The 144,179-nt window shown below is 37.2% G+C and overlaps 2 protein-coding genes across 9 annotated transcripts in view; one reads left to right on the forward strand and one right to left on the reverse strand.

Annotated features, from left to right (window-relative positions):
- Nucleotides 1-1,361: 1,361 nt before the first annotated feature.
- AK5 (adenylate kinase 5) lies at nucleotides 1,362-99,205 on the forward strand. Its single transcript, XM_087730924.1, has 14 exons — nucleotides 1,362-1,863; nucleotides 3,721-3,907; nucleotides 4,893-5,060; nucleotides 11,185-11,354; nucleotides 11,475-11,588; nucleotides 24,091-24,282; nucleotides 49,919-50,009; nucleotides 56,619-56,695; nucleotides 71,633-71,675; nucleotides 72,799-72,843; nucleotides 82,230-82,393; nucleotides 83,426-83,542; nucleotides 87,524-87,712; nucleotides 97,770-99,205. Exons 1-14 carry the CDS (start codon nucleotides 1,804-1,806, stop codon nucleotides 97,878-97,880), a joined length of 1,728 nt encoding a protein of 575 aa, XP_087587050.1. The 5' UTR covers nucleotides 1,362-1,803; the 3' UTR covers nucleotides 97,881-99,205.
- A 1,925-nt stretch (nucleotides 99,206-101,130) lies between these two features.
- ZZZ3 (zinc finger ZZ-type containing 3) overlaps nucleotides 101,131-144,179 on the reverse strand; it is a 63,808-nt gene continuing 20,759 nt past the window's right edge. For 3 of the 8 annotated variants that reach the window (XM_087730917.1, XM_087730916.1, XM_087730920.1), the window contains exons 2-13: nucleotides 136,721-136,877; nucleotides 132,752-134,313; nucleotides 117,551-117,689; nucleotides 115,969-116,116; nucleotides 115,768-115,886; nucleotides 115,398-115,469; nucleotides 115,121-115,222; nucleotides 113,665-113,760; nucleotides 109,132-109,284; nucleotides 105,617-105,751; nucleotides 102,823-102,923; nucleotides 101,131-102,460 (exon numbers count right to left, since the gene is read on the reverse strand). In XM_087730917.1, the coding sequence (XP_087587043.1) occupies nucleotides 102,316-102,460; nucleotides 102,823-102,923; nucleotides 105,617-105,751; nucleotides 109,132-109,284; nucleotides 113,665-113,760; nucleotides 115,121-115,222; nucleotides 115,398-115,469; nucleotides 115,768-115,886; nucleotides 115,969-116,116; nucleotides 117,551-117,689; nucleotides 132,752-134,262 (2,721 nt within the window). In that variant the 5' untranslated portion in view covers nucleotides 134,263-134,313; nucleotides 136,721-136,877 and the 3' untranslated portion in view covers nucleotides 101,131-102,315. Of the gene's footprint in view, nucleotides 102,461-102,822; nucleotides 102,924-105,616; nucleotides 105,752-107,735; nucleotides 107,791-109,131; nucleotides 109,285-113,664; nucleotides 113,761-115,120; nucleotides 115,223-115,397; nucleotides 115,470-115,767; nucleotides 115,887-115,968; nucleotides 116,117-117,550; nucleotides 117,690-132,751; nucleotides 134,314-136,720; nucleotides 136,878-141,262; nucleotides 141,387-142,100; nucleotides 142,500-144,179 lie in introns of those variants that run through there. The other 5 variants (XM_087730919.1, XM_087730918.1, XM_087730921.1 and 2 more) reach the window with 5 other exon arrangements.

The raw sequence follows: 144,179 nt of genomic DNA on the forward strand, positions 1-144,179 counted from the left end.
CCACTGCATTAATAGAAAATGGAGCTGGAAAGGATCTTAAGCTGTCTAATCTAAACTTCTTTCCAGAGATACTTCAGCTGAAGTGGAGAGCAGGCCATCCATCAGTGGGCTGCTGCAAAGGGACGTTAGTGGCTGCCCTTCAAGTAGAAGCTGCTGGGAGTAACCGGATGACTTGGAAAACCTTCCAGGCCAGTTCGTCAGAAAAAGATTATGGGACTGCCCCTGGGGCAGCGTTTAGCAGTTTGGGGAATGAAGAAGGACTGGAAGCCTCTCCAGGAGAAAGGAAGGGGTCTACATAAAAAGCAGGAGGCAGGGCAGAGGAAAAAGAGGGCAGTTTAACTACAGAAGCAGCAAAACAAGGAACATGGCCGCAGCTGAGAAAGAGAAGCTTGTCAAACTGATATTGATCCGCAAATCACAGACAAGGGGGAGAAGCTTCTTAAAAGACTCCTGAGAAGACCTATCCTATGTCTGAAAAATACTGCGATACGGAAAGCAGTTGCTCACTTGTTCACAAGCTTGCACTTACGTAACCTACTTCTGTTAGGGCGTGCGTCAGTGCAACGACATGGATGTTGCATTAGAAAAGATAATCAACAAAATTAAAACCTAATTGGAACATCTGACTTGATATAGGACAATTAAGCAACTGGAATAATCTACTCCGACTTCCAGTATGCTGTGGAGTATCACAGAAGCTACCCCCTACTTAGCACTCCTCAGAGCACATCTAGAATAACGCATCCCGTTTGGGGCTCCCCAGTAAAAGAGAGATGTTGATAGACTGGAGTGAGTTGAGTGGACAGCCACAAAGATGGTCGGGGATGAGAGCACCTGCCCTTGAGGAGAGGTTGAGGGAACTGGGCTTGTTCAGCCTGTGGCAGGCTTAGAGGGGACATAATAGCAGCTCTCCAATGCTTTTGAGGAGGTTATCATGAAGATGGAGCCAGGGTCTTCACAAGGGCGCAATGGCAGGCAAGAGACAAATTGAGACAAGGGAGGTGCTAACCAAATAGAAGAAAACCCTTTTTCACCAGGAGGCCATCCAAGCACAGGTTGCCCTCTGAGGCTATGCAGTCTCCATCCCTGGAGGTTTTGCAAGATGAGACTAGAAAAAGCCCTGAGCAACCTGCTCTGACCTCAAGAGCTGCCCTTGCTCTGAGCAGGAGTTTGGACCAGAGATGTCTTCAGGTCTCTTCCTGTGACCCGACGATCAGAGATGCTCCCGAGTCATCATAGTTCCTAGCCCAAAGCGCATGAAATGCCTCGCTCTTCGAAACGCCAGAAGACGATGCCAAGGGCAGAGACGGCGGTACACCGGGAAGCCTCCCCCACCTCTGCGCTAACCCGCGCACAGCCCGCCCCGCACTCGCTGCCACAGCCCTCCCAGCGTGCGGGGCGCGCCTGAGGACGGCAAAGGCAGCCGGTGCCTCCCGGGCAGCCGGGGTCCCATCTCTCCCGGGGCCCCCTGCCCGCGGCTCACAGCCTGCCACAACCCCTCACCGCCTCCGCTCGGGTGCCTCTCCCCAGGCACCCCCGAAACTTTCTCCGGCAGCCTGCGCACGCTCTTCCTCCCCGCCGGGGGAAAAACGTGCTCCCGCTCGCTCCGTGCAGCGGGGACGGGGAGGCGGGCAGCCGGCAGCCTGCCGCCTGCCTCCTGCCTCCCGCCTCCCCCCCGCCCCGGCGCGCCCGCCCGCGGAAGCCTCGCCGAGGCTCCCGCATTGCACCGCCGCGCCGTGCCGTGTGCGGGGCTCGGCGCTGCCCACCCGCGCCCCGCCGGCGCCCCCGTCCCCGGCTGGCGGTATGAGCGCCGGCGAGGCCAAGGAGTATCTGGCCCGCAGGGAGATCCCGCAGCTTTTCGAGGTAGGCGAGCCGGGGGGCGGGGGGGGGGGGCGTTTTCCGCCCCGTCGGGGGGGTGCTCCGCGCTGGGACCCCGCGGCGGGCGGCGGGCCGAAGGTGGCTGGAAGGACGGAGGCTGGGAGGCGCGTACCTTGCGCGGGGAGCCGCGCCGCGGAGGGCCGGCCCCCGCCCCGGGCCGGGAGGCGCTGCCGGCCGAGCGGCGCCCCCGGGGCGGGAGGTGCCGGCCGCGGAGCCGGCGGGGGAGCGGCCGCCCCCGCTGCCCACCTGCCCTCAGCCTCCGCGGGCGCGCAGGCAGCCGGGCGGCCGCGCCCCGCCGCGGCGCTGCGCTGCGGGCGGCCGCGTCTGCCCTCCTGCAGCCGCCGGCGGAGGGAGCGAACTTGGGTGCCCGCAGGGCAGAGCAGCCCCGGGGCCGCTCTGCCGAGGAATTCAGGCGGGGGGGTCTTCCAGGTTTTCATCGGTCTGGGGGGAAGAAAAAACCCGCAACTGTTTAGTGAGGTTTTGTTTAGCTTCCTACAAGTTACCCGCTGCTAATGGTTGATAATTACTTCTCTGTGAAATGTGGTGGGTTTGTTTCTTTTTTCCCGAATCAGGCATCCTGCCATCTGTATAAAGCACACACACGCAGAGACACATATGTATTTTCCCTGGTCTGTTCTGAAGCTAGGCATTTTTCTAATGTATTTGAAAATTACAGGACATAGACCATGCTAAATGTTTTACTAACGCATTTATAATGTGAATGGTTTAACAAGAGATGCAAACAAAACTGTTTAGCTGTAGAGGCTCAAAGCTTGAGCTAGCAATTTTTAAAAAATGGTGCATATCTTCTGCAAAAATATATGGCTAGTTGCTGTGATCTGTTAAGTAGTATAAGAAGGACATAGATGCATATAAATTATAGCCTATTTTATAAATACAAATGTGTGTAAATAGCAATTATCATATAAACTGTAGATAACAAATAACTGAGCAAATCCTGAACTGGAGCTATTTATGTTTATTACTAATAACAACTGTGACCCTCAAGTTTGTTTGCACAAAAATTAGGAAAAGCACAAAGGACCAGAAATCAACCTGAGAGACATTTATTGTTAAGAGAAGGTTGGGTGCAGTTGTCTTGTGGAGAGGTGAGATGATGACTTATGTATCACTTTGTCAAGGAAAATCAATTACCATGCGTCAGAGGAGGGCCTGCCATTCCTTCTTCCACGCTCCCCATAATGCCCGTCGGTGCGATGGGTGCAGAATTAATGCTGCAGATAGGGGGTTTCTAATGGCTGGGAATTTCTGGGCAGTTACATCTGGAAGCACCTATGAACTTTGGGGTTGTTTTTTTTTTTTCCCCAATAGTGATCAAGATGATATTTGAGTATTTCTCGTGATTTTTAAAAATCTTTTTTTCATTATTTGTGTAAGCGTTGACTCAAGAATATGAATAAGATACTTGTGGGTGCACAGGTCTGTAAGGAAAAGATAGGTTTCAGTGATCTAATAGGCTACACAGAATATGTAACTTTGGGGGCTATCTAGGATGTGCGTTGCTCTGCGTATATTGGCCAGTGGTAGTTCTAAGAAAAATGTAGGGAACTTTTTGTACTATTTTCAGTTTTTATTACCGTGCAAGCAGACAAATATAAAGGCATAGCCACGAGCTTCGTGTTCTGAATCATTTTTGTGACACTGGCAAACCAAAATCATACAATTTTTGCAGGCCTCACTTTCATGCATTGGCTTGAAATGGAGAGTCTGAATATACAAGGAGTATGGGGTTTCTCTGTGTAAAGTAGAATTCAGAGTAAAAGTGCTTGGTTTTTCCTGGCATCTATCATTACGGTGTGTATTTCTGAACTTATGTTGCAGAGCCTGTTGAATGGATTAATGTGTTACAAACCTGATGACCCAATTGAATATTTGGAAAGCTGTTTGCAGAAAGTGAAAGAGCTTGGAGGGTCAGAAAAAGTGAAATGGGACACTTTTGTCAGCCCAGAAAAGAAGACCCTGCCTCCACTCAATGGAGGCCAATCCAGGAGGTCTTTTTTCAGGAATGGTAATGTATTAAGTATAAAAAGTATTGCATTTCTTGTGCTACGGGTGGTTTTACATCCACTACTGAATTATTTTATACTTACTTCTATAGCAGATCGTGCCTCATTCTGATTTTCCTTAGGCAAAGGACTCAAGGTTTGTTTCCTTGCGTTTTGGCATTTGTTTTTCTCCTCCCATAATGGATGCTATGCAGGAGAGGAAATTGTGATCATTTTGCAGCCTAATGACGAATGTTTGCTGTGTAAATGTTTAATACATTAGTGGAGAGATTTCTCGTATCCTACCTAAAACATTTGCAAAGATAGGGGCAAAGTTGTCTCAGTGCACTTGGTTTATATTTTTAGTTGGTCCTTATTGGTAACGTACATAATAACTTCAATGCAGTTACGCTAGGTTGTTTTTCTAGTTTATATTGGAGCTATATGCTAATTTACTAAATACAATGTAAATGATAAACACTTAGAAAAAGGTGCGTCTCATAAAATCTAAGCAAATATCATACCCATACCTGTAATTATTTTTTTTGTAATGTTAACAAAGAGTAATTAGCTCATCTTTCAGTTGCTATAGTTATTCTTCCTTGCCATCCAGCATTTCATTAAACTAATTAGCAAGAATACTATCTCTCCGTGTACAACAAACGTGTATCACCAAAAGAGTTCTGCTTAATAGTACAGGTTATCTGCACAATACAACGCTTTTCTTCTCGGAGGCCGCTGCTGAACTCTGGGTGCTATGGGCAGATTTTCACAGAAAAGCTGATGTGCTTGTAAAGAAACACCAAAGAAAACTCACTCCTAGTGGTTCCAATTTAATAAATCAGCTAAATAGAGGCAAGGAATATTTAATATAGTAACAGCAAGCACATTTTAAAATTAGGAGATATTTATACTTTATTTATTATACTTACTTAAATCTGTGTACTCAATAGATTCTGAGTTTTCTGTGCATTTCCACAATTCCCAGTTTATCTTACTATTTTACAGTGATGCCTGATAATTCTAACTTCCCATACCGACGGTATGACCGACTCCCTCCAATCCAACAGTTTTCGATAGAAAGTGACACCGACCTCTCTGAAACTGCCGAGCTAATTGAGGAGTATGATGTATTTGATCCTGCAAGACCTCGACCAAAAATTATCCTTGTCATAGGTATGAAGGCAGAGGCATTTTGACACGATTTTATCTTCGTTACTTTGCCTTTTTATTTTTACTGCAAAAGCACTGAATGCCTGTATGTGTTTAAATATGATTTTTCTATCTGCTGTAGCAAGTGGTGCAGCCCAATAAGAGCGGATCAGAAAGTGAAAATGTTAGTGCTGAGGATATAGCGACCCAACTGTAAGCATTTTAGGAGTTACAGTGAGCACCTGTGATCATGTTCTGTAGACTGGATGCCCATTAGCAGCTGGAGAGCTCATGGTTTGTTTATGGAGCACATCTGCCAGTTTGATTTCATCTAAAACGAACCCGACTCGTGCGTTTCAAAACTGCTTCACCATGTGAACCAAAGTGCTCTTCCAAAGCGTGCACTGGATCTGAAGTAAAACACTGTCATCGTAGATGTACTCAAAACTGCTCACAAAGAAGGATGTTTAAAAATATTGGATAAGCCAGCTTAAAAAGGTGATAGGGAACTGTTGTCCTCTGTATTTAGAACCTTGAAAACGGATCAGTATGCCCAGCTGGAGTGAACGTACACGGTCACTAGTCCATTGCATTGATAAATTAATCCCTAGATCTATTTGGTGAATGAACCTTGTGCCATCTTCAGGGAGAATGAGTGATCGGTTAGCATTAGTTAATTGTGCTCTCTCCCCAGGTTCTCTCTTGTGTGGTGTTCAGTGTCCTTTCTAAGCAACTTGTACTTTTCAGCCTCAGACAAGCATACTGTTTATTAAGAAACAGCTGCGATTTAAGTCTAAGTCAATGTTCTATTCTGTTTCTGAGTTCAAGTTCTTTGAATTAGTTTCCTTGCCATGTGGGATAGTTGTCTTTTGAAATTTTACCACCAAGCTTAATTCTCTGCTTCTCTGGACTGTTTAAATAGTTACAGCACAGGTGCCAGGTGATGGAGAATCACACTTTGAGTCTATAAAGCCTTATTCATACTAAAGAGAGATATTGCTTCCGTAACAGAGAATAGTATGTAGTACAGTGAAAGAGAATAGAAATGTCTTCTCTGTATTATAGAGTGGGATCTCTGAGAACAGCATGTCCTCTAGGCTCTGCATCCAGCAGGTCTCAGAAATGTGATACTGGAATATATTGAAAACAGAAAACCAGGCATTTTTCTAGATATTTGTGGTATGCCAAAAGAATTGCTTAGGCATTTGAATTTTCTTAATCTTTTGTTTCGGAATGACGAATCTCAAAATGCAAATCTCTCCATACACCGTTGAACTATAAAGCTTGCATTAGATATAGAGAAATAACACACACCTTCCTTTCACCTTAATTAATTAGCTAGCCTTCCTTTTCATAAAGGAGAAAAAACAGCTCCTTTTCAGTGACCACAGAAGGCTCTTAATGCATTGAAATCCATGTAGCTCTATTGCAGTAGAGTGATGAATGAAGGTTTGATCTAGGTGAAATAAAGAGAGACTGACTTTCACCTCTGGAACTGAGTGCAGGGGTATTTGAAGTGAAATCCTTGAACACCAGCATATAGTGAAGAGACCATGGATTTTACAGAGCTTTACTTTTCCCTAATTTGTATAGGGAACATTGTAAACATTCCACAGAGGCTATTTCAGGTTTATTTTCCAACTGAGTTCCTCTGAATCTGCCTATTATAGTGGGATCTGATAGAAACACAAGACTGTGTAGCTCGGCAGCTATTGTCTAATTTTGTACAGTATCAAGAAAATTTCTCACAAATTCAACTTTCTATTGAGAAAGCACGTAAAAACACACACTGGAAAGAATAAAGAATAGCTAATACACTGAATGAAAGAGAGAAAATGAAAAAAAAAAGTACTATTCATTTCAAGAGACAAATCTTGTACACAAAAAAATGTGTTGCTTATTTTTCAGTTTGCATAAAATGCGAAAGCTTCGGTTAAGCAAGCTGTTTATGGCTAACTAGTAGTAACTAACCATACTGCGTAGCTCAGATGGTACTGGTCCCATTCATTGTTGGGGACTGAAATGAACAGAAGTTAAAGACCTGTCTTCTGCTTCGCATATTAGGTGAACTTTTCTTTAATAATGCATTAGCCCAAGATCTTTTTAATGCTTCCATAAAGGTTTTTACAACTTCTTTGCTTTATGAAATCTATCATCCTCATAATGAACCAGGGAGCTCCAAGGCAAAAGAGAACTCGCTTATAAAGGTGGGAGTTTTGTTCTTTTTCTGTGTTTGCAGAAAAGTCTACCAGTGAAGTGTAAAGCTACAAAGCTGCAAAGTGAGGATGTGACTGGATTTTAGAAAAATCAGATGGAACCAGCCAGGATGGCACACATCTGAATCACTGGAAAATTAAGTTTCTAAGGCATTATAACACTAGGAAACTAGATTGTGTTTAAAAATGTGCTTCCTAACATATTTTGACAAACACATTTTTACTATTGATACAGCCTGAATGATCTTAAAAAATGAATTACCTGGTGTCATTAGCTCCATAGTTCAGTATGTTTTTAAACTGCACTTAATTAAAAATATTAGTTAATATTTAAAGAATACGTTTTCCTTTTATAATCAAAGTTTAAAGGATAGATCGAAGATAGTGCTGTCAGCAGTCAGCTGGCCCATTGATTTGTTAAATCCAGTCCACATCTAGATTTTAAAATCATAAGGCTTTTCAGAAATCTTATTATTACATGAATTCATTTTGAATTTACAACAATATAAGCAAAATTGAAATTTTGAACTTCCATTGAGAAAACTAGATTAAAACAACTGCTTTGGTAAAACTTTTTGGGCGTACAAATCTTCACTTGAAACCAGTTAGCAAACATAATTTTAGATGCAACAAATGTTCCCTAGTCTAGACATCTTCTAAGAAATATGTAAAATGATCACGCTTTTCTTGAATAATGTATAATCTCAGAATAAGTGAAAAGAATGAAAAACAAAAGTGATTTGATTTTCCTTTCTTGTGAACAGTTTGTCAGTATGATTTATCAGAGAGTCAGGAATGGATACATAGTTCAGTAAATTATAATGATTTTCTGCGGGAAGTAATTTTGTCCTATCACTTTTCTCTTATTTTATTACCTGAATGTTTCCCCTTAGATTGTAAATAGGTAATCCCAGTTTGCTATAAAGGGATATTTTTGGATTGAGAAAAACAAAATGTATGAGAAGTTTATCAACATTAAAGCAAGTACTGTATTAGGTTTTTTCTGCTTGCAAATCTAAATTGAAAGAAGAGCCAAACTACGCATTTTTTTCTGCTTCTCTTTAATGGCAAAGTAAAGCTCTCCCTAACAGGAGCGTAAAGTCTATCTACTTTGTTTCAGAAAGGTTTTTTCAGCTGTTTTATGGTTTTACAGACTGATGTGTTTTCAGGTAACAGTTCTGTTTTTCTGGCATCGTTTTTATCTTTGCTGGAATAGGGATACTGTTTTCCTTGTTGTCAAATTTTCTGTTTCTAATTTTCTACATGTTACCTATATATGTTTTGCATCTTTATTGTTTCTGGGGTGCAACATAGTCTGTTGCAAACTTGTCTCGAGTATCCAGGGAAATAAACTGAATTTCCTTTCTTGGAAGTTTTATATCTGCAGGAATTAAGCACAGCATTGGCTCCAGTATGTTTTATAAACCCTGTGCTCCGAAGCACAGTCACAACCTACTGCCCCTTTTTTCCAGTAGTTAGGATTATTGCCTGTAAATAAAGCCACATAAATTCATAGTAATAAATGTTACACATATATATAAACAGACACATAGGTAGGATACATTAGTTATATATTATGCTCATTAGATTGCAATATGTGGTTTTATATGGAAAGAGAGGGTTGCTTATGGAAGTCTTTACACAGAGTGAGTAGACATTCCAGTAACAAGTAATAATCCTATTCATTCACCTGGCAAAATCTGCTCCGTACAAACTGGCAGCAATCATCAGACAGTTAGCTGCACTTCTTTGTGCTGTTGTTTTCATCTATGTAAGAAAAAAGACACTGGGAATCAGTTACTCCAAACCTACTATAATTCCAGATTCCCAAGAGCCTGTAATAAACTGTAAACTACATGGAATGATCTTGTTTGAACATTTGTATCAGGTACGTTTTTCATACAGGAGTGAAACACAATATAAGGTTTGGTGACGTGCATTTGTCATGGGGAAGGCTGGGCGCGCCATCAAAGGGAGTGGGGAGAGCCGAAGCAGAATTGCTTTGTAGCCACTTTGGTGGAGGAGATGATTCCTAGTATATCAGATGCTTGCATATCTACAAAAGGGAAACATCCTTTATTCTAACGAAGAGGATAGCTAAACTGTCTATGAAAGAAGGAGTTCAAGCTGAAAAACCTTAAGCCCATCTAGATCACCTAGAAGAACTGAAACGGAAGAATAGCTGTAAAACCTAACATAATCTGCCGAAAGAAGAAAACGTGCCTTTTTAGGAGAGAAACAGCAAGTGAACTGAATGAGGGAAAAATATTTTTCAGTTGTAACCTTACTATACAGAGATAAGATATAGTTTTTCTTTCATTTCTTTGCTTGTGTGTTTTATGAACATCTGTAGCTGTATTGACTAGCTGGATATTACGGATAAATGCTTATATTTGGCTTGATTTAAGCATTATTTAAACTAATTGGATAATGGCAAAACCTTTTTTTTCCCAAGGGTATAACTCAACTGTGGGCAGGGTATGGGAACACCTTAACAATACGCACGTTTCCCTGTGCATTCTCTTCAAATGGGTCCCGATCTGAGTTGCAAAGGCCAGGTGGAGAGTTACCATCATAGCGTCATGGGTACAGAAGAGTTCCTAGTGACAACTGGTGACACTGAAAGCTGTAATATTGGGGCACAGGTTTGACCCTGGGTACACAGAGAGTGTCATAACCACGTATGAAGCAATATTGTAAAGCTTATCCTGCAGTCAAATCTGTATTAATTATATAAATGCCTAAAAGCTGTTTATGGGAATAACACAGATAATATAAGAAAGAGTTACATGATTGCTAATGAGAAGGTTATTGTATTCATATTTACTTTCATTGCATTGCTGTGTTTTTTAAAGTTCATAGAAAATGTATATTTTTAATAAATCTTAATTCTTTGCCTGTTGAAATAAAATTCAATGATGTTCTTACACACAATTCCCCAAAATATAGTTACTTAGTGTTGGTAATTAATATCAAAACATTTGTTTTGGTTTTGCTTTGTTATGCTATTCAGTAACATACACTTTTCTATATATAAACATTTATTTTTATCAAAACAATTCCCTGTTTTTACATATTGGATTCCAGTTTCTCTGTTCTTCACATCATAATGTGTCCTTTTAGTTCAGACATAGTCTGATTGTTTTTTTTACATGCATTCTTGCTTCTGCTGTCCAGCTGACCTTCATTTCAGCATTCCCTGCTATGTAATGCAGCTGTTTTCTGTGATTTTGACACCTGTTCTGCCTGTGCTATATTGAAGGGTCTGTTTATTCTTCAAGTTGTCCGGCAAGCTGAACCTAACAAATTACTTCTCTATCAGATGCTTCAAGCATCAATACCAGAAGTATGCGTGGTTCAATAAAAGTCCTTGTACCAAATCACTATGGAAACGTCTCAGCTGATTATTTAATATTTTTCTGTATTTTAAAATTAGAAAACCTTAGAAACTCATGCAAGCATATTTAGGAGCAGATTTTATTAGTTCCATTTCATGACTAGTCCATTGATTTCGCTGGCTTATTTAACCAAGTATGATTCTTTCTGACGTGAATACGCTTCAGACTATCTGGCTCTATCTTTGGATTCACAGAGTTCAAGAAAGTACCAGTTCATTTGTCTCTTCCTCTACTACAAATCAAGAAAAATTCCTGCCCAGGAACAGCTTTACAATGAGGTCAAGCCTAAAGGAACATGTTTATTTTTAATTCGCAAGTAGATTTGTATGCTTTTTTTTTTTACTTCATTTTACAAACTGTTACCTTTATGATCAGGTAGATGAGACGCATCTGAATGGCTGGTAACAAGTCATGCAACTGCAAGATTTGTTCTAATAATGGTTGGAAAATTGGTGCCGATAGCAAAGATTTCACATGGGATTGGGTACTTCAGATGAAAGGTTAATTTAATGTTTTGCTTATAATTACCAATAGGTGGCCCAGGAAGTGGTAAAGGAACACAGAGTTTGAAAATAGCAGAACGTTATGGATTTAACTACATATCAGTTGGTGAATTGTTAAGGAAGAAGATCCACAGTACAAGCAGCAATAGAAAATGGAGTCTAATTGCCAAAATAATTACTACTGGAGAACTGGCCCCTCAGGTACAGCGTATCCTGTGTTAATGTTTACTTTCAAAGGATTTGTGCATGCTGTATTAATGTGCACGATCAAGAAAACCTCCTTGACAATATTAAATAAATAACTTCTTTTCTCTGTGAAAGGAAACAACCATAACTGAGATAAAGCAGAGATTAATGCAGATCCCTGATGAAGAGGGCATAGTGATTGATGGATTTCCCAGAGATGTTGCCCAGGCAATCTCCTTTGAGGACCAAGTAAGAGATTGTTTTTATTCTTAAAATAACTTACATATCTCCACAATAGTTAAGCTTCTTGAAATCATCAGTAAGATTCCAAGAAAGATTAGATATTATTTCTAACTGAGCATTGCTCTTTAAATCTTTGCAAGTACATAATTACAGGTTGACAAAAGGTTATTCTTTTGGTTTACGTTACATTATGTTTTGTCTGAAGACAGAATATTTTGTAAAAAGACGATGTGATAATATAACCAATAATCCAAGCCTTTTGTCTCAGTAGTGAAAATCCTCTCAAGATGAAGAAGAAGAAGATAACCTCAAATGTAACAATTAATATTTTTCGTATCTTAGTGATCTGGAAAGGGGGAAGACGTTATATTTCCATATCTATTTGTTCAATTTGATCTACATTAAGAGAAACATACTTAAATCAATGCGTATCTTCGCAACGCTTTTAATCTCAAGTTTATTGCAGTGCATTGAAAAGACTGGAATAAAATAAGCATTAAAACTGCCCATGTTTTGCAAGTTTTTGTAAACCAGAAAGGATGCTCTTTTTTTTGAAATTTAGATCATTTTGGTTATTCTATAAACTACAATTCTACGGTTTAGTCAGCTAAAACTGTATTCCTGAGTTCTATTCATGTGTTGTTTTCGTATGTGTATTTTAAACTCATCTAAAAATACTTAAATTCAGTGGAAAAACAAACAGCTTATGTCATTTTCTGATCAAGCGCTGTTAACATAACAGTTATGGTCACAAGTAAAGGTTGCAGTTTCAGTGCTGAATTTTTAGAGCACCCTTCATGCAGAGTGTTTCAAAGTCCTTCACAATTGCTGGTGTACTACCATTTCAGTACTTTGAATTCTAAGTGGCATTGCCAAGACAGAAGTAACAAAAGAAAGCAGCTAATGAGGCATTTCATTAGTGTGCTTTTATAAGGTATTATTCTGGGCAAGATTTAGAAGACTGAATTGAGGAAATTAAAGGAAACAGACAAAATAGTTATTACAGAAAATAGCCAATGACTGCCAGCTATATCTCCTTATAATTAACAAAAGAGAAGATTAACTATTTTATAAATGAAACAGCAGAAATTTAGGCTTAACGGTCATTTCCTTGCCTCATTTTTTTGTCCAGTATATTGTGTGATAGTGTGACTGAAGTGCATTTCTTGGTGCCATAATTTTGTGCTGATGTTGTGTTTGATGAAAGAATGGGGGATGTGAAACTGGAAGAATTGAGAGGAGTTAAATTGAGAGCTTTGAGTTATTCTAGGGTCAGATTCTCCTACAAAGGAAAACCAGTTAAACAACACTTGAGCACCCATCATAGAGTCCGTCCAGGAGGTAATAGAAAAAGCTCAGGCAATACCGTGCTGTAGAAGGAGAGAAAGATGTTTCATGTATGTTTGAACCCTCCTTTGCACCATTCTAATATGCTTTTATAGTATTTCCTCATTTAACTTGAAATATTCCCCTCTGCCAGTCTGGTTAGCTCTTGTTGACTATAGAAAACTACATGTAAAAAGACTGACAGAATGACAGATGAGAGAAATCCTAACTTTGACTCCTTTTTAGTATGTGCTGTTGCTTCAAGGATGCTGTAGATTGGTCTCTCTCTCTCTTTTTTTTTTTTTTTTTGGAGAAAAGAGAGGATGGATTTAGGCATTTTAGACCTGACTATATTCTCAGAGAGTTCCTTCGTTTTCAGTCTAATGGGATTTGCTAAATCATACTCCTCAAGGCCTGATTCTGCCTGAAAGATAGATGATTATCTGAGTCTCTCAAAAAATCCTGGAGCACTTCGTATAGGGCCGCCTTTCAATCTTATCTGTTTGAAAATAAATATGGGAAAGGAAAGAAGGAATCATAGAGCTTTTATAGGAGCATAGGAAATAAAATTAGGTCTGTTTAGGCTCCTGTTTTTTCAGCTTTTTTTGCAGCTGACCTCTTATATGAGCATATCTAAGGCCATGGAAATACATGTACAAAGGATGTACGTATTTCAACATACAACATCTGTTAAATCTAGTGGGATATGTTCAGTGTTTTATATTGGCTTTATATTTTAAAGAAATAAAATATGCTTGTGGTTTCTTTAAAATTCTCTTTTTAGTAAGCCATAATGCTACACACATAAGTAGGAAGGTCTTGTGGTAAGGTAAGGGGGCTATCAGCAGACGTGGCACCCATCTTCCTTCACAGGATGAGGCTGACTGTAATCCATAGCATGTCAGGTTATTTACATTAAACATGCTAACAGAACAGAATTGTTCTCATGAGCCAAAAGTGACAAGATGAGAAATAATGAGTTGAAATTTCAGCGAAGAAAGTTCTGATTAAATAGTAAGACACTTTGTAATTAGAAGATCTATTAAGCAATGGAACATCCTGCTGAAGAAAATGGTGAAATCCCACAAAATGCAAATCCCACAAAAAAGTCAAATCACGTTATTCTGTATGCCTTATTCTTACAAAGACATCCCCTGTAGAACACTGAGATCCGTTGATGAAAAGTTCTGAATAAGAACTAATTCTTATTGTTATCATTAATTTTGTCATGGGTGAATACTTATTCTTACAGATGGTCCCTTTAAGACCATTACATGCTTATGTACCTGAGAACAGCAGCAAAGGTTGTATGACACAAGCCATTTAAAAGGTTGCATTTAGGGGAACTGCCAAAAGATGCATGAAGTAGGCGTTACTATTTATTTAACTGTTTTCCCTCATTCATGATCCCTTCACAGCTGTTAATTGTTTTGATTACAAGTGGTCTAAAAAGCAATTGTGTGCTTTCGAACAATGACTTTACATTATTATTTGTTCCATAAAGCAGCTAGAACGCTTTTGGGATTTATGATGTAAATTAAAATAATGATGGTGAGTTTGTATAAGGGTAAATAGAATATGCTGGCTTTCTCAGTTCTTTCAGCCATATAGGATATAGAGTAGATGCCAGTGGGAGGAATGAGCAGCAGGGACAAGGGTGACTGTTCATTTATCCTTCATCATTCGAGTGTGTTGGGATGGGTATTCATCTGTAACCCCATGGAAGCTTGCAATAAACAAAGCAGCATTCATTTTAAAAGTAGCATTTTCCACTGTATAGCCTTTCTCCTTTGCCCCTTGTTTACACAGACAGAAACAAACTCCAAGAATATATGTAATAATACCAAAAATAAATTGTGGGGGGAGAATGTGAAGGACAAGTTATTAAACTGAATGGTAATAGAGATGAGTAATACGAGATATTGAGCGAGTACAGGTAAGGCTGGAACAGAGACTGAACAAATGTGAGGGAAATAGGAGGTCTATAAACAAAACAAGCTACAAAAACCTAACGTCACTGTAGGTCAAGAAAGCATGTCTGGTCTTTATTAATCGTAAGAAGTCTGTATTGCTTTGTTACCCATATGTTGTTCCTCTTTGTGAGGCATGATACAGTGGGGTCAAGAAAGTATCTGGACCCAATGTCACATAAAGGACCAGGAAGTCAAAACTTGGACTAAATGTGAGCTGGCCACAGTGGTCAGTGAAAGGTGGACCAGGAGAGAGCCTGTATGGTTTTTAGTCTAAGCCACGTCATCTCCCCTTTCTCCACTAGTGCACGTTGTGGACAGTAGGTGACGAACAACTGAAAGGCAAGGCAGAAAAGGCATAAAATCTGTCTTGCTGCCAAACACTAACACTATAGTTCCCTGAACACTGTTTACTGAACCTTTTTGTATATATTATTATATGGCTTCCACCAGTAAGAACTGTGCTGAGTTATTGTGAAGATAAACTAATTTATATTGGAAATGGTTCACCATATTAGTAGAGGAAAAGGTCAGCTAAGGTGGCTGGTTTCTCTTGCAAGCACATGTAAAATCTGACACTGCTGTGTTTGCAGACGTCTTTAATGTAACAAATCATTTATGCTAAAATAATCTCTTAATTTTTATGGCTCACATAGCTGTTACTGAGACTTGACACTATTTGAGGTTTCATAATATCTTCACTTTGTGAAAAAAATCAAATGGATACGTATATGTCTGAACTCCAGTTACAATACCTGTCCTGCATAATGTTCTGGTATAGAAATACACAAGGATAATGAATTCTTGTTGAAATTTGCTTGTAATTGCTCTTGGTACTACCAGCACATTTTTATCCCTTTGACTAACCCAGAAGCTGAGCTTTTCTCTGGGAAAAAATGTTATTTTTAGTAAACGAGTCAAAGCAAACCAACTTATGCTAACATTCCCAAACATAGGTATAGCTAAAAGATGACGATTTCTTCCTTATTATGTTACCAGGCTCTTGTGTGGACAGTAAGTTCTCAACGTGTTGCTAGGCAGAATTGTATTAAAACACATTGCATCTCAATGACTAAACTGCCTAAGATAAAGCAATGTATCATTTGCAGCACTCACAGTATTTCTGGTCAGAGCTAGAAACCAGAAGTAACAAACACTGCTTCCAAGCAATAATGTCAATCTGGAATAAGTGGATTAAAAACCACTTTATGCATCTGAGGAATCTTACATTTGAATTAAAGCTTTTTCCCCCTCTCTTTTATTGAGTTTTGTTAATATCACTGTTCTATCACCCATATATTTTGAGCAGTAAAGAAGTCTTTAAGATGTCATCAGTGATGTTTTCAGATTTTCAGCAGTGCTTGCCAACCAGCAGCAACTCTGCCATTCTGGTCACTTACTTAGACCAGCTTCATTTCTTAATGGTCAGCTGCTCATTGCAGCCTCATTGCAGCCTGTAAGAACTCCCAGCCATGAGCACTGCACTTTGCTCTGAACTTCTTATCTAAGTTGAAATAAGGCCTGTATTTTTCTCTTTGAAGACTGAATACATGACATATAACATGTCTCACTGGAAGTCTTGGATTGTTGCCAAATCCTGACTCTCCTGTTTCTTAATTCCAGAAAGCAGAGTCAATACTGCCAACGCTTTTGACAGGGGTACTTTTAATAAAGCCCTGAAGTCATGCGACTATGACGATCTCAGCTCTCACTTTAAAACAAAGTTTCAGGCAGTCTTGGTTGTGGAGAAAAAATGAAAACACAGATTTTAATGCCTTAAAAGCAAACAGAACTTCCAGTTTATATATTTGGTTTAAATATATGATAATTTCAGGATTATGATCATTTTGAAATCCTTCTGCTTAGCAGCGCATATTTAATACTGATTTGTTTAGCCTTTCAGTTTGAGCCTAGGCATAAAGCTATCCTAAACCACAGATTTCTAAGGTATCCATGATCTCTGCTGAGTGCAAATAGTAGAAGGATGTTTAGATTCCAAGCACACATTTGAAAATGCCAAGGAGAAAATGGTTTATTTACCATTAACCTGTCAGCTTGAAATTCAGCAAGTCACCTACAGTACCAGCATGCTCAAGCATGCTAAATATCTTCCTCTCCAGCAACACTGTAATGAAATGCCTCTGACTGGTGTATTGAACTCAAATGACTTGTGAAGAAGAAACTGCAGTTTGACTTTCTGTGTAATCTCTCCCATGGCAATAAGTTTTTACCCTTCCCAGGAGAAACAATTTCTCACTTCAGTATTTTCCAGTTAATTTCAATTACTGCTTTGGTTTGTTGGGGTTTTTTTCCCACTTTCAGTCATTCATGCATAACTTTCCTTCTGATTTCAGAAATTCCTTCACCAACATTAACCCTGTTAATTTCAATAAAAATAATAGATGAAGTTTGCTTAAAATATATTGTAAGTTTTGTTAATAGTGAAATGAAATGTGGAACAGATATTAGAATTAATAAATATTTATTAGTGAATACAATTTAATTCCTTGACAAAAGAGAAAGGCTGTTTTTGTAGAAATTATCTTAAAAATATTTTTGTGTTATATGGCCTAGGTGACAAAACTATACTTCAAGAAGTAAAATCTTAATTTAAACAATAAACAGAGGCAGTAAATTTTATCTGATTCTTTGTTTAAAATGTCCTTAGGAATATTCATAAATGCACTACACCTACAAAAAATAACTAGTTCATCTTGTCTGTGATTCGAGTTAACTTTTTAGCTCCCAAATATATTCCTTATGAAAATTATTATGAGAATGAATTGTGCTAAAGTAGAACAAACTATGTAGATGGCACAATACAGGATACTGGAAAAACTGATTTGTCCTCTCACAGCCTCACAGGCTAAGGACAGCAGTCCTGTTCCTCCAAGTTCAATACTTAAACCTCCAAGCAGAAATGGTGCCTGCAGTCCCCTCAAAGTTTGACATAGGTGTTTGCGGCCAGCTGACCTATGGTGGTCCGACCGCCAAGCTCACACTCTGCAAAGAGCTTCTCATAGAAAACCTGCTCTGTTACTGGCCAACAGTGTGGGCTCCAGAACAACTAGTAAAATGAATGCAACCTTTCTGTGAATCTTCTTAAGGGGAAAGGCTCTGTTCTTTGCAATAGGTTTTTGTTCTGGTAAAGGTATTTTTTCTGCATCATGGTTTATGTGTCTTCTTCATTTCATTGCCTCCTTAACTTCTATCTTCCTTCTCCCAAATCTCCACTTCATTATTCCAGGCTGATAAGCCTCAGGTACAGTCCCCTACTGGCTATATGTATGTACCCAGTCATGTGTTTGAGGAGTGGGAGGGCTAGCACATCAGCAGTCTACGTTACTGTGATTCCTCTCATTCCTGCCTGAGCAGGAAGCCTGTGGAATCATAGAATCGTTTAGGTTGGAAAAGACCGTTAAGATCATCAAGTCCGACAGTTAACCTGGCAATGCCAAGTCTACCACTAAACCATGTCCTTAAGCACTACATCTACTGGGCTTTTAAATACCTCCAGGGATGGGGACTCAACCACTTCCCTGGGCATCCTGTTCTAGTGCCTGACTAACCTTTTGGTGAAGAAGTTTTTCCTAATATCCAAACTAAAACCTCCCCTGGAGCAGCTTGAGGCCATTTCCTCTAGGCCTAATGGTCTTATCATTGTCTGTCTTCTTCCCTGGAAGCCAGAGCACTCTCCTTGGAAAGGCAAACAGTGGTTCAATTTTCTGCTGGGTAAGAGACCCTAGACCTCAGGTTTTCTGTTTTTCTGGGCAAGGGCTCTTCTCTGCTAGCCAGACTAGCCAAAGGAGAGCTCATCCATTGCTGGTCCTTAACCCTCAGGAGAGGACGTGATGTTCTGAACTCAGAGTGGATGGAGGTGCCTGCTGAGCAGTTCTGAACCAGAGGTCTGCTTAGACCTTTCTTCGTAGCTAGGGATTCCTATCAACTAGCTGTCCTACACAGGTGAAAATCTGAATCAGTTCTCCCTAAAGACACCTGCCTCTCTCAATCAATTATTAGGGGGCCTAATTCTGTAGTCTGGGCAAGTTACTGGAAGCTTATTTCTTGGGCAGTGTGAATATGGTTCAAAAGCAGTTCCCAGAAAAAATTCTGCCAGCGGGATTCATTCTTTGACAACATGATTCATGATTTTGCTTTTTTAAAACAAGAAAAAACTATGCAAACAGTCTAGTAACCCAGCAGAGCTGAAACTGTAAAAGGCAAATCAGGAAGTACAAGCGAGAGCACCCATACAAGGGACATAAACTAGCTTGTTAATAACCTTTACCAGTTAGAATAAAATGCACTGTTAAATTAATGACAATTGTTCATGAGCTGTCAGTTAAGTTTTATCAGGAGTATCTAGTAGAACATACCAGGAATTAAGAAACAGAGCGTTTTCATCTTGTGCCTAATAAGGAATAATGAGAGTGAGTGTAATCATCTAATTTCTAGCAAACCACCACACTACTCTCACTAACAAGGGGAGGTGTAGAAAATATCCCCAGAGAGAAGAGAGCATCTTTCCACTGCTTTACGTCAATAACACCACCGACTTGCGTGGAATTACTCTCAGTTTATTCCTTGTTCCAGTTTAGGAAGGAGATTCAGACCCAAAGAGAGTAGGATTTACTTACTAGTAAATACTATTCTAAAAAATTAGAGGATGTACCCAGCAGTTTTATTCTGAGTTGACGCCATACGCTCTTTGTCTTATTTAAAATTCAGAAGGTTGTGAATAACCAGAAACCTGTCTGTTCCTGTAGGCAAAGATTCTCCCTTCTGCTGGGTTCCAGTTAGTAAGCAGTCAAATTTACTTCCCTGCGTCCCACAGTCCTTCCTCACATGCACTTCTGGACCTGAATAAGACCCTCTGCCTTCAGCACAAGATGAGCATGTTATGGGAAATCAGCATGAAGGAATCCAGTTCTTCTGTCTGTGCTGGTTCTGCACACCTTTTCTACAAGCAGAGTCTCAGAATAAAACTTATTCCCTAGTCATAAAACTCAACAATGTTAGTTCTGAGTTAAAAAAATAGGTTTGTTTTCAAATGAGTCATAAAAAAACCTTTTCCTTTGTTAGAAAAAAGCAACTTGTACTCACATTTACGTAGGAGAACTAGATATGTTTCCAGAGAAGTAATCCCAGATGTCCATATGTTCACACTAGCCTGTTACATTCCAACTTAAAGTATTTATAAGCATGTCTTGCAGGCAGTTGAAGTAAGTGGAAGCAGAATGGTTCATAAAAACAGGAGTGAAATATCAATACCATTTCAAGGGTTTACCCTGAAGGTTGTAAATGCATGTAGGAGAAATATATTAAGTGCTATTAGGTCTGTATACCTATGGATATAGAAGAGATGTTACCCTTTTGTGCATCTAAAACCAAGCAGAGGCTTGTGTTTATGAAATGGTTTTCAGCTGCTTTCTGATGATAAAGATGCATATTCTGCAGGTAAAAGGTAAATTCATAGAGGCATCACATGATCAGAATCTGCTTTGTATTCCTACCTCAGATATGCTTGAATTACTTCCTTTTCCCACTTCAAAAAGCCTTTTAGACAATACTTCGTTTGAAACTAGGCTTCTTGAACTGAGAATTTTAAGCCATTGTTTTCATTGACATTTTATTTCTGTGAGTGAAATGTATTTCCAATTACAAACTCCAGAGTGTCAGAAAAAATAGTTTTAGTTCCTGGGATTCTGATACTGTCTTTCGTATTGTTGCTGTTACTAGTAAAAAAATTAAGAACAACAACACTACTCAGCTCCTGTAGAGAACTTTTCATTTTAAAAAGCAATAGGAAATAATTAAAACCTAATTAATTAATTTTCCACAGTAATTACTGTGTTGTACCTCCTTATTATCCTCATTTTACAACTAGAAAAAAAAAAATTAGGCCCAGGGCATGCTTTTCGATTTTCTTAAAAAGGAACTGACCTCTGAAGCCAGTGCAGTTTGTGGGAATTAAGCAGATGAGAACTTGCACACCTGATGGTGTCATGGTGGCTTTCAGATCCTTCCCTTGCTGTGGGGCAGCACTTACTCAGCCACAGTTTCTTTCAAGAACTGAGATTGACCGTGGAAAGCTGCACTTTCATGTTTGTGTGAAACAGAAGGAGACCTTCCCTTTGTCTCCTTCCTCTTCTTCCTTTAGGGCTAATAATTTAACGAGAGATCTATTTATTGTCAGTACTCTCTGTAGGGTTTGATGCTATACGTGAAGTTATGTGATATGCAAAAGCTTAGGTCTTGAGGAGGTCTGGCATGACTTCACAGATCTGAGTACATGGTAGATGCTAGTCCTGAAGATGTTTGGGAGTGAGCACTGAAAGTGAGGAGAAGGCCAGCTACAGCTTGGAGCATCTAAAGATTTCTTACCGACTTTCTTCACTATTATTAGGATCCACAGAAATGGAAATATTAAATAAAACTACTCACTTGTATAAATTTACTGGATCCCTGATTTGCAGTTATAATTTCTGAGTCCCTGTGCAATGCATGTTAGGAAGCTCTGATCAGCTGTATATCCACACTGGGACTTGAGATGTCTCTGTGCTCAGTCTGCTGCAATGTGCATCAGCCATTCCCTTTCATGAGATAGTGTTCCATGACCTAAAAGGCTTTGAAATCTGTAGGGTTTTTTTTTCTGAATCTGTGTCATAATTTGGATTTCGTTACTACTGTATGCTTTTTAAATTCCCAACTTCTCATTCCTCATTATGCTTCTACAACTAATGAAGCAACCTTAATTTAACAGAGCTACTTTTAATAATGTCCATATTGCATGGAAGTCTAACACAGAAACTTACTTTCATAGTCTTTCATATGAATAATTATGTGCCTTAAAGCTATTATGTGCTAGTAAAATTAACTGTCGTAATTAATTCATCCCATGAAAGGACAGAATCATTCTGTCAATTATGTATTTAAAATAGTCTGAAAAGCGGGGGGAAGTTACTCTGGTTTTGTTGACATTGAGGTACATATGTTAGAGGTATGAGAGAGCTTCTTTCCCACTGGCAGTTATTTAAAAAAAAAAAGATTACAAGGTTAATTGTTTTAAAATCTAATAGATACTCATTCAAAATTACCAGAATTCATATTTTGGGGGGTTGGTTTGTAGTTTGTGTCCTCATGTCTCCAGTCATCTACAATGTGCATGAAAATAATTTGATTTTCTTTAAAACCCTATTTAATTTTCCGTAATGATAAAGAGGCCACCATCCTGCTTGGTCATACTGCGTATCAGACTGTCCTTTATTGTTTGAAAATGGCTCTGCTTTTTAGCTACTTTCTACTTCCTCATTCCATATCCTACTCTGTCAGTGACCTCCTTTGGAAAGGGTAATGACCATCACCCCAGTTTTGAAAAGTTGTATTTGTTTCTTTTGACTTCAGAAGAACTGTTTTGTGCTCAGACTGCCAGGAGAAAAGGCCAGACTGTGCTTCAGGTTGTATTCCCTCAAATGACAGAAACCCAGCTAGATGGGATTTTTTTTTTTTTTTAATCTTGGTTATTAATTTTCCAGATTGTCCACCTGTGAAGTCCTGACTATTCCGTCTAGTATATGGTTGTCTTTAGGCAATTTAACATCCTTGGGTAGAGGGACCTAGATATAGAGAGTATTCAGAGGCATAGTTGGTTTGTTCTGGCCCTCAATAGCAATGTATTAATAACAACAGTATAATGAACATAAAGATATAAATCAGTTCCTTCTTTACATAGTAGTAGTTAGATGTAGATATTTTGGTGATACTTCTATGTAGCTCAAATTTGACTATCAAATTTACATAGTATCAACTGAACAAAATTATTCTGTAGATAGGAGACATCATGAGAAAAGTGTCTATCTAGCATTCTTGAGCATCCACCATCATTTATAATGTAACTAAATTATATAATTTCTAGAATAGTAAGCTAATTTTTTTACCAATATTAGTTAAAGTGTGAACTTTTTTGTTCAGGTAAGTAAAGACAGCGGAAATAACTTTGTGTTTGTATGTGAGAACAAATAAACCCTTTCTAATCTGTAATCAGATAAAAATGTGCACAGTACCGTAGGGTTTGTTTTTATCTCAAATGCTTCTTACAGAGAATTCTAGTATGTTTTAAAAGGCAACACTAAGCTAGTGAGAAAAAGATTTTTAGGTGAGTCTTTAAAGAGAGGTAGAATTCTTTATAACAATCAGGTAGAGGAAAGAACGAAATCAGATCTTATGAATATGGTTAATGTATACTTGTAGCCCCGTTTTTAAAATCCTGTGAATTCAGGTGTCTGAGTGACTTCTGTTTTTTCCACCACATGTACTTCAGAGTGGTGACCTCTGAAGATTGCTTGTGAACATTTAGCAGCATTCCTAAGAAAGTGGGGCTATCACTGCTTCCTCCCCTCGAGCACCAGAGGTATCTCTTCTATAACTGTTTGATACCATGAGTAACCAAAAGTTATGAAGAACACTGAAAGCCATAAGGGCAACTTGAATTTAACTGGGAGAGAGCTAAACTTCCAAAAAATTTTTTTCTCATTGCCGGAAGGCTGTATTTCATGAACTTTAGTGCAGGGATGGGTATGAGATAAAACAGTGCTTACCACACAGACCAAAAAGGACAGGAGAAATTAAAATCCTCTTAGCGGCCACACCCAACCTCTTGAAAAGTGTACTGAAGCTTGGGTGAGATTTAGAGAAACAGAGAAAGTGTTATAAGAAACTGTGGATCTTGGAACGGGTCTGTTTTCACCTGGTCCTAGGCATCAGTTAGCTTCATAGTGGCTGCTGGATTTTAAATACCATCTTACTTAAACGCTTTTTAGATGGAAACCATACAGCCATTTTCCTGCATAATATGAGACACTTATATTTTGCTTTTTTTAAAGATTTTAATTTTAGCTAGGGGAACATTCTGGTAATAAAAACGATGAACATAGTCTAGAGAAGGTTTCTGGGGTGAGGTAAAAATTTTTCATTAAACTTTTTCCTTAACATTTCAGGTGAAACAAATTGGCTAACCTTCACAAAAGACAAACAAGCCTGTCCTTGAGCGTATGAATTTCCCTTAAAAAAACCCCAGAAACTGAATGACTTCATCAAGTTACAATTTACGCAAATGTAACATATCTGAGCCTCACCTAATAATGGAATTACTGAATCCTGTAGTTCTGGATACTCAACTTAATCACAGGCTTCTTGAATTGCTCTTTCCACAGATCTGTACCCCAGATTTGGTGGTGTTCCTGGCATGTTCCAGTCAAAGGCTGAAAGAAAGGTTACTGAAGCGTGCTGAACAGCAAGGGAGACCTGATGATAACCTGAAAGCCACTCAAAGAAGACTAATGAATTTCAAGCAGAATGCTGTCCCGTTGGTTAAATATTTCCAGGAAAAAGGGCTAATCATCACAGTAAGTCCTTTAGTATATACCTCTGAAAACTTATTTGTTATCATGCTTACACTTGGCTTCTTGGACCTTTTGCTTTAAGATAGGCCGGATGAGTCAAATTATGTTTTAGGTATACACCATGGTTACTGAAAACAAACTTTCAGTTTGCCGAGAGAGTATTTTCTGCAAAACGCAGTAACACAGAGCAAAATTCATGTGCATGTAGATGGCACGGTAAGCATCCTGTCAGTTCGTTCCTGCAGGCATAAATTGCTTCGCCAAGTATTTGCAAACCCTTTGCTAAGAAATTATTTGCATGAAAGAAGAGCTTGCTTCGAAACACTAGTTGCTATTCCAGTGCCAGCAGTTTCATCACTTGCAAATAGTCGTGCTTTTTGGATGGTAGTCGTGAGAGGAGAGGAAAGCAGAAAAAAAAATTGCATTCTAACAGAAAGCATATCTTGAGTTGGATTAAATCAATACAGGTTTGTCAAGAAATAAATATATCTGGCTGTTGATTGACTCCAGTAAATAAAAAGTCCTTAGATTATCTTATCATGGGTTAGATATGCCTTATTACATGGTCTCCTACAAGCTTTAACATTTCAGGTAAAAATTTTGTTGACAAGAAAATTACAATGTAAACAGACTACTTGGATATTAGTAAGAATACTGATTTTCTGCAATTTTTGGGGCAAGAGAAAATATCTCTAAACACAGAACATACCAAAAGCTGCATTCATAAATAAAGCCAGAAGTACTTTATGGAAGCAGGGCTAGCAAGTACTACTGAAGTATTTAAGTGCCTAATGATGACTAATTCAATGAGCAGTTGACAACGGTTGAATTATTGACATGTTCTAAATGACAGACTGTGTCTAGTTGTAATAGTGCACAGAACTTGGTACCACATATGGTACCACGAGAGCACAGATGGCCTATTTTGTTTCTTTTGGTAGCCTAAATAACCTAAGTAGTTCACATTGGTATGTTCTCCTCGTGGCAAATACAACTAGTTCTATGTGCTGGTCAGATTCAAGAAGGGCCAAAGCATCCTTAATCGCAAAGTCATCTAATGATGTTAGTAGCCTTAATAATGCACTTCAACATCTTTCTGAATTTCAAAATTAAAATCCCAAGAAATTATTAAATTGCTTTTTCCAGAGATCTTTTCCGTTTGAGGATTTTGATTATCTCTGTTTGGAAGGATGAGAGGACTGGAATTCTTGGAAGTTGTTCTTCATTATTGAGGAAGTGTCTATTTTGTGACATTTCTATAGCTTTTACAAGTGCTCCTCGTATAGAAAGCATACTTAGCTCTTCAGGGAAAACGTGCCTTTGTAGATAAAGCATGTGAGGCATCTGGATAGAATTCCTTTTCTGTGATGAGACCTGTAAGACAGAGGATGTTTCTCCTGTTGAAGTTTTGTCTTCTGCTTTTTAGCTCTGTTTCTTAAGAGTTCTAAAGATAATTTAAGTTGCAACATTCACCTTAGATTTCTCTCTTCTTTTTGAAGAAAGCAGACGTTTGTGATGGGTATAGAAATGGTTACATGGCATGTGAATGTTATATTACTGTCCACTACAGGACAAGGAAACAGCATATACAGAAAATACTGACTTGGCAACATGTCAAAGAAGTCTTTAATATGAAAAAAAATCTGTAAGATTTGAATTTACTCCTTAACTATATAGTATCTACTCAAAGTGTGTTAATATCATTTCATAGAGATCTAGAAATTACTCTAGATTTACATCCGTGTAGAAGTGAAGAGAATTACACTTTGGAAGGCAGACTCTCTTGTTCACCTGTCATTAGAGCTGCTACAACGCAGTTGCATTTCCCTTATTGCAAAACTAGGATGCCTTAGTAAAGCCAAGCCCTGAGTGTTAGATGTGTGAGTAATTTCATGGCCAGTGGATAAAAGGATCCCTTTCTGCAGATGATAAAAATATATATGGCAGACCTCATTTCCATAGAATTTCATTGCATATGGAAGATGCATTTTGCCGTTGCTTAAGGCATCTAAGTTAGTGGGGGATAAATAAGAGGAGTAGCTGGGAAAGGAGTAATAAAAAGAGATTAAGCATGCATACTCGAGCAAGTAAGCAACTGAAGATTTGTACAAAGGGGCATTTTTTAAAACCACGTGACCTTGAAACAGAGGAAACGTATGCTAAATCCACATAGAAAACTACATACTACTAGAGCAAGTTGTAAATTTTAAAATAGTGTTTCTAAAAATGGTTGTCACCATTTGTTCCTTTTCTTAGTGTTCAATTTATACATCAGCATTATCTATAGAGTTTTGACATTCTTCTGACAACATAATTTCTTTTCATATGTTCATTTTGCTGGAAATTCATTTGTCCAATGGAATGTATGTTTCTGCCAAATTCCTGTCCTATTCCTTTAAGCAAACATCAATGGAGATAACAGATGTTTTCTTACTCCAAATGGCTTTGATCCCATTGTCTTCTTCACAGATAAACTTGAGTTTTCTTTTGGTTTTGAAAAAAAAAACCAAATCATAGAATTTTTCATAGCCTTCCATGAGTGGAAAAGACAGACTTTTCTTAGAAAGCCATAGGATCCGAGAACCATTGCAGTCTTCATCACCATCTTCTCCTGGTGGAAGTCTTGTATCTTCAACTTGCCTTTACTAGTATGTATCTGTATAATACACGTGTAATATTAACACTTCTACATACATTTGATGCACTTGGGCATGATACTTCCTTACAGAAGGAGGAAGCAAGAAAGAAAATAGCATTTATCCTGCTGATTATAACATTGAACCTGGAAGGCACTGAAATATTATGCGGATGAGAGCAGTGTGAGAACTAGAACAGCATAAAATAGAGCTACACTAGCCTAATTCCTAGAGGAATGAATCCTTGAGGCAAGATCAGGCAAGGTCAATGTTGACCAGGAGGAAAAAAAAAAGATTTACGTTTTTCTTAAATCCCTACCTGCACCTTGTCACTGCTATTCAAAGCTCTAAATCTCAGACATTTCTTCTACCCAGCATCACGATTCTACTCAGGGAAAAGAAACAGAACTATTTGTCTTATGGAGAGTTATAATTTTAGAACCACAACTCAAATTTTAAACATCTACTTAAATATGTTGTTCTTCATCAATAAACAGACCAAAAGAGAAAAGCAAAATTCACTGAAATCTAACTAAATATGATTAATGAGCAGACATTTGATATAGTCTACTGTTAGACACTGTATGAGAAAGAAAATAAAAATCTAAATTTCCCAAAAATATTAATTTTCCTGCTCCTACAGTTGTTCCGTACTGTTTTTAACATATTTTGGTTAATAGAATTAAAAATCATGTTCTTCATTTCAGATCTTATTGGTTAGGTTGCTTAGGTGTAATTCTTTCCCTTCATCTTTTTTTTTTTCCCCCTTGATTTTGAAAAACGTGCTGTGAGTTACAAATAATAAAAAGGTAATCCTTCTCCCTCCCCCTACCCCTGGCACCCCAGCCTAGATAAACTATGTTTCAGGAGAAAAACGGTTTGTGTTAGCTGAAGTTCTAGTCCAGCACATTTTTGTTGTCTGGTGAGAACTTACTGTTAAAGGAGATTACTATTAAAAGAGTTCCTTAAGAATCAGCTGGAAAATTAAACTGAAAACTGTTTTATTGTTTTGTTAATTTCAAAATACATTTCTCTTCTGGACATGATATTGATGTTTCATCATTATTAGACCTGCTGCTATGAACTACCTCATTCTTAAGAACCATAGGATAAAGCTCAAGAAAATCACATTCACTGACCTTTGAATAAATTGCTATGATGTAAAATTATTCTAACTAGGAAACTTTTTCATTTACATCCCATCAGATGTAATTCATCCTACTGCAGGGAAGTTTAAAGAACACACCAATACAGCATGGTAGACAATAATGAACAAACCATTGTGGCACTTGTATCATAATGTCCCTAACTCTAAGTCATAAACCAAATCTCCCACAGAAAGCAGCCTCTTTGCCTACAAGAAATGTTTTTTTTTCCGCTCAACTGACTTGCTTAAGTTGTTCTCAGTCATAGGGATGAGCTATATTCTGGAGAGGAAGGAATGAGAATTCAGAGGATGGTAGATTGTGCCCACACAGTGAAAAATACCAGAGTTGTACTTTGTTTACTGCTAATTCACTGAGGAAAATGCAAGAAAAAGTTATAGCTACTTATTTTTATAAAATGAAGCCATGGGTAGCAATCAGCCATATTCAGTTAAGTAAGAATTTTGACCATGCTATGGTTATTGCTGTTATGTTTTTAATCAGAGGAAAAAAAATATCAGAAGTGAGGAGGGCAAGATAATGTGCAGGATTTGTATCTCCAGATAATCTGTATTTCAGAAACTAGTTATTTGTATCAAACCAAAACTAATTGTGGGAAGATGATAGGATAGAGGAGAGGTTGGGTAGAAAGGAGAAGGCAATTAATCTTCAAGTCTCTGCTCTACATTGTTCAGATACATTTTAAATCTCTGCTATTCACACCCCAGTGATACCCATCACCCAGCTATTGGTTATTTTGAAAAGGGTCTCTAAATCTCCACTTTATCTGGACTCTAATCTGGTATAGATATTGGTGTAGTCATTGGAGAGAAGATCATTGGGTTACAAAAGTCTTTCAGTCACAGTTATTAAAGCTGTTCTCAGAGAGCTTATGTTTGTAGAACATATCCGTTGGTCTAGACAGAAAAAAAAATTTACGGAGCTCATCGTCATAGCAGTGGAAGTTTCTCTTACTGGAGACAGGAAGGCCCAGTCTGCCTTATTTATAATAAGTCTATGTAAGCATAGTGCTTCAGTGTCAACCTTGTTATGTTAGTAAGTCTGTGTGTATTTAAAAAAAAAAAAAGAAAAACAGCTTTAGTGAGACAAAAATGCTAAACATTAAAAGAAAGCTCTGGACCTTATTTAAACAGCCAGGACGGGACAGCATCCTGTGGCATAAAATGCTGATTTCACTGATATCTTCATTGTCTCACTTGTCCTTTTAGGGAATTTACCATGCCTATGCAAAACACTAAAATGACATTCAGATTAGTCAGAGAAGTAAAGGGAACCCAGAAAAAGCAGCTGAAGCTGGAAATGGATTTTGAGCACAAATTTGGAAGTTAAATAGTTGCGGGTGAGGGAAATAGCTTATATAGCTGTCTGCCCTCATTAGCATCAAACAAGCCTAATGGCTGTCAACTGTCACAGAAAAATTCCCCACGGAACTGTGTTATATAAATTTTTCTCTTGATTTGGTTAAAAAAGGGATTTTGCTATAGCATTGCACACTGACATGAACTTTAGCTACAGACTGTGACTTACCAGTACACTCATGAAAATATCAGTTATAATCCATTTCTGTGTTACCATATACCTGTCCAACTTGAGGTTCTGGTTTGGGCTATTTAATTATTTATTTAGCTGTGAATGCTGATTCCAAAGGACTTTCAATTACTCATTTCTCCTTTAATTCCGGGCCCCTCCCTGGAGAAATGTGGGTCCTGCAGTCCTTTCAGCAACTCTCAAGGTCAATCCAGATCTTACTGATAGCAAACTGTTAAGTAAAGGCATGATCTGAACCTCCACCCTGCTTGCAGGTCCTGATGGCAACCACTGCCAGGCACCTCTCCCAAACTAGAATCCAGCTCCAAGAATCTTCTGCTCAGTGGAGGAACGCGCATGTGGTTTGGCAGAACGCAGAATGACTAGCTGCTCTGGTTTTTATGGTGGTGATACTTGCTCTCATCCATGCAGTTTTGCATTAAACAATTCTTAAAAAGAAAATAAAAAAAACCCTCACACCCCCTTCCCTGAAGCAATGCTAGGAATAGAGACTGTTAGCCACCACCTCCCCCGCGTGCTCTCACTTCTCCGCTGCAGGCTCAGGATCTCATTTACATGCCATCTGATGCCTTGGATGTTGCATTTTTGGCTGCAAAGTGATACAGACTTGGCAGGAACGGTTTCACTCAAACCTAGCGTCATCTGTATCTGAGCATAGCCTTTCACCCCACAAGTCATGGATGTGGGTTTGAACTTACTTTGCTTTGTAGAGGGTACTGAACTGAGATTTCCCATTGATTGGCTCAATGCCACCAATATATTCTCAAATGCCTCTCAGTTGTTTTAAAAATACAGCAGTCATGAGCACGGTCTCGTAGGAACATGTTAGATGTGCTTTTAACATGACTACTACACTGGCTCTTCAGGGTACTTCTGGTTTCTTGGGCATGACCAAGTCGGGGTGCGAAGAGGAACCCAGATAACTTTGAGTGTCAGCTGGAGCAAAACTTCAGTGTTGTAGGAACTTTTCATATCAAACAAATGTAGGCAGCTATTTGTGGGAACCTCGAGACCAGAAGTTTTGTTTGAGATTCAGAAGTCTTCCTCTGTTTTGCTGCATGGTTCCTAAATCTTTATCTGGCTCCATGAATGTATATGCTTATATAGTAAAAAAAAAAAATTTCTATACAGGCAAAATGAGATGTGGAATGGGAAATAATTACTATCACTTTTTCATTTTTTGGTGATTCAAAGCAATGAAAGGTAAGTTGAAGCCTAAAACAAGTAACCAGATCTCTGCAGTCACAGAAAGTCAGCTAGCTGTCATTGCAAATTAAGGGTTTCTGTGTCTCTCCTATGTTTGATAGCTCTTTTGCAGAAAAATAGGGATATGAGAAAGAACCTGGAACTGTTTCCTGTGGAACTGCTGAACTAGAGAAAGTTTATGCATGCTCTCATCACTGCTAGAGTTTACACTGTGTCTCAACACTATGTGTTACCGCTTTGTGAGGTATTTTGAAGAACATACAAAAGAAGGTATATAAATGAAATTTATGTAGAAATGTGTCTAAACAAACTGTTTGTAAATATATGTACATTTTATGTGGGAAAGATAGATGAGTAATTTGTGCATATGTGGAAGCATGTGCACCATACACACTTTCCAAGCTTCAAAATATTTTCAGCCTCTGATTATATGATTTATGTCAACAAGTTAAGTATATCAGAAATACTAATGTCTGCCAGAGAATGACCAAGCTTGGAAACTTGCCGTCTGTGTATACATGCAAGCATGCAGAGAAACCTTGAGGGTGGAAATTCTTTGCTGAGGTGAACAGCATTGGTGCAACACTATGTTCTTTTTTAACTTTGGAAGCATGTAAATAAATACCAGCTTTTTGAAATCTGCTCCGCACCCTGTACACCCAGTAGTTTGCATGAAGAAGTAGACTTTGAAAAAAGAAATAAACTTTGACAAGTCTGGCTATAGAATTAGCCATTGATGAGTACGTGGGCCAAGCTGATTTAGGAACTCCAGAAGGAGAGAGGGAATGCTGTTTCTGACAGCCATACTGTCCCAGATTTATCCATTTCTGGCACTGTGAAAGCTGATACATGTTTAAAATTAACAGAGGTTTTTTTACAGATCTGAAGCTAAAGCTGAGATAAGTAATTAAGCCAAGTTATCACGCAGAGAAATGAACTGCTAGGGATATTTAAAATAACATGCCCTACATATTCTTCAAGTTATTTTAAACAGTTCATCTTAAGGTAATTAAGCTGTGTCCTTTGGGTGAGTATTAGTTTCTACTTTCCTTTTTGTAGTTAGTGAGGCTTAAAGATTATTTTTTCTTATTTAGAGGAAACTTATATTAAGAAACCAGCTTGGAAAAAATACCTCGTCTCTGGGAAGTCCTTTTGTATTGAATCAGGAATACTTGGCGTCCATAAGCAAACTTTCCTATCCTAAACCACATCTGATTTTGTGAACATCCAGCAGAAGAACCAAAACTGCATTTCAGCCATGCTTTGCTGTAAACGTTAAAATACCACTTTCTTACCAAAAGTTCCATTAGCGATTTCCAGCTCTGATTACCACTGGTGGATCTTCCCTGTGAAAGGTTTATAGTCAGTGACTTCCTGATTTTATGGCAAAACCATTTTGCTGTCATTTGGTGGAAAAATTTTGGATATCAACTCATGCAAGTTGCTACATCAGTAGAATCAGGATGGTCTTTCAGCTCTCACTCTCACAGTCCTATTAAAATGTTACTACATCTGGTGGCTTGTGCCCTACAATTCCAGTATTTAACATCATTATTTCCTGAATCTTAAGTTGGTATCGTTAGCTATTGTTAAATATTTCTATTTCCTTATCCACATGGCAACTGAATGTTTGTTCTGATATCAACCATACTCAACTTTGATTCAAATGGGTGAAGTGAGACTGAGTGGACTGGCCTCCAGTCATGCAGTCTAGTATCATCCTGTAATAATTCGAGCATTTGCTCCTGTGTCTCCTTTCCTGTAGACGTACTGCATGAAAGAGAGGGAAGACATAAAATATTACACTTTCTTGTTTTTTAATGCATTATAAAGATAAATTTATTCACATTTGTGAATGCTCAGGTATTGTAATGATAGAAGCCATTTAAGTGTCAAAATGGAGAAAAGATGCTCAGACTGTCAGCAGAAAGTCTGATGGAGTTAATCTTCTGGATCTGTTCTGGCATTTTTCTCTAGCATTCTGGAGTCTTATTTCAGCATTTAGGCTTAACAAGACAGGGTTAGATTCAGCTACAGTGTTGGTGGAGACCTGAGAAAGCCAAAGAGCTACTCATCCCTTGTGTGACTCAGGGAACACACCATACTAGACAGTACTAAAGTAGAGAACTATAGCCTTCCCATAGTACACCTTCCCCTTTGCAGAATATCCTTATGAATGTTTCTGATAGCTCTTTGGAGGATTTTTTTTTTCCTAATACAACTAAAGAATATCTACCAAACAGTGCTTTGAAGAACTGTATGAAATACTTTAGAATTAGGAAACACTGGTATTGTGTTCACTCAGCACTTCACTGAAGTAATATGTCCTTGCTTCTTAAATTCACTGATACTTAGACATCGGGTAGCCACTAATATGGCTATTTTGTTCCTTGAAACTGTGGTACTTCATTTAGTGTTAGCACAAACATCTCTGCACGGCGTTGCCTTGTATCATGTAGTCATAACCTAAAATTCTTGGCAAAGACTCTCTTGTGAATCCTCTGCAGTTTGTCTTTGCTATAACTAAGCATGTTTCCTTTATCCTCTTGCACAATTATCATCCTTCCTACTCCCAAGGTTAACATTTGTACCTTTCCATCTGATACAGGACTGCAGTGTTTCATTAATGGCCAGTGAATGTATCTGTTCACTTTGTTGTCACCATGTCACATTCTGCAATTCAGTAGTCTACTTATAAAACAGGAAGAGAAGCCTCACAAGACATGGCTATAACACTGCAATCACAATTATCATTGTAATTTTCTGTGAAGGAAGAACTGTTGTCTCCATTCTCAATGGTTAATCTCTTCTTATACTAACAAAATGGTCATTCATGCCAGTCACAGTATAGCAAATAAAGAACTTAATGTGTAAAATGTGGCATCTTTTCACTGTCACTTGCTATGATCAGTTATTTATATATGTAGGATTGTTCATATATATGTTACCCCTTGATCCATTGTGTTAAAAATATAATTGCTAAAATTACATTGTTTTTAGGTGAATCTTAACATTTTTTCATTATGTCCTCCACTGGATTTCTCCTCCCAGCTTTAACCAGAATGTCAAATTGAAGCTTCACATTCATGCTTTCAATACCAGTACTACAAAATTCTCTGCTCTGTCTAGCATGTCAGGTCTTGTCTTTTCTTGCATTCTACCATCCATTGTGTTTTGATAATAATATAGTTTTTGTAATCCCGAGGTCATCTCCCTCTCCTACCACTGCAAGATGCCAATTAAGCAACTTAAAAATATACTTTTCACTAGTTTCCTACTGTGTCCTGCCTTCTGTGCATTTTTGGTCTGCTGTACGGAAAAGAACAGACTTCTGTATAAAAGCAGAGTCCTTACTAAAAGGGAACCTAGAATGTGGGCAATACAGTTTTTAGTCAAGTTGCTTATTAAATTTATCAGTCCTTAATACATTGAAAAAAAAGCCAGTAATCCTCTCTGTATCTGCACCTTATTGCAAGAATTTCACTATATAGATTCTGCATAATATAGATTCACATAAACCCAAGGCAGCTCATTTCTGTTTCTTTTACGAGAACATTATCTCTGCTGTCCTTCAGGCTATGTATGTCACCTCAGTCTGCTGTAATGGCCATTAAAGGTTTTGTGGGTACTTTAGCTTTCATCTCTGACCCTGTTCATGGGGTACAAGACACAAATGAGCTCAATTCCAGTACTGTGAACAGAAGCTTTTCTTCATTTATGCAATTCATGTTCTCTCATATCTCTTGAACTTTAGAAAGAGGGTCAGGAGCCATGTGAATTCTGAAATGAGTTTGGTTTTAAGAACTATTCATTATATCCTTGAACTACAGCCAGGAGACCACTCCACAGAAAACCCATGAAATTTAGTAGGGTGAGTGTAATACAGAGTAAGTTAAACATATCTGGATATTCTTTCATAGGTTAGGTTAGGACTTAACAGAAACCATGTCAGTGTTTCTTGGAAAGATGTCTCTACTAAAACCCTTGGCTTAACAACCAGTTATGTTAGAGAGAACTTTCAATAGAATTTATTTGATAGCTTCTCGTTATGGCTCCACAACAATTTGTTATAACCCCATTCTGATAGCATACCTTGTAAATATTCATTCTTTAAGTTAAAGGTTACAGTTGCTCTTTTTACATTGAGCAAAGTTCAAACAAAATTGTAAAATTCCTTTTTTTCCCCATGAATTGCACAAGCATGGTGAACTTTGCTGATATAAAAAAAAAAAAAAAAAGTGCCCTGAAAAAAGATTTACTAGAAAATGACTGACATTTGAGGCATGAAACAAGACCTAAATCTAACCTTTTTTGAGTGCACGGTTTGGCCTGAGGATGAAAAAGGACAAATAAAAAAAGTCTTAAGCAGATATAGAAGCTTGCAATAATTTATTCACTGGAGTAAGGATGGGACATCTAAGTATGTAGAGAATCACTCTACCTCAGTGACTATTTATGTATTTACTAAAGTTGTACGGCTCAGGGAAGGGTATGTAGGAAACCTTTTGCAAATTGAATCACAGGCAAGTACCCAGGATCTTCAGTACATGAAGTAAGAGAGTGTTGAGTTCACGTCAGGGAATCAGTTAAAAATTAGCTGGTGTGCAAAATCAGTTGCTTGCAGAGCCGGCATATATAAGTGGGCTCTCTGTAGACTCTCGCTTTCCACACTGGAGGAAGGAAGACGTCAACAACATCCTAAGACCCAGTGGAGGGCTTTTAATGGAAACAGGATCTTGTTTGTTCAGTGTAGACTGGTCCGCATGAACTTTTGTTTGATGAGGTATTTGTATTTAGTCAGTTCCCCTACTCCCTTCGCATAATTTTAATACAGAGCAAGCTTTACAAATAATTAGGATCTGTCTCTAAATTATTTTTCTTCTTTTACAGTATAGACTACTGTCAAAACTAATAGAATCAAATAGGAGATTACAGTTCTCTGGAAGTTAGGACAGTGACTTCCAGAAGTTTCTGGGAGCTAGAACACTACAGTCCAAGCTAAAGGAAATTTTCCTTTCCTCCTTAGCAATAATGACAGTATAGAATGCAGTCATTGTTTCAACTTAAGATTTTCAAAACTAGTTTTAAGAACTAACATATATGAACTGTCTTGAAAACCCTGCAAATCTTGTCTTTGTTCTATAAATTATCACAAGTCCACTTTTAAGGTGAGTCTGAGTATTGATACTTCCTGCTTAACATTTATCATGCTCATTGGAGAAGACTGTGTCCCTTAGAATGAAAAAAAATAATTTACCTTTGATATAATACTCCATAGGAGTTAGAAGATCTAATAAGATTTATGATATGCAAAAGGAAGGAATTGGAATTGTATTCATGATTATTAATTACGTTATGCTTGGTGAGACCCACCAACTGAATTTGACTGTCTGCACAGTTCAATGTCATATACTGTGTGACTTAAAAATGGGACAAGTAGCCAAAGAATGCCAGAAAACTGAGTTAACGTAACAGGTTCAGGCTTAAGATCATCTGAAATTAGTTTTTGTTTAAAAAAAATTTTTACTATCAGATTATCCAAGTCATCTTATTCAGAATTAAAACAAAAAAGTTATAGAAAGAGAAAGGACTATTTAAAATACTTTGTTTTCTATCTCACTACAGCTTAAACCACGTGAAAGGAGAGTAGGAACCTAAAATCCCCCCCAATTCCTTTTGTAAGCAAAAAAAATTGGGATGTATTCACACTGTCTTTTTTTTCTACTTTTAAGTAATTTCACTGCAAAGGTAAAGAAATCTTAATTTTCTTGAATGTCCTTTGTTTAATTAGAATCTTAAACAGAAAAAAATGCAGTAAAAGATATCTTTAAGTCTAGTATCAAATGAATTGAAACTAAACATCACAAAATAATAAACTTCTTGTACCCTTATAAATTGCATCTTAACACTTCTTTCATACACTAAAAATAAAGACTAAATTGCTTATACCCATTCACACTGCAACTTTTCAGAGTATCTTAACCAATATAAATGACAAATATTTTTAGAATTTGTCATATATATCTCATTTCTTATATTTTTGTGTCTTAGAAACATGCAAGAATACCCGTTTACACTTTGAGTTGCTTTTAACAGTGCTTCCGTAAGCTTATACTGAAGTAATTTTCAATTGCTAACATAAACATGCATTAATTCTTTGTCATAATTGTATAGCTGTTCCTTGACTGTTCAGCAGCAGAAAATACAATCAAATCAATGTTTTCTCCTAAAGCCTATGCTAAATCCAAACCAAACCTGTTTTCCAGGGTCCATAAGGGTCAGAGCCTATTCCATTCACTCTGTCTGGATAACATGAATTATTTTAATAATAATTTTATCAATAATAAAATTTTAATAATAAAAGAAAGGCAAACAGAAATCAAACATACGTTATATTAAGGTAAATAAAAAACAATGGATAATTGTTAAATGTTCTAAATAGCTATTATTTCTAGTCACTGTTTGGGTTCTAGTCAATACTACAACACTGGTGAAGGCTGAAAGAAAGAGGTACACCTTCGGTACACTTTGAGCCGACATATTACAAAAACAGATACTTTGAAAACACTTAATTTTGTAATTCTCTGCCCATGTTTTGCCAGAATCCCAGTAGAAATTAATATCACTGTACAGCTGCAAGATTAAGATTATTCTGCTAAAATAATTAGGGGTTGAAACAGTCAGAAAAAAAAACCATACCGCACTAGGCAGCAAATGAAAAGGTAGAAACTTCACAGATATTCATCTGCCGTTTTGCAAGATGACATTGAAAACAACCATAGTGTGAGAAACGCCATGATATAGTCTTATCCAACAGAACAATATAGCAATGGTGAAGGAGCTGCAGTGATGGAGAATACTATCCAGAAGCTACTTTAATACAGAGAAAACCCCCAGTTTATAAAATAATTACTGTTTAGTAAGTGTAAAGTAGTGGATTCTCCTTCAGTATATCAAAAGTTCTGATTTTCTGTGTAAATTGAAGCAATGGTCAGTTATATTAGTTTTTATTGATAATATTGTATAAATACTCAATATAGGCTGTTTGGCTTGCTTTTACAATAAATTATTGATATCTCAGCAATGTATTAATACTATGGTATTAGACCTCAAGTGTTAGAGTTTCAGGTATTCTGTAATTCACTTAGCTTAAATGAACGGGTAGTGGACAGCCAAAGGTAAAGTTAAGAAATTATATTAAAAGAAAGATTGTGGAGTCTTCATTTTGATTTTTTTTTTTCCATCTTTGTCCTGAAACACACACTGTTGTTGCATTACATGCATTTCTTTACAATATCGCTATCCCATCTCAGACTTCATTTCCCTAGTCAGGGTAAGTGAGCTACCCTAGTTTTCTGATTTGTGCTTTCTATTTCCATGATCAATATAGTGGCCATTTTCTGTACTACTTGTTGGCAACACATCCCTTGGACATTTCTCATGTTTGTTTGTTTTTTTTTTAAATAAACCCATTATATTACTGCGTGCTTCCCTAAAATTATGTTTCATTTAATAGCTTCTGGGTAGAAATATTGTGAAAAGCTTTTGAAAATTTAAACAAATTATGTCAATTAGTTCCACTTCATCCACTTTTTTGTTATGATATTTAAAAAATGTTTTCAGCCTACATAATCACGTGGGATTTTGTCCTATATTTGTTTCCAAAAAATAAATGCTAGATGCAAGAATGTCATATTCTATGATGACTAAAGCGATAGTTTCTGTCAGTATCTCCTTAGCTTGCCAGCTTTCATTTATAAATCAAATGGTCTCCGTACTCTGAAACAACATGCTCCAATAATTTAGACAGCTAAACAGAACTTTCTGGTACAGAAATTAAAATAGCAGTGCACTCACTTCTTGCTGCAGGAAACAAATTCCTTCCTGAGGCAGCGCAATTGGAAGTTGGTTTTATGAGCCCATCCTGAACTCAAACTGACGTTTGCTGAGTATTATCCTAAGTTTGGTATGAGTCATGCTTCTAGGGATAAATAATTTATTTCATCGAAATTTAGCACTCTTCAGCTCAAGATGACCAAGGGAGGGCTTATTATCAAGGATTCCAATGCCATTTACGAAGTTTATTACTATAGAGACCACCACTGGACACGCTGCTTATCCTGGGTCAGAATTTATTTAAATACACAGGAACTGTTTAGCTGGGAAGTAAAATTTATTTTTGTCTTCCAAGGAAAATAGAAAAGCTAATAATTTTCAAATGTTCTAGTTCTTAGAGTCTAAATTTCCACTTCAAATAACTACAACTATTTCAGATGAAACAATCCATATTGCTAAGGTCTTAGACACCTAAAAATGTCAAATTATTTCCTGAATTAAATGCAGGTTTTGCATATAAAAACCCCACAACCGCTAATGTTGAAGCCTGCGTTTGTTCTTGCATCTGAGTCATGAGTTCTCATGCTTAACTAGTTAAATTTGCAGTTGAAATTAACGCAGGACTTTCCTTGTTAGCTTTCCGTTGGTAGCATTCTTCCTTAGAAAACTGTGATGATACATAGGCAAAAATCATATTTCTGGTAATAGTCGCTATGACATCATCTAATGGTAAAAGACCAGCCTACAGTATTTTGTTATTTTTCATTCAGAATCTCTCTACAAAAGCAACAGGAGAAATGCTATTAATCTTGAAAGGGAAATATTGCAGGTGTATTTGACAGCAGTATCAATGCATTTCATTGAAGCAAAGTGCAAACTATCACTGGAAGAAAATAGTATTTTCAGGAAGTATTAGGAAGTATACATTTAAGTATTTTTAGTCTTTTATTTCTGAGTTGTTCTAAAATTTGTTTTAGTTGCCTTATTTGAATTACAGTTATTGTTTGCATGGACCTTTTCTGGGAAACCAGTGTTTCTATATCTTTATTTGGGGTGCCTCTCTGCGATCTGTACATGCTGTGGGAGCTGATGCTAGAAAACGATGTGGTTTGGTTTTAAACAGAAGGGACAGTGACACGGGAGCTCTAGGAGCACTACAGGCAGGAGAAAACATACATTTTTTAAACTTCATTCAGGAAAAGTCTCTCTATACACAATCATATTTGTTAATGTCCTATAGCTTTAGGGCTCATTCTCTCTCAGAAGTACTGTTGCATGCAATATTAAAAAATTAAAGGTATTGAGGAGAGCATTTATTTGACCATACTAGTAATCAGAGCTGTTTCACTGAACTGGGTGCTCTGGGAATGGGAACATTCCAGTATTCATCTTATGTGGTACTGGAGGAAATAGGGGAATTATGCTGTAGCAACTGGTCCTTAACTGGTTTATTCCCATAGACTCTCTTGGTTTATATGAAATAGGGTGAGCTCCCAGGAACTTCTGAAGAACGAGGACACATCCAAGCCCCATCAGAAGTCTTCCTAGGTAGTAATGGAAGAAAAACTACTGGAGGACAAGCATTATTGCTGTGGAATGAAAACACAAAAGCATTTGGGGAAGAGTCAGGTGATTCTTGATCTTCCTGTAATGTCACTGAGCTGTATATAGCAAACTGACAACTACAGCTGTTATTGACTGAACTTCATGCAACTTGCTTGTACTGCTCTGCCCTTTGCTAGGTTTCAAAATACTGAATTTTACATTAATACTTCATAATTTGCAGCATTACTGTGAGCTCCAGTAACATAAGAGGAAAGAAAGGATATTGCAAGCTAAGACACAGAGGGCTGTTAAAGCTGTATGAGGACTTGGACACCATCCAGTCATACCTGACTCTCTGTAATCAATAATGTCTTTCCCCTTCCTTTAAGGTTAGATGCATTACAGTAAAAATCAAACGATTTATTCTAGAGCCAGTGGAGGTGAGAGTAAGATGATCGCTCCCTCAGGCTGAATGTTTTCCTGGGTTCTGCAGGAACAGAGTAACAAATTAATCACAGAACATCTCCTAACTCAGACTGTAATTCAGTTTTCCATTCAAGCTCTTCAGTAGTGATCTGTTTTGGTGCTTGACACCACTGTTCTGTTTCTTCTTAATACCATTTGCCTCTTTAAAGGCAATTTCCTTTAAAAAGTAAACACATAGTGAAAATTACTCCAACAGTGGAATGCATATTTTTTAAAATAAGAAGTAATTGTTTGTGCTTTCGAGGTAGAAAAGGTCTCTATACATGCATGTGCTAAAGCATCTCTTTCTTTTTACTTAATCTTCAAAAATAATTAATATAGTTGACTTTGCTATAGAAGCTGCTGGACAGATGTAATACATGTCAAGGTGCAAGTTTTCAATCATTTGCAAAGTGAATATGCATAAAGAGTTTATATGTAGAGATGTTGGCTGTATTTATAGCTTGGAAAGTTACTTCTAGAAGTCGACAAGTCAGATAATCCAGAACATACACAAGCAAATCATGTCCTTAAATACTACGTGAATCAATGCATATGCTGCCTAATTCAGTTCTGATTCCTGATGACAACTTCAGAGAGAAACAGAATATTTATTGTAGGGGTCATAGTAGTGTAGAGAAATAGCTGAAACATTTTGAATTGTTTATTACTGACTACGTTGAACTGACTTCGGCTTAAAAAAGTTAAAGAGATACAAATATAGTGGAGGACAATGCCTATTGGAAGCTCAGAGCCCCTCTGAGGAAAGGAAAACATGATGCAAAAAGGATTTCAGAAATATATTTGCTTTCCACATAACAGTCACCAGCCATCCAGATGAACATCCTTGTTGGGAAAAAAAATTAACCAGCCAGTGCTCTTAAATATCTGCTCAGACAGAAAGGCTTTACATCTTAGTGTTATGAAAAGTATGTGTGTTCCAAAACCACTCTGTGGCACCAGTCTCTGCCTCCATCAGCTTCCCTACCAAACAAGTAATTGCTTTTCCCTCAGTTCATTAATTTCCTACCTACCGTGCCACCAAATTATTGATTTCTCCCCTTACCCCCAATCAAATCTAGCTCTCCTTCAGTTTGCCCATTTTCTGCTCTACAAGGGCCCATAATTGCATGGTGTCTTTCCCATCAACTCTCGCCACCGCATTGCCTGAGGCACTCATTTTTAACAGCTGAAAACCGATATAAGCCAGGGTGTTGCTCAACATGATCACAGCATAAAGATGGGACTTCTCCCTCTTTCAGCCTGTCAAAAGTTATTACTCTGCATAAACCTACAAAGACAGGCTATTACTTCTGCTTACTGTTAATTGTTTCTTCAGATAAGACATACCATTTACTTGGTGTCATACTGTTCCATACTACAAGTATGGATGCTGGCTTAACAGAGTTTTACCGTGAAGGGAATTAAACTATCAGAACATCTCCACACTTGCATGCCATGGCACTAAGTTCTTGAGTTTAGCATGAAGTAGCGCAAAATCACTTTAAGAACAAAAAAACCCAAAGCCTCTCTTTTGTAGTAATTTTATTGTTTATGTACTGCCAAATTAATAGAAAAGGGAGATGATTAGCAATCAAACTACAAGTGTCCCAAGATACCCTCTTTTTTACTAATGTGGGAATGGGCCAGAATCTGACATAATTTTTGCATTTCATATCAGCTGTAACAAAATCCCTAAATCTATTTAGGGTCCATCTCTCTGTTTTTAGAGGAGCAGAGCAGGTTTGATCTGCCTGTGTGCATGGGTGTGCATGTTTGTATTTTCACATTTTGTGGTATAAGGCAGTTAAATTAGCTCATAGTTTCCGTTATAACTGTGTCTTTACTCGTTTTGAGGGTCATTTCAGTTCTCACTTATGTTACTGGAAGATGTTATTTGAATTTAATGGTTTAGTTTTAATTTTTTCATACCATACTAAATTCTGTGTATGCACTTAATGTGTTCAAAAAGTACATAGCTAGTGGCTTCAAATTACACCTATTTTGAGTAAATTAGTTTGGGATATACAAAAGCTAGCAGCAGCCCCTACAGAACCGTCAGCTCCACTCATGGCTGGTGAATGTTCACCCTCGTGCTCGTTTACAAGTAGCACTCATAGCAGTAGACACTTGGATGACAAGCGGAACTTGAGAAACTCTAATGATAGAAGTATGGGGACTTTGCAATGATTTATGAATCCTCTGTGGAACCCCTGTGGTAAAAAATAAGGTGTTAAGTAGTTTATTTTAGATAACCCAGAGTATTCCTTGGGATTTTAATAATGGTGATAAAATCTCCAATTCAATTTCTTTTCTAAATTTCTGTCTGATACCAATTTATGACCACTGCTAATTACATAGTTTTTTATAAATCACTGGTGTGCTCTAGTGTAATTTCAGTTGTAGTTTTTCTTCTGTACGTGATACAATATCATATAAAAAAAATAATCTGAGATTTCAGAGTATTTGATATAAGAGATAGAAAATATTAGAACTAGAGAATGGATTACAGAGAAATATCTCTCCCCTATGTCCCCTCCCTCCCATTTTGTGGTGTTCTGGAGGGTTTTTTTGTGGTTTGTTTTTGTTTTTGTTTTTTTAAAGAGTACCATTGAAAGTACTTTATAATAGGGAAATGTTCCTTGAGCTCCCAGTCTGCACATTCCAGCTTCATTCCTCAGTTCCTCTACATATTATTTTTCCTGTACAAGGCTTCAACTCTTTTTTTCTGGCCCTCCCTTCCCAATGGTTATTATCCTCCCTTATATATTTTTCCTCACATACTTCTTTACTGTTTTCCCATGTTGCGGATTTTTTTTCTTTTTCTTTTTCCACAGTTCTCTAGAAGTAACTGCACAAGTCAATGAGCTTGTAATTATTATGAGAAGCAAAGTAGGGATGGAACAACAATAATAAAGGGATTTCTGTGTGGGTGTCCAAAAATTGTAAGCAGCACCTATACACTCGAGTGTGTATCTCACTTCACCTTTTAGTATTACCAAGGGCAAAATAAAACTAAATTCTTATTGTTTTCACTCCTTCAGGAGCAAACCCCTGCCTAAACCAGTCTGAATAAAAATAGTGAGTTCTTCTTGTCACAGTTGTACCCACTACCACCTGAAAATTATTATAACTTGCTCAATCTTATGACTCTCTTTATATTACTAGCTAAAGGATTGTCAACTTTTCAACCAAAAAATACCAACACTTCAAGGACAGTGGTACAATCTGATTTCTAAATTAGGTATCTCTTTTAAAAGCATAGGATAACTGTGATACAAGAATCCATGTTCTCTTTTTTGTTGCTTACCTTCCTTTTTTTTTATTTAAAAAGAAATTATTCCTGCATTGCAGGTGATAATACATGGATGATTTGTCCACTTCCTAAACAATGATTGTGTTTCACTTCCATGTATAGCTGGTTAATGGAATATAAAGCCAGAAGTGACAGCTATGGCTAGGTAGAGTGATTTTTAGACTGCAGACTTTCCTGAATTAATTCCTGTTTGAGTTGGAATGTATTACTATTTTTCTTTTTAGGAACAATCTTTAAAATTTTCAAATCATGGGGAATCCGTTGCCAATTACAATCCCTTAAGCAGTAAAGAAACTGGCATCAGAATGAATTTTGCTGCTTGCTTCAATTCTAAATTTGTCTCACTTGCTCTTCATCCTTGCATCTTACAGTTTTGTCTGCTGGATATAACAACTTCTAAAATTTCTCTTTCCCATGGAAAGGTACAGGAAACAGATTCATTTTTCAACCTTCTCTGGTCTCAGCCCTAATTCTTCCCTTATTAGACACGGTAGTCAAGTAATCATTCTCATAGCCTGTCTGGAAGTCCCGCCAGTTTATCAGCTGTGGATACTAGCACTGCACTGAGCATCCAGGAGCTATCACCCCTGCACCAAACACCACAATGTTATGTTATCACTTGGCTTACATACAGCATCCCTGTTCATACATCTAATTAGACCCTCTGACTAAGCAGCACAACCCAACTCCTGTTCACTTAATTGTTCGCTATAAATCCCCCTTCAGAAGTTGCTTTGCCTGAGAAAAAAAAATCCCCTATCCTATTTATATGACTGGAGGTCTGATGGCCCATTTTCCACAGCCAAAGATCGGTCAAACACCACAGAAATGTCCGTACCTGAGGACGTGACTGAAAACAACAACTCAAAGCAACTCTGTTGGGTTTTTTTCCTGACCAGCATTGACTGCAATGGTCAGAGGCTTAGCACTGTGTACTCACTGCTGCTCTTGAAGACCAGGGATAAATAACTTCCTACTGAGGCAAGGCCAAGAGGTCAAAAGAGCACATATGAATACCATCTTGCTTGCAGCAAGTGGGTCTGATAATCAGATCACCTGTACCTTTAAATGTAGAATATTTTGGGCATTTCTTCAAGTGACATAATATATGTTTCAATGACTGAGAAAAGACTCAGACATCTATGAATTGCAGTTATTGTTGGAGTCTTTGCCTGCAAAGAGAGCAAATAGAGCATTCATCATCCAATTCCTGTAATCCTATTTGATTTTGAGGTGAATGGAAATATTGCCATAGAGCAATTGGCCCAATGTTGTTATTTTAATTTGGACATGGCTTATTTTCTTTTCATTGATGTCCATCGTGTTCTAAAATAGAGGACATTTTCATCTACTGTTGCAAATGCTATTTAACTACACCTATTTGCTTGGGGTTTTCTTTTATGCTTTCTCCATTTCTAACTTTATTTCAAAGTGCACAAACAAGAATTCCTTGCAAGTCTGCTGCAACTAGATTTCTTTCTAGTTTTCCTGTACTCCAATTTGAAAGGCTATTATGATCTCCCTCTGTTTTGAGGCTGTCATTTTGCATAAACCACCTGCAAGGACCAGCAGTGTCGTTGGGGGTGAATCAGTCTGTAGGGGGCCAATGACAGGCTGAATGACTTGACCCTCACCCAAAATTCTAGATAACTGCAGTTTCCTTGATGCTAGCCCCTGCTAGACATGAGGAAAGAGCTGTGCACTTTTTTCTTAAACTCAATAGGTGGTATTACCAAACTTCCATTTATCATCATTGACCAGTGAGATTCGCAACGTTCAACAATTCAGACAATTTTTCTGTGAAGCCCCTTCTGTTGGCTAGGATTTGTTGGGTGCTTATTTAGAAACACTAATGATTTTCTCTCTGAGAGCAGCAAGTACAACCTGCTTTCCCTAGAACAATTATTTACAATGCAGAAGATCTAGAAAATATTTTCTATCATTTTTACATATAACACTGTGCCAGCATCAAATCCTTCAATTCAACAATGTTCACGTGAAACTGGGATAAACTTTCCAGGAAATTCATCATTATGCCAGTCATCATTTATTAAAAAAAAAAAAAAATCATCAATATATACTGAGGTACATGACTTCTACTAGTCATTTCTTTACTGAATCGTGATTTCAGAGCAAAGCGAAAGTATCTGAAACTCAACCAAAACGAAACCTTGGAGACTTCAGAGATATGTTCTTGTTCCTGCTTTAATCCTTGGGATGTGTTCTGCTGAACCAGGTGGGAGCAGAACAGCATGTGGTGTAACTACAGTGTGTGGGTGTGGTAAATTCACATCCTCCCAAATGATGCTCTATTACCTCTTCCTCCCACAGAAACACCATTATTGAGCTGATTGAGGAGAGAGAAGGTAGAAAAAGTTTCTTCTACTTTCCTCCATCACAGGGAGATAAATCTTGGAAGCAGGACCACTCATAGAAGTGACGTGGAGATTGCTGCCCTGCAGCTTCCACATGTATGTGTTGGGCAGGGGAAGGACTTTACTAGATTCTTACTAAGCATGGCCCCCAAATGTACTTCAGAAAGGTCTGTGAAACCTTTCTTGGCTCAGAGATTGAGGCTGGTTTCTTAAAGAAGTGTGATTCTCTTGTCCTCTGAGGTCCTCCCTCATCTTCTCCTGTCCCAACAAAACAGAGATAGCGAAGTACAAAATCCCTATTAGTGCCTCATTGAGGGAAACACTGTAGACTCAGTTCAGACCTCAAACCCCACTGACTTCACAGGGAAGAGATACATTGCTTCTTCCTGCATCACTGGTAAAGATTGTATCAGTTCAGATAACAGTAGAGTTAATATGTCTTATATGTTGCAAATGCTTCCAGTGGCATGTTTAATAAAATTATATTTCTATAAAACATAGGCCTTGACTATAATTAAACTGAGCCATCCATAAAGATACCAATAGATAATTTAGTTGCAAAGAGCTATGTTTTGAAGCAAGTAGGGATTTGTTTTCAGTAGGGAAAGCAACCTATTGATTTAGACATGTTCTGCTAAAAATACGGGTTTTACTGCTGTTTGTTCTTTGTGAACAGGGCTGTTTGAGTGCCTTTTATGTTTTATTCAAGCCTCCAATAATTATCAAAGGATTTTATTTTAAAATGTTTAGCAATTCAATGAAGTACAGAACTCACATGGTTACTTCGTTTCTTTGAAAAATATTTTCTCTGTGAAAGCTACCTTGCCTTTCTGTGGCTCAGGGTATTACAATTCTCATTTTGTGAGGGGAAAACTGAGTCTATGTGCAAGCTTCAAATAATTGGTTTTCTTTGGGTGACAATATAGGCTTTTATTACAAAGCCCAGATTTTTCAGAGTACTGAAGCACAGCTGGTGTTCTTTGAATGGGGGAAGTTGATGTTTCAAATTCTTGGAACCTTCAGAACGTTTTGAGATTGATCATGTGTTTTTTCATGGTAAACTGGATTATTCAGAGGAATGCTACTAATGAGAAAGCAAGCCTTTCATCTCTCCAAGTGTGGTGTGACCTGCACAGTAACGATCAGACAAAACCTGATTTACAGTTCACTGAGTTTTATGCAGACACATACCCACAAACATCATATTATATGATATGCCTTCCCTAGCATATCTAATGAAATGCGTACAGTTTTTCCTGAGAAGCAACAGAAGAAAAGCATATCCCCACACTTCCTCGGAGGCAGACCAGTGCAGAAGAATTCGCAGAGATCAGTACTCTTTTCTTATCAACAAGAAAATTCCAAAGCTGCTCTTCGTGCATGGATAATAAATTGCCTAACAGTAGCCCAAGAGCTTCATTTAAGACCTGTAAGTGATTTTCTGCAAGCCTCAGTTTTGACACAAGTTAAGATGTAGTCCTTCTAATAGGTAAACACAAACAAATTTCTGCTTTATAAATAAAAAATAATGCTTTGAGTTTTGATTAACACTGAATGGCAAAAGAACTCCTCAAGAATAGATCGATGTCTGCCCAGATAGATGGACAACTGTGCTGCATCACAGGATGATCTTCTGAGTGGTCCTCGGGGCCAGAGCCAGAAACTCCATTTTAAGAACCAGTCAGAAAACTCCATGTATTGATAATTATAGTAGGCTCATCTATGATGGAAATGAACTCTAGGGCTGAGCTAAGCATAAAGCTAAATATTAAGACCTTAAAGATCTAAATCGGGACTAATAACGATTAAGATTTGAACACTCGGACAGGTGTTGAGAGTTAAGCTCGTTGGCAGCAAACTTTCTACAATGGTTGCCTCTTTCTAGCATACTCTAGCTTCCCACAAGCTTCCATTTTCTTTCGTTCACACAGGCCCAGTTTGGAGAATCATTCTTTGTCTCTTTAATGTTCTTTCCCTATTTTTGAACTATTTCTGACATCCGCCACTCTAAATAATTATTCTTGGGCTGATATTTGCCTCTGAGTTTACCTTGAGGTGCTGAAGGAAAATTCCACAAGAAAGCAAATTTCATTACCAGTGACAGAACAGCTTAAGTAATATAGATAATACAGAAGTCATCATAAAGCATAATGAAAAGAGTGATACTGATTTTGCAAGGGTGGGTGTTAGACAAGCAATTCAGTATCTCTCTAAAATTAACTCATTAAGTATCATGCTTTGTTCTGTGATAGATATTTGGAAAACAACTTCATCTCTAGAAATGTTAGATGCTGCAGCAAAGTTCATAGTAGGGTTTGAACTTCTCTCTCCAAGGCTTTTCCCTGCCTATTATTTTTACCGTGAGAGAGGCAGGTATTGGGCGAGACATCTGAAAAGGTGCTCAACAGTCTTGGACTTGGAAGAAAGAGCCCATTGAAGTTCATGAGCTTGCAATTGCTAGTGTAATGCTGGGGTTCATTCTGCATCCTAAAACATATTACACTGAAGATAAAGAATGATTGAAAATAGCGACTCTTATACAGGGGGCATGCACTGAATGACAGTCATCTGATGTGACCATTATTTGCTTGCTCCTGTACCTTGAGGTTACAGTATCCCCTTTTTCCGTAGTAATGTACCTGGCCTCACTTCAAGAAATAAGAAAAAATCCACAGCAACAGTAATAAAATATCCTTTTTTTCCCCCAAAGAAAGCCTCAATAAGTGATGATCTAAATGAATGAAGCTTGATAAATATGATAAGAAAAAACACAAACCCACTGTCAAGCATGTCATCTGGCCATAAAAAGAACCTGTCAGACAGAGCTGAGAAAAAACTTGGGAGAATCAGTATCAAAATTCAGGCAAAAGGCAGAATAAATGAAAAAAGTTTAAAATGATAAGAAATTCATTATTTGCCATTTTAAAGGAGCTTTGCTTTCCTCATTTTATTAATTTATCACTGAGCCAATACACTTGCTGCTAGTGTGGGAGCAAGGAAAGCTTTCTTTTCTATATAATAGGGGACTTTCAAAAATACTTTACTTTTTCCTAAAAATTTTGCTCAACTAGTTGAAGGAATCGTACATGCATCCATGTCACAAAAATTGGTTTCAGACAATTCAGAAGTTGCTGAAAATTTTTCACTTGCAAATGAAATAGTGAATTATGCCAATCTCTGAAAAGAAGTGACAATAAAGTAATCACATTTCTGGTCTGTATGCTGTCATTTGTTTCAACCATCCAATGGCTGAAAAAGTAATATGCATTACTAGCTATACTTTCTGCTTTGGAACTTCATTCTCTGAGAGCAAGTCAATTTTACCGTAGCTTCTGCTCCTGACAAGCTATTAAAAATAGGCAAAATGCTTTACAAAATTAATTTAGTTTTCAGTCAAAATTAAAATGACTAAAGCAATGGGCAGCACACAGAAAAATAGAAAGGTTCCTATCAAGAAGGCTTGGGATGAGAATTCATGTTACATGTTGATGTTCAGCCAAGTAGTAAGCAGTGTGATTGCCAACTTTTTTTTTTTTTTTTTAATAGTTTGATGCAGACAGAGATGAAGAAGAAGTGTTCTTTGACATAAGTTCGGCAGTTGACAATAAACTATTTGCAAACAAAGAGGCTGCAGCAGGTGAGTTAATGTAAGATTTAAAGAACCACGTTTTTTATACTGCATTTGTCATTGGTGCGATGCCTTCTTCATATTCCTCAAGTATGGATGTATGTACTGTAGCAAAGTCTTGACTAACCTTCAAACATTTGCACAACGAAGGGCATAAAAATCTCTTTGCACTTGGAAACTTCATACAACCCACCTAACCTTTTGTTTATCTACAAGCTCACCTTAAAATACTATGGATAGTCCACCTAAACAACTATATCATTAATACAAAAACTTCATAAGTGGATCGATTCCAGTTGCCAGCTGTTTCAGTTCCAGATAATGCCTCAGTGTTCACCAGAAAACCAGTCCTATGAGATCATACTTCCTCCCTAATAATTGGTACTAATTCTGAAACTGTGTGTGAATATGTCAGGCATTTGGGGGTTTTATTTATTTATATATTTATTACTTGTGCTTACTGAGGCTTGAATGTCTTCAAAGAAAAAGCCTTTGAGGGACAAAGGACTGCCAAAGAACTGAAGCTAAAAATCAAAGCACTGAAAATCCATAACATCTGTCAGAAATATTTTGCTTGAGGGGAACAGGAAAATATTCCTTGGTAACTTCACAACTTTTTCTTTTTACAGATGGCATCCCTGGCTGCCTTCCAAGTAGACCATGAGGGTTATATAGGTAGATGAGGTCATAAATGTCTTGTGAAACAGCACACAAAAAGAAAGTTCTTTGTGTGAAATATTTTTCTGTAAAATTTACTAGCTTTATTAAAACAAAGATTAGATATGTATAGTAGAGAAAATTGTGTATCTGATCTCTCCTCTGTTTAAGGGAAAACTCACATGGCATAAATTGGCAGACAGGGTAGCTTGAGTTATTTGTAATCGTGAGCGATCATTTGGGAGCTGCCAAGGAAGGAGGAATTGATGAAGCACAATGAAGTCTAGTAGTAGCAATACATCTATTATCTCTTTTTGACAAAGGAGGGATTACTTTTTTCTACTAGCAAGACATTTGCAAAGAGCAGTGCTTCAGAAGAAAGATTAGGTCATATTTTGAAGATTTGAAAGGGGTTTCCAAGCTAACTAGTCCACAAACCCCACCCATAAGGCTATTTTTGATAATGTTCAAAATGAGATAAAGATGAATTATCAAGGCGGGGGGTGGGGAGGTTGAGAATGATAAAAAGTGTATTAGCTAAAAAAACCCCAGGTTTCTAGTGGTCAAGCTTCGAGATAAGATGCACACAAGAATAAAGACTACTAGCTTTCCCCGTTAAGTGGCACACTTACCTCTTTTGTGCTTAGCCTTATTCCTAAAGGCAAGAGATTGATTCCAAACGTAAAATGGCATTCCCACTGCATAGCACTGTATTGATAATTACCTGTGGATTCCCTAATTAAATGAACTAAGTACTGAATAGCAAGAGGAGGAAAGAAGTGGCATAAAGGTGCTAGCTCTGACAAACAGATTGACAAAAGCTAAACAATTTGCACCAACTGGTTGTGATTCTGGATGAGTTCCAGTCAGTTCCTTGAAAGGCTGATCTACTTAATAAATTCCTCACCAAAATAATTGGAGAGCTATGAGCTTCATCAGAAGCCATGCCACAATCATCTAATTGGTGCCTAACCTGAGCACCAGTAATAGTAAGGAGATTTGAAGCAGGATTTCTAGAGATCCTATGAGACTAGATATTTAATTTCTAGAGGTTGTAATTCCAGTATTGCCTTGATCTCACTTTTTGTCTTTTAATCTTGTTAGTGATACTGCAATATATTTTGGTTCCTGGTGGCTAATGTAAACATAGTATTTCTAATACTTTTGTGCCTTCACATCAATCTAATTCATATGTTATAACTGTAAAATCCAGTTGTAATCAACTGTGTAACAGGCTGAAAGAAAACAACTGAATATTTTTATAGATTAAAATACAGTTTTCTCACTGTTGCCTTCTATGACATATTAAGACTGTTGCTAAGAGCAACAACCTGTCATGAAACTCAACAGTGTAAGATTGCAATAAAATTTGTATTAGAAACATCTTACTGAGAGCAAAATTAAAATGTAATCATTCTAATGCTAATCAGTCCTTCAGTAAATTATTTCTGTTGTATTCCACTTGAAATTTATCTTCTAAGCATTTGTCTTGCCCAAGTGGTTATATGCAACATGTATTAATTGAGTTTTTAAACGGTGCTTCAGAGCATGTTCCATAACATAAAAAGACATTTTTATTTTATTAAGCTTAAACATGCTATTAAGAGAAGGAACATATTTCACAGGATAGTCTTAGATTACTTTTATGACAGTCAGTGTTGAACAGTGCAAATACTGTAGTTGTTAAAATATGAGTATGGGCATATTAGAGCCAATGAACCATATTGAGTAGAATTGCTACCAGGATTTGAAATAAGTAACGGATTTAAGCAAGGATTGGAAATACATTAGCTGATTTGCCAAAACACAAATGGTCCAAGAAGCAGACTTAATTAACTCACATGATGGGGTATAGCTATCTTGTAATGGGAAGTTAAATCAGCTGCAGATAAATTTAGACAGATCAGTACAATTTAGTTTCATTGTATAAATGAATTTAGTGAACTGTGAAAAAGCAATGCTTGACATTTGCATTCATGAAAACTTAAGGATGAACACACTTTCAGAGAAAGCGGCACGCACCCAGGCTCAGAACACTGAAATGCTTTATAGGACCAGAGGCATTTTCAGCCATGATGCCCTGGGTTCCGGGGTGCATTTCTGTGGTAGGAATCAACACCTGTCCGTAACAGCCATACCCTCTCAGCTTTCCATGACCAATCCTGTGCAACTCGGCTTAGGAGCAACAAACAACATGTAAAATACAGCATAAAATTTAAAAGTACAGCCTCATGGTGAAGGAAGCGACTGAGCACAGCCCCGCGCCCCTCCAGGGGCAGAGTCGTCATTCTCCCTGCCTGTCCGACCTGGCAGGGGTAGCTCCTGTCAGCACACCCTTGTAGAACTACAGCCACCCATTAATTCAACTCGTCCCTCAGTGCTGTATCCTTGGATCCTCTTGGGCTCCTAGCAAGACAAATCTCTATGAATGATGCCTTCAGTGTCAAGGTACACAAGCCTAGCAAAAAAAGGGAATGCATTCTAGCTGCTCTGCTGTTTCTTTTTTCAGCAGCCTGCTCCTCCCTGGAGAGCTGATTATTCAGTTAACAGGGATTTAATAAAAACTTCCAACTGATTTATTTTTTAATTGTGCGGTACTGTACCTAATAAAATCCTCTCTGTTTTTTCCCCTAAGGAAAACGCAGGGCACAGGAAAATGACCAGGTTTCCCTTACCTCAACTTTATGCATGCACTGAAATTGAGGAAGCATATTTTAAGTCATAGGAGTACCTTTTCAGATCAGGTGGTTGCAAGCTATTGCTCCATGGCAGTAGAGCTTTCATGCATTTTCTTTTTTTTTTTTTTTTTTTTTTTAACTATTGAGTTTCATATTTTGAAATTGATACAGTTACTCAGATCGTTTGCAATAGGTTCATATTATCTGGTGGAATGGGGCATCCCTTCGAAAGGAATTTGGACAATTCAGACTGTGAGACTTTCCTCCTAATGGTAAACAAGTATTAATTCTTTTTATAGCCTAGTTCTCAGTGTACCAACTTATGAAAGGAAAAACAACGCAACTTAGAAAAGGCAATGAAATTTACTTATGATGGGCTGTTTTGTTGTCAGAGCACGAGATGTGCAGCCTGCAGATTCATTAAAAGCAGCAGGGCATGCTTGCTTCCAAACGCTTTAACCAATCCTCCTTTTTTCCTTAAGCCAACATTTTGTGTTTCTCCTTTGATAGCTGGACATTACCACAAGTTTTACATAAAACGTTGCTGATTGAAACTTGGTCTTAGAAAACCTGAGCTGAGTTTTGAGTTATCCACTTTTTCTAACACTCTCCCCTTGGCTTTAGCCTTGTCAGTAGCTTTGCCTACCACCAAAATTACTGACTCCCAGTACCTCGCAATGTGGCTGTCTGGTACGCTTCTACTGCCACACGTACTAGCAATTAGCTAGCGAGCCTGTTGTCCTCTCCTAGAAGACCTGTTTTAGCAAGATTTAGTCCAAACTCAGCAAAATATGCTCCCTCCAGCAACAAACTGAGCTGGAGGACAGCAAACACCTCATGCTTATTCATACTGCACCAGGGATAACACAAGTACTTTTATACATCCCCTCGTTACTATATCTTGTCTTGGGAGTAGCCATTTGCTTCAGTTCATTTCTGGTAGGTTTGCTTTAGGCAATTTGAGAAGGATAGAGAAGTCTGTATACTGTTCAGTGACAGATTTTGGATTTTGTTAGTTTTCATTGAACTAACAAAGAAAAGACACATATTTTCAATTTTCCTGACCTTCCTTGAATATATCCTAGAAAGGAGCTGTGCTTCCCCAAGGAAGCTGGTGCCCTAGTTCAAGAAAAAAGGCTTTAAGATGCTTGACCGTATTAAAATTGTATAACCGTTATGGCTTTTATCACTTCAGATACATTATGCATAAGTATTCATTTTCAGCCTGACCTTTAAGTTTGCAGCACCATATTTCATATTAAGGTTTCTAGCTAAGGATACAGACTACTTTTGGTAGTTAAGTGACAGTTAATCAAATACTTGCACACAAGTGCCTTTAAAAGTGATTGATGTGTCAAGGTAGGCCAGTGCTAGTGATGACTGAGGCTTAGTTAAATTATATTATCAACAATGACACAATGTTAAGAGTGAGATGTCAGCTGTGTAGAATAAATAAAAAAAATAAGATTCTCTCAGCAGTTGTAAATCTGTTTCGTTGCATATATCTTTTACAGATAGGTATTTTCAAAAGACCATGAAATGTATACGCCAGAGAACATGCTGCATATATACATGTGACATTCTACGGTAGCAAGAGTATAATCCCTTTCTGGTTTTTTTTCTTTTTTTTTTTTTTTATAGCAATCTGATAAAGTATACATGAACATTAGGGGGAAAAACAAAACAAAACAAAACAAAACCCCAAAACACCAGCAGATGGTAGACCCAAGTCTTTCCCTGGAATCTTTTACATAGCCCAAAGGGTTGCATCAAAGATGAATTTGGCAGCAACTGTAATATGGATAGCGAATTAAGACACCGTGAAATCATCGTCTCTACCAAGCAGTTATGGTTTTAGTCATCATGACATCCAGTTCCTCTCCTCTGTTCTCCTAGTGATGTTTATTTAGTTCACCACCTACATAGATTATTACTATGTAAACTTTAAAAGCAGACAAAAGCAGATAATACGTAAATGCATCTGGCACAAATTGAACTGCGAAATCTATTATTGCTAGTGCTTATTACAGAGAGCCACCCATACAAACATCTCTAATGGTAAGAAAACAACTCCAGGTCAGCAATAGTCTTAAAACTATGTATCCTCAATGCCACTGCTTGCAGGAACATCATGCCAGGTAGAGACACCTGTAACCCAGGAGGGAGGGAGTTGTTTTCCTCATCAGTGATCGTCTGATTGGGGACATGAGGGCACAAAACAGAGCACATCTTATACTTCCCCTGGTGTTACCTGTTGCTCCCCACATGAAGAGAGTGGTTGGACTAACCTGTGGCTACTGGCTGGTTACAATTTTTAGATCTCTGTGTGTCATTACATTATTTTTGTTATTCTCATTTTAATACTACTGTGAAAAATACTCCTGTAGTCACACACCTATTGACGTTTTAATGTGTGTTGAATATGCGCAGGACTGGGTTTAGGGCTGCACCATCTGGAGGGCACAGGAGACTGACTGCTTCCTCATTGCCCTGGAGTGAGATTATCTGAATGGGGTGATAATGCCAGAATATGATATCCATGCTACACCCTGTGTTTATATAGAAAAATGATTGGTGGTTTATCCTCCCTTTCTGGTTTAGCAATGACTGTTCCCCTACATGACTTCTTGAAATACCAAGCCCAGTTTCTGTTATCCGGCACCTTCAGCAGTTCAGCTGAAGCTAAACTGTAAAGCTTATCCCGGTCAAGGCTTCTCAGCAACTGAATTTTGTCATCCCAAGTGCAAGAAACTGCATGACTTGCTGATCCTGCCACACGAACATGACAGGGAGAAGGGGCAGAGCCACACTGTTGCCTTGGAAAGGGGTAGGATAGGAATAGGGACTGCTGCTGCTGGAAGCATGCTGCTTTGGTCCCCCATCAACATCACTCCTATTGGTGATCTGCTAATCACCAATTAGTCAGTATTTCCTTTCTCTTTCCTAAACATGGTTTGTATTCTCCCCTGAGCCAAAATCCCTGTGGCAATTTTGCAATTCCAAGTCATGGCACACAGAACACCCTGCCCCAGGAATTTGCAATCTAGCTGAAACAATTCACCATTTATCGTAAGCATTCCTTATTAAGATTTGTGGTAGCTTTTATGGATGCTCTGAAGGCTTTGTTGATGGAATAGCATTCATCCAGGTACTCTAGCACATCTGAATGGTTCCTTGGATCACAGTTTTTGCATACATACAGAAAATTGGGAATATAGTGTTCCATCACAAAGTGAAAATTCCCAATCCATTTCTGAAGTCTGACTTTCTTTCCTTATTTTAGGGCCAAATGAACTTCACTGCAGTCTGATTATGGATTCTAGAGATCCTGATTATACAGAATTTGACTTTGAAGACCAGGTAACTTTATGTATATATGGCCTCTCTCTAGACAGTCTTCTAGTTTATGTACATACTGTGCTATACGATTTGTCTGAACAAGATGGCAGAACTTTAAGGGTACCTAAGCCAAAGGGCTTTTAAAGTGCAGTATAAGTAAATTCGTGATACACAGAGGTTGCTTTCTGGTTATAAGAAAAGAGTGAATATTATTGTGGTGTTAAGAGCCCATATCTTCCATTACTGTACACTGCTGAGTTTCTTCCATAAATTTTAAAATGTTGGCAAACATGGCAAATAGAATTGTTGGAATGCACTGCAAGTCTACTGTATATTTAAGAAGAGAGAGTAAAACATTTTTCAAAAGAGAAGCATGAAAGTACAAAAAGTGTGAAATGTAACTAAAACCAAATCAAACATTCTCCCCTTGAAAAAGAAAAGTGCTTTTAAGAATAAAACAACAAATGCTTACAGTGTGTTGAAACCAGCCTTTCTACTGATGCCATTCTGTCCACATCTGAAAACTAAATTTTGGTAGTTTTCCTTGTACATAGGAAGAAAGCAAGCTAGAGAGGGGAAAAAAGGTTGTATACGTCTTTTCCCTCTAATCTTCACCTCAGCACTGGTAAGGCCACATCTGGAGTACTGTGTCCGGTTCTGGGCTCACCGATATAACATATGGAGCTACTTAAGAGTCAGCCACTAAGATGATTAAGGGACTGGGCCATCTCTCCTACAAGGAGAGGCTGAGAGAGCTGGGAGTGCTCAGCCTGAAAAACAGAAGGCTCAGGGGGGATCTCATCAATGTGTACAGAAATCTGAAGGGAGGGTGCAAAGAAGATGGAGCCAGGCTCTTTTCAGTGGTGCCCAGTGACAGGACAAGAGGCAATGTGCACAAACTGAAACACAGGAGGTTCCTGTGGCTTGGATACTGTGCTAAGGATAAGCGTTGTTATTCTTGTTAATGTGTTGTGGATAATCATTAAAAGAATAACTTATAATTAAAAAAATATTTTTAAAGCCATCTGCCTATCACACTGCCATATTTAAGGCTGGTGGTTTTGTATGTTTTACTTTCTGCCTTTCACTTTTGCACGGCTCTGCTTGCATTTTCTTCACAAATACCACAAACACTTCTCTAGATTTGTGAGCAGCTTGGCAAAGAATGTTATTTTGTGTTTCTGTTATCATTCAACTAAATGCAATTGCGAATGTTCTCACCTCTTTCCTCATTATTCACAAAACATCTTTTCTTGTGAAATTTTAAAGCTAGTGACAAAATCAGGACCAACAAAACTGAATTTTCATTCAGTATCATCTGTTCATTCATTGGTTTTCTTTCACAGTATTCAGTGCAACACTTTATCCTTACCTGCAACATGTTATATATTCTAGCCCTATTCATTTCTGTTGATTTCTGATCCTTTTACTGTTCTTTTTGGCTCAGTTATTTCAGTTTGGCTTTTTTTTTTTTTCAAGCAGAGAGCTCGCCTCTGTCTCCAAATCCCATTTTAAATCCCGTTCTTTCATAAATCCTTCTTTAAAACATTCTCTACCCCAGGAAACTCTCTTAAGTTTCTCACCATCTTTGTCTTGCTGTACTACTTCTTTATTGCAGGGTTTAGGCCTTTATGCCCTATAAAGTAGAATGTATATTTAAATCATGTTTGGATTATGTTACTGTTAAATTTTGGATTTTAATGACATTCTAAATACATTCCTTTGGCAGAGTATGAACGCTGAAGAAATTATACTCTTGGTTCATAATGTTTGAAACGCTGTTCAAATAATAAGCACAGGTTTTATAGTTACAAAGTAAAAGTAACAGAAAGAAATATATGAAAATTATACTAATTTATAATTTCAAACTACATGGTTCACTAATGGTACATTGCACAGTCCATAAAAGTACAGACTGTAGTTTTGAATGAAGTTGCATGTGGTTCTTACGTGACACTAACCAAGATGACTACAATGGGACCTTATTGTCTTTGTCCATAGCAAATATTCTTTCTGCCAGATGTGGCGGTTAGCTTTTCTCATTATTTTGCCAGACTGACACATTGCCATTCTGGCAAGAGTGTGACACTGTTACCAGAGAAGGAGAAATTAAGTAAAAACAGTGCTAAAAACCCTTCAGTCAAAGAGAGAGATAAATTTGAAGTGGCTGGCAACGACTCTCTTCAACTGCAAGTTGATATCTTTGATACTTATTAGTGTCATTTTAAAAAACATAAATATTTCTATTACTAATAAATATTTTTATACCCAGTTCATATGAGATGCCTTGTACAAATATAAAGAAAATACAAAGGAGAAAACAATCGCAACCAAAAGCCCTTACTATCTAAATTTTGAAATGGTGCAAGCAAGTATTATATCCAGAAGCAAAGAAGGGAGTGGAGATTACCATGAAGTCATAATACCATCTAGCTACCCAGTCTGAAAAACAAAATTAGAAATTACTCTCAGGAAGAAAAGATCAATAACTAAATTCAGGAGTGAGGAACTGCTTGCGTTTGAAGCTTGAGCTCATTTTGACTGTGGCAGTGATTTAATACTCCAGTGATTTACCACATGCTGTTTATGAATTGCACGAAGCACCAACAACCTTTACTTAAAGAATCTCAAGTGGAAAAGGAATGCATGTCTGGATACAAATGTGTCACGCAGTGTTGTTATTGCATAAGAAATCTGTCATGAGAATGTGGGGGATAAGAAGGCTGGTTTCTAAGCAACCTTACACAGCTGAGCTGCTAAAAACAGCTGAATTTCAGCAGAACATCTTGGTAGTCACTGAACAAGAAGAGTTGGGGGTTAGAGCAGTACACAACATGTACTGAAGACAAAGCCACAGCTGGGAATGAGCATCACTTGGCAGAGCTGAAATGGACATACACAGATACCTTTGCATTTTCTCATTCTTGGAATGAGCCAAGAAAATCTCCAGTGTAAACTAAGTCAACAGAGAAGTATTGAGTTCTTCAGATGTACGCTACTTCTTCCAGAATAACCTCTCTTACTGGCAGGCAGGAGCGAGGAGAATGGGTGGTGTGGTTCCAACTACCGACGTAGTCACCAGCTCATCTAGGAGAGCTCCAAAATACAGCAAAGTGCTTCGAGAAACACTTGGTACCTGATGCTGAAAGAGTGCAAAGCAATGCTAATGCAGGCTAAGATCTGGCTTTTCTGGAGTACACAGGGAAATTGAATTAAAAATAACCCAGAAAAAGCTTGAGCTTTGTATTGTACATTTTATAAATGAACGTTCAATTAAATTTATGTAACTAAATTAAAAGTAAGCTGATTGTTTTCTACCAGCTATGCGTGAATGCTTCAGGAACTAGAACACTTGTAATCACTAAGTCCCTACAGCATTGAAAGCCAGGAGGGAAATACCCACAATTTAAAAAAAACCAACCAACCAAAAAAAAAACCACCAAAAAACCCAACCAAACAATTTTTTTCTCCAAATCACTAATAACTATTTTTCTGTTTCTCAGATCTGTAGCTGTCAGATCCTATATTACAAAAGGAATAATCTAGGTTTTTAGAATGACTTCCCAAAATATATTCTTCCAAAAAAAAAAACCAAAAAAACAAAAAAAACCCCACAACAAAACAAAACCAAACCAGACAGTACCTCTCATTGAGAATGCCTTGTGGAAGAACCAGCCAAAGTTTCACGTGGTAGCAATCTTTATAGCATTTTCTGGAGTAATGATTACACTGCTCGTGACTTGATTGAAAAACATAAAAGCACAGTAAACTGATAAATTTCAGATATTTTCATCCATATTAAGACATCAGGAATATGTTTTGGGCCACTCATTTTTGGGTGCAACAGCATAGCTTCTAATGAAGGAAGACCTGTGCTTTATAGAATATTCTCAGTTTGCAGAACTCACTGTCACGGCTAGCATCTGGTTTAATAATGATTGTCTTTTGCTGCTGGAATGCTCTCAAGTGTGATACAGGTTTTCACTGCTCACTGTGTTCATTTATACCTGCCATTCAATTTCTCAACTTTGCCAGAGAGGCTGTCAATATAATGCCACTTGTTTCCAGAGACCAGACAAGTTTTATCTTTAAGAATTGGATTTTTAATTGGAAACCTACCATTTGGCTTATTTCAAGTGCATTCAGGCCAAAAGGGAGTATTGAAAAATTGGCATCAGTGAATCGTATCAAAGGGCCCCAGAAGAAAAGAGCATCCAATTATTTTCTTGTGAAAACAAGGCTTTCAAGACAACCTTAGCTAGTCTGAGGAATATTTAGACTAATTAGAGAAAAAGTTAAAACATACAGTCAAACAACTGTAGAGTGAATACACTCCTGGGCAAGTGCTTATAGAATTGATAACTTGAAAATTTAGGAAACGTGAAAATCAGGTAAATTTCAAGTAAAAACCTTTAAAATATACTTAGCCTCTTCTAATATTTGGAGGTGGGGGAATATATTGAACATCTGCAAAACATGGAAACACATTTTTACTCCTCAAAGGAAGTTACCAGTTCTTAACTGAAGTATTTCCATGTCCTTCCAGTGTCAGACTGCATTTACTTATGCAATGGCTCATGCAAAGGAGAGATTGCCTACCCGCCCCCCCCCAAGTGTGTCAAAGACCTAGGAAAAGTAGGTGTAAAAAAGACTGAAAGATAATAAAAGGTTTTCTGTTCAGCAGTGACAAGCAATCTATTGAATTAAGAAAATTGCATAACCCAATCTTTGCTGCAAGTGCAGAATGTTTTATAATTAGAAAATGTGACAGCTCACTTGAAAAGCAAGCAGCAAAACCAAAATGAAGTGGAGGAAAAAAGCCCTCAAAGAGACTTACTCTCATTCTAACGAGAGGAAACAAGCTCTTGATTAAAAGTTGTTGCCGTGTAGTGACAGTTCTTACAGCTCGCTGTCATTTCCCGCCCAGAGCACATACAAATCTAGGCTTTAGGGGAGCAGGAGGAAGCTTTAAGCGAACTGATGAAAAACAGACTCCATTGCTAGCAAGACTATAACAATATTTCTGTCCTGACTGATTATCATAGCTTGAAACTTAAGTATTCAAGAGAGATAATGAAAACACCCTGAAAGTCTTTTCAATGCAGAACACCAATATTCCTAAAACTGATGGGCAACAGCAAATTGAAAGCCTCATTTAACTAAAGATCTGTGGATTAAACCGAAGACCATTTTCCTCCATTTACTATGTTTCATATCCGTTGTCACTGTGTTTTGACTCCATTTTCTCTACATCAAGGATTCAATTGAAGTAATTTATTTAACCCTTCAGACACAGTGCTCCAGGGGTTGACATTACAATACGACAAAGAGCAAATTGCACATCTCCATTAGCAGGAGAAATTTTCATTGGGACTTCTACAGCTACCTTTCAAAATTAGATAAACATTGATTAGATTATTTAAGGGGTCAGATCTAGAATGCACTATATTAATCATGTGCGTTCTCTTTACTTGAGAACATAAGGAACTCCTGGTATAATAGCAGTTTTATTTGTATATGCTGCACAGCATTAATCATTACAGGTCTTAGTAAAATGACCAAGAGTACCCAGAAGCCATTTGGGCTTTTAATGCTGAACATTTCTACGGTGTCCATTTCTCTTTCGCTGATAGGCAGCAGTATCAATTTAAATTACAGATTCTGGTTCTACAGGGAAACTGATTAAAACAGGAGTATGCGATAGAAAAGAAAATGGACTCTAGGAGACTCAGAGAATCATTGTGAAACTCTGTTCCTTCAACATTTGTTTTTGTTAAAGAGCACAGAAAGGGGGAGTCCAATCTAGTTTAAGGATATCTGCAAAAAGAGATAATGCATAAGCATCCAAAGAGATGAAAGAGCTGGAGAGGCAGGCCTAACTACAGAGAAAAGATGTTTAATAGAAATGTACTGAAGTCAATGAACAATCTGTTCAGTTCAAGTTGCCATGGAAACTGTCCTATTAAATGCTTAGTTCTAGAAACAAAGTACTACAGTTTGCCGGTTACAAAGTGCTCCCTTAATAAGCTCAAACCAAGTGTATTTTGGTGCTTCTATATCATTTTGTAAGCCTGAAGAATTCTTTTTCTCTTTCAAAATCACCATTGTATACTGTAGTAAAGGCACGTGAAAGAAAGCCTAGTGCTCTATTTTCCCCCATGCAAACCATGGCGAAATGGGCAAGAAAAATTGCCGTAGACTCAATCTGTATTTTTTTCTTTGGAATGCCAGAAACGGTTATTTGCTCCTCCTTTCACAGACGTTATTTGGATTTACTTTCTGATGATGCATACATTAGGGGGGACTGAACTGCCAAGGTTAGATGAAGTCTTTGCATCCCCATTTCTTTTCTGATTTTGAACCAAAAGTTGCTGCCTGCAGACTCGGTTACAAGGATGGTGAGCTCATGTGAGTTACTCGAGATTTAAACAACAGCGACAGCATCATTCTTCAAGATGTGCTGCATTTACGCTCCACTGAATACCTTTGCAGTAACTTAGGAAGCTCTTCTCTGTGGGTTGTGGAAAGCGTCTCTAGAAAAATGCGTTACAATTTACAGTATCTCACCCTCATTTTTCTAGGCAGTAGCACTATGGTACTGCGCATCCTTTCCTCACACCAGCTTGCCCCTCCACTGGCAAACTGAGGCCTTATCCTTTCATGCACAAAATATAACTTTACAGCTAAATTTATGAGTTCTGCTTTTTGCACGGCCACCTTTACAGCCCAGAGAACCTGCATAATTCTTGGGGAATATCAGGCATCCCACACAGTTGGTGCAAATAAGATCCACATCAGAACATTTCATATTGCACCTAAAGCTGATAATGAAATGCAAAGGTGTATTTTAAATCCCCCCCTCACCGCCTCCTAGATTTAGACACCTTACTCAGGGCTATGCATGAGTTCTGTTCACATAGCCCAGCGTCACTAAAGACAGCTGCCAAAGCCCTTTCTTAAAAATATTTGTAGCAACAATTCCTATATTTTAAAGCATTGAAGAAAAAACAGCTTTTTATAAAACATATTAATATTTCTTAATCACTGTCAAAGTATATACTGTAGATTTTTACATTTACATATTAAACTGCAGTGATTGCAAGGATGCTGTTTTACTATATGGGATACAAAACTGCTCTTTAAATAACTTATTTGTATTGTATTGAAGCAGAAGAGTGGTTTCTCTGGGCACATTGGAAACAAAAAAAAATCCTCTATGTATTTTCAGGAAGCCATATGTTTCCTATTTGGTGTCTTTTTACTCCTTATGTATCCCATGATTGTGCAGTCAACTTTAGTCAATTTGGGCTTAAATATCAGTCATAAGGAGTGGGAAGTGGCCTAGTTTTAGAATTCCTTCACAGGAGTGCATCTCAGATCAGGGGACTGTTTCTTCCCATCATTAAATTCCTTCTTAACAGAGAAGTTCTTTATAAATACTGTAAGAGTTCCTTATTGAAAGTTATAAAACTACCTAATAAAACATAAATAGGTGTTTTAGTAAACCTAGAATATTCTTGGTGAAACATTAAGCAGAGAAGGTCTTTAAGACATAAAATTTGAACAACTTTTATCTTAATAGCAGTAAATCATAGGATCTGAGGCCATACGCTGGTCTTATTTTTACAACACCCTATTCTTGTCTTTCTCTATACCAAGATCTTTCAGACGATGCTCTACTTCCATATTTTAAGAGGTCTGTTCTCATTAGCTACATTTCCTGGGTCTACATTTCTTCCCTCTTTCTCTCTGCTGCAATCCTGTGTATCATGTGTCTGTAAATTATGTATCTGTGCATATGTCTTTTTTGTAAATGTGGCTAATGTGATCAGGGCATAGCAACGCCAGCAGTCTTCACTCGCTGTCTCAAGACCTGATCATCTGCCACACAAGGGAAAGGCATCTACTTATTTTCGTGGTGCCATCCTGAAACTAAACTACCTCTTTTTTTCCACTGGCAGTGCTAAATTATGACTGGTAAGGTAAAGAACAGAGCTTTATATCAAACACATTACTATACAGAATCTTGGGTTTGGGCTAGAAAGAGATTGGAAGGGGAGCAGGTGAGAGAAAAGACATTTTTGAGCATACTGCCCTTTGTAGACATATATGATAGAGGACAAATACTTTCATCTTAAAGAAGGAAATAAAATACCCGTATGTTAAAGAAAATTAAATGTCCTTAGAAAATTGAGATTATAAGTGAAAGTTACATTCTGCCCTTGACTCCTTTGCTGTTTATATTCCTAAAGACAGTTCGAAATCCTGTAACAAATCTTTAAAATTAATGACAGATTACTACTTACAGGTTACTGCACCTGTCATTGAATTTGATTTTCATAAAGTAATGGAGCTCATGGTAACAAAAGAAATGGGTGGTGCCATGGTGATGCACGGAAGCAGAAGCATAACATTTTCTAGGTTATCTATGGAAAGTAACACCTTGGACTTTCAGTTCTTCCAAGAGAAGCCATTACCGAGTTCCACCACAACTGAATCTTATCAAAGCATTGATATCTTTTTTCTTTTTGGAAATTGAGACTTGCCTGCAGAAAAGCATTTTTCATCTAAAGTTAAAAAAAAAAAACAGAACAAAACCAAAAAAAACAACCAAACAGCCAAACAAACAACCCAAACCACTGAATTCCAGCCCTCAGAAGGCAAAGTAATCATTCAGGGTAGAGAGACTCTGCATATAGTGTCAATGGTGTACAATTTGAGGGATCCATTCATTAGCATTGTCATTAACAGTCTAAGAAAAGGAGCTAAGCAGCAGTAAGTTTGCAGTTTGAATGCACTGGAAGGCCACCTGCTGCATTGGCTTGATGTAACAAAAAGCACCTGCAAGAATTTATACCAAGCAGCATAAATACTCCACATAGAGGAGAATAATTTAAGGAGTGAGGGCTATTTACAGAAAAGAAGAATGCTAAAGGAAAAATAGTGACAACTTCTGGGAAGAATTTTGTAGGCACTGGGAACTTTCTGTAAATATAGATCTACTGAAAAGTAACTGAATACTGTATGTGACAGAAGTATTTTAAAATGAGCAATAGATAATAACTATGGGTGTTGAGTGTCTCAAGTGTCTTCGAAACACAAAGATTTAAAAAAAAAAAAAAAAAAAAAAAGATAATCAAGCCCCAGTTCTTCTTCAAGTTAGATACAATGCTGTCCCCTCTAACTCAGCCTTTAAAACCCAATATAAAAATTGCAAACAAAGTGTTTGGTTTACCAGAACGCTCTTATGCTGCTCTGATCATGCAAAATGCTGCTACCATGCTGGGAGGGGTGTTCTTATTACCAACCAAGGTATGCAAGTTTGCCCTTAAAAGTTGATTTCTTTGAATTTTTTTCCAGTTTTCTAGTGTCTGGAAATCAGTATGAAACTAAATAAATTTTGCTTTCATTTTCATGCTTAATAATGACATGTATTCATTGTCATTTAAAAAAACCTATAGAACTTCACAAAATCCCAACCCCCACACACTATAGTAAACAGATTTTTATTTTTTTATTTTTTTATTTTTCCCCTCTAAACTACTGGTAGGTACTCTTCTTTATGCTATTGAAGAACAAGAATGAAAAATCTGAAAAAATCTTGCCTATCTTTAAAAGCCAGATAACTTGATCTTGGTTCACAAGTGTTAAAAACAAGTTAATTTCTACCTCTGTATAGGTATAAATTTGTTTTCTTTTCAGAACTGATAGTAAGGTTTATTTTAAAAGAATGGCATAGAGATTCTTGTCTTTGCTAGAAACCCAAAAGTAAAAGAGATTCATAGCAATCTAATAATCTGTCAGCATTTTGTAGATGCTATTACAAACACTTTTTTTTTTTGGCACTTTCTAGTTGTATGCACTCCAAACAAACAAAAATCACCTCAAATAACATTAGCACTGTTCTCTCATCTGAATTACTAATAGTCCTTTTTGACACAAATAATTCCGCTCCGCTGAGCAGTATGAACCATATAAGAAGATATGCCTTTCAGGGGAAAAAAAAGCCTTGAAGTCTGAATGTATTCATACTGTTTCTTATCTTATTTACACATATTCATTAGTTCTGGACAGAGGAGGTCAAAGCACAGCCACCCCTGCTTTCCAGAGGTATACTTTAACACTCAGCTTGCAGAAACCAGCTCAGCCTCAAAAATCGATTTGAATCATAAATCAAATTTAATGGCAAGCAACTGTGTGGCTTATAAAATCCATTCCCAGGGACCACTGCCCATACATAAAACCTGCAGCTAACCCAGCATATCTCATAAAAACCGAACATTCACTCTTACAGTAAGAAAACAGGAATTTAAAAGACAAATTCTACAGCTGAGCTCTGACTAGCCCAAATTTCTTCCAATGCTTAACTTTGCCTAGCTAAAGCTTGCTCAGGGTCTTTACGTTTTGCAATATATGTAAGGACACCACCCAGTGATAACTACATTTTTGTAAATAGAGGCTGCATAATTCTAATTTGAAAGACCATCCTCTGTGATTAAGTATATGCCTATTAAATCCAGTTGCAAATGCATGTGAAATTCTAAAACCACACAGATTGTGACAGACTGGACTGTGCTGAAGCAGATGAATTGTATGTGCAGGCAGTGCTCAACAGACATGTCATACTCCTTTCTGGTTCCCTGAACTATTATTAAGCAGTGAGAGAGTTTATTTAATTGAGAGCTAAAGTTGATTTTAAGGGTAGTAGATGTAGAAGAATCATCTACAAACATTTGAGATGTCATTTAATATTACTTTATTAAGGACTAAGAATTCAAAGTAAATATACTATAGGCTAAAGAGATGAAAGTGGAAAGTCCTAAACCTAGTTCTGCTTCCATATATAACTGTGTTTACATCAACAAGTCACCTAATATCTCTGCTAAAATGGAAATAATGTGCTTACCTCTATTCCCAAGGGAAGTACAGGGAAGATTTGTGTGGAACTGTAGTGTTCTTTGAAGAAATAAAATGCTAGAGTACAAGCGTTTTGCATATCTAACAACAGCAAAGGGAGAATTGGACAACTACAGCATGCTGAGAAATTGATGGTTATGTACCTACATTCCCATCAAAGGCATGCTGATGAGATTGCCATGAGAAATCTACATCATCAGTTCTTGCCTGTACTTTCTACTTTTCTGTACATTCTACATTATGTCATTCTGTATTAAAGTTATGTTTGTCTATGCTGCTTTTTTTTTTTTTTTGCTTACACTTTAAGTCCAATTCTCAACAAATATTTTTAGGCAGAGAAACATGTAGTTTTTATTAAAATAATTTGTGCCTGATGTGTTCCTTTGAATATTTACATTCTCAAATTCAATCTTGAAAACTGAGTATAATTTTAGGCCACAATCATGCTGTATTTTAAATTCAGTCTCACTCTACTGCCTCTTTTCTTCTTAATCCACGATTATTTATCCTCTTCAGTAAATTTCTAGGAGGAACTCTTGTTATATCTGTTAGAAGTCTGAATAAAATGTATCAGGCACTTTTCACCACTATGTTCATGAAGCATTCAAGCAACAACAAGGTGATAAGGGAGAGCTGTTTTTCTTTTCCATGTTACCAAAAAAAAAACCCAAACCCAAAAAAACCTGAGGACTGGAGCAGAGGTTATTATTATCAGGTAACAAACATTCACAACGGTTGTCATTAAATCCTAATGAAGATGTCCCATCATTAGATTAAAAAAAGGTATTTTATTGCTTTTTAAAGTGATATGACTTAAGAGTCCTAATTAATTAGTAGCAAAACTCAAAGATCTGGAGAATTCTGTATCATTTCCTTATTATATGCTGTGACTTACTGTCAGTTTGTTTTATTAAGGAAATTACTTCACAACCTAGCAATGACAGGCAGTAACTTAAACTCATTAACCTATGAAGTACCTACTACTAGTCAGATATTTACTAATAATGAGCTAAATGACAGGAAGTCAGAATACAGTCAGAAGCCAGCGTTTTCCAACTCTGAAGGCAAATGTCAGATAAGACATTCTTTACAGGTAGCAAACTTCTCTATTTAGCAATCATTTTAATGTACCGTTGATATTGTTTAAGCAGTTACACGGTCAGCTATGCCCCACTAATTGATGTTTCCAGATAATATTTGTAGCTATAACCTGGCTCTAAAGGCATCTGAAATTACAGACTACCCACCTTTCTTCAGAGCTCAGTACATATAAGTTTATAATCTTCTCACCTTGCTTTCAACTAAATGAAAACAGCTATACCAAGAACACAGAGACTGTTCTGCTTCTAAATCACTGTATTCCTAGTGGCAGTGTGGTGTAAAATACTACTAGCAATCTAGTAATTGGTGGGACTTTTCTTCATGTGATCACTTGCTAAATCCAACAGTTATTTTCCAAAGCACTTTGGTAACCAGGCAGAACAATGCTGTCAGGCCAATATAGGTTAAGCCATTCACAGTTTGGAGACCTACTTACTAGAAAGACACAATTAGAAATAGGTATTGTCAAATGTAAATATGAGGGGACTGGTATCAACCAGGACGGCAGTCTCTGTCACTTTCTACAAGGGACAAACAGCAAATCTAGCTCTTCACCCAGATCAGCAGAAAAACTGATTGTACTTTTGAGGAGATGGGGAGGAAAGTGGTGAAGGGAGATAATTCCAAGTCAAGTTTAAGTGTAGAATAGTAAAAACTGTGTAGGAATACCTTGTCATCAAAACCAAATTAATTGTAGCCCAACTGTCTAATTTGTTCCTCCTGACTTTTCTTACAGCTCCCCTAGAGACCAGGCATTCAGGACCTCTTTACACTCCAGCTGGCTTCTGTTCTATTGTGTCTGAAAAAATGTTTCTATGGAATAACTTATTCTCTGAAATATGGGGAAGCTTATTTTGTCATGGAAGTTCAGCAGGGCTGGTGGTCCCACTCACATCAAGCTCTGTGCTGAGTTGTCTTATAGAATCATGAAACAGATGTCCTTTGAAAAAAAATGTGGAGAAAAAAAGCAATTCTTTTCAAAACAGTATTTCTGCACCTGAAAAGTGAGCAGTTACAGATACGAACAGAATTTATTATTTTGATGTTCTGGGTTCTGATCAATGCCATGCTTCCTGTTTATCTGCTTTGGGTTGTAATTAGAATTCACTTTAATGGCTTTTTATAGCACTTGTTCCTTACGTGAACATGGCTTGTTGGTTAGTTAATCTGTTGTTCTATTAAAGCAGATATAGTTGGTCAAATAAAAGCAACTCATAGCTTATTTAGTTTCAGTTCTGTCCCTAGTTTTTACATATTTCAGCTCTACAAAATTAGAGCTGTTCCTGACTTAAACTGACCTTTATTATCACCTGCTGCTCTGAGCAGCCCACCACAGTTACGGAGGCAGTTTCATCTTGCAACTGTAGGGGAGAACAAAGCAGTACTTGAAAGAAGTAATGCCTCTTTCATTTGATCAACTTGATACTGTGATCTTGATTTTAAAGAAACTTTACTCTAAACTTTGTGTGTAAAATTATTTTGATCCACAAACCTTCAAAGGCATGATAAGAAGCTGAAGCTAAACCCAGGCCTTTTATATGCAATATATCCTTTGCAGGATCAAATATTTTATTGTATTATTACATCAAAGAGAAAGCATGTAAGGTTAATACTGTCAGTTGAATTGTAGGAAAGATTAATCACATATTTGAAAATGTTGTGGGTTTGTTTTTTTTTTTTTCTTTCCCCTGAAATACTCTCCTGCAAACTTAGTGGATCCAGTTGCTTTTTTAATTTTGCCCCCCCGCTTTTTGCCTTTTTTTTTTTTTTTTTTTTTTTTTTTTTAAGATGGCAGTTCTTCTGCTACAGTGTAATAGGCTGAGAATTACTGTGAATCAAAAAAACGGAAGTGTTTTATGGAGCCAGTGTAATGGTACTTCAGCCTAATGAAGAGTCCTTCTGTTTCATTGATAATGGGAACACAAAGAGAAACCTGCAAGGGTAGTGCAAGAGCCTTGCAAATTATGGTTTACCGGTTCTATTCACCATGGTGTTCGTTTCACTTCATCTATTCACGCAGCTATACAAATTTCTGACAGTGGCTATTTCTGACAGCATACTGAAGCAGAACTGTAAGAAACTACAGCTTGATAACCCTGTCCTTTTGAGAGGACTAGCATAATGTATTCCATGCTGATGTTACACACTGGTGATGTAGTACACGCATGTTATTGTCAGTGCTATCATTGATATTTTATAGACTAGATTAAAACACTGATGGTGTGAGTATATTCACACTACATAACCAAGACTATATTCAGCACATATATAATTCTGATTTATAAGAACAGCAAAGAATTCCCGCTCTGACAGTCTTGCTGGCCAGTACTTGTAATTCCTCATTGGTTGCACTATACAGTACGTGACAAAGTAATTCTAAGTGGCCAAGTATCAGGAAAAAAAACCCAAGCCAAGTTCCCCGTTTCCCTGGTGTAATTCCTCTTTGTAGTTCAGCATTCTCTGTAACAACTTGTAGCTTGTGTTGCGTTCTGAAGGTAAACACATTCAAGTCGTTTTAGACCAAAGACTAATTTCATCTTTATATTGTAGCTCACTTCTAGAACTTACTCCAATATTGTCTTTCCACTACTAACAGCTTATCATATTGTACTTACTTCAGAAACAATCCAGCATGCACACCGGTTGCTTATATATCATGCTGGAACTGTGCAGCTGGACACCGAAGGAGCTGTTCTTCACAAGAAACAATATGGGCCAGTTAATCATCTCAAGTTGTCTTGGGTTCTCCATGCTCACGTTCTACTAACCAAAACAGTACTAACAGCATTTCTGTGACATTGTTAACTATATCTCAACATAGATTAAAACTGAGAGATTAGAATATGGAGAAGATATTAAGATATACATATAAGCAGATATAAGAAAAAATGCAAACTATGCAGAATATCCATTTCAATTTGTTAATTGCTCAATTAACAGGAGGAAGATCAGTCAAGTTTTTCTGGCTATGAGAGCACAGGAGGTGAGTTTCTTTTTCAGTATCATTTGCCATTTAATTTTGAAACCTTTGATCCCCCCTTGTATTTAAATAGTTACTTAGATGGTAAAGTTAATTCAGGTTATTTATATTGTGAAAGTTCTGTCTCCAAGGATTTTATCATGTGAATTCTCTTTGAATGCAAATTAAAGCTTGTAAAAGACATTTCTACACTCTTTAGGCCAGTGGATCCAAAATTATTAGAAAATATTACTGTTAATCAGCAACAGATCTCATAGGTGTTTTCAGAAATTGGCAGTTATGAAAAGCTTGGTGGAAAGTATGAGCTGCAAAGAGTCTAAGAAGAATGAAAGGATTAATCAAAACCTTTTACAGCTAATGATATTATGTCATAAGAGATGTACATGCCACATAATAAGAAACAAAATTTTATGTGGTAAATGAATGTGTCTTGTAAGTGATTAAGTCAAGATATAATAAAATTCCAGCAGGCTCAGATGGTGCAAGATCTCCTTCTGTACTGGTATAATCAGGCTGATGACTGGGACTCAGACTAGAAAGAACTGCTTTTTTTAAAAAAATACAATTTCAGTAAAAGACAAAGCTGTAGTACATACAGTAGTTTTGGTGCTAAAATAGAGAGAGTAATACTTGGATTTCATTTAAGATGATTATTATTTGGCTGAATTTGAGGCTCAGGGGAATTTAAGACTACATCTCAGATGTAGTGCACTGACTGTAAAATCTGAATGGGATGTGGACCAACTTCTATAGCAATTATTATGTAATAACATATACAGAGAAAAGTGCAGTGGCTCAGGAGGCATGTTATTACACCAAGATGCATCTGCTGCTCTTCCCCCCTCCCCCCCCCTTCTTTTTTAAAGAACTGACAGGTATGTGCAAGGTCTAATTTTCAGGTAAAATATTTTTATATCGGGAGTGAGACCTATGAAACAGAGATAAATAGGCTTGTGGATAATAGCTCCTTTTGGAATGCAGAGCATTATAGCAGAAAGTAAATCTAGTAAAATCAGATCACCTTACATGAGCGTTACATAATTCAGTGTGGAAAGAATTCTACTAAAAATTCTTTAGTTGGCAAGAGCTACTAATTTTAATCTTAGAATTTTTATTTTCATTTTAGACTTTTCAGAAGATCTGAGGAAATCAAACATAATTTTTGTAGTCGGTAAGTAGGATTCCTAATTTAATTGCTACATTTGAAAATCCCTATGTTCTTTAGTTTTCATTACAAGTATATGATTTCTTTTAGAGTTTAGCAGAACAGTTTGGTAAAGCGTATTTATGCTATAATGGTTGTTTAGTCTTTTGAAAGAGAGTTAGGATTTAATATCATGTTATTAACCTGGGTCTGACCACGCTAACAATAGTTGTGTAAAGCTCAGAGCAGGAGGTACGTTTAAGTGTGAACATATTCAAAATGACCTTAGTTCTTGCGCAGTTAGAGTAGTGCTATGTGGTCTACCACAGCAAAGCTGCCTCACCAGCATTAGTTAAAATGCTAGTCGATTGGACTTTAACTCAGAATTTTAAGGTTTAGGTGAAAAAAAAAAAAATCAAGTCTCTTCACATCTTCATTTGTGAAACAACTTTTGTAAATACAGATTTCAATGTGTGTTATGCACCGTGCATGCTAGTCAGCACACAATGAGGCTTTGCAGGTTCAAGATTTACTTTGTATTTGCTTTCTGGAAGTCCACAGAGGAAAAGCACCACGTTAATACCCGTTATTAAATAAATGTGACTAATGTAATTAGCATAAACTTTTAACAGCCTTTTAAAACAAATTATAACCAGAAGATTTACAAGTTTCAGCTTAAAGCTTGGTACTAGTTACTTGGAAAGAATAATTGCTTTTGCATCAGCAGAATCTTTCAGAACTGCTTTACAATACAGAGCAGGAACACCACATTTCCAAGGACCTAAGGATAGATATGCAAACACAGGTAATTTTACATAAAAGCAAGTCACTTTGTGCATTCTTTTTCCCAAGGAAAAAAAAAAGTTACTTCTGAAATTAGTCATAAATGAATGGAAGTTTCATTCAGAAGGCATCAAAATAACACATTCCAATACCAGCAGGTTGAGTGAGGTGATCCTTCCTCCCTGTTCAGCACGGGCAAGGCTGCATCTGGAATACTATGTCCAGTTCTGGGCTTGCCAGTACAAGACAGGTGATGACTTACTGGAGTGGGTCCAGTGCAGGACCACAAAGATGTTTCAGGTTACAAGAGCATCTTTCATACAAGGAGAGGCTGGGAGAGCTCGGACTCTTCAGCCTGGAGAAGAGAAGGCTCCAGGGGACCTTATCAATATGTATAAATACCTGATGGAGGGGAACAAAGATGAGGAAGCCAGAATCTTCTCAGTATTGCCCAGTGACAGGACAAGAGAAAATGAGGACAACCTAAAAACCATGAAATTCCATCTGAACACAAGAAAACACTTTGTTGTGAGGCTGTTCAAACACTAGAACAGGTTGTCCGGAGAGACTAGAGTCCTGAGCAACCTGCTCTAGGTGATCCTGCTGTAACAAAGGTCTTGGACTAGATGATCCCAGAAGGTTCCTTCCAACCTAAAGCATTTTGTGAAAGGATAACATGTTTATGTGTTGTACTTTTATCTCACCCTATCTTATACCAAATACACATTGACTCAATTTATTGCAAACTTATGGTGGATATTATGTTTGAAAAAGTAAAATTAGGTTGCTGAAGAGTTCATTGGAGACTTTTCTTAAGGGAAAGGTGCACAACACTTAATTTTCAGTCTTTAAGCAAATTATAATTCCATGCTTACTGAAGTACATCTTCCTGCTGTTCACTACAGTGACAAATTTTCATTCTCTCTGCCTCACATATCTTATTGGAAAATTATGTTTGGGTTTAGTACAAACACAGATTTTTAAGAGAGGTGAAGATGCTCAAAGAATTTTGCTTCTGAAATTGTCCTTGGTAAGGCAAATTTTTCATTTACCTCTGGACTGCTTTTTCAAACAGTGGTTTTTAATTTTCATTTATAATTTTTATAGGCCATCTTCCAGTTTAAAACTGAAAACACATCTTCTCCCTATTTATTCCCGCTCTTAAATCCATCTCAGACTTTCTAGTAAATGCTTCGTAGGAATAGAGGAAAATTCTGCTTAACCAAAAGTCTACGTTTTCTTTGTTGAAAATGTTATCATGAAAAGTTTGGCTAAGTCCAAACATGGGTTACTTGTCGACAAGTTATGTAGAATGATTTATACTCTTTCCCAAAGTATCTCCTTCCCCACCCCCCATCCTTCCACCCCTGAAAAAGCTTCCTGAAGCCTGATGTGAAGAGTGAGGGTATATTTTTTCCGGATTTTTTTTTTTTTTTTGTGACCAACATGTGATCTTCACGGTTGCTCATTTGGCTGCAAAATCTTGATTTTACTCCATCTAGGTAGTGAAGGTAGATGGTATTTCCCAGAGACAGATTTCTTGCTGGTGCTAGGTTGGAGTGGCCACAAGTTTTTTTTACTTATGGCCTTTTCAGGCAGGTAAATCTGCCTGAATCACTTGTTGACCCATGTGCACTCCAGGTTTAACATTATACACAGTAGCCAAATGCATACCATTTGCCTAGGTGGTAAAGTTGTCTTACATGTCAGTCAAGAGTGGAAGTCCGATCACTGTGAATTGTACAATGACAAAGGAAAACTTTGAAGAAGCCTCACAGGAGCAGAACAAAACTGTCAGGCTAAGGGGGCAGAAAGGAAAAAAAAAAAAAAAAGGCACTACAAATCCTCAGTGTCTAAGTACTCCATTGCAGTTGACAGTGCTAGAAATGTTCAGCCTACAATACCTTGACTAGAAAGAAAGCCGACAGGATGGGTTGGAGTATGCTGCTGTAGATACTTGAATGAGAAAAACTGTCTCGGTCTCAGGTGTCAGTAGGAATCTTTACTCATTACATAGATATATTCATGAGGAAATAATAAGACACTTATGAAGATGTTTTAAAACCAGAGTTTTAAAGATGCGCATTTGAAGTAGCTTACAAACTAACCGAAATAAGTACACCACCTGCCAGAGCTGACAAATTGAGATACTGTTTATAAGACAAAGGGAAAAAAGCAGACAATTCCCTCCCCCACTAATTTCCTTTGAAAATTGTCCAAAAAGAAAAAAATCTAATTAGCAAAGATTTACATTAGAGCTAATGTAGGAATTAATTGGAATAACAGTCAACTGGGATTAATTAAGGAACAATGTCAATGTTTTATCCAGACAGCAAAGCAGAGACTTAGAACCAGCAAGTCAAAAATATGGGAGATAACAAGGTAATAAAAGAGGCAAAACCAAGTTAAATTTGGCCTGTAAAGTAAAATTCAAGAGAAAAATAAAAAATTAAACAGATGCAAAGATAAATTTGGAGAATGCTGATATTCAAAACATTAATTATTGCCAGTCACTAAAAAAAAAAAAAAAAAAAAAGCCCACCAACCAAAAAACCTTTTTCATCAGAGTAACATGAAAAGTAAAACCTTAACCACAATGAACAATGTATGAAATTATGATTCTTAACCAATGCGGTACTCTACATCACATCCAGAAAATTGTCATACATAACAAAGTTACTGGGAGCATTATCCCTCCCTATCCTCCACAAGAGTTCATAAAACATAGCCATGTTTGGCTTTGGTTGAGGCTGAAACTGAAGCAGAAAGTTTTCAGGAATCTTTCTGCACTTTGGATCAGAGACAAACTCCCTGCTTACTCTTAAATGTAGTATTTAAAACTTTGTCAGTGTAACCAATTTTCTCTGCAAAATCCTTGTCGGACTCTTGTTGATGAACCAAAGCTGATAATGGTTTAAGCTCAATGTAAATAAGACCAGCTTTTCAGCTGACACTCTGAAGATATTATCAACACCTATATTTACAGGTAAAACATTATCAGCTGCAGACACTAGCTTCTTTTGCGCATACAAAAAAAAACCAAACAACCCACAGAGAACACAAAACCCAAACCCCTTTATTTGTCCAAGGTATGTCAGACCTTGAACGACTTGCTCTAACCTTGAATTTAGCCCTGCTTTGAGTAGAGGGTTTTACCAGATGAGATCCCTTCCAACCTAAATTATTCTACAGTACCTGTTTTACATCTCCTTCTACAATCAGATAGGCATAGGACGAGCAGTGCTGATAATTAAAACCCCAGCCAGTCTAAGCGCTAACTCTAGAAGCTGATGAAAGCTGCTTTCTCTGACTTTCCATAAAATGAACTCGTTTTCTTCACGAGGGATGAAAACTCAGTGATGTCCCAGGACATCACATCACTCTGCCAATATGTGCTCCAGGTTGGTTTTCTTTGATTAAAATAATCTTTCAGAAAAAAAAAAAAAATGAGGGTTTTGTGTTGTTATCGTTAAACAACAGCATCAGTCCTATATGGTTTCACTCAGACTAAAATCATACGTGAACAACGGATGAGGTGCTTATTGAGAAGCCTTCAAATGCCATATTCTGAAGCTAAGGCTTATTTTTAGTTGTATAATAATCCAAGTAGCATTGATAGAATTGCCAAACTAATAAAGTCCTTCAAAATCATAGCTTGAATATAGGGATAGCTTGACTAGGGTTATTTTGATTTCAGTTCTGACTTACGAGGTTCCACTGTGCAGCTAGGTTTCCCCTGCAAGCACTTTTCCATGATACAGGGATGATACACATTATGAAAATAAGGTCTAGAAATTGAAACATTTTAAAATGAATGGTGGGACTCTCTTGTAAATCCTGCTGCTGGCATTTTATGTAAGTGTTCATAGCATTTTGGTATATGAAAAACTCATAAGATTTGTCAAGTTTAAAATAGAGACATCCCAGCCTGTCTGTGTGACACTTCTGCTTTATTAATATTTCTGGCAGCAAAGCTGGTTCGTGAACTGCTCACATTGCTTGTTCGTGTCCTTGCTCACTCCCAGTGGCAGTCCCAGCTCCCGCTAGCATCATTAATTCATCTGCTTGTGATGTTGTGCTCTAGGCCAGACCGGTACATTTGAATCACATGCCTAGGCTTGTGGTCTTTCATAGTCTAGGGGGGGATTGGGACATGAGGAAGAGCAGGTGTAAGAGGCTCGATTTCTTAAACTGAGATCTTTCACTGATCTAAGGCAGACTGCGGTTAAACATTCAGAAGTGCTGCTTGGGCAGTTGTCATTTCTCCCTACCCACGGAGACTGCTCTTTTTCTCTGCTTGAAGTGCTCTCTGTGAAGCATTTCTGCATTCAATAATTGGGGAAAGGTGACCACCTAAGTGAGCAGTGCTGCCAGAAAGTTATTTGCCAGAAGATCCCCTTACACAATTTCACAGGCAGCTGAATCAACATAATGGAAGGGAAAACTGCTCTAAGGGAGCACATAGACCTTTTAATCCAGCCTTGTCTACAGAAAAGCAATATGCAGAACTGCATTTAATTTTTATGCTCTGTCTAGTACCCTGGTTCCAGATACTTGCTTACTGTTTGTATCAGAAAGCACAAAGGGACACACAAAGGATTCAGTTTCCAAGAATAATCTTACCGAGTGATACAATGTGCTTAATTCCTGAATCTGCAACTTTTTCTTTTTATGAAGTTAATGAATGAGCTTTAAAGCAAGGTGTACTGCACTTAGCAATACTAGCGTAATACAAAAGCATGCTAACGTTGAACTGCTGGTAGTTCTTCTACATTCTCCTACAGGTCACAGCATACTCATAATTCCTCTGGCCATTTTCTAGGCTTTAACTCTTTATCTTCATGTCATATATGAAAATCAGAAGACAACATGATTAATCTTGAATAGCAAGTTACCGTGAATCAGTCTGTCACTGGTTAATACAAATTTTTTCCAAAATATACATAGGCAGAGTCAAAGATGACAGCATACAGAAAAAAATGACAGTGTTCACAAAGAATCTTATGCCTTCACAACAAAAGTGGGGACATATTTTCCTCCTCCTAACAATTGAGCCATTGGGAAAACTCCACTACCTTTTTCAACCTCTGAATCTTTTTCTGTTTGAAAAACAGCATAACAAATTGCAGTGAAGGCTTCTTAACTGAAAATATCTTTTTGCTATCTTTTGTTATATTTAATATGCAGCTGTTGTTCCTTATAAGCTTTCTTCAATTAAATTATTAAATTTTTCTCTTTTTTTAGAAAGATGCATAGATTTAATAAAGAGACCCTCTAAAAAGAACAAAATGCAAATTTTGCAACACTACAAATTGATTATAAGCCTCATGACTGCAGCGTTAATTTGCTGTTAAAGCTGCTTATGTAGCAGTCCTATGAGTATATACCCTGAGCCAGAAGGAAGTATCCAACGAGTAAGGAAATGCACGTTCTCATTCTTTCCCACCTAAATAGCTCTTTTTCAGTCACATTAAATACTGGCCTTCAGAGGGAGACAAGACATTAACTAATACTTGAACTTTAGGCATGTAAAGTAATACTGGCATAAATGCCGAGTATGTGTTCAGCCCTCAATGCTGATTTTCCTGGGGGCATTCGGCCTCTTCTCAGATAAGGCCAACCAAGAACTGCCATCTCATTTGTTGATAGGAAAGCACAAGACTTTGTAAAGTGAGTCATATACATTTGCCAAGCAGTAGGATGCTTTGCTACTCATCAAATGATACTAGATTAATAGCAGTGGCCATAAAAACTACCATTTTCAGCAGATAATTTATGTAATTATGTCTTTTCCTCTTCAAAGAGCTCAGCGTTTTAATCTCAGTTTTGTTGGAACTCTTCTAATAAAAAAATAAACATGGTCAATTTTAATTAATGTTTTGGAAGCACGGTAATGCTCATTATGGTGTATGCCCTACATAACGGGTCATTCTGACAGCGTTCTCTTTTAAAATACTAACAGATAAAGGTGCTATAGAAACACATCAACTTTTCTGAATATTTATCTGCTAGCTAAAAAAACCAAAAACCGTCCTTGTATTGTTATTTCTAAAAAGAGCTCTAGTTTATTTAGTATATGAAAGGACATTAGGAAATTCCTGTTTTGGCTCTACATTCAGAGGAGAAACAGTTATATAAGAAACAATAAAGTAGTCTTTATTGGTGTTTTTTTCTAATACTGTGTATATACACCAAATAAATAGGATTAAATTACTGCACTGCTAGTATATTCAAGGCCAAGAGAGAATGTGTAAACAAGCACGTGCACACACAAACTTACTAATCTAAAAAACCAAACCAGACCAGAAATAAAATTAATTGCCACTACAGATGTTTAACAGTGTCATTACAGATAATTTGCCTTTAATTTCTCTGTACCTGTTTCTCTGTAGCCACGCTTATTTACTCCTTGTTTTCTTTCAATCAGTACATTTACAAAAGAATCATTTTCTTCTTATTAAAGCAACAGAAAAACAACATGCAACCCACACTAGAAAGAAAAAGAGACTGTGACAAAGATATTTCTAGCTAAAATTGTAGCACAAGTGTGATTCTTACACCATAGGTTGATAATTGTCTTTGTGAAGCTGAAGTAAAAGACTCCAGGTTACAGTAGACAAAACTGTTCCTTTGATGCTACTGCCTTACGACCCAATTTTTATTCGCAGCTACAGTACTCTAATTTCTCTGAAAATTATATGCTTGGAGCAATTATTTCTTAAATTGAATGCAAAAGTTAAAAGAAAGTTTAAGTCAGGAGGAGATGGTGCCAAATTCACTCTATCGTGAACATGTTATTCTTATGTTTGTTCATGTAAATATAAACCAAAAGGAAAATGCTATTTTCTAGCTTCTTAAATCCACATAATAGAGCTGTGTAGTCGTATTTGCAAGTCCCAACAGTTGATAAATGCACAAGTCACATGCTTAAAAAACTTTATTGAAAAGAGGGAGTTCGTGGGGTTTTTTTTAGCCTTGCCTCTTCTTTTGATTTTTGAGCACTGCCTCCTTCCAAGGGTATAATTAGCTCCTACCGCAGTAGGTCTTCTGAATAGATCCATCAAAGATTGTAAAAATGCTTCTACACACCTTGAACTTTCTCCCCAAATCCCGATATTGTCACAACAGAAATTTGCTTTCCCGGCCTCCCCCACCCCCAGCACCAACATGGCCGCTCAGCCCTCCCCACCCGGTTCAGCCCTCATGGGGTGCTCACCTCAGCTCTGCCAACAGCTCTGGAGGCCACAGCCATAGGAGCGGGATCCCCAAGAAGTAGTTTCCAGCAATTTCCATGGACTGCCCGTCTCTCCAGCTGGGCTAGGGTGGCTGCTGCTGCTCAGCGAGTGGCCGAAGAGGCATTTGGCATTTTACAGGGTCAGCCTTCGGGGTGAGGAGGAAAAAGCAGCCACCTCCATTGAGGAGGTGGGACAGGGCAATGTCAGCACCTGCACAGCCAGGAGGTGTCCAGAGCCTCTGAGACAGCCCCAGAAGAAGGGCACTTGCCAGAGAGGCATCCAAGAGAGGCAGAGTTTTGGGACTCTTGAGGTGGTGGCAGCCCTCCTTCCAAAGGAAGCAGGAATGCTTGAGGTGCCATTTCTAACAGGAGGACACCTGCAGCATTTGCCTGAGTCACTGCCCCTCCCCTCCCGCCCTCTCTGTCTCCCCACAGGCCCCCGGGAGATGCCAGCACCCAGCCTGCAGCTGTGGTGAGCTGGGGGCCAGCCACAGCTGCCTTCCCTTCAGCCTGTGGAAAAATCACTTGAGCAGCTCACCTGAGTGCCCTGTCAGCTGAGGCTGCCCTTCATCCCTCTGGTTGCATGACTCTGGGCCTGGTTCAGATATGGTTTTCCAGCTCCTGACTGAGGACATTTGTGGATGTAGAAGAGCAGGTGGTGGCAAGGTCTCCATATGCCCGTCATTGCTGAGCACTTTATTCTCCCATTTGCCTGCAGCATGCATGAAGAGCAAGCCAGTACCGCAGCTGCAGGGAGCGGCATGACCGAGCCTTCATCAGCATTTAGCAGCTTCAATACCTGGCTCTCGGTTATCAGCAGACATACTAGCATGAGAGCTTTCCAGCTCAAACGGAAAGGGCGAAAGCACAGTGAAATTTTGCTCTTGTGTTTACCACGGTGCAAAAGGGTTTAGTTACTGTACACCCATGTGCATCCCACAGAACAGAGGCAGGTTTCACCATCTCTTTGCCTATACCTTTCCATTCCATAAATGGGGGCAAAATATTTCCCTCACAAGGATGCAGTGAACATTTTTTTGCTAATATCTGTTGCAGCTATCAAGCTGAACATATACTGAGTCAAATGCCCTTCCCCACTGGCTGGCTGTTTCGTATTTTCCCTATACATGGTAATGGTGTTTTACGAACAGGTTCTCTTCTGCAAGAGATTTCACACTGTTGTCACTCCTTCAACTTTGGTACACATTTTTGAGGTAGCAGTGTAGTGTGTGAGAAGGGAAGTATATGACTTGTTTACTGTATAGAGTGTCTTTGAAAAAAAAAAATTGCAAAATAGGCAGTCTCATCAATTTCTTCCCATTTTCTTGGTTGCTGTAGTTTGAGAAAAGGCAGATATTTATTCTTTTCTAATTCTAGATATTTTTCCCTCGCAAAGGTGGCCCTGGCTCTGGCAAAGGTAGCCAATGTGAACAGTTTGCCAAGAAATATGGATTTACTCACCTGTCCACTGGTGACCTTCTCGAAAATGAATTATCATCATTATCAGAGAGAAGTAAATTGATCAAAGACATCATGGAATGTGGTGAACCTGTGCCTGGCGTAAGCGACAGTTTTATTTGGGGTCCTAATGGTTAAACAAAGGCAGTGGTGGGTAGATTGTCTAAAAGGGTGGAAATAAGAGACTAGAGGTGATGATTCCCACTTAAGTAAAATTAATCTGGAACTTGAAGGAGAAGTTTTCTCATTGCCAGATCTGTGGCACTTCTTTCCCCTTTCTCTGCCAGTATTTCTCTACGTTTCAGACTCACTTAAGCAACAAATTAGTCATGAAATACAGTGAGACAGATGCTGCACTATGCATTGCAAAATGTAAGAATAAGTACAGGAAACAGAAACTTTATGTCCATTTTATAGCTTCACATTTCAGATTCAGAGCTGGTCCTCCTGGCAGCTATTCTAATTTACAATACCTGCGGCAGTTCCCTGCAGAGCTGGCTGACATCCCAGTGTAGCTGGACTGCAGTTTAATGGAGACTATGAAGACAGAGTATGTTGTTCTCAGCTGGACTTGACTTTTACAGGGCTGGTCCGCAGCTGCAACTCTTGGTGGGTCTTCAGCAAGTGCAGCTAGACCATATGATGTGTTTGTTAATGAAAGATACTGGGAAGTGCTGCTCAGGGGAAACTAAAAGCTGTGCTGAGGCGTGATTTTGATTGCTTTGCTCTTCAGTGCGTTTGGTCAGATGGGTCTCTCATCACTTTCCATGTAATATAATGATATCAATGACACAGCAAAACGCAATCAGATTGGAAAATGCTGCAGCAGTACTCCAAAGTTTCACAAGTATTAACATAAATTTTGAAACTATGAAATATTCCCAGCTATCTAGAGGACACTTTGGGAACTCTTGGATGGGTTGCAACACTAGATTTGTGTAGCATAGCTGGTCCTGAGAGAAGAAAAAGTAGGGTGCCTTGCTACCTGCAGGACAAAACCACCTGCATTCACAGGACCTGCTTTTAGCAGAACAAGGCAGTTCTTAAGGGTATAGGACTAAAGTCAGTGTAACAAACAAAGGTATTAATCTTTCTTATTAATTAACCGAGTAATTCCCTTTCTTTCCAATGCAGGGTATTGTCCTAGAGCTACTGAAGGAAGCCATGGTTTCCAGGTTAGGGGACACAAAAGGATTCCTGATCGATGGGTATCCCCGGGAGCTGAAAGAAGCAGAAGAGTTTGAGAGCAAGGTGACCATATCATTGTAATGCTGTTATAACGCTTATTAAGATACGACTGTACTTCTGATGCTGCTTGGGTCTCCATCTTTAGCTGATTGCAAGGGGGACGTGTAAAGAGCCAATACAAGAGTGTTGTGCTGCTGATCGCTGAAACTTTGGCACCCCGTCAGTATAGCAACTCCAGCTCTTGCCCTCACCTACACAGACTCTCTAATACCAGGAGAAGTAAAGGTTGATTTTACCCAAATTTAATGTAAACCAGGAACAATTCACATTTAGTGGAAAGCACCATTTTTGGAACCAGTTTTCTAATTCTAGTGGATGGCTGCTGTACTTCTGATGAAAAATCTCATCAAGCACTGTTTGATGTAGGTTCATGAAAGCATGTATCTTCACAGTTAATACCTCTTACCGTTGAGCCAGCTCTGCTAAAGCTTGCTCCCACTTTGAAACAGGAAAACACAGATTAAATTTTTGTGATGAGTTACAGGTGGCATAGACATAAAAAGAGCATTTTGCAAGTGACTGCGTGGCAGTTCAGAGCGTTATCAATTTCCTCAGTATGTGCTGAGACCTACTGAGAAGTCTGAGCTGTACATTTCTCAATCTGCAGAGAATACTTTATAAAAGCCCTGTGAATGAATTTGCCGGGGTTTAGGAGAAAAGAAGTGGTGAACTAGGGGAAATAGTTAAGTATATATTACAGTCCACAAATGTCCTATACAAGTTTGAAAGGTAATAGAACTTTAGTGAATAATCTGTTTTTTCCCTGAACCTTTAGCTGCTTTATTTAGCTGATTACCACAAAAGCCAAGGAAGATTTAGGCATCAGAAGCTGGACAAAATAATAGGCAATAGGGTTTGCTATAGAAGCCATTCACAGAAATGTTGATCTGTTAGTTCCTTTACTAAAATACCACAGTATTAAAAAGACATTGGAGATTTCTTTCATTTTGTGTAGAAGGAGGAACTATTTCAGCAGTGCAGCTTTTCTGGCATGGGTATGTGTCATGTCCTGTGAACACTAGTGTATGCTATAAAGTAGGACTTAGAGATTGGAGTGTCCTGGACTGAGGCATGGCCAGGCAAACAAGTCTTGATGCATCCAGTGCAAAAGCAGATCCCCTTTCAGTTCCCGTAGACATTGTAGCAGCAAAAGATCCTGGAGTCCTGAGCTGCCTTTGACATTTGGATTAAAATACAAGGACCCCAAGCGGTAATTTTGAATGTGCTAAGTCATCCTTATTGTATCCATGTATCCACCTCAGTTTTCACAGGGTGAACTTGGCTGGCTGTAAGCTGCTCGGTAAGCCTGTGAAGTTTTTTTAAATGAGTCATTATTAAGATAAAGCTTTCCAGTTCTTTATACAGGGCGATGAGAAGTTCTTCCTACATTATAATTGAATGAAAAGAGGTGGACATCAGGCTTTATTAATTAACGGCAGCAAACTGCAAATGAATAATGCTACACATCTACATGATGTGTGAAAAGCATTATAATTGTTAACAAAAAGCTGTTCTATTTAGAAAGCATCGGGAATAGTGTTTATACTTAAAAGCCTGACAGCCCTAAATAAAATTAACTATGTAGAAAAAGCTGCTTCTTTGGCCAGTTTTGCCCAATTCATTTCTATGATATAATTGTACTTTTACCTAGCCATAATTCTAGAGAAGCACATGTCTCTCTTCCCTCCTCGGTCTTTCTGCCAGGTGAGAAGTAGAAAACAACATTAAATTATAAGTTCCACATTACCAGGTGGAAGATACCCAATAAGACAGAGTAAAGACCCAATACATTAGGCTCGTTTGGCTTTCTGCAGATGTCCCCACAGCAGGTGTTATTTAAGCTAAATTCTGTCAGGAAACCAGTAATTTTAAAAAAAACCCAAACAACAGTTTGCTGTAATATCCAATCGGGGCATTACTTTTACTTTTTGCAGTTTTTAACTCAGAAGAATGACATTTCTGTATTGTTTTAAATTCCAGAGAACAGCAACATTGAAGCTTTTAAGAGCGCCACATAGATTTTTTCAAAAGCAAATCAGACCCGGTCTGTCAAACCAGATACTATTATTTGATCCTACCAGTCAGTAGACTCCTTCATATCCTCATTGTAAGGTGATGACATAACTGATGAAAGGAAACATTCCTCATTTATTGTATTGTAATTTAGAACAGGCCATGGAATTCCTCCTGTGGAGCTCAGAGGAAACAACTTCTCACCATCCTAGTCCAATTATACAAAAAGGACATTTGTTTTAATCATTGATTAAGCCCACATCTTTTTTAACTTCTGATCTAAGTCTCTTGCACTGTTAAAACTGCCTTGTTGGCTTTTTTAATCCCTAAACCCAATACTGCTGCTGCTAATAGCATTAAAGTTTTCTGAGCTGTGTGGAAAAAATGGATGGATAGAAGCCTGTCATTGAACTGTCTGATATAATCCCTTGACTTCAGCTGTCTCTTAGAAAGTCATTAAGGTAGCAGAAAGGTGAACATAATCCAGACATAGTCAGTCAAATGCAGAAGGCTGAACATGACATATTTACCTTTAGAATATTTCTTCCTTTAAGGGCTGTCAACAAAGGTAGCAATGGCAATTTCCATATATCAGTCATTCAGACTTTCTTTGCTGTGACCATGGTAAAATCATGAATTTCTAATGGTCACTAGTGTGAAGAACAGTCGTCTTTTCTCAAGACTTCTCACTCTTTCCTAAGAGGTGTTCTCCAAATCCCTGTTAGAAAGGGAAGGAGTGAGAAAAAGCCTGAGAGCATCATTGAAGAATTTAATACCTCTCTGCATGGAAAAATTACCACATTACTTTTCTCTGATCCTGTAACACCTTCATTTTACTTGATAGAGTGAGGTTTATCCCCTTAGACTCAGCCCAACAGTTGTTGCTCGGACAAAACCTTGTGTCGGAGCGAGCTGTGCTTGAGCAGAGTGCATGACAGTCATGACAGTGTATTGCAAGATTTATGCTAAATGACACGCATATTTTTCAGCATCTCGGGGAAAGAACGATGGGGATTTGTGTTTAGAACTTTTGGTTCTCTCCTAAAATATTATAAAGAACATTTTGCTCTTTCTTGCCAGTTCTTTTTCACCCATAAAATACCTACTATCAAATGTAGATAGAGACAATTATTTACTATCTTTGCCAAGGTCTGGGAATAAAAATAAATAAATCCATATTTATTTTGTTTATAGAAACGGGCAGACTCTCCCTTACAACTAGTTTGGCACCATCCAAAAAGCACCAAGTGGTGGGCTTCTCATAGAATTCAGAAATTACTCACCAATTTGAAAATGCAGAGAAATTTATGACATCCTTCTGTTATGCCATGGGTAGTAATGATGTAGAGTTACACTGCAAATATTGACATAAAATAGTCCGTGACATAAAGTAATTCACAGGATGTATTCCTGTGAATACGTCCAATAACAAGCATTTGATGGTGTCCCTGAGCCTGTCTGTTGCTACTCATTTCCGTTTCAAGTGGGCACACTTTAATTTGGACATTTTCCTCTATTGCCTCTTGAAATTATAAGCTATAGTTTACTGCTCCCTGGATGAAAATATGCTCTTCACAGATTGAACAAAGCAAAGGCTAAAAAATTAACTGTTTCGAGCATTCCATGAGTCCAGTGCTGTTTGCGTCAAGCTTTTATCAAACTGCAAATAATGAACAAACTGACTATCTTCAGTCCAAGTAGCCAGAATTTTTCAGATCATATCTCTTTTTCTCTGTATGTGTGGAGCCCAGTCAAGCACAGCCTTGATCCTCAATACTGGGATCTCTAAGTGCTGCTACAATAAGAGGTGTTTGTTAATAAGCATAATTTCTGCATAGACAAATACGAAAGTAATTTGCTAATAAATTCCTTGATGACTCTTATGGTAGCATTTGGTTTTAAAGTTATCCAAACAAAATCAGTTTTACCAAGCTAGTGGTTTGAATTCGTATTGTTTTCCTTTGTCTCTAGATTGGGGAACCAAAACTTGTGTTCTGCCTGGACTGCTCTGCAGAAACCATGAGCAGTCGCCTTCTGATGAGAAATCAGAGCAGTCCGCACTCTGATAATGCCGAAACCATCAAGGAAGGAATCGAAAGCTATTACCAAGCATCAAAACCTGTGATTGCATACTATGAAAGGAAGACACGGTTATGCAAGGTAAATTGCTTGACCTTTTGAATTAAATTATTGCTTTTTACTTCCATTATATGAGCAATATTTGGAAAATACTGACAGGACACGATTTATGAACTGTATGAGTTTCTGCACTTCGCAGTTTGTTCTTATCTTACACTTCCCTGGTTTATTTTCAGCTTCTACAAACTTTTGAGTTCCACAATGCAATTTGAAAGAATAAAAACACAGATTTATCTTGAGTCTGAGAACATATCCTGAATTACTACCTCATCTGTATAGAATCTCTTATTAAACATTAATGCTGGAAAGCTTTTCTTTAAGTATTAGGATTTATTTCTCTATAAGGGCTTTCAGAGTTAGGATGAAAGATTATGTTAATCCAAAGCCCTTTAGTTAAATTTACAAAACTGACAGTGTATATCCTGAAATAAAACAGACATGAGTAACAGAAAGATCTTTCTGCTGCAACAAATGACATAGTTATATTAATTTCAATGAATTCCCTCAGTTTACACCTGCTGAGGATGTGATATTTAAAACATTCTTTTTATTCTATAATCAATACTTTACAGAGAAGCAAGAAAAGTTCCATCAGTGCAATTAACTGATGTATATGCTGGCACATCTGTAAACTCATTTACGTGGGATGTTTATATTTCTGTTTATATATTTCTCTGCTCCATCGTGGCAAACTATCCCTTATGTTCACCTATAGAGATCCTTCTTGTTCTAAAAGGGAAAGTATCCAATAATAGTTTCTGGAAATATTATGGGAGCTTTTTTCTAAAGGCTGTAGCAAACATGCAAATCACATATCCCAAACCTTTCTCCTCTGCAAAGTTCCCAGGAGAGAAACATGCAGCTAATTTATGCACCCATGTCCTGACCTGAGAACAGAGTAAATGACATAGTCCTGAGAAAAATGATACTCAAAGGGAAAGTCCTGATTTATGTCCTTTGCTAACCCCACGGTAAGTGGACAGAAGGCAAACTCCAGAGTGGCAGAAAAAAAATCCCCAATTACTTTTCTTTTTTAAGCTTAAGAACGATTATCTGGTTTTATTTATATTTCCTTTGACGAGCTACCTTGCCAACATTGCAAGGATGCATCTAATTAAGAGTTCAGTACAATACACAATACACCAACACAGTGCAATGCAAAGGAAAACAGAGCTCCCTGTATCTCTAAGATCTTATTTCAGTGAGTTGTGCCTACCCCAGTGTTTCCCTTTTTGAAGCATCAGGGAAGTGACAGCCCCAAAGGGAATGAAAATACACTCAATACTTTCACACAGATTTTGCATTCATGGTCTGCCTTATTTCACTTGATGTGGAATCTCCTTGTCCTTCCTTAATACTTCTGCTGCAAGTTTCTGCTATGCAATCTATGCAATGGCAAAACATGCAGTCTTGTCTTGAAAGCTTATAGCTCATTAGCTCCTTAAGGGACTTGCCTAGCCTATGGGTCAGAACTGGATATGTGCTTTGCACTCTTTTATCATTAGTTTTTGGGGGAACTGACATTGTGCGTTTGCTTCTTAGAAAATATTCGTGCATTGCTGGAACAGTGTGTACACTGTTTTTCTTACACTGTCTGTACAGTGTCTGTACTTGCTTCTGATGAATGTAGGTGTTCAACGTACTTCCGTCTTCTGGATGGAACTATTGGGTCTGAAAGTTCTGTAAAATCAGCTTTATAAACATTACCATGTCAAATGTCCTTTTAAGGTTGAAAAACATGTTCTGTTTTTCTTGAACACAGGTACTTTGTATTGAAATGTCTACCCCATCGACTTTTTACTGAACTGATAAAATACACCTCTGCTATCAAAGATGTGATTCCATTATGGACTTAAGTAAAGTAGGGAGATGCCCCCTCCCCAACCATTATGATGTAGACAAGTACATGTTCAGTTATTTATCAGCATTTAGAGAACATTGCCAAAATACTCAGCAGATGTAGGCTTTTAGAATTAATCCTCCCAGGCTGTCCTTGTCACCCTCAGCCAGCCTCGGGTACAAGCCTGCAGACCTGGTGCCTCTACAGCAAGGAGCAGAAGCCAATATAGTTTTCATACAAGAAGCACGTTAACGTTTTATTGTTCATGGGTGAGAGAACTGATTTTTTTTTAACCAAGTGATGTTGAACAGTTGTGGGAATCCATTTTAAAGTTTACTCTGCACCTACAGTCAAAGTGGAAAAGTAGGTCTGGGCACTTTTTTGCCCAGGGCAATTGACTGCAATAGCTATTCTGATCCAAATATTCCCTATCTGTTCTGCAGTGGACAGTGCAGGAATAAAAAAAAAAAAAATCCATTTTGGAAATACACTAAATACTGTGAAACAAAGTAATTTCTTTTCTGGAAGGAATGCTTGTTTAGGAAATTTTTCTAGGCAATTTTCCTGGATAAGTGAACTCAAAGAGTTTCATCCCATCTGATTTGGTGAATGACACAAGTCAAGCATAGTGCCTGGCATAGCGGCATCCTTCCAGTGCCCAGTCCTGCTTTGAGCAGGAGGCTGGACTAGATGATCCACTGAGGTTCTTTCCAACCTGTATTATTATCCTGTAAATGCACATCTTACAAACCTAAACATTATTTGGCTCAACAATTTGCAGAACAAAGACAAAGCAAAAACAGTTAAGGTGGTCAACAGCTGTTTTGAAACAAAGAGAACTAGCTAACACAAAATGTGTAACTGTTAGCTGTGTGGGAAATTAAGAGAAAATAGACATTTAGGTTTACAGTTTTAAAACTATTTTAGCGGTGAATATGTTTAGGCTGCATGTGCTGAAGAAAGCAGAGAGTAAGGGGGGAAGTTTGCAATTCCCAGGACACAGGGTTAGTTTCTTATTTATAGCAACATATTTTACAGACTGCTAAGCACTGACATGAGCAGCCACTCTGATGTTCTCTGAACGAAGAAAGGAAATTCAGGTGGAAAGCAGAAAAACTATCAGTAATACTGACTGCAATTTTTTTTTGTGTGGGCTAGGCTAAAATAGTCCTTGTTTTTTGTTATTTGTAGTATCATACACATAGACAGAAGACTGAGACTTTACCTAGAGGCAGTCTAACATGTTTAATCTTTTTCTTCCTGATTTTTATTATAACACCGCATGGTTTCAGCTTTGGGAATCTGTTCATTCCTAAGTGGGTTTTATTACTCTCCAGCATTGACCAATGCTGGTTGAAGATGTTGATGCTCCCATTAAGATGCTGCTGCCTCTATAATTCTGCTCACTGAAAGAACTGTGTATACGTTTTCTAATCCATTTCACGCAAAGGCACCAAAGTTAATTTACAAGTGTTGATTCGAAGACTCCTTAAAATAAATGATCTCATCTACATTAATGGATTTTTTAAAATAATCCATGGACTGTCATGTAAATACAGACCAGAGGCTTGTGTACTCCTTTTCTCAGGCAAAGCTGGTGGGATCCAATAGCTTCAGGGAAGTGATGCCTTCCTTACCTGAAGGTGCTGTTTGCAGATCCAAATCAGTCTGTGATCCCAGGATAAGCGATGGCCATAGCATCTGAAGAGAAGCTATTTAAGAGAGGAAGAGAAGAAGGCTCTAAAAGAATCTTTAGTTGCCTTCTTCTGGAAAGTTATTCCTGCCCAGGCTTGTTATTTCAACAGATGCAGCTCTTCAGTGGAAGGCCCATGTGAGCTTTATGTCCCTTGAGATGCCAGCCATGCACTTTCTTAAGAATTCAGAGGAGTGGATGCTGAGATTTTAAGAGGAATATTAGAGTCTAAATCCCACCTAACTGCCATGAAGACTCAGCATTAACCTTTTCTAGCTTATTGCAATGTGTGACTAAGCACGACTAATAATTGTAGGTGAAACGGTGTTTAATTGTATAAGTGATAATGTCTTGTAGGGCTTAACTGTAGCACCCAGTCCCTGCTTTGCCACAGAAAAGAAAATAAAAATTGTTAAATAGACTTCTTTAACAAGAAAATAGGGTTGGCATATTGGTATTATTTGATTTCTCCATTTTCAGTGTATTTAGGGCTAGACAAAGTTTTCCACAGATTGGGAACAGCACATGGCAACAGTGCTACGTGTTTAACTTGTCCCATCCAGCCTAAAAGTTTTCAGTCCTGAAACAGGCATATTATATGCAAATGTAAAATTCAGTCCTGGGCATAAGGCCAGCAGAAGGTCTGGTGTGGGAATTAGATGTTGGATGAGCACTCAGTGGAGGAGGAACTGATCTGTCATGACATATCAAGGCGTGCTTGAGACTATGTTGAAAAGGACCTGGGGGTGTTGGTTGACAGCCGCCTGAACATGAGCCAGCAGTGTGCTCAGGTGGCCAAGAGGGCCAATGGCATCCTGTCTTGTATCAGGAATAGTGTGGCCAGCAGGACCAGGGAGGTGATCGTGCCCCTGTACTCGGCACTGGTGAGGCTGCACCTCGAGTACTGTGTTCAGTTTTGGGCCCCTCACTACAAGAAAGACATCGAGGTGCTGGAGCGTGTCCAGAGGAGGGGAACGAAGTTGGTGAAGGGTCTGGAGCACAAGTCTTGTGAGGAGCGGCTGAGGGAGCTGGGGTTGTTTAGTCTGGAGAAGAGGAGGCTGAGGGGAGACCTTATTGCTCTCTCCAACTACCTGAAAGGAGGCTGTAGCCAGGTGGGGGTCGGTCTCTTCTCCCTAGTAACAAGCGATAGGACAAGAGGAAACAGCCTCAAGCTGCGCCAGGGGAAGTTTAGGTTGGATATTAGGAAAAACTTCTTCACCGAAAGGGTAGTCAGGCATTGGAACAGGCTGCCCAGGGAAGTGGTTGAGTCTCCATCCCTGGAGGTATTTAAAAGACAGGTAGACATGGTGCTTGAGGACATGGTTTAGTGGTGGACTTGGCAGTGATAGGTTAACGGTTGGACTCGATGATCTTAAGGGTCTTTTCCAACCTTAACGATTCTATGTTGTCAAATTAGCTTTCTCATTCTCTGCATTGGAACGGGTGTTACGGGACGGATGGACGGAGCCTAATAAACACACTAGAGACAGAAAAAAACCTCGAGTCTGACCTAGCTTCCTCTGCAGTCATTAGGAATTCTCTTTGCTTTACTTGCACAGAAGAGACAAAGGTAAACGGTTGTAACAGCATTCCCATTTTAATCAATGAGAATTTTACGACCTTCTCTAAACCTGGAGTTATTGTGCATAGGTGCATTCATAAATGACTAATATGATATTTGGAAATGGAACATTTTTCCATTCTGCTGACCTCTGAACAAGAACAGGGACCTAATGAAGCTGCCAAAGATCAGGACCCGGTTTGAAATTTCCCTTTGACTAAGATTACCTGTCAGTGTTTCTGCTCAGCAATAGAAGCGCGAGGCATGCACAAAGGGTGGAAAATTTGGGTGCAGATGAAACATCTGTGAACCTGACAGGAATAAATAATGGTGATCCTTCCAGCCACCCAGCTGAGATGAAGAACTGTGATATAAGTCATGAGGATGTATTTACAAGGGAAGATAAACTGGCTGAAGAATGAAGGGCAAAGAATGACAGTGTCTTCTGCTCACTTTTCTGCTAAGGCATTAATTTTCTAAATTGTGTTCTGGAAGGTAAAGTTGTTGTAACAGTAAGTTAGAAATTTTCCAATTAATTTTTAAAAAATCATGTTTTGGGGATATAGTTTAATATTCCATAATTTCTTTCATATTCAGTTAGAGAACACCCACCTGCCGCTAAGGACAGCAAGTGGGTGCTTTTTAACAAAGTCCTCATACTGGAAATGCAAGGACTGAAAGCCCTACTCACAAAAACAACAGTTGCAAGCTGCCTGATTCTGTGGGAATCAGATGTTTCAGATGAATGGTATTAACCAAAATGCGCTGTGGTAGTTGTAGTAAGCAGGTAGATACTGTTGGTTTTAAATTTATTTCTCATTAATTTCCAAGGCAGCTGCACAGAAAAGTGCATCTGAAAATTTAGTAGGCACCTACTTGTGTTTTAACGTGGCTAAATGTGAATACCTTTGAATATATGGCCCTCTGTCAATTGAGAAGAAAGGGAGAAAAAAAGTGATTGTTTTTAATATCTGACTCATCCTTTAAAGCTTTTTTCAAGTGACAGTATGTAGGAGGGAAATAAGTAATGAAGAGCAATGCATTGGTAGTCAAGCAAGACAAAACTGATCCTACCCAGCTAACGTAAGACACCTAGCAGGTGTCTTAGATACCAGTTCCCTATTCAAAGCCATCTGAGGAAAAGGGGCATGAGTGTAACAAATAAGGTAGGCAGTCCAGAGCAGAGGATTTTCAAGGATGTCCAAAAACCTTCACTATTTCAGATCACACACTATGGAAGCTTAGCCTACAAAGTTCAACAAAAATGCATTTCTTTTCCTTCCTTTTCCTTTTCCTTTTCCTTTTCCTTTTCCTTTTCCTTTTCCTTTTCCTTTTCCTTTTCCTTTTCCTTTTCCTTTTCCTTTTCCTTTTCCTTTTCCTTTTCCTTTTCCTTTCTTTTTTTTCCTTCTTTTTTCACAGTGTTGTTCTACTGTTTCTAAAATCAGTTGAAGTCACATGCTGGGTAAGCAGTAGTTATTAGATTCTTATCACAAACATTTTCCAGAACCATTATGAAAGAAGGAGTGACCATCCACCCTCTCACGATCTTCCACTTCTGAGCCTTCTTGTGCCGATCCCCTGTTAGAGGTTTCTCCAGGGAGGGGCAAATGTGTACTTTTCCCTTTAGAGAAGGGGTAATCAATGGTAGAAGTGATAGCAGGTACGTAATTTATTTCTGTTTTTTGAAAGGTTGTCAGAGAATCATTAACCCTGGTAGGTAAGTAGGTGGGGAACAAAGGAACAAGTGTTTCTGTGTCATCCCCCTTGGTGGCTTGTGACCCATTAGATGAGACACCAGTCTAGAAAGATACATCAGAAACATTAGTAGGTGATTATAGATGAAACACGATGGAAAATTCATGCCAAATGTGAATAGGTATCGGGGCAGCATGTTTCCACTGGATTCCCAGACAGCTTGATCCATTGCTGTGAGAACCAGGTACTGCAATGTCTCAAAGAGGTTTTTAACACTCTTTTTAATGACAAAGATATAAAAGTTAGTGACAACACAGCTGAGCTTGACTGGCCTTCCATAAGAAGCTTCTAACTAGTGAGTTTATTCCAGAGTCTCGTCTGTCTTTCTGAAAAGGGTGGTCCTCAGCCATCCTCTCTACAGACAGTCGGTTTTTCTCAGTGGCAGTATACGTTTAAGGTTCTAAATCCCAAAACCTACAAGAAATGGAGACTTGATAACAGAAAATGTAATTGGCTGATTTTAATGCCAAAAGGAGCAACATTGTACTATGAAGATGGTTACTCCAGTCATTTTTCATATGAGCTCATTAAATTTCTCTGTATTTGAAGTTACCTAAAGCCATAGTGGCATTTCAAAACTGGAAGCACTGTGGAAAACTGTATCTGGATCTTGCTTTTATGAGGAGACAGTAGCCTTGAATAACCTGGAAAACAGTCCTAATGTATGAGCTTTGTTATAATATGAGAAAGAGAAATACACAATTTTCTCTCCTGGAGCTGCAGAGAGTGTCATTGAGTTACTGTGGTACTAGCTGTGAATTATTGTCACATTAAGTTAGTTTTGTGCCACTACTTTAAGTTCGTTTTATGAATTGTACCTTTGTTATTTAGGAGGCCAGCATTGGAAGCACTGGGGCTGTCATTAGTCATGCTCATCCATATTTTACTGTGACTGTTAGGAAGGCGGCGTTCCAGCCAGTCATAAAGGGTGGCAATTTCCACGCTCACAAACCTCATTCTTCATCACAACTGCCTACATCTAGACTTGAGTATCAGTCCCAGTTCTAGAAGAGGTCGCCAAAAAGCCAATGGCAATCAGCTGTGCTGATTAGGTTAGATTGGTTATCCAGTGCAGATGTATTTATGGAATAAAGAGATAATAAAAATACATATTAAGACAAGAGAGCTTTGAAATGGCTGTGGCCTTCACCCTGTGTGAAGTATGTTTCCTGTGGGATAGCCATATGAAAATAGGTGTCTTGGCAGTTGAGACGGACAAAACAAGCTGCTTTATAGCAGCTGAGATGGGAGTTGCTAGTTTTATTCTAACTGGAGATGGCAGGCATTTGGTCCAGAATGGTTCACCATTCCCCTCTTCTCTTTGCTACTAGTAAGTAAGCCCCTCCTAAACCCTTTGTTTCTGTGGCATAGAAAGCTTCTGAAAGACATGCAGCCCTTGTCTGAGAACTGACCTTTCTGAGGCACCACCTGCTGCTTCACACACTATTCCAGCATGTGTGTACTTCAGCATGATATAATGCAGCAATGTCAGCAAACACCAATGTGACACAGAGCAAGGGAAGCAAGAGAACCGTGCTTCTGAAAGCTTACCAGGAGGGGAGAGGGTAGTTCAGCTCAGACTGTGAGATAGGCTTGCGGTGAGTCCAAGGGGACTGAACCCAGTCAGGCATGGCTCCTTAAAGGTTGGCCAGGCCAGTCATTTCCAGTGCTGGAACTGCTGTGTGTGGAGGCAGACTGCCTGCGTGTGCCAGCGCTTCCCACAGGATGCAACAAGGGACCAAACTTTGCAACATCGGTGGATGCCACCAAGAGCGAAGCCAAGCTGTGGAGTGTGAATGCAATCCCTTGCTGGATCTCTGCAAGGAGCAGCTGCTGACTCCCACACAAGACTTAGCACCGAGGGACTTAAATGTACATGGAGTGCAGTCAGACTGTACAGGAGCTGGCTGCCAGCCAACACCGTATCTGAGAATAATTTCATGGCCTATTTTAAAAAGGCATTTTTTGGAATTTGAAATTCCTTTTATTCGCCTGCAAAACAAAGAGGTGGCAGAAAGTATGATGGTCAGGAATGTCCCCATGAAACATATAATTGTCTGGCATCCTAATCAGCAACGTGGAGATGAAAATGCAGCACATACATAGTTCAGAAAAACAGGCTTTAGCAAAGTTGTCATGGGTCCAGTTCAGTGTGTGCAAACTCCGTGGTATGCATGCATGAAAGACTACGCATGGAGAAGCAGAGAGGAAGCTTGCTTTTGAGTAGGGAATCAAGGCTCTCACCAGGCATTTGAGAGGAACTGAATAATCATCAGGTGCAATCTCCGTGGTGTACACAGCCAGCAGGAAAGCCGCTTCTGTCACTACTGTGACGGCAGAAGATAGCTCTCCTTCCTCAAGTAATGACCTGCACAACACTCACTGCATGGGACGGACGTGAAACTCATGGCTCAGAAAAGCTCAGTGCTACTTACGTTTTCTAGGGAATACACAGAAGTATTACTGGCTAAAAACATCATACCTCTCTGCTAAAATGCAGCTCTCTCTTCCTCAGCACAGGAGAATAAATTGGTCTTGTTTTTGCTGAAGACCAGTCATGAAAAATACACTTGAGCAGCCTGGACAACCTGTGGCCAACACAGAATCTTTGGGGTGTTTAAGAAAAAAATGTCTTCAATGAAAGGGAGTTCTTGCACAACAAAACCAGTGCCTCTGTAAAACATGCGTTGCCCAAAGGTCGTCATAAAACCAGAACCAGTTCGCCAAGCTTGCAAATACCAATGTGCAGAAACACACAACCTTGCTAAGTTACTGCCATTTGCAGGCTTTTAGGTCAGTCACAGCATTACACTTTTGATGACAAGAAACAAATGAACAAGTCAGTGCTATTCATCTCATTAATGGTATGATATCGAAGATATTCTATTAGGTTTCTTTTGGAGTTTCTAAAAATCTTTTGAAACTGTTCTGTGTATCAAAAGTGTAACGTTACGTTAAAACATGAGTACTTAGGAGAAGCTTAAGCTCCCTCACTTGACTAAGGTACTTTGCTCCAGACGATGGAGCCTACAGAATCTTCTCGCATAAATCTGTGGAAACACAGTGAATAATTTGGTTTATGGAAGCTGCTGCTCTACATTAGCATACTTATAACATGAAACAGAACAACTTCTATTTTATATTGGACCAGGTTTTTGTGCCAGTGTTTAGATTCTGAGATAATTCTTTGTCACGTAATCAAGACTAATGTTTTTTGCCTGCTTCACAGGTTGATGCAGAAGGAACACAGGAGGATGTTTTTCTGGAAGTCTGCAAGACAATGGACTCTTTTCTGAAAGAGGAGGAGGCAGCATTTTCTTTTTCAACAGAAATGCAGTAAGGGTGTGTACGCAGCCTCGCCTCACGTGCACGTGACAGTCGTGGTTAAAATGCTGTTCAAAGCAATACTGCTTTCTTGAGAGGCATCTGGAATTTGTGCATGTGGTATGTTATCTTAGGTGAAATCTTTTTTCTCTGTTCTGACAATACACTCAATAGAAAGTGGTCTGTATGCTAACTCTGCACCAAGAACTATGTATTGTTTTATCGGGTGTTTGCTCTTCACGGGTTAAAAGCAGCATGGTGAACAGCAGCTCTGGTTTGTATTTCATGGTCTCATACATTTGATTGGAAGCCAGACGGCGCCTGGCCAGCAGTGAGCTCTTCAACCACATCATTCACCATTTAGCATATTAACTTTAAGATTACTGCGTACAAGTTCCCCATTGGTTATGATTTTAATTAACAGTATTAATTTTTGTGGTATCACTTAGCTTGTTCTTGGGTTTTAGTGACTGAAGTCTATTCTCTGTTACATGCAGCTGTAAGACAGCTGGAATTAGTCAAGCTAGAAGTTAAAATAAACTTTTCACACATCCCCCGAACACGATTACAACAAGCAGCAGAAAGATTAATTGAAGGTGAAGATACGGTTGAATATTGTGGAAGTCCGTCAATCCGTTATCTTGGAGCAGACACCATTTTTGAGACAGCCTTGTCTTCTGCTGGGAATCGTAGGGTATTATAAATGACGACTTCCCAGTTTTGTGAGCTGAGGTGAACACAATGATTGTATTGTGTAGTTAAATGTGCAATCCAGTAATGATCCATATTAACAGCAGTTTTACTATTATTAATTAGTCTACTTATAAAGTTGACTATGAGCCAGAATGTATGAAGGTGTCTTTAAATCATACTTCGGCAGCATTTCAAATGCAAAATTCAGATCATCATCTGTTGTCTTGTACTGGCATTGCCAAAACTTTTTTTGGGGGGGGGGAGGGGGGGGAGAGAGAAAAAAAGGAGAAAAAAAAAAAAAAAGGGGAAATGTCAGGGATTCTTTTTGATTCATATTGCTTGCATCTTTAGTAAGCCATTTATCTGTAATATCTGCAAAAATGTCTGTAAAAATCATATCGCATTTCCATTAGGTTAACCAAAATATTGTGGAGTTTCTTTGGTATTCTGATAGCTAAATAAAAGCTTATTTGACATTCCTGTAAAGTAATTGCATCCTCTTACTGGAACTACTGGAAGAATTCACAGTTGAAGTGGGTTGCATGATTGCTCTTGCTGTCAAAGTTGTACTTTCTGCGGCAGATTTGTATTTTTAAAGTTACCTTTCTTGTAATGAAGACATAATACAAATAAAACGTACAAAAATGAGGAGTAATGATTTCTGTTACAGTATATGTGGGTTTAATCCTTTTTAAAGCACAGTACATGACTTGAAAATATAGCTCAAATCAGCATGCTTACAGAATATGTCCTTTCTCCATTCAGGGCGGATTCTTCTGTTTCCTTTTCTTCCTTGGCATTTGCCCTGTAAACGCTAATTCAATTATTTTTTAAGGGACTGTTTTAGATATGTTCTTATCCTTCATATCCTGGATGTTCCTTCTGTCCTGGGTCCTTTTACAGCCTACATTTTACCTCTGATGCTCTAGGAAGTGCTTCTCCGGCTCCAGCCCAGTGCCATTAAGCAACCAGTAACGTCTGCAGTACAGCAGCTTTAAGCGAGAGACTTTCGTAACACATCAGCTTGAGAAGGCAGGTTTTTCTAAACCGAGCCTTGAAGCACTAGCAGCTGTCTGGTGGTGTATTTTTCCAAAAGAAAAAAAAGTAAAATGTTCTGGAGTTACCATGAAGTTGCAAATTCATCTGGGTAGGTTTTCTGGAGTATTTTTTATTACTTCTAATTACAATAGAAGTTAAAAAGTGTGGAGTATCATACTTGTGCGGGATGGGAACAAAGGCAACAATCAGCTGCTATTTCTTTTTTTAAATCAAATTACAAAAATTATTTAACATACAGTTTCAGTTTAATTTTTCTTTCTGCTTCTTCTGGTCTTTTCTGTGGAACAAAACAAAAAATTTACCATGCTTGACTGGGTGTATGTGCATTAGAGATCTATTTGCATATGTTCATAATGTATGCCAGAGAAATAGCTGTATATGCATGCATATGGAAATATAAATATTTATACATATTCAATAAAAAGAGGACTCATCCAAGACACTTCTTTCTTGGGTGATTCAGACTTGAAATTCTCCTTCTGCTTCCATTCTCATTCAAATTATACCACGGCTTTTTGTTCTTCCCAAGCTATCCTAAATTGATGACTGAATATTTGCACTTAATTGTATTTTCTCTAATGTACTTCCATTATTTCCTTCCAGTCATTTTTTCAGGATATCAACAGAAAACAAAGATTACCACAGATTCTCTCCCTGATAATACACCTTCACCAACTCTCGCTTCCTAGAAACAGCATGAATGATGTGGAAAGCACATTTTTTAATTGTATTAGGGAGCCTCTCAGAGCAGTATCTTCTCCAATTAAAAACTGAAATACATCATGTGAATTTTTGTGTCGTATTTTTTTAAGGTTTATTCAATTTAAGTATACTAGATATGTGCGATATGTTTACATATGATACTTGCTCAGTGATTTAGTAACTGTACCGTATTACCTTCTAAATAGATTAAACACTTATTTTTTTCTGAAGCAAAAAATAACTACACCTAAATTTATTGCGAAACTTAATACCGATCAGTTTATAATTAAAGTTATTAGGTGCAGCCAGCCAATTATCCTTCTTATTGCCATCTTTTTAAGTCAAATTAGCTTCTTTTCTAGCTAATTACTCTGAGTATTCAAGTTGCAAAGCAATTAGAAGTCTATTACAGTTATAAAATAATCAAGTGTTTCTGAATCACAAGCTATACATTTCAATAGAAAATATATTAACTAAAATTTGTCACAATAATTACAAAGCTTCTCAGACAATGGTATACAGTGTACCAAGGCTACTGAAATCTGAATCTTCCGCAATCTGAAAAAGAACAGTTTGTGAGTAAGAGATGAGAAAACTGAAATGCTAATCCTGCCAAAGGCGAAGCATATTTTAGTAGGCACAGAGCACCATCAGTTCCCATTGAAATTAACAGCAGAGGAAGGCGCTGGGCATCTTGCAGGTCTGCATAGTGAGTATTTGTATGACGTATTAAAATGTCCTCTTAATGTTTTCCATCTTGATTAAAAAGTCAGAACTACACAGAAAGGAAGTCACAGCAAGCATTCTATATATAAACAGACTGTATCCACATAGTTTATTTCTCACAGTTCTCCTGACAATTGAACATTATTTAAGAACATACTGTATACACAGATAAGAAGAAACATACAAAATGTTTTAAATGATGCACAACAAAATCCAGCAGTATAAAAGAATGCATGTGAACCCTTGCTCACTGCTCAGGCTAAATTTAATCACTGTTTAAATAGTAATAAAAATACAATCTTTCATGGATCTTGTGCAGACTACAAAAGAGGAAAAATTATTACCATATATATGATTTATATTAGGCAGTTTTCTTTGATGAGTTGCACTAACAACTCCAAATACAGAGGCAGAAGGCTGTGTATTTTATTTTAAAGGAGTTAATGTTGAGTATTAGAGACTTTACACAGTTACTACCACTGGCACTTTTCACCATATTTTGTACACATCACATGATCATCTTATATAACATTACATTTAAAAAATATATCTGAGTGACAATTTTATAACATTCACACACCATGAGCTGGTTAAGGAAGCAATGCCACAGTTGCCCCCTGTAGTGCTTCACTGTTGGTAAATAGAGTTCATCGTGGTTTAAAAAAAATAAAATTAAAAAAATTGAAAGTCAATGTGATTAAGCAGCTCCAATTTAATAAAGGCCTGTAACCAACCATCGCTGAGACAGTGAGTATTTTTTAGAGTACATCCTAGAAGCAAACACTGTCATTGGTTAAAACCTTGCCTAAAGAAGTCAGTTACTGTGCTGAAAACTATTTCACAACAAAACTGCAAGCTACTAAACTGTTTTTATATAAATACTTCATCTCCTCTGGATCTCATTATAACCGAGTTCTTCAAAGCCTTTGGAATTTACTCTATCTTTAATGTGTGCTCTCATTTCTGGCTCACCCTTTTGTATGTTTTTCTTTTGTGTTTAGATTCACCACCTCAAAATGACTAATGTGGTGAAAGAAAAGTCTCCCAGTGAAACCTTCTGCACACTAGGAATGTTCGGCTGCTGTTCAGTGATCTAGAACCATGACAGCTCAAAGCTGTAGTTTGACAAGTACACCCAGGAAGCTGTCATGCTGTGAGCGACATTTCAGGGAAAGCAGAGTCTTTCCAAAATGTGCACAGAATTAACAATGGTGCCATTGTTATTTTTCAAAGAGGATAGTAAGCCCAAGATGGTAGATCTGCTTCCCATGTCATCTATTTGCTGGAAAGTAGTTTGGGTCAAGATAATTGTAACTGGTGCCCTGGGACATGCAGTAGTCTCTGTCTAAAAATGTCTCTGCTCTGTAAATAGGTTCTAACTGATGATCTTCCTTATGAATCTCTGTTTCATGCAGACTGCAAGGGAAAGAAAAAGATAACAGTTTAAAAGTCAAATATTTTCCTTATCTTTAACTTTCAGAAACAGTGATCATATTAACAGATTCATACCAAATTTGATACAATTACTTCATAAAGTATAATTTCTTCCCTATTTAACAGTACCAAACCTATCTGTCCACTGTATTATGAAAAAAAATACATCCGGAACATGCTTACAAAACATATCTCCCACAAATATATCCTAAAGTATCTTCCACTTCCCCCAACACGGGAGATGTGTCCCATGCTGGAGCAGATTTCCAACATACACAGCAATTAAGCCACGTAGAGATATTCAAGCTAATTACAAATAACAAGTAGAAGCGTATGCTGCTCACCAGTCAGAACAAGAATCACAGAAATCCAAGGACATTTCTTGAGGGCAGTCTTGGCAGTGCCACCGAACACCCTGGATAGGTTCAATTCCGCAGTTATCACACTGTGAAGCAGATGGAAGAGCACTGAAAAAACAGCAACTGTAATCCTTACATTACTAAGAGTACACACCAACACACCAGCTAGAAAGGCATGTATGTAGGTCGATTACTACTAGCCCACACAGCTGAATTCTTCTCATCAGAGACCATACGTATTCATGGATAAAGAAGTCCTCATACTCTAGGAGACGCCCTCCAGAGCCCTGAGGATTGGTCAATCTTTCTCCTGCTTTCCTTCCCACTCCCCAAATGCTCCATGTTGACATCATCCTCCGGCTCAACAAAAGGAGGCCTAGTCCTGCCTGCGGTCATTGCTTATCCTCACATGGCTGTAAGAACTGCTGCGACACAAAACATGAATGTGATGTTTCTATAGCTTCAGTCCAACCATCTGAAATGTCTAAGTATAGATTTCACTTTCCATGGCAGAAGAAGGCAGTGAGACTAGACCAGTAGAGCCTGTTGGGAGGCTGTTGATGGGCTGCAGACCAGGACACAACAGGTCAGACTGATGCACGTTCAAACTCAGGAAACGCAATACCACATTAGAAGTGGGCTGAAACTAAAAGCCAGGTGGCTGAGAAGGAAGCGGGACAACATATTCGGGGAAGGGAACAGAAGTCTAGAACTAAAGCTGAGCAAGAAGACAAGAACTAATCCCCTGAGAAGAATCAGGGACAACACAACAGCAGCTAAGTGCAAGAAGAGTGTGGCATGAAGAGGAGGAAACAAAGTACAAATGAAACATTGAGACTGGATGAAAAATTCACCATGGTAGAGAAAAGGGGCAGAAATGCAAAGATATTTGATGAAAAAAGGAAATTGGAAAATGGGACTTGGGGGCAAGGAGAACTTTTCAAAAATCTAAACTTTGAAGAGTGCTGCAGAGACAGGCTTGAAAAGGAAAAAGAAATGTGGGAAACAAGCCTGTGCTTCCATAGCTCATCCTCCTTCAGAACTTGAAGTTCTCTCTCAGCATCTGTGAAACCCACTCGCAGAGCAGCTTGTTCCCGGCCACAACTAATCCACTGAGGGTTACAAACACCTTACACCTTACCCATTTGTCACAGCTGTTATCCCTTCCTTCCACAGATGGCTTTCAGAGTTTGAGGGCTGATAATGAGGAAGGACTAAGCATACTCAGAGCTGTTCTCTGAAAATATCAAGTTCAGTATAATGCTAAATACTTTGAAAAAAATAAAAAATAAAAATTGATTCCAGTTATCTCAATTTGAGAACCAAGATAGTGGAAACCCTTGACCTTAATTTCTGTGCTCCAGCTTCCCTCTCTTTCCCCTGTGAAACAGAAATAATACCATGCCTTTCATTTCCTAAGAAAAAAAAAAAGTATTTGCAAAGTGCTCTGGTATTATAGCAATGAAAGCCATAAAAAGCCCACAAGAGATTCAATAATTCAATATTCAAAGTAGAGTTTGACTAATGTGTAGTAAATGAGGCTGAAGGCCATGCAGAACCACAAGTGTTCTGAATGATTGCTTATTAGGTGAGCTCCGTCCAGCCCGTGCACTGAGCAAGGCAGCTCTCCTGAGGGAAAACAGTATATAATCATGTAATTTCGTAGCTTACTATAATGCATAATAAAATCAAATTCAGATTGCAAAGAAACTTTCAAACTTTGAATGCTTGACACTGCATAATGGCAATTTACTTTTCAGAGTAATGTTATGTAGAAAAAGCAACTAGTTTGTTACCTAGGAGTCTGGTCTGCCTGAGCAAAGTTTTGAATTTTGGGGAAGAAAATGCTAACTTAAAAAACCAAAACCAAACAACCCCCCCCGAAAACCCCAAACCAAACACACCAATGCTAACTTTAAAAAAAAAAAGAGTAGCAAAAATAAAAAGCGCCTTAGTGGTCTAACACCATGATTAAGTCTGTCAATGTCAGCTAACGAGGCTGTCTTAATTTTCCAGTCATTTTGAACTGAACTTTAAACTGAATATCTTTGCATTCTTATATAAATAGGTATTAGAAAAGAAATCTAGCTGCATAACACTAAACAAAGTGAAGAAACTGTTCTAACATAGCAACCAGTTACACATAAAATCCCTTGCAAACCAGAAAATGTAATTTAGAGAATGACCTTTCTTTCATGTTGCCTATTAATGGTTGATACTGGGACAACACATTAGTTTAATATTTATTTTCTTAATTTCACATAACTATTGTTTCGTGTCCTTGCTTCAACTTCTGCAAGTTATCACTTGATAGGATTAGGAAGTTGCTACAAAACAAAAAAAAATTATTAATCTATTACTGTTCTCATTAAAAATCTTTGTCCCTTCTCTGGCCTTAGGTGGAGGCAAAATGACTCCAAATTCATAATCAGAAAATTATCATCAATGAATCATTGTCAAAACAGAGTATAGTGTCAAATGGAATTCTGTAATGATTTAACCTGGCTCTAGAGCTTTATTTTCATAATACGAATGAGCAAAAGACAGTATGCTTACTACTTTTCATACAATATCAGTATTCTGTGAAACCTGAGCTATTGGAAAGAATGAACTACTTGGGTTGTTTTTATTAAAGATGAGAGAAAGCAGACCCAGTGAACAAGAACTAAGGAACCAGACTTGCTGTATTAAACAAAGCCTTTTTAGGAAATTCAAACCATGTTATCTTTGAAAACTTCTACAATCCACTGAGTAACAGAAGAACATCTCTTAAACTCACCTTGAATCCCACATGCTGCACAAATCCACTTTCTGCATGCATCTGCTGGAGTTTCTGTTTCTTCAATTTTTTAAACTCTAACAGTTCTTTGTATTCAGGTAACTCTCGATATGTTATTGGAATACTCTCTTCATCCTGTTCATGGTTAAAAATAAATGAGAAACATTCTTTAGTTTAGGAATATAATAACTAGTAAGACATATATCCCATAAATCACTATGTATGATTAATTACCTTTGAGAAAATGCTGGCAATATATTCTAAGAAACATACTGGGCAATTATTTTAAAAAACATAGCACAAAACAGCGTTTTATTTTGTATTATTTATACTTTATTATTGCATTAAAACAAAAAAGTAGTTATCCTACAACCAAATTTCTTATGGTGAAGAGTTTAGCTGTAGTATAAAGGAGAGAGCAGTGCCTAACTTTAATGCCTAGTTTTTGTCTCATCTTAGATGCCTAACTGCAATTTGCATATAATCCACTTGTCCATACATTGTGGGCAAAATGGCAGCTGCAGTAGAAGACTTCACTTTTGTTTAAGACAAAGCTAGTTTATTTTAGTTTTAAATAAACAGCAACAGATATTATATTTGATAACTGAAATTTCAGGTCAGTTTTATCAAGTTAATTGATCTTTCTCTTTACTACTGTGTGGAATGGTATGGAATAATACTATTCTAAGGATAGTTACAATGAGTGTTCTGAAGTACTTTCAAAGCTGTGAAAATATTAAAAACAAAGGACACCCAAAAACTTTTTACAGTTTTAAGAAGTTTTGCACAAACTCAGATTTTTAAAAGACCCATAAATCGAGACAGTACCGAGCTTTCATTATATGTATTTTTTTTAATTTGAAGACAAGTCAATCTTAACAGTATTAACTTCTCACCTTCACCTATAAAAATAAAAAGTGATGAGAAGCATCATTCCATGACTGGAAGAGTAGAAGTTTCAGAGTTACCCAACTCCTTCATCCCTTTACTTCATGCTGTCTCCTAATAGCTTCAGAAAATAGATGGTTATTTTTCCTAAATTATGAAAAAGTTTGTCTCCCTACAGGCTGGTGCATACGAATTTGGCAACTTTGGTTCTTTCTTTTTAAAGAAACACACCATTTCTTTTTTTTCTCATTCAATTTTCTTCATCAAAGGTTGAGGACCTCTATGTTATGAGAAGACAGAAGCTCTTATTCTAATTCAGATGCCCATTTCAAGATAGCTCTTTAATTGTAGCAGCTGTACTTGGTAGATGTCAGCTGTTTTCAAAGATGACAAGTATTTATGTATGCAGAGCAGTTTTCAGATCCTATACTGTTAGGAACGTTCAGCTACTGAGAACAACTACAAGATAGTAATCAAAATTCTTCTAATGTAGCCTATACACACAATTTCAATTTCTTTTTACAAATCCATGAAGATTAAAGAATCTGTATTATTTAGTAAGTTTATTAAAGGAAGTGAGGGAAAGAGACTTGCTCTTCAGTGTTAAATTTCTAAAGGCCTTATCGATTATTTAATTGTAATTATGAACCTATATAAAGGACTAGACTGCAAATGTTCAGAAAAATCAAGGTTAAATGACATGATTAAATTGTGTGGTGATAAGCTACAGTCTCTTAATATAAAACAGGGATTCACCTTCCATGCAAATCTCCTAAGTTTTTCTGAGAAAAACTGCCTAGCAGAAAATAACTGTATATCAAATAAACTACACTATAATAGCTCCCTGTGTGGACACTTCACTTGGGAATAGTCTTCACTTGGGAATAACTTATTTATACTAAAACAATTTTTCAGGAATGGTTATGCCAGTCAAGTTGACTGGTAACATCCAGGCAAAAATCTTTTGTCTTTATAGGGGAACAGCACCTGGTACTTCCATTGTAAAGAACTCAAAGAAAACCTTTCCTGTAATTTTCTTGCTACACAGAATCTCTTCTTCACCATGCTGATGCAAAGTATTTTTATCCAAGACAGTGACTGTCACTAAGAGACCTGACTTTTAACATTAGAACAGAATCCTGTACATTCATTTTGAATATAGTTAATCATCTCTTTTTTCTTCCAAATTGCTTCTATTTTGCACTGATAATGGGGATCTTTTTGGGCTCACCTGTGTCTTTCTACATTACTGCAAGCCAGAAATAAATCCATCTGGAAATGCTGCACTAGTGAAGAAAGAAAAGATTAAGCCAAAAAAAAAAAAAAAAAAAAGGCACAAGTCCACCATTATCACTGCAAAAAAAAGTGCATTGCAAACTAGCAATTTCTACCCAAATTAAAATAAATCCCAGTTTATGGTGCCTATATTTATTAGAGTTAGGACACCATAGCAAAACCAAAATTTTTTAGGAAAATACTCAAAACAGTTAGAAAATATGTATTTAAAAACAACACAGAATGAAAGAATGTTTGCTCAAGAACAGTTCCATTGAGATAAATAATAGTAATTTTCATCTCTTCTAATATGCATTTTCATTTCCAGGCCTTTTAAGGTTCTTATTGGAATATGCAAAGTTATCAGGAATGTCTGTAGATGAACCAGAAGACCATCAGAGAGAGAACACAGAACATGACTGAAGATGGGATTTAAGACTGAGTAACAGATGAGCATATTTAAAAATTTACGGAAGATTAAGCAGTGCATGTAAAAAGTCAATAAAGAAAATGAATGGACTTATACTGGGTGGCCTTAATACTTCGGTTATGCAACAAGCTTTTCACACATAAGATGTTACTAGGCTCACCAAAAAAAAAAAAAAAAAAAAATTAACAAGTCAGGTTCTTCAGTCTAAGCACAGTAAAGCCACAGTGATTCACACCAGCTGTAAATCTTGCCCAGCATGCTAGTGGTAGGATACAGTCCCTATATATGGAAGTGGGAAAGACATATGTCTAAATTCTTGTAGTGTTATTGCATGTGATAAATTAGGAAAGTGGAACACTACAATGTAATAATACATTGGGTTGGGATGTGTACAAGAATGTTCCTCTAAAAATACATTTGCTGGTTGACAACTCAGTCTGTTAGTTCATGCTTTGAAGCGGATTTTAAAAAAATCCCTAATTAATTCAGCCAGTGAAGGAAGACAAAAAGCAATGATGCCAATAGCATTCAAATTTTACCAGGGCTCTATGTAACTCTTCTGATACAACACATCTTTAACCAGAATCATAACTATATAGTTTATATGATTTTCAAACTGATCTCATGTCAAATCACTTTTTGAAAATATGCAACCAAAACTTTTAGAGCTGTTTCAGGAAAAAAATGTTTATTACTCCTTTTACCTACTTCCTTTCTGATTTGGTCTAAGTTTTCTGCAGTTGGCGGCCTTTATATTAGTGATGTGGTTATCATTCAAAATGGTTCACGAATCTTACCACAATTTAATACTTACTTGATGTTATTTATTTTATGGCAAAGATGCTTAATCCTCATATTATTCATTAAACAAGGTTAAAATGACAGTAAGCAAGACATTCTCTGAGTTATTTAAATGACATACCGATACTTCCTCTTCTGCTGCAGTATCCATATGGCTGTGAAAACTGGATCTGTCATCATCTTCATCCATATAAACTGGAGGTTCATGAGATGTCATGAAAGTTGAAGGTTTGAAAAGATGTTTATTTAAAGGATGCTGCCGTCTACTTGATGACTACAGTGAAAGAATGATATATTTTTAAAAACATTCCTTGGTTATTATTTAAGTAATCCTCATCGATAAAACCTTGCCAGAAATTTGCTCTTTTGCACTAAACAGTCTATCATCTTCCCAATTATTTGTAGTTAAACCTCTCTATCAGAGCCTCATACAGCTGGAGTTTTTCCCGCCCTGTAACAAGTGAAATCAGATGAACAGTGCAACACTTCTTTGGTAAGAACCCAGTAAGAAAGAGCCCTTACCATAAAAACCCTACCATCTAAATAAATGAGATGGACAATAATAGAAAAACAGAAAATAAAGCTGTTACAATTTTGAAGACTAAGAACCAAAGTGCAAAGATATTAAAAGACTTCCAAGAGTCATGAACTGTGTTAGTGCAAGACTAAACAAAGAAGTAGTTTTGCACAGGTCCAAGATCCAGGATACCAGTCCATGCTTGACATTTATCATCAACTTCTGGTATTAATTTGTGCCTTAGAAAATCTAAGTCTAGGCTAATTGTCCAGATTTCTTTCCTAGTCCAGGGAGAGAAAAGGCAATTCATTCCACCATAAAAGAGGTTTCTAAGAGTTAGAAAGAACTGCTTTCTGAAGGTGGTTCTTCCTTGCCACTGGCTGGAAAAGGAACCTAAAAAATGTTAGATGAGATAAATTATTCCATTAGTGTATATCTAAAACCTTTCAACTTTAATGCTGTCTGAAGGTGTAGAATGCATGGCAGTTTTAAAATAGATTACTTAAAGGCACTCAGCCCCTATTACTTATTCCCCATGGAAGAACATTAAATATCAAAAAAGAAGAATTTAGGGTGAATGAAACTGACTCAACTTTTTACTTAGCTACTCTCCAGACCAGCATTTTGACATCTTAAATGTCAAATCTTACATTCCTCAATTGAAAGAAAACAGTGTGAATCCAAATCCAGAAGTATGAAAAGTGCTTTTTTTAACAATCGTAAAACAGGAGATTGTCTCACAGTGTCTAGCTTCTCTCATATAGATAAAGCATAAGGAATATTTACAATAGCTAATACTTTCTCTTTTCACACAAGACTTTTTATACCAAAGGTTCCTAAATCAGTTACAAACCTGTAATACTATAATAGAACCACTTATCTCTAAAGACGGATTCAACCTCTAAAGACGGATCTAGCATTATTTTACAGTTGTGCACAGTTTAAAAAGTAAAGGCAAAGATCACACAAATTATCTTAGATGGAACGTAGCTATGCAGACAGAAGTATAACACGGAATTGAGACTAGCCCCATTCACTCCTAAGGGAAGAGATGAAGTCTAGTAACGATTGGAAGCTTGTACCTCACATCTGCAGAAGAACTACAGTGCATAGAATAAAAATGAACATTCTGTTCTAAGACTAATATACTATCCATTGTGTTGAATTTTTCCACCTTCTGCCTTATGATCACTGGCTTCCTGTGTTCTGCTGCTTTTCTCTTTTCCTTTAAGATTTCAACCCCCCCAAAATACTTTCATTTATAAGGTTAGATGGTATTTCAGCTTGAGCTGACACAGTGATTTAAATTTTCTGTTAATAGAAAACAGATCCGTATTCAATACTAGAGCTGGAAATCAAGAAAGGAAAACTGTGTCTACACTTAAATAGTAGCACTGTTATGCATACAGTTATGACCTAGGAATTTAACTGAGGATTTGAATTCTCTTTTTAATATGATTCTACTTCCGGTGAAGAATGAACTAAAATACTACATAAAAGCAGACAGTTAAAAAATCATTATTCCTGTGAGAAATATATCTTCTGGATCAAGCTTAAAAGCAGGTGCACTAATGATATTATATAAGCATTAAATTGAAAATGATAAGCCATAACTGAAGAACTGAATACTAGAGTCCTAAGTCTCTGATCCAGTTTTATTTTCACTAGTAGCAGATGATGGTTATACAGGAAAATAAACTGATGCATCCTGTTTAATGTCCTGTATCACTTATCAGAAGAGACATGATGCCATATGAGGAGATATACACCGTAAGTTCAAGATGTTCAAGAACTGAATAGGCTTCTCACCTCCCCAGTAACCATTTAAAAGAAGCATCCTGGGCAATCCCCATGGAGAAATGCAAGTACCTTCTTGTGAAGCAACCCTTTTGACACAATTATTTACATTAAATGTATCTATGCTTTTTATTCTCCCATAGATGTGTGCTTTAAGTATCAGCATCCAGTTTTCATACTTCTATTATTGGCAATAAAGTAGATACCACCATTTACAAGCATATGTGCATACTGAATATCAAAATAAGGATAAGCACAGCATAAGCATCACCCAGCCTTCCAATACCCCGTGCATTTCCTTTCTGCCACATCATGTTATCTCCATTGGAGACTTGGGAATAACTACAGCCTGGTACAGTGCTGTCAATCTGTGCTCTAAGTAGACAGCTATATTAGCACACCGAGAGCTCAATTCCCCCACATATGCTATCTGTTTGATCTTTTCATCTGCTGTATTTCTTACGTGGGATACAAATATAAAATGGAGATGCTACCTTAATACAAACCAGGGCACAATGACCTTACTCTTATGACTTGGTAATAAGGATATGAATCATACTGTGAAAACAGACGTAAGTATTAGATTTGTTCTACGCATGAGCTTAAGAAAAATCTGTAGGATGGTAGCATTACCATTGTAGTATAAGAATGTTAAGAATTTTATACAAAACACATTTCACTCTTGGTTATGCGGTGTTTGTATGCACATCAGTGGGGTTAAAGAACTTCATGGATCACTGTTCAAATTAGTCAAAAATATGGTTAAAATGTCACATGTACTGATCAAATATTTCCAGTATTTATCAAACACAGTGATCTGCTGCCTAGCAGCATTGCTCACATTCTGTAATAACAGTCTTTCCAAATAAAACTAAGAGGAAAGAAGAAAAGACATGTGACTAAGGTCATTTACAATGGTATGGTGACATAAAGAACTCAAAGGATTATAATTTTCAAAACTAAATTTTAAATTTTGAAATTAGCCCCACAGTATGGTAAACTGTACAAGCAATTTAGAGTTCTAACAGATGAATCTCACCACAGTATTTAAGGTACCAATGCTTCCAGCTGTTTTTCTGGCTCTTCTGCCAGAAAATGCTTTTCCAATAGACAAGGCGGCAGACAGAGTCATGCCTGCACCTTCCCTGCCTCTGTTTATAGAGCAGAATAGTAGATTAAAATCCTGGTGAAAGTAAAATGGCATTACCATGATGGATGGCAAACTGGAAAGCCTCTGATATGAGGACTCATTGTTTGCAGTAACTTCAGAGAATACTAGGAGGCAACTGGGGGTGTGTAACATTTTAAATCATTAGAGATGAGCTGTGGTAGATCTTTCTATCAGGCCCCTCTGGCAGTAACTTTTGTTCCCCACCTTTCAAGGGACTAAGTCTGCAAATTTGCCTTTTTGCAGAATCAATGTAAGGCTTATTCTATTCTTAATCATAAAACATCACAGCCACCTGGATGCAAAAAAGTAATGCTACTCTACAAAAGGGAGAAAAGGTTTTAAAGAACTTTTGTAAACACAATGGTAACAAAAAAACCCCCAACAAACAAAACCCCCACAAAACCTGAGACTGCCCTCTTCAAATGTCTAGGGTCCTTATTAGGACCCAAGAGTGCTACATTATTTAAATCAAAACATATGACTAGTCTGCATAGAAATCTAGAGTCTTTTCTTTTGCAAATTAAGAAGATTTCTCAGGACCATATTCTTTTCCCATTCGTTCCAGGATCAGGACAAGCACCGCATTTTAATAGTAATTTATATGACCACTTTATTTTAATGGTCATGTATGTTGCAAATCAAAATAAGACATGACATTTCAGTCTTAAGCCTATGCTTGTGCTAGTACAGTATGTTCAGTTATACATAATTTTCTTTGTTTTGTTAATTAGAAGATGACTGTACAATATGAATTATAGGGCTCCTTATCCTCTTCCAACAGGATTCTCGTTAGGCTCTTCTAGATCAATTACAGTAAACTTACAAATGAGGAGAAAGTACCCCAAGACCAATCATTCAAGCCTGTGAGTTCAGCCTCCAATCTGACTGCTATGCTCTCTTTTCTGACACTTCATGTCCCCAAGATTATCCAATAGAGAGGTAATTAACAGATGTTGATGTGAAATTAGAATAACATCCAACTCACTCTACAATGCTAATGGCAAAAGAAAAAGATTACTTTATTAAGTAATAAATACATGCAAGGTGGAACTAGTTAGTAAGAAAGCACTAATCAAGACTTAAATCTATTGAAAATATTAATGATTTATACTCAATTTGCACGTAAATGCCAACAGACATATAGAATTTCTGCTATAATATTGTCTCACCTTTTTGGAGTATAAATATAAATTTGGAGTTCTTCCTGGAACTGGAATACCAGCTTTAGTCAGTTTAATAAAATATTTTTGCACTCTACTGGCAACCTAGAAAAAACAACATGCGACAATTAAATGTCAAATGAAATGTAACAGGCCTTCACTTCAAAGTTTTTCCAGCATTGCTACATTGGTACAAGGACAAGAAATCCCCACTTTCTACTTTGCGACAACTACTCTAACCATCACCTATCTTGCAATGCTGCACGTGTAATGTTTCCAGACACTTCAAAGGCTTTCAGAGAAAAAAAAAAATGCCCTTGTTTAAAAGTACATAGGAAATCTAGCAAAAATTGTGATAGAAAGAATTTTAGTAGTTTATTACCTGCTGAAGCTAAACTTATTCTTTCTATAACAATGACAGGTAAATTATGCATAGTTAGCATACAGAAAGTACTTCTATATTTTATTTATGAAATATGTAAGCATATATTTTAATTTTTTCAGGTATGGAGAAATATACCTTTAAGTACAGATATGATCAGACATGAGGTAATCTTGCATATTGAAATACTTAAGTATACTTTCACCTGAAAGCATACAACTGAAATAGGAGAAATAATACTGTGAAAACAGAACACCAGCATTTTTTACTTCTGGTCAAAATCATGTCATTTTAGGGGAAAAATCCTAACAAGTCAGATGCAGAAACACTCGGTGTCTCCACATCTGTGTCCTTTTGTGGATCTCGGCCCTAGTACAGAACTAATTCTTCTGTCTGCGAGTATTAAAATGTCTGCCCATTCTACAGTATGAGGCGCAGGAAATTCAGCACTCCAATGTAACTCAATCTGAGAACACCTGGTGTCACTACACTTTCTATATAGAATTAAATGCATGCTATCAAAATCTAATTAACAGCTAGGTATGGGAGCTTTGCCATGGGCTTTGGGGCACTTTTAAAATTCTGTATTTGAGATCGAGAATAAGAGTCACATTGTTATTAGTGAAATGCAGGCCCTGCTCTTACATTTTTTAAGAAAAAGTGATTACTGAAAAGATTCTGGATTTTATTTATTGCTATCTCAAAAAAAAAAAAGACATCTACAAATAAATCTGTGAATCTCTATGAAGATTGTAGTGACGTCACTACTACCACAGCACAAGCACTCAAAATCCCAAGCAGCCAAATCTTTTTTCTAGCAAAATAGATTTTATTGCTTTAATTATGACATGAAAAAAAAAAAAATCAAACCCTCTTTTTTAATTCCTCTGTTTATGAATTGTTTGGTTTTTTGGTTGGTTTTTTTTTTACAGAAAAACCCTCAAATTAGAAATAAATGACTTAAGAGATTGTATCCAGGTTTCTCTTCAACACTTATCAGTGCTTCCTAAAAAGCTTTTAAAAAAAAAAAAAAAAAAAAAGGTCAAGGAAAGGGATTACTTCTCCAAGTGTTTTACTTGTTACCTGCTTTGCTGTTCTGTTTCCCAGTTCATCAGCTATCTTCTGCCACCGTCGGGACTCTACTTCCTCTGGCGGATACTTCAAAAGCAATTGCTCAAGTTTTTTCTAAATCAACAGGGAAAAAAATTAATACATCTTTCCTAGTAGAGATATGAGTTGTCAAAGATGAATATCTACATACTTGTGACTCTGAACTTCTAAGTACTTTAAATATTATTACACAATTTGCTTTTATTCTCATGTATGTTACCACAGCTACAAAATGGAAATTTCCCATTACCTGTTCCTCTACAGTCCATAGCTGGTTAAATGTTTCAGGTTTGGTCTCATCGCAAAGTCGTCCTCTTATCATCTGCTCAAATACAGTATATAAAATTGAATACGTGTTTAGAAAAAGTACAGTTAGGATAACTTTAACCCTTTTCCTACCTAAGTAAAACCAAAACCAAACCAAATAAACACATAAAAACTTGAAATAAAATTTGCTTAAACCAAAAGTAAGTTCTCTGATTTGAGTACATGACTGAAATGTCATCACCAACATTAACATTTGAATTAGCGGTTAAGATTACCCACATACCCATACCAAAAAAGAAAAAAATTCAAAAGTAAATTTTGTAAAATTTTATCTTTCCTTTGGTAACAACTACCTGTGGACGACTGTTTGTAGAACCTTCTGGACCATCACTTAAAGGCAAGACAGAGTATGAAACAGACTCTCCATCCTTCTTGGGATCCAAAGGACTTTTTGGTCTTGCAGGTATACCTACTGTAAGCAACACAAAAAAGGAATTATTAAACCTGCACACTGGTAATTTCTTTCTTGTAACGTACGCCCACTTTCCTTTTACCTTTGTCAAAAATCAGCTTCACTCTCCTACTGTTACGTTTTCGGTTTTTGAATTCTCTCTCGAAGTTTCCAAGGCTAGTGGTGTATTGGTCCCAGGCAATCTCAGGGAGCTGAACAACTCTCTGAGGATATGGAAGACCCATATCGACCTGAAAAAAGAGAGTGAAAAGTGAAAAGCAATATTTAATTCAATCACTGTATATCGAAACAAAAAACTACGCATCCTGGAAAGTTATGAAAACCTGATACTGCTTTGTAGCTAACAGCAGGATTCAAAATCAGAATTTTTAAAGTGCCAGGCAGCACATAGTCTTTTTAAGGAGAAGATATCTTTCAAGAATAATACACAACAGTGCATATAAAATATGCAGCGGCACGGTCAATGATGGCTTATTGAGCATAAAACTTTAAAGCATGTATTTCACAGTTGAAATCAGGTGCTTCTGACTTCAATATCCTGTTATGGTCTACCTGTCTTTTATTTTGTTTAAACATACTATTTGCCCAGGATCTGTACCCTTCTTAACACAGAAAACTATAGGACTTGGAGCTTTATCATTTGATAAACCTAAACTCCTCCCATCAAGGAAATAAATGTATATTTTACACTGATTTTGCTGTCTTCTGCCTAGACCACAACTGTTGCAAAGCTCACCAGTTTATTTAAAGGTCAACCTTAAGAGTATCATTCCTTTGGTTTGGAGACAAAAATACACCAGATACCTTCAACTAGCATTAGTATTTCCCCATACAATGATTATCAAATGCAACACTATTACATCATGCATGCTGTTAACTCATCTCAAAATTTAATGGAAAAACAACTACTGAAACCATTGGGCTTACATCAGACCTCTCTTTAAACCTAGGTCTCTACAAACCTAGCAAAAGAGCACCATAAAATACCTACTTCATTCTTCACCGAAATACAACATGTTGCTACCAGACTAGAAAGTCAAGCATGTTTGTCACTTGTAGACCTGGCAGCAACAAAGTATTCAACCTTTAAACATTTTTTCAGTATCCCTGTTACTACAATTTATTTTTTTTTAAAGCTTGAAAAGAAAATGTTTCCTTATCAAAATAAATTCTCCTCCATGAGACAATATTCTATTATGTTATCCAGAACTCAGGTACGTTTTCTAGCATTCATTTTTGGTTTAGACTATGAACTACGTTTCCTGCTCTTTAAAAAGTACCCTACCAAATTCACTCATAGCACAACATTTAATTTCTCTAATGAGAAAAGTTATGAATTCCTGATCTGATGCCTTACTATGAAGTACTTCCAGCCACCTGTAGATTTCGGGTTGTCTTAAATACCTACATTACAATTAGAAATTTAAAGATTACGTTTCTACATACCAAAAAAAGGAAAGAAAGCATATCTAATAAAATCATTGAAGACTTATGTCTTACAGATTTAATAAGCAAAGGGCCATTTTTTCTCAGCAGAGAAAAGATTTTAAAGTCAAAACGTTTACGCAAGTATATATAGAATTCTCTGATTTCTATAGATGATGAATTATTAGTTATTAAAAAAAAAATTCTGAGTAAGACTTAAGAAAAGCCCATTGAAATACCTTCTTCTGGAGTCTTTCCACAAATCCAATTGGATCTTTCAGTGCTTCTCTCTGGTGTCTGCCTAAACTTTCAAGGTCTTGAACTGCTTGAGTACGTTGAGCCTCGAGTACAGCAATCGTCTGTAACAGTCTCTGATAACTACAGAGACAAAGGAAAACATCTCACTAAATTTGTCTTTAGAAGTGACACCCCCACAATCTAAATACTAGCCATGATTATCTACTAGTATCTACCAAATTTCATAGCTTATCTGAAACAGTTCATAGACATTTTTACTGAACTATATATAAAAAAATCATATCAAATCTATTTTAAGTAGTAAATCAATTCATATAAACCCGTTAAAAAAAATTAAAACCCCCAGTGATTTCCTTTAAATGGAAATTCTATACTAGCTAAAACAATACAGTATCAGGGACAAGCTATTCATATTTTCAATAGCTATTATCAACAAGCTTTGCTTACAAAGTTAAAAAACCACAAACAAAATGACCTAATTTCTCTTCCACTTCAAAATCTGCTTCCTTCTACCCCAATACAAATGACTCTACCACAGAATTTTAACATTTCACTCAACCACCCACAGGCTGGACAGGAATGACTTAGAAATTGTATCTGAACATTTCATCTAAGCCTCGCCTTCGAGCAGAATACAAAAATCATTTACGAAATGTAATGATAAACCAGGGAATAAGTAATTTACAAAAATACAAAAGATATTCCTCTAAGAATACAAAAGTTGAATGAAAATGTCAGCATTCCCTCAAACCTGCCATGCCAGATACACACACAATTTTGATTTTTCTATTTAACAGATACATTTGAGAGTCACTAAGGTGACTATCATACCTGTACCCAATAACGTATGCTTCCCAAACTGTTTTCTATAAAGCTAACTCAGGAAATCATACGATATTGTAAGACAGCCTTTAAAAAATAGGTAACGACATTTAATACTTATTAGCTTTATAGTTACAGCTGTCCACTTCAGTTTCTGAATCATGTAGTTTACTCATGGCCCCTGCTGTTGCAAATTATTATGTATCAACTTAACCTTTTCCATGAAAATGTTTTCTGACGTTTAATACTACAACTGTATTTTAGTTCAGCACAAAATGCAAACTAACGTATACTAAAATCAGGTAAGATCTATTCACTACTACACTATTTCAGTACATTTTCTTTCTGTTCTCTTATTTGCTAAAACAAAGACAAGCCAAACACAATGAACTCCACATGTATTACAGAAAAGATCCAGAGGTTACTGAGCTAATGCCAGTTTTTCAATTGCCTGCACTGGTAAGGCTTTAAGTGGAGGGAAGTAAACAGCCTCAAGGCAAAACACAGGCTTTGTACCATCAAATATTTAAGTTTCTACCTAGATATTAAACTGCTGCCTCCCCAAGAAAAAGGGTGATTTTCTTTCCACTCAAATGTAATATTTGAAAACATAAAATATAGCCATACGTTCTGAAGTTTGCAACTAAAATATTGTGCTTGTTTAAAAACAGTAGGATACAATTCTGTTATGAATTTATTATTATTTAAATTTGTCTGCACATATTCAAGGTTTACATGCAACTAAGACCTAAAATGCTTGTTAAATAGGCCATTAATATTGCAACAGTAGTGGAATATTTTCACTACTGGAAAAGTGCTCCAGTTTCTTCTAAACAAAATAACTTTGCATAAAGCAAGACAATGGGGCTATTCTTGAACAGGTGAAAAACGAACTTCAGAAATAACTTACAAAAGTAGTGAAGGCACATCAAAATTGGCCTGAGACAAGAGCGCAGTTCAGATTTTTACAGGCTTACAGGAATCACCACATGTAGAATTAAGATCTTTACTTAGTTTTTACAAATAGCATCTGATTACTGCTTAGCTTTGCACTGGGCAACCCCTGTCCACGCTCAGGTGGACTGACAGCTCTGCTTATGCAGAAGCCTGCCTAGCACGCTCCAGAGAAATGAAACATAGGCAGGCTGCTAACATGTTTGATGTAGATGCAGCTGTAATAACACAGAAGAGCTTAATGATACCTAGGGAGATGATTTAACCTGGACAACAGAAAGCCTTTTTCTATCAGCAGGTGCCAAAACTTCTATACAAGACTCTGGAGTTAACTCTACACAGTAACGTATGCAAAAATTTGCATCTAAGAAGATGTTAAATAAATGCCTGCCTTTCTTTTCTTGAGCCATTTCACCTCATTTATTCAAACTGTATTTAAGTGATTGGTTTTCCAAATGAAATTGAAAGAAAATAATAATTTCATTTAAAACATAGAATACATATTATAATACATAGAACTAAAAAAGCAACCAAATGTTGGCAATTTACATGAAGTGCTAATTTAACGATGATTCACAGGTGTAAAGTGAGGGAAGAAATAATCTTAATGAGTTGGCCTTAAATAATTAAGTCTGAATGGAAAGAGAAGAAATTACATTTGGGGAGAAATAACAATCAAAACAAGAATATTGAACTCCAATTACTTTCCTTGTTAAAATATTCATGTGACCTCACTGAAGTAAACACGGACTTGAAGATAAATGGTTCAGAAGCAATACCTCTGGTCTTCATGGAAATATGAAAAAATATTACAAGAATGTCAGGATCATTCAAAAGCATGTCATGTGATGTTGATCTGTGGCTATGTAGCACTATTATCATGAAATAATTCAAGAGAGAAAAAGGGGGTTTTGAGCAAACCGTTCAGACAAAAGGATTTCCTGGCACTTTTTTGCACCTCCGCTGAAAAAATGCATTAAGTTGGAGCTATTTACATTAACTTCCATATTCACTTTTTATGAATGAGTATCTTCTGAAGCCCAGGAATAAGAGTGCAATTTTATCATGTGAATATCGGAAGTATTGAAATTGAAAGTTTGGGGTCTTACGTTGCCAAGAAAAAACTGAAAATACTAACCCTGAAATACATAGTTTGCATATTCCATATTCAGGTACTTCAGATTTGCTGCAGTACTGCATTCTCTCCAAACCATTGCACATCCTTTTAAATTCCAACATGACTTTTTAACCGAGTGTATTATAATATGTCTGCACAACTTCTTTGAAGTTTTGAACCACTACTGTTTTCACAGGTTTGTACAGGCTTTTAGTTCTCTGGCCTTACGTGACCGTAATAAAGCCAAGTATTTATCTGAAAAAGCAGTAAGCCAAATAACAACGCACACGTTGAGCACATTCTTGAAGTACCTGTCTGTTCTGGCTTCTTAGTCTCAAACACTAACATAATGCTTCTGCCGCATTAAGCAAAAGACACCGTGTGCGTATTTTCCAAGACTACTTTAAAAAAAAGAAAAAAAAAAAAGTGGCTGAAAATTTTACTGTCCGTCTTCCAAGGTTCTTTGTAAGTAAGCACAACAATTATGATTCAGACTACGTTCTGCAGTTGCGCTAACATTCTCCAAAATTGAAAAAGCCTAATGAAGGTAAAGAGAAAGTAACTGGAACCTTGCTCAGTAGTCTGCTGCAAAACTGGCTCCATCCTTCAATGAGGCAATCGAGGAGCAACCATGTCTAAATTATCTAGCTACATTTACATAATTCTTTCTGAAAGATCTGTGGGGAATTACCAAGGAAAATTATCTCACATCCTCTGTCACAACAGAACAAACTCATACAACTAAAAATGCATAATTTGAGGAAACTCACGCACAATCATATCCCCTACACTGGCTGAAGTTACACTCAGTTCTCATTACTAACTTGTTACCCCATACAAAACCCAAAGCAGTTTTCTTTGTAGGAAAACTTTCATTCTACAGAAAGTAATTCCGTGTTTCCACAATCCCAGTATTGAAACACTCTTGTAATTTCTTAAATTATGTTAATTGCCAGATGAACACTTGAATAATTCAGTATAGTATAGAAACTGATGCTGAAAAACCTTGATTAAAATGGGTTTTTGAGTGACCAATATTTAAAAAAGGAAAGCCACTTCTTAAAGATTGATACTGATCAGCAGGGATTCCTGCTGATTCAGTTGTTCTGCTGCAGTGATAACTACTTCACTCTTTTGGATTGCTCCATAAAATAATTATCACATAGCAGAGCCATATTTCTGGAAGTCCTGCCATAAGCAATTAGTTATTGCACTATTCATTTCCACGAACCTTGTTCTAATAGTGATTACGGACACAGCAGCCTCCTCTCTTGTCTGTGATAAAGCTTGAAAATAGCGTAGCTAGTACCTTAATGAGACCCATTTCCATTTTGATCCAGTTTTCTGAGATCTAGTTTCAAGATGCCTTTTTTTCCCCATTCTTTCCATCCTGTGATAACACTATTTACATTTCCAGATCTAAGCACCCAGAGTTACATCACAAAATTTTATTTTCTTTGCATCAGGAACCAACAATGAGCTTTAGAAAGCACTATATATCTTTGGAGTCTACCTGCCTTAAGAATAGCACATTTCTTAAGTTTACTCTTATTTTTTTATACTAAATGACTTAACGCTATCCTGTACAAGAAGCCGTGTCATTCGGCATTTTTAAATAAATTCATTCCAGTATTACAATAAGAGTCATTCAGTCACAGAGGCTAGTCACTCTGTGGTTTCTGAAGGGCTCCTCTCCCTTCAAGAGAAGAACGCACTGTACTTTAAATCTTAAGTGAAGGAGTGAAGTGATGAAACTGATACTACAAAATGAACATTCTAACTGTTAGGTAGCTAATTCAAATTAGTGGATGGAATAAAATAAATAAGTGAAGCTTTTCAGTTAAATTATGTTAAATAAATGTGAAGCATCAGTTTTGTCCTGTTGGACAACGTAAGTGGCAGACATAAAAGTGGCTGTTGGCAACAGTCACCCAACACCACAAATGCCAAGCCTCCTCTAAAAACAAGCCCCCTACAAATTCTTAATGCTCAAACATTTAAGAACACATGAGGAAATTTTCTGCCGTGGGTCTTATCCATAAAAAAAGACGACATGTCATCTTAAGTATCTTTATCCAAAGTAAACTTACACACAAACTTGACATCAGCAAGAGGCATCTCAAAACACTACTGTGCACTATTTGTTGAACTTCCCTTATGTAATATTCCAACATAATTATAATGCATTTTCGCACCTTTTAAGCTAGAGACTTGGAAACAGCAGTATAACTTCTACTTTCCCCTCAAATGAAAACAAATGGAAGGAGGTCCTTGCCAGTCCAAAGTTTAGTCCTTATTTCATCTTTTTCAACCTAACATAATCACCTCTGAAGTAATGATCTAATGAACATTCTCACATTTACTTCTCTGTATAAACTCACGCAATTTTGACTGCCTCAAAGTTTCACATAGTATTCAGACAACCTTACAGACACATAGCTAAATGTTTACTACTTGCTTTTAGCATGAACCATATACGGATTTAAAACACTTGCATTGTTATTACAATGATAATTTTTTCCCTTATTTAAATATTTATCATCGGTAGATCATTAATGCAACTCTATTCAGTATTTTTTAAAAAGTTGACAATATGTAAAATAGTTTTATAAAGCTAGCAGGTGACAAAGGTGACACTTATTAACCACGGAAAACTGTAGCAAGAAATTATTTGTAATGTATACAACAAAATCAGCATACAGAGTTCCTTGTAACTTATTGTCTGTATGCTCACAGAAATTACTTGAAATAAAAAAGTGATTTTGTCAACTATACTTGTCTTACAATCATCACTTAGTACCTTGCAAAGACATGTACTTTGATCCCTAATTAAAAATAAGTGGCTTATCCTCTCTTAACTGATAAAATGCTGTGCTGGTCGTCATCACTTTCCACCCCCAAAACTAACTGCACTTTTACAGTTGTGTGAATATAGTTCACAATATGATATAAAGCATAGTAACACCAATTTTGTGGATTAGAATGTAAAAGCATGTGTGCTATAATTTAAATTTTATATTAGTAATATTGATTATTTCTTGTGCAGGTAGGATTTGTTTTAAATGAAGGAGTACACAATTATAACAAAACATGGCTAAAATATATGTAGAAAAAAAATCTACCTTAAAACAAACTTGCTTTTTGTGTTTCCAAGAGCTGTGACAAAATCGGTACCTACCAGTAATCAGGAGGATTTGAAGAAGTCTTTGTTTTATTGCCATCTACTGGCACTCTAGCAAAGTACAGATTAAAACCTGCTCTCCTATACCTAGTAATTTATCACTCTGGATTTTGGTCTACTAACAGTGATCCAGAAAGAAATCCCTTTTAGATACTAAGCTAAGAAAGTATTAGATATTAAACATGTTATATTATAAGACTGCAAATTACTGTAGGAAAAGGGAAACTTCAGACAGTAAGAGATGGGCTTCCTGGAGAAATCTTTAAGTCAGATCAGAGTCTTCTCATTTCAAAGAAGTGTGTCTTTTGTTTTGTTTGGAATTTGTTTGTTTCAGTTCAGAAATATCAGATAATGCTCCTGGCTTTTAAGCTTGGCCTGAAATCTTTGCCAGCGTCATGATACAGTAATTTTGACACTGTAGAGTTTCTCGCAAATTACTCTGATGTGCATCTGAGATTTAAAAAAATCTGTTACTGCCCTAGTGCTGGGATTCAATGCTAGACTTGTAGAACACACATGACAGCAACGAGGAAGCAGAAGAGACTGATGAAGAGTGGCCCTTCTTTGATCTCCTTTCAGAAAGAGAAAAGAGTTTAAGGGCATAATCAATAAGGGCATATATCGGCTCCTCTCAGGACTTATAAGAACACCTTTGCCTTAGGTTATCCTTACCTAATGCTTAGATACTATGACCAAGGTAATCTACTTATAGCCAATTCTACAACTCATTACGAAATTGTTTTCCACTCTAGCTTTACCTCTTTACACAGTTTACTGTACTTTCTCTCTCCATATTTAATATTTGTACTTCAGACCTTGTAAAAGACTTCTGCGATAAGTAAATAATTAAACTGCATCTCCATTTCATACATGAAACAACTGAAGTATACATTAAGTGGCTTCTCCAAGTCTACCTTGCCAGTAACAGAACAAAAAAATCGCAATTTGGCTGAATGCCAGCCTCAGGCTATAATACACACCTATTTAAAACAAAACAGAACAAAGCCAAAAAGCACATTTTTGTTTTAAAGGACATTTAAAAAAAAATACAACAAACCCTAAATCAAAACAGAAAACCCTACTGCAGTCTTTACCTAGATGCAAAAGAGCCATTTTCCACTCTAATTTCACCTTTCTTCTAACTTTCACAGCTCCAGACTTCATATTTCAAGCATCTGAACAGTATTTTATTGGTTATGAACTTGTGATGTCCCTTTCTTTCTTACGTCCTTAACTCTGCCCCAGAAACAGAACGCCCACTCACATATTTCTATAGGCTTCATTCTTGTCAAGAGCTGTCCACCACACTCAGCAGGATTTAATATTAGCGGTACAAAAGCACCTTTATCAAACATTCACATTTCCAGCAAGTTTTGGACATTTTTAGTAGCAATTAGGTCTCTGTGCCTCTGAAATAACATGTAACTTGTTTCAGTCTTGTCAACATGAAAGGTTAAAACATCATCCATCAGTCCTCCCCCAGTTAACACATTTTAATATAGCCTTTTGATCTTCCTTTAACAGCACTTTCAAAAGTATTTGCCTGCAGGACTGTGACATTTAGTAGGGAAGAAGATATAGGTCCCTGTCATTCCTCTACTTTCAAGGCTTGGGGTGACATGAGGAAATGGCAGTAAAATTGTTTTCCTCACAAGGGGCACAGAAAGAAAGACTGACAGCACACCCCCAACTCTTTCTCCTCCCTGCTCGTCATCTGTAACGAGAATGGGCCCAATTCCTTTACTGAGAGAAAATACCACAGATTCCTCCAGTATCTCCACTTAGATATTCTTCTCTAAAAAGATGTTGGGGAAAGCAACCATTCAGAAGGGGCTTTCTTCCAGAGACAAAATAGGAGCAACCCACGCTACCATGAAACTGAGCCAACTGTACAGAAATCCTCTGAACAAAAAATCTGAGCAAGTTGACAACACCGATTACTGAACTCCTTCAACTCACTCTATGTTACTTTATGCAGGTTTCCACTAAAACCCAAGGAAGAAGCCCCCCAGTTATTCAGGTGCATATTCTTGCCATAGGAACAAATTAACATATTCCCTCAAGAATTCTGTTACAGCAGTATCTGAAGATGATAATTGGATTACAAGAACATGACATGCAATCATGAGAAGCTGAATGTTCTAACAGCAATATGAAGATTTATTCACTCAATCTTTTTTGGGTAAAAAAGGGGAAGAAAAGTTAGAAATAAGGAAGAAAATGAGTAGAACGTATATTTTGATTAGTATTCACTATCATAATAAACCATGGACAAACACAGTTGGTCCTTGGCTTACGAAGCATAAAGCAGTCAAAGACTGTCATACTAAACAATAGCACATCTTCACCTTGAACCATGCAAAGCAAAATAAAGATGTGCAATAATGAAAAATTAAAAAGCAGCTGGTTATTCCTACCAAGAACAAAATTTAAAGGAAACCGAAAAGTAGGTTCTTTCCTCCTCTCACAATAGCATGTAAGTACTTTCCAGTACCAAAGAAACACCTATCTTGATTAGAACTTATTGCTGAGACTAAAACAAGCATTAATACGTACTGCTTGTACAATTCCTTTCCAGAAGATACTGATAGTCAGTTTTGTAGCTCATGACGGAGTTGCTGTCAAAACTTCATGTAAGACCAAAACAAATACTTAAGACTGGTAATGGAGTTACCATTTCAAGCTACTTTAGTTCAAATTGAAGAGAAAAGATACCCACATTCTCACAGCATATGCCAGTCACTATGTTCTTGTTGTCTTGGTGGTATCATTAGGTTTACTAATATTTCAGTGAAATACTTGTACATCCCTACCAAGTAGGCAATTATGTTAACACAATTTATTCTTTGTCCCACCAGCCATACATTACATTGGTATAACTGGTATAACCACACTTTACCACTTCTGCGTTTGTTAGGTGTCCCTTGTGTGCATAGCCAAAACCACAGCCAGAGGCTCAGTCTGGACACAGCTGTGCTGGCTGCATATGTTACTACCTCATCTTTTCTTGGTTTTGTCTCTCCTTTGTTTAAATCAGGACCATGAATTTCCTATGGCATTTGGTATTTTTTTTTCAACTGATATCTCCTACACTTCAAAACCATTTTTATTATTTACTAATACTTAATTTTCCAGCTTAGATAAATTTACTAATGAGGATCCTTAGAAATGGTAAGCATTTTCAAATGAACAGGTGGAAAAATAAGTTTCTACCTTTTTCTGTATTAAATTAGTAAGTTTGTGTTTATTATTTTTTTAAAAATTGTGTATCTCTCCCCCATGATTTTTTGATCCATGTTGATCAAAGAAGTTGGAAAGACAAGTTGAGTTCCTGTATGTTCCCTAAAAACTGGCAGTTTGGGAAGGAGGAGAGACCATAACTACTGACTCCGCAAGAGAAAGGCAAGCAGAATTCAACTGTTACTCTTCACGTTCTCTGGTCAACCCACCAGCACACACATCCACACGTACTACCAAGCCAGCCAGCAGGGAAGCAGCTCTGCGCTGGAGAGCTCACGCTCTCTTCCAGGACAGGATGCTGCAACAAAGGACTCTGGGAGGTGAGAGCACAGGCAGAAAAAGCAAAGCAGGTACCAGGCAAATCAGGAGAGAACAGAATTCAAGGACACAAATTCAAAAGAAATCAAGCTTTGTTTTCCACAGGATGCCTTATTTAAATGAGGATTGCACTGAGTTTGACAGTGCTGTTCACGAGGATTGTCCTGTGGTTGACAGCACGATAACTATGTTCAGAGAAAGGAAAACAAATCTGACAAATGTACTTGACGCTTAATGGCTCCTAGAGTAAGCCTATTACTAGAAAGAGAAAAGGAGATGCAGCACATGCCCAAGGCATTGTCTCTTGCAAATTAAGAACTCTATTATTTAGTGTTTATTGAATAGCTTATGTAATTATAAAATATGATTCTATGATTATAAAAATACTCTTAACAAAACCTTTATCTTTAGTCTCGCAATAATTTTGCATCACATGACTTTTCTATTGATAAGTATTTATAAATAGAAATGATAAAATAATAATGCTGGCAGTAAGCAATTCTCAAAATACTTAATATTTCAAGCTGGTGTAAAATATAATGAGGATTTCATTAATAAATGTGGTTGTATGCCCATTACGCTATCATAACATGTTTTAATAACACAATTATCTGCAATACCAAACTGCAGTTGATCAGAAACTGATATTAGAAGTTTCTAATTGATTTCCGTTATATTTCTCTTTTGCAGATGAACTAGTTGCAGCATTCAACTTCTACATGAAATGAAATTTTTACTTAAAGCCAATTGAATTTTTTATTGCTTACTAAGAACACAGACCAATCTACCAGACAGTAGAAATTACCCTCTGAAAAAAGTACCAATTTTCCATATGTTTAAGTTTAGGTAGTTTAAGAAAAATATCACTGTATGCCGCACCAATCTTGTGTGGAATAAAGGATGACTTAAAACACATTGTAATCTAATATATATGGCATATATGCATTTTTTTACATTATTAACTTCTATTCTTTTTCAACACAAAATGTATACTTCTTCAATTCTCCTATGCTGACGATACATTCTATAAAGTACTCAGAGGTTACAAGTTTACAAAATAGTTGCTGTCTGGTAAAATTCTTGACCCTAGTATGGATTAAAACTACAAAAAGTAACTTGATTTACTTGCTTTATACCCATTCCCTTTATTCCTTAAGATGAAACAACGTAACAACTGAAGTCTCCTCAGACTAAAACTCTATGTCTCATAGGAAAATGAGACAAAGACAAAGGTGTCCTTAAAAATAATACAGGAGGATAATTCATTCTATAGTGTTAGCTACTCATAGCTACATGACATCACTACCAAGGAACGTTAGATTACCTGACTTATCTGTACATTAAAATAAATCCATCCTGTGTGATAAATTTGACCTTAATTCTGAGACATATCTCTGAATATACGGGGATAAATTACAAAACTGATTTAATATTATTATTTTTGCCCAATATATATGAAGATAGACATGGAGATTTTATCTTAAAACATATTAATGAAAAGTAGTTTAATTTTTAATACTAATTGTCATCCAGTTAAAGAAAAAACATGGTGCAGGTAAAATCAGAAGTTCACCTTAGTGAAAAAGACTGCTACAAGATTATGTTAGAGTTACACTTTAAGAAGATTCTGTTTAAGGCAGTTCTCAAATAATCGGTATGGCAAGGTGCACCAGACCTAACCTATTCTAACAAGTCAAGTGCAGTAAGATGAACTTTTAGAGAGAACTGTTTTAACCTGATTCACTAGGCAGAAACATTTGTGACTGAATAAAACACAAAACCTGTACCACAGGAAATGCCACAGATGCTTCTTTTCTTTCTCACATTCATATAATATTAAAAGTGCATCCAAAGGTGTTAACAGAATTACTCTGAATTGTCAATTAAATATTAAATCTGACTGTACGATCCTACACAGTCCTCTGTCTTTCCAAGGCGTCTGCAACAATACAACCCGCAGTAAGTAAGAATTCACAAGACTGGGTATTAAGAGATGTATTACAATTTTTCATTTTAATCTGTCTTCACTTTAAATGTCAGTACAGCTATTATGATTTTAAATATTATAAAGTAATAAATGAAACCAAAGATATATGAAAATATCTATTTACTGAATAAATGCAAGGTCCTAAACTCCTACAACTGAATGCCTGTAGGCAAGTGCTCATGCATAATTCTTATGTTTCAGTGAGCTTACCTACAGGCCTAAGTGGCCCCTATAAAGCTAATCACAATTTACAGGCTCCTAGAAATACACTGTATAATGCATTATATGCACATGAAAACTCAATTCCTCAATTACATTTTCATCTAGATCTCAGAGCAAAGTGTTAAACAAAAAATTTCCCCTATGCAACCTAATACCTGCCAAATATTGCAAATCTCCCAAAGAGAGTAACTAGAGAGGAAGAAGAAAAAAAGAAAAAAGGGCACTAAATGAAACACTGGGCAAAGGGGAAAACGTACTGAGAATAAAATATTGCATAAGATTAAAAATTAAAATTAAAGTAAGCTACTGCACTGTAAGAAAGAAGTAAACTATAAAAAGATATAGCAAAGAGCTATGAGAAACTCCTGAGGAAAGACATATGCAAAACACTACGCACAGCATATAAAATTAAGCAGTGTAAAAAGATTTAAATCAACAAGTTCAGTTTTGATGAAAACATCTCAGGAGAAAATGCAAACGTTTCTGAGCTAGAATATATAAGCAAAATTCTCAAATATGCATCAAACCATATTTTTCTGAGAGGAATCATAATGCACAAAAATTCAAATTGTGTGTGTAATAACAGAAAAATTAACATTAGCAAAACTTCACGATTACACAACCCCCTAGATAAGTCTGTTATTACCTACACGAATGTCTATGTTGCGATAAAATTTCTGTTTAGAGATCTTGGATCTCTCTTTGTAGGAGGGATCTATTTTATTAAAGAGGTTGTGGAACATCCGTCATTTCAGCCTTCTCTCTGAATAATAATATTCCATAATTTGCTTTCTGTGATGATTATTTTTCCTATTATATCATCCAGTTTTCCCAGAAATATTAGTAAGTGAATGTTGTTTAAACATGACTACATTCAAAAAGCAACAAAATTCATACAAAAATACCACAATATACATTTAGTTGTTTTTCTTATAACAAGTCTTATCAACAGCTGTTGAAGGTTTCGGTATATTCATATTTTGTCAACGTTACAATAATTTCTCGGAGAGTGATAATCAGCTGTATGAATGTGTATGTCATCAAGCTATGTAATATAACAAGAAATAATGTAAGTTTACAGACATATCAAATTGCTTTTTTTCCTCTGTGGAACATCCAAAGAATGATATTAACGCCTTCTTGGAGAAATCTGCCTCCTCAACCTAGCCAAGATGCTAATGTCTCTCTAAATTTGCTTTTAAAAGAGAATAGAAATATAAACCAGAGAAAAAATAATCCATAAAGACAAGTTTAATAACTGATGACGGACAGAAAAACAAAGCTGTATACCATTTGAAGATCTGACAAGCAGAAGACGAGCATACTTTGCTTAGCCAGAAATATCAAAGGCAAAGCGAATAGCCTTTACCTGACAGCATGGGAACCCTGGAATTCTTTGCATCTGATAAATCAGGGAAAACATTTCTGCAAAAACCTTTTTTTTTTTTTTTTTTTTAATATAGTTTAACATTTTAGAATATAAGCACCAAATGAGATTAAACAAGGCTATAATTAAGACACACTATTCAAGAACTGTAACACATGAATTAGGAGTATCCTCTAATGAACTTTGGTATTTTTAAAATTTGAAAGAGGATGTAGTGCACCGTATTTGATTAACTCTTGAACTATGAAGTTCTGGATAGAGGACAACTGCATTCAAATATCAAAATATAGACTTAAGTTCTTTGAAGGATCCTATTATCATGAGGAATCACCAGAAGACTAGATTTATTTTCTTGCAAATACAAACAACAGACTGTCCATAACTTTCCAATTATAGCAACAATTTTTTAAAGGGGAAAAAAAATCCAGCTAACGCTACCTTCAGTAGCATGCTTCCCTTCTCAAAAGTAGAAATTATTCTTTCTTGATCTAGAAGAGAATTCTGGCTTTGACTGTTTTTGCTACCAAAAATCAGTAAAATATAAGAATAAAAATAACAGCAATTTCTTTTGGAATTCTGCATTCAGGCAGCAAGTCAGTAGCAAGCGACCAAGTCCTAGTTGCAATTTCAAAAGCTCCCCAACAAGCTCTCACAAACAGGCTGCCAATCTGAACAACAACTAGTCACATCTTCAGAGCAATTGTGTATATTGAAAAGCCAACACTAAGGCACGTTCCTGAAATTTTTCAAGAACAATTTAGATTTGTGTTTAATTGTAAGAATAGAAAAAAAAAGAACTTTTATTTTTACAGTATTTACATTCAATTGCAGATTTTGATTTTTAAAAACTCTGCATTTCGGACATGTTTGATTTGAAAGAAGTAAAAATTGAGGCTACATCTAAAAATCTGATATGATCTTTATCATTCTTTTCCTAGTAAATAAAAAAAAAAGATATATTACTAATGTACCTTTGTACTAACACAGCTAGTGCCTTGTGCCCCATATTCATAATAACTGTGCTGTTGTTATTTACAGAAACTACTAGCAGTGGTTTAACCCTTCATATGAAGCAAACTGAAGATCATCTGCATTTGGCTTTTCAGTACTCACAATAAAATCTAGAACATCTACTAAACAGCAAAACACAGAAATCAAAACAGTGTTACAAAGACTGCAATAAAAACTGTGGCCCGATCTATCATTTGAAGACAAATTTTCTCCATGTAAACTTTCTTCACTGAGAAAACTACCCTTTTGTTTCAAGAATCTCTTTCCCAGTTACCACAAATGTATGATTACCACAGTTCTACTTACAGACATTCAGATGATAAATATAAAAAAAAGTTAGTGCTCTTTTTGAATAATAATTAGAACATGTATGTATTTACATTTCATGAATATAAACAGCAATGTAGACATAATTTACTCTAGAGAAAGTTCTCAAATTGCTGCATTTGATCAATATATCTTCCTTAACACAATAATCACGTCTTTCCCATGACACTCTGAAAACAGGTATCTAACCTTAAATTCTATGTACAACAGAACGATAATTTCATAAGCTGTATGTGCTGTGCCTATTGGATATGCTGATAAATAACTGAACTCTAATTAAGGGTTATAATTCCTTTGGTTTTGTTTCCAGCTACTTTTTTTGATAAAAGAGGTAACAGATGTGCTAAAAAAAAACCAAAACAAACAAGCACCAAACAATTTCTGGCTAAAGAATTCATATTGCTAGAAATGTATAAACCATATTGCTGTACCATACTGCATATTAAATAGAGTTTAATTTTGTTTGGGGTAGAAACAAGGAAGAAAAACGAAGACTGAAGAGTATGAAAATTATAAAGCACTTAATTTTTTGTGAAAGTATTTTAAATACGTATTAGTTTATATATTTTTGGTAAGAAACAAAAGCAGAATTCATGGTTACCATAGTTACACATACTCTTTGTTGTGTTTCAATGCCACATGATCTGATTCAAAGTAATACACATCAGGCTCTTCCTCATCATCCTCTGCAGTGTGGATGTTGGCACTCTCTTTGGCAGATGGTACATATCCAGCAACAAGCCTAGCCTCAGAAAGTGGCTTTCTTAGTCCATCACTCCCATGATCTCCCGTATTACAATTTCTCTCTTTTTCATTCTGTTTAATTTCTTCAGACTTTTTGGGAGATCCATTGATATTATTAATACCTACAGGTACATTCTTTTCAGTGGGACTAAGATTATTTTCCTCAACCTGTCCGTTTTCTCTACAAGGAGAGTTATTTTTAGTAGGGCTACTTCTGGCAGGGGCAGCCCTTCGTGGTGAAGTTCTCAATGTATATCTGTGTTCCTGAAGTTCCGACATAGATGTCATTTGAGCTGAAACACAGTCCAGCACTGAAGAATGTGGTTCAGGTTCACCTGAGATTGATGCACTGTCATGATGAGCATTCGGGTTGCTATTGGTGTTTTCAGCACACTGTTCCTTAGAGGCACTACTATCTCCTACAACATCTACCTCCTCCTCCGAATCCCTTAACAAAGATGACTGGATTTCAGAAAAGGACCGGGTAGCTGGCTCATCTGCCTGATTAGCATGCTCCTCAGGCAAGCAGTCATTTATTATTTTGTGGTCCTCTAACTTTACCTGTTCTTGAGAGTTTGTGCAAGGCACATAATGGTCTACAACACTGTCCTCCTTGCTGCTATTAAGCAGCAACGAAGAATGGGCAAATGAGTTTCCATTTTCTGCTACTGTTTTGTCCTTGGGCATACAGGAACCAGCACTGGTTTGCTTAGTGTTCCCATCAAGCTGACAGTCATCACAGTTAAGCGAATTTGAGTCTCTCTCACCAACTCCATTGACAGTCTGATAACCTGCAATCTCGTCAACTATTGCAGAATTATTAAATCCTTCTGCACAGACATTCACCTTTTTAACTTCCCTTTTGTCACAATCATCCAATATAAGACATCGACAAGCTCGCTTAGTCCCTGTGGAGACTGCATCATTGTCCGACACTAAGCTTTTATGCTCCAATGATTCCTTCTCTGTTTTAGTAGGCAAGTCTTCTTCTGAACTGTTGGGTGCCTCTGAACGCAGACAGCGCTTAATTCTTTTCAAAACTGGTGAAACAGGTTCTGCTTGTTTTTTTTCACAATTTTCCACAGTTTGTTTATCAACATTATCTTTTTCTGAAGTAGACAGCCCTCTCTTTCTAGGGCTCACCCATGATTCCCGAGCACTCTGTTGTTTCAAATCAGTAGTTCTTCCACCGTTACTTCCCTTCTGAGTTTGCACAGACTCTGGCCTCTTCTTTGGCGACCTTGACCGTATTTGAGGATGGGGTGAAACTTCCTCTGGATGAGCAATACTACGGTTTCTTAATGTTCTACCACAAAAGTTTTCATCCAAACCATTTAAACCCACTGTAGATCTTGTAACACGAGTAGATCGAGAAGCAGCCATACTATGGCAAGTCCCTAAAGTATGTTCATCATGATCCACTCATTGGGAAACCTTCAAAAAATGTAAACAAGAGAGTCAGGAAAAATATTTTAAAAACACCTACAGACATAGCAGATCTGCATATATTGTCACAAATGCACCTAATGTAAAGCTGAATATGCCTATGCAATGTATTAATACCACTTCTTTCTGCGGTATTTCCTTAGGGCATTAAAAAAGTTTTCCACATAAGCTACAAAGTAGCTGACTTGGTATTTGCGGTTATACTGGCTTTAGTACTTGTGTGTCAATGCTGTCCAGATTTGTGCCTTACGTAAGGCTGGAATGTTCCAGTTAGGCTCCAGTTACTAAAATACACTATTTTTATGTATTGTATATATGATATAATGTACTGGTATTATTATTTAAGTTTGTCTGGTCAAACGAGAAGTATCAAATCACATTCTTAATATCCCACAGTTTCCAGTTACATGGTTTCACATACTAAGAAGGAAACCATTACAATTGTATTTGCTTGCTCACCTGTTGGTTAAAACAAAAACAAATCACTCATAAATAACAAAACAAAATTGCAATTCTAATTTAACAGGGTATTAAAAAAAATCACATCAGTAAAAAATAGTTACAGTCATTAATAGTAAAAATGAAGTAAACCAAAATGCCTGAATCAGAATCATAAAATCATTCAAGTTGGAAAGGACTTTGGGAGACAATCTAGTCCAACTTCCTGCTCAAATGAACATCAAGACTAAATTCAGATTTAGTTACACAGGACAGTGTCCAGCTGGGTCTTGAAAATCTCCAAGTACAGATATTCTGCAACTTCTCTGGGCAACCTGTTCCAGTGTTTAATTGTCCTTATAGTGAAAATATTGTTTCTTAGACCCAGGTGGGACCTCCCCTATTTTTGCATCATTTGCATCAACAAAAAGCCTGGCTCCATCTTCTCAGTAATCTCCTCTGAGGTACTAGAAGGCTGTTTCCCAAACCTTCTCCATTTTTAAACTTTTCACACAGCTGGTGAGATGAACCATCACCTACATTAGCTTTAAGTAAGTTCAGACTCAAATCTAAGTTTAAAACATCTAGTTTGAGAGTGTCTGTATTTCAGTTTTCAGGGTGAAATGCAGGAGTACTCGACTTGCCCAATCTCAAAATAACACTTTTAATAGAAATCAGTTCAGTCTTATCCTTCTATTCATTTCATCTTTAAAAATTCGATGTGTCAAACTGCGTATCACCACAAACTTGTCATAATATCCATGATAATGAATAGATTCACATTTGTACATAATGGCATACCTTCCCTTTTCTATCTACCCAAATTCCAGATTATACAAACCTGTTCAATTGACATATGATGTGAAGACTTAAAATTTTAAATACAGAATCAAACCTTTTACATGTTATTTAGAAAGACTGAAAATGACAAATGGAGGAAAATTGTTGCAATAGATGTTTTTCATTTTCAGCAAAGGAGAGAGAAAAAAAAAAAAAAAGAGCATAAATTCTCACAAATCTACTATTTAGGTGTCAGATGGTCCTAGAGCAGAAAAGAGAGAACAGGACAAGACCAGTACACCTCTTAAGCAATACAATTCTGTTTCACAATTAACAGTAATTACTATAGTCTATTTAGGTATTCATAATGCAAGTAGTATTTCTTAATGAAAGTAATGTATCCTAAAAATATTGCTTAATATAGCTCTAGATACAACTGTATAAGACAGTACTCATTTTGTGTAATGAAGAAAACGCAATTACAAAGTGGAAGTTTCAAATGTGCTCAGGCAGCTGCTGCTCCTTTAACAACTGTGTTGTAGTTCCAACCCTCCTGCTTGTTAGCTATTCCCACTGCCTTACATGAATGCCCGGAAAGGTGCACTGTTTGTATTCCTGGAGATACAGGTAAAGAACTGCTATTGTACTAACTTCCATTCTGTCCATTTAAAAGTAACGACACATGACAAAGTGTGAGATGCCCAATGAACTCTGTCTTAAGAGAAAATATAAGTAACACGACAAACAGCACATGGGCAAAACGTCAGTAGTTGAGCTGAAGAGAGGAAAAAAAACCATGTAACTATGTGTTGCCTATAATGGTTGTTTATATCTATTTTCCACATGGATAAACTTGCTTGCATATCTTTCAGGTTGAACCCAAACATGAAAAACAGGGTCATTTAGATATTCCACTGCACCTAGGTTGTTCTAATTAAGGTGAACACACATTAAGGATGAGTAACTGACATTTCAAATGATACCAATAAAATAAATTAAACCAAATTCCAATGTACACTTTGGTGAGTAATTACTGCTGAACTCGACAGACATCAGAAATAATACAAAAGACAGAAATCTTTACTGATTTGCTGGTATGTTACTTTCTAAAGAAATACACCTTACACAACAAGTTAAAAAGTTATTATTGACTTAGTACAAAATGTAAAAAACTTACCATTGCAAAACTAGAAGAAATATAAACTTCTGACATTTCATACAGCAGACTCACACTGCGCCACTGGAATAATATCAATCACCATCACTGATATCCATGATGTAATACAAATGCCTTTTTACTAGTTTATGCCATCAGATTAACAAGATTTTGAAAACTGTTGAGAAAAAGACAAAGGCATCAATAAAACATTTAAATTATTTCATTAAAAATTAAGAAGAATGCAACAGGACATATAAAGAGCAACAGCTTTTTTAGGAAGCAATTATCAATTTTACAAGTGTCCTACATAAGGAAGAGTATGCTGTAAAGTAATTAATAATGTGAAATGCTAATTTAGATTTCAAATGTAAAATATCTTTCTTGGTTATTTTAAGTGATTCACTGTATCACACTAAAGATTTGCAAGCAAATGAATTCACAACAGTCATGTGTTAGGGTGTTCAAACCTCAGAAGATATTTGAAGAGACACAAGAAAACAAGTAGTGAAAGATATTACTACAACTAATGAATTATGAAATGCATTCTCAAATATATTTTATAATTAGATACACAGTGAAAAACAATTATTTCTGCTATTTAATTTTAATCAACTGAGCAGAACTCAAAACTTATATTGGCTCCAAATCCCTGAATAACCTTCATCTGCACAACAGTAGTGAAATGCTTTCCAGAGTTCACATTAAACCTGTTCTTCGCCCAAGCAAAACAATGTATACTACCTTGTTTATAGTGGAAGCGAACCAATTTTGATACTGAAAGACAGAAATAAATCTAAGGATCCAAAAGCCACACAATGCTTTCAGTTGTCTCCAGAGTTTGGGCATCAGTGCCAATGCCCAACAGCTATTACTTGAAAAATCATACTAGGAATTGCATTTAATTTAAGAACATCTAGTACTATGGAGGCACCATAAATCACTATAGAATAGTGATTACTGAACGTTTCTCCATATTCTCTTGACTTCATAAAAGTGAACTTATTTTCATATTGACAATTCAGAAACTTCATGATGCGAAACACAAGCCGACAGGTTTCTCCACATTCTTCTTTCTACACAGTTATTATATTTAGACTATATATGTCCAAAGCCTTTGGAAATTGTCATCTTTACTTTCAACCTACTTATGATTTCATACTGGTAAGAGCAAAAAACGAATTCCCCATTAAGTTGACAACTCAAAATATAAACTGAGCCACATAAGAGGAGAAGAGATTAATTATGTCTAGTTACAGTGAAATTCAATAATGAAAGATATTTCTACAATGATGTGACATGAAGTATCATAAATTCTATTATATGGATAACTAAATCATATTAAATTTCAATTATTCAGTGGAATTTCTTAATTTAACAAACAGCAGAGAACGGTCATAAGAAAAGACAAATGAAGAATGGAAAAACAAGAAGGCAAGGAAAAACACTTGAAAATGCAAGAGATAAATGACTAAAGGAATGAGCAGAAAGGAACAGTTGCTACTTAGCTGCACCAGGAATGGAACCAGAAACGGTGAGATATGAACTCCATAAAGAGCTCCAATATCAAGGGACTTCAGCCTATGTCCCCCTGCCCCCTCGCCATCAAGTTTCTTCTGTTTTTAATATTCTGGTACACTCTCAGTTACTTAAACCTATATTGTTGCCTTTCCTATAGATCTCTTAACTGACAGGAAAGATACACATGTAGATACCAAAAGTAAAGAGAGATTTTGACAGATTTTTTGCAAAAACCAAACAACATACCCCAACAAAAATCCCATAGCTCAGTAACTTTGGTAAAACACAAAATACAGAAAAAAGCCTGAAAAAAATATAACACTAAGTCAATCAGAAGGAGGTCTAATCTCAATTTTTTAAATTATTTTACCAGTCCATAAGTAAAGAAAATTCATATAAGTTGTTTCAGGAATGGCTGAAATAGTAATGTCAGTCTTTCCTCAGATTTGTACATTTTATCTCCCCTAATTTTCTTTCCCCTAAAACAACCCTATTTTACTCACAGCAGGAAAGACACAACCCCTGCTGTGCCTAGTCGCCTTTGGGGAGAGCAAGAGCATTTTAGAAACACCAAAAAGAATGTGTAAATATTATAAGAAGAAAAGCCAAGGTGCGGAAAAAAGTTTTACCTAGTCAGGATTTTTTTTTTTAGTAACAGTTTCTGGGGCGGGGGGGGAGGGAATTCGAAAACTTTAATCAGGATACACTGAAATGACTGCACCTTAATTACTGCTTAAAAACTAGAAAAAAAAAACATTCACAAGAGCTTACTAAGTGAACAATTAAATAACTTCTCCCAGAAGTTTCCTTGGAAAAATTATCTTGAAAAGAAACTATTATTTCTTTACATTTCATAAGCAATCAGAATTACTTTTTTCACGTAGAACAACCACATCTTCCATGGCAGAGAAATTCAATGGAAGAGTAATTTAATGTTTTGCATACCACTCATTTTAGAAGGTATTTAGGAGTTGGAATAAAGAGTGCAAGGGAAACTAAATATGCTTTTAGGTCTAAGCCATTTTTCAGGGAACCACATAAAAATTTAGGAAAGAATATTGCAATAAAGACTCAAAGTCTAAAGAGAAAGAATCAGCTAAGAAACAACACGGTCTGGTTTGCAAAGCCCACTAAAAATGAGGCAGTTACAGGTGAAAGTAGAATGTAATGCAGACAGAGACAAAGCTTTGAAGTAAGAAAGGGACTCTGAATTTGTCTCTTGTGGGGAAGGACCTGTGTAAGAAGACAGCAACCGAGTGTTGATGCTGAAACCTTATAGGGAATGGTCATACGTTAATCAGTGTGGAACTTCTACAGAGTGAGACTGAAGTTCAACTGCTTACAGAAATTGTCGATACACCTTACACAAAATCAAGAATTTGATGATAGCATAGGATGGAGTTTCAGGGTATGCATTTTAGCATTTGAGAACCCTTAAAGTGTTACATAGCTTTAGGCGGACTCTACTGATAGACACCATAGTCATATAATTATGCTAGAATTTTTATTTAACTTAAGCAGAAGCCTATTTAGCAAAGCTAGTGAATGTTGAACTGTGTGTGTGAAAACCTCCAGCAACAGAGGAAACAAATTTACATAGAGATGGAAACTAACAGTTAAAGACAGCAGAATGAAGAAACTCCTTCCTAAATATGCAGAATAACCAATTTCTTCACTAGGTTAAGACAGTACTGGATCTGGGAAACAAGTCAGTTGTTTAAAGGAACCCCAAGAATTAAGAAACATGTACATAGTTAAAAGTACATTCAATGTGGCTGTAAGCTGGAAAAGAAAAAAGATCAAGATATGAACATACTGGGTGTATCAGCATGCAGGACCTGAAAGCAGCAAAGCAATGAAAGCCTCTACTGTAATTGTGTGGTGGTGCTTTTTATATATATGGTACTTATGATGGATATATTAACATTACATACAACATTAAACAAACAAACAAAAAAAATCATGTATTTGGGGGGGAGAGGAGAAGAGACTCTTGCAACAGGAAAAAGTCTCCAATAGTTATTTGATGTCACTATTTTATGGAAATGGACAATAGCTACAGCCTTCCACAACAATTCAACCCTAGAAAAGAGAATAGTTTGTTCATCTCATCTAGAATATAACAAATCATCATCTTATATGAAGAGAAATAATCTGTTCTCTTCCTGTTCTTCTGAGTCTCATCTAATAACCTGTTTCCATTCATGCTCAATAATACAATAATACTGCATGGTGATAAAGATCAAAAGTTTTTCCAGTGTTCAGATATTGCAACTGAGGATACCTGATAGCAGTAGCACCCTCTAGTCCCATACTGCAGTAAATCCCCAAATCACTTCAAAAACAGTATCTGTTATTGGTGTAGTTACCATTTACAAGAGCAAATGTGACACACATATAATTGCCCTCTCCTGTTTCATTTTCTTTCTGCTCTAGATCTGTGGGACCTTGCCTGCCTCTGGCTGAAAGGAATATTGCAGAACGTTTTATTTCAGTCAGTGAGACTCTTTGATCATACCTACTTCTGTCATCAGAACTTGGGAGTCCTTAACGTATATTCCTTTTTTAAAAAATTTTATTTTCTTAATTTAAAAATCTGTGTCAGATTTTACATTATCTTTTTCAAATTGTAACACTTCAGAAGAAACATCACGTTTACACACATCTTTCTAACACCAAAAAGCAGAACATTTTCTGGGAAAGAAAATAAATTGAAACAAATCTGTATCAATGACAATAATATGGTGTGATTTCAAAGTATAAGACTGTGATTTCAAAGTATAAGACATAATTTAGCTAGTTTGAGACAATGGACACTCAATTATTCTCTATCTCATCCCAAACTATTTCTTTAATTATTAAATCCTGCTTCCATTGACCTAATGATTTTCTAGACTGCTATTACAATGCACTTAATATAACCCTATTAAATAACTGTGAGTTTTACATAAGAATATAGCAAAGCCTGCCATATTTCTGAACCTAGAAATGTTTCTTTCACAAACTCTCAGAAACCACTCTGAGCCACTGGCCACTACTTACATTTTAGGAAACAACAGTCCACTGGAACTAACCTGCTACTGGTCTATCTCAGTGCAGCTACGAAACTGATGGCCAAAATTGATTTTTCTCAAGACTCTTTCTAAATTCCACTTCTCCCAAGGATCTGTAAGAGTTGACAAAACCTGAGTTTGACCTGACACTCTATCTGTAATTCAGTCTTCTACATTAAAGAAAAAGCATAACATTTATCATTAATCTCTTGTTTGTCATTACCTTCTGTTACAAGCACATCATAAATTTTTAACCAATTACTGCATGCATACACTAAGCATCCACGCACACAATCTTTATGTTAACAGAACCCTGTATATGCTTCATGCTATGGCCCTTGGCAGGGTGGGGGGTGAAATTACATCTTCTAGTTTTCTTTTTTCCACAGAGAATTACACCAAAGGTATCTTGAATAAGGTTTTGTGTTCTTAATGCCTGGAGACATCCTGATCATTACACCATTATCTTTATTCTTATCAGCTATACACTCCAGACCACGTTATTTCAGTGACACAGGAGAAAAACTATTAGATTTTCTACATTTTAAGCATGCATAGTACTGCTTAAGTGTGTATCTCAAAACAAAAGAATATTTATTAGTTTAAGTCATCTATGAATAAAACTGGTGTATCTCTGTGGTATAAACCAGCAATTCTTAAATTCTCTGCAGAGCAGTAGTATGTTATTTAAAACAGTACATTTTTTTAAATGGAAAGTTTATTGTATAAAATGAAGACTCCAGAAGCTACTTATGTAAACAGAATCTAATCCCTTACAGAAGTATTTGCCCAAGACAAAAAATTAGCATCTTTGAACAGAAGAGAACCTGCACAGACATCAGAGTATCAGGACTTTGGTTTATCTCCACATATAAAGCTTCCTGGAGAAGCTGGCTGCTCACGGCTTGGATGGGTGCACTCTGCACTGGGTTAAAAACTGGCTGGACGGCCGAGCCCAGAGAGTGGCGGTGAATGGAGTCAAATCCAGTTGGCGGCCGGTCACGAGTGGTGTTCCCCAGGGCTCAGTACTGGGGCCAGTCCTGTTCAATATCTTCACTGATGATCTGGATGAGGGGATCGAGTGCACCCTCAGTAAGTTTGCAGATGACATCAGGTTGGGTGGAAGTGTCGATCTGCTGGAGGGTAGGAAGGCCCTGCAGAGGGACCTGGACAGGCTGGATCATTGGGCCGGGGCCAACTGCATGAGATTCAACAAGGCTCAGTGCCAGGTCCTGCACTTGGGTCACAACAACCCCATGCAACGCTACAGGCTAAGGGAGGAGTGGCTGGAGAGCTGTCTGGCGGAAAAGGACCTGGGGGTGTTGGTTGACAGCCGCCTGAACATGAGCCAGCAGTGTGCTCAGGTGGCCAAGAGGGCCAACGGCATCCTGGCTTGTATCAGGAATAGTGTGGCCAGCAGGACCAGGGAGGTGATAGTGCCCCTGTACTCGGCACTGGTGAGGCCGCACCTCGAGTACTGTGTTCAGTTTTGGGCCCCTCACTACAAGAAGGACATCGAGGTGCTGGAGCGTGTCCAGAGGAGGGCAACGAAGTTGGTGAAGGGTCTGGAGCACAAGTCGTATGAGGAGCAGCTGAGGGAGCTGGGGTTGTTTAGCCTGGAGAAGAGGAGGCTGAGGGGAGACCTTATTGCTCTCTCCAACTACCTGAAAGGAGGCTGTAGCGAGGTGGGGGTCGGTCTCTTCTCCCTAGTAAGAAGTGATAGAACGAGACGAAACGGCCTCAAGCTGCGCCAGGGGAGGTTTAGGTTGGATATTAGGAAAAACTTCTTCACCGAAAGGGTGGTCAAGCATTGGAACCGGCTGCCCAGGGAAGTGGTTGAGTCCCCATCCCTGGAGGTATTTAAAGAACGGATAGATACGGTGCTTGAGGACATGGTATAGATGGACTTGACAGTGATAGGTTGACGGTTGGACTCGATGATCTTAAGGGTCCTTTCCAACCTTGACGATTCTATGATTCTATGATTCTATAAAGCATATCGCTTCCTAGTAAAGTGGTATTACTAAATTAGGGATGAATTCCATTTAACAAATTATACTCACCAGTCTGTCACATCTAGAGTATGCCAGCATCTCTTCCCACACATACTGAGCTTAGCATAACTACACTAGCAAGACATTAGTTTTCTGGAGAAGGCACTATATTTTTCTGATTTTAAATTACATCAAAATAAGCAATACTTTCAAATTATAAAAACAACCCCCACCAAAAGACATTACAAAGATCTTACTTGAAATAATATATAACAATAAGCAGCTTAAAGGTATAATGAAAGTTTAAATGCAACAAAAGTAAAAATAAATAAACGTTACGAGGCTCCATGGTCTGGAATTACTGAGATTTCAGCCATCTCTGATACAGTAAGATTATATTACATATGGTCAAAATATAAGTAGTCCCGTTCTGACAAACTGTATTTGCTTTATCATATATAAGGATAGCAAGATGAAATAAAGAAAATAAAGAAAAAAGAAAAATTTAGAATAGTAGGAAAAAATTATCAACATTTTTTAAAAGTTGTACCACTCAAAACTAGCAGGGACATGCTTTACCAAAAAACTAAAACTGCCAAAGAACCGGAATGGATAGTTCAATATGCTCATTTGCTTCCTTAAAATATATGGGTTCACCAGGTCAGACAAACCGATTCTTACATAAGAGGGGAAAAAAAAAAAATCTTTAGAAAGAATCTTCTTATGGAAAAAAACTGTTTCTAGTTCTTTCTGGGGGGAAAAAAAAAGTAATGGAAGAGTAAGCGAGTATACTGAATCTGGTACTTAAATAATAGGATGTGTGAAAATAAACAAAAGCTTAACCTCCTCCTCTCCATCACTGCCTTACATTGACCCCTCTTTCCCTAAAACTACAAAATAAAGAAAAAGGTC

The sequence above is a fragment of the Nipponia nippon genome, unplaced genomic scaffold (assembly GCF_047370975.1).
Source record: "Nipponia nippon isolate SJK-2023a ecotype South Korea unplaced genomic scaffold, ASM4737097v1 scaffold_5, whole genome shotgun sequence".
Lineage (NCBI taxonomy): Eukaryota > Metazoa > Chordata > Aves > Pelecaniformes > Threskiornithidae > Nipponia > Nipponia nippon.

Excerpts from the sequence above, each read along its gene's own strand:
- AK5 (XM_087730924.1), top strand. The coding sequence starts at position 1,804 with ATGAGCGCCGGCGAGGCCAAGGAGTATCTGGCCCGCAGGGAGATCCCG. Across the intron at positions 11,589-24,090 it reads CAATCTCCTTTGAGGACCAA|ATCTGTACCCCAGATTTGGT; the intron begins GTAAGAGATTGT and ends CTCTTTCCACAG. Across the intron at positions 72,844-82,229 it reads AAACATAATTTTTGTAGTCG|GTGGCCCTGGCTCTGGCAAA; the intron begins GTAAGTAGGATT and ends TCCCTCGCAAAG.